The 104,627-nt window shown below is 41.4% G+C and overlaps 2 protein-coding genes across 6 annotated transcripts; one reads left to right on the top strand and one right to left on the bottom strand.

Moving 5' to 3' along the window:
• Positions 1-4,235: 4,235 nt before the first annotated feature.
• Rag2 (recombination activating 2) lies at positions 4,236-5,894 on the bottom strand. The gene has a single exon (XM_006983930.3). It carries the CDS (start codon positions 5,892-5,894, stop codon positions 4,311-4,313), a length of 1,584 nt encoding a protein of 527 aa, XP_006983992.2. The 3' UTR covers positions 4,236-4,310.
• A 297-nt stretch (positions 5,895-6,191) lies between these two features.
• Iftap (intraflagellar transport associated protein) lies at positions 6,192-81,092 on the top strand. 5 transcript variants are annotated; one of them, XM_076570135.1, is made up of 8 exons: positions 6,207-6,343; positions 7,143-7,219; positions 22,215-22,366; positions 49,716-49,873; positions 50,844-50,915; positions 52,482-52,545; positions 70,055-70,194; positions 80,852-81,092. In XM_076570135.1, exons 3-8 carry the CDS (start codon positions 22,234-22,236, stop codon positions 81,014-81,016), a joined length of 732 nt encoding a protein of 243 aa, XP_076426250.1. In that variant the 5' UTR covers positions 6,207-6,343; positions 7,143-7,219; positions 22,215-22,233; the 3' UTR covers positions 81,017-81,092. The 5 variants fall into 5 exon arrangements, with proteins under 5 accessions (XP_006983990.2, XP_076426251.1, XP_015857944.1 ...); XM_006983928.3 differs by lacking the exon at positions 7,143-7,219 and having other exon boundaries at positions 6,192-6,343; XM_076570136.1 differs by lacking the exons at positions 7,143-7,219; positions 80,852-81,092 and adding an exon at positions 75,540-80,089 and having other exon boundaries at positions 6,192-6,343.
• Positions 81,093-104,627: the final 23,535 nt, after the last annotated feature.

The raw sequence follows: 104,627 nt of genomic DNA, 5'->3' as shown, positions 1-104,627 counted from the left end.
CACCTTAAAACAAAACAAAATAAAAGTGGTTTTCCCTCCGTCAGCAGCCACTGACTTCCTGTAGGTCATCTGTGGGAAAGGGAACTTTGAAATTTTCTTTCATCCATGTTTACATGTTGATTGGTGTGGTCTTTGCAGGACTCAGAGGGTAGCCATGTTATTGAGAATCCATGGGAGTAACATCCCTGTCCTGTCCAGAAGAAACTATCACGTAGCAGTTGTTCCAGTTCACAGGCTTTTAGGACTCTTTCCATCTCCCTTTCTGAGATTTCCCCCTGAGATTTAGACTTCAGGGTTGTGTTAGGGATGTCCCATTTGGGAGGCTAGGTGCCCCAAGGTTACCCATTTTCTGCATTTTGACCAATTGTGGATATCTTTAATAGATTCTGTCTGCTGCAAAAAGAAGCTTTTTGATGAGGGGTGAGAGATGCAGTGGTCTATGTGTATAAGGGTGGACATTTAGAAGTTAATTGAAAACTATATTACTTTAGTAATATGCTAGTAGTAGACCCTCTTTTAGTCTCAATGGCATCTCTAAACATGAGCTCCTGGCCAGGTTTACAGTATTACACATGAGTTTCCACTAACTGAATGGGCTTTAGATCCAATTAGACAGCTGTTAGTTTACCCCAACTTCCATTATTACACAGTTGGGGTATCTTGCTGGTGCCATCATTGTTGTGGCTCTGAGACTTTGCAGCTATGTAAGCCTGTAGGTAACTTTTCTCCTTTAGCAGATTATCAGCCTCCATTTTAAGTATTTATGGGATGCTTTTTCTAAGCAGGCAATGTATGGCTGATACTGATCTATAGTGGCAAGTAGCATAGTTTGGGCTCACAAGGAGCTAGACATCAAATCAACAAAAAGACTAATGAGTGCTTGGTATCATACTCCAGTGCTGTGGAGGAGGAAAAGCACTAGATTAGCAATTACAATAGATAAGTATAGAGTACAATGTGACAGCAGAATTTAAATTGCAGCATCAGAAAAGAGCACCTGGGAAGAAAGGATAGTTAAGTGGAGACAGACGGAATGCAGTTATAGGGTAATATACAGATTGAGTGAGGGATGAGGTTAGGGCAGTTACCTAGAGCAGACAGCCAATGGGAAACTGAGGTAGGAAAGCATTCAGAGTGTTTGGGAATTTAAGAAAGACAAGTGGGCAGTAACAGACTGAGGAGGAGGGGTTGGACTACTGGAGAATCAGGCAGAAGCTTTATCATGCAGGACCCAGTGGACATACCCTGTGTGTAAAAGAAAACCATCAAAGAGTCTGAGGTGGTCACGTGATGCAGTCTAAACCATGCTGGAGCAAGGCACAAGGGGATGCTCTTGGAAAGTATTGAGCTCAGAAGGCTCTGTGCAGGTATGAGAAAGGTTATGTGTGTGTATTTAAAGGAACTGGAGGCAAGTTTAACATCCCCTTTTGCTTCAGTGGTACATTGCCTACAAATTAATATCTCACTCTCTCAGACAACTATGCCCAGCCTAGGTGGGACGAGATGAAGCAGGGTCATTAGTATCAAAAGTCTCCTCTTTTCATGATGCTGTTTCTTCCCCTGCTCTCTCCCCTTCTGTCCATGGAATTTTCCTCTCTCCTTTTATTGCTTTCTATCCTCTCCTGATGATGACAATGTATTTCTGACTTAAAAAAACCAATTCATTTCAGACTGGAGTGATAGCTTGATTGTTACAGTGCTTGGCTTGTAAGGGAGTGGGAAGTTTGATCCCCAGAACCCACATAAAAAGCCAGGGTGCTGGAATCTTCTCTAAATGTCAGTGAGGGGAGGTGGAGACAAGGCAGTGTCGGATGGTCAGCTAGTCTAACTTACCTGGCTGGTTCCAGGCCAGACAGAAACTCTGTCACAAAAAGGTGGAGGGCATCTGAAAAATGACACCTGTGGTTGTCTTGTGGCCTCCACGTACAAGCACACACTCACACATGCTCACACACAGGTGTACACCCTCACACATGTGGACACAAACACAGAGGAACATGTGTGTACACAGACAGATAGAAAGACAGACACATACACACACACACAAGCACACACATGCATGTACACACATATTTTAATTTACTTGAAAGCTAAGATCTGTGTATTTCTATACTGAGGTCAGGTCAAAGTCTGATGAATTGATCAGTTTCTATAATTATCTTTCCATCTCTGTCTTTAAGACAGAGTTGTCTTAAAGTTGTCACAAATGATTTGGTCATCCTTTACAACACAGATCCCCATTTCTTTTTGGAGTGCTCACTATACATTCTGTATATCACTTCAAATGGTTTAGTCTAGATTTAAAAAATCTTTGCCACAGTAATTCTTCAGCAAAGGTTGATATGAGATACAGTATTTGAGATATTTTGGCCCTATTTTGTATTTTATCAGCATATTCCAGATTAGAAAAGAGTTAATATTGCATGGACATCCTTTCCTACATAAACAGCTCAAGTACATACAGATGTGTTTCCTATACCTTGCCTGCCCTGTCCTTGGCCTCTTTCTATAGTGAGACAACAAGTTCTCTAGAGATGAGTTTTGTTGTTTTGTGCAGGTTCCATGTTTAATGTGAACCTTGGAATTAAAAAAAGTTGTGTATGTCCATATGTGTACATGGTTATGTGTGTGCAGAAGCATGTGCACATATATGCATATGTATGTGGAGGTCAGAGGTCAACTTCAAATGTCATTTTTCCTCAGGCGCCATTCACCTTATTTTTATTTTTTGAGAAAGGATGTTGAACAATTATGGAACTCAAATACACAGAGGATTCAGGGAAGGAAGGGAAGGAACTAAAGAATCATGTCAAGCCACGATGAGGGATTTGGTGATTTTGATACAAGAAATGAAGAGTTTTCATTCATGGAATATGAAAATTTTCTTTTCACTGATAGCATATTTCTTGATATCCTTCTTATACTATTTTGAAAACGATTTAGGACTTAGCATTAGAACCCTTCTGAGAGTGAAAGTCCAAAACCATTATATAAGCTCATGTTCATGTTTCACTTTTTACTTAAAATGATAATGTAATATTCAGGGCCTTGAATGACATTTAAATGTTTCCAGAGATAACTGTCTTTAATGAAGAAGAGAGACAACAGTTGAGCAATTTCAAAGGGATGAACCATTGATTTTGAAGGGATTTAAAATGAGTCCCAAAGTGATTCAGACAAAAGTTTATTGTTGGAATATGTTTTAACCCTTCTGAAATACATGTAGATAATTCAAGAAAATGTATCACAGTATTGAATTCAGGTCTTTGGGCATAGTAGGTGTCTCAGGGTTTCTATTGCTGTGAAGAGAGACCATGATCACTGTAATTCTTATAAAGAGAAACACTTAACTGAGGCAGGCTTGCAATTCAGAAGTTTAGTCTATTGTCATCATGGTAGGAAGCATGACAGCATGCAGGCAGACATGATGCTGGAGAAAGAGCCAAGAGTTCTACATCTGGATTGACAGGCAGCAGGAAAAGAGAATGATGCTGGACCTGGCTTGAGCATCTGAAACCTCAAAGCCCATCCCCAGTGACACACTTCCTACAACAAGGCCACACCTACTCCAATAAGGCCACACTTCCTAATAGTGCCACTCCCTATGAGCTTATGGGGACCATTTTCATTCAAACCACCATAGTAGGTGACAGTTCTACCAGTGCTCTGTTTTCTATCAAGGCCTGCCTTTGAGTTTTTCTGATACAATGTAGCCTAGGCCAGAATCAAACTCACAGTTCACCTGCCTCCACTTCCCAAGTGACAGGATTACAGGCATGTGTCATTATTCCTGGCTTGATGTAGATTAATTTTTCCTTTGTGTTACTGCCGGGAATATAGATGTATTTCAGTTCATAGGTATAATTTAAAGGGCTGCCTTAAAGTTTATAAAGAGCAGCAGTGTGGGATGTAGTTGATCTTGGTTTTAACTTTTTAAACCAACTATAAGCTACTTATTATACAAAAACAATTTAATTCATTTGTGCATTAGTTTATTTATTGGGATCTAATTACTATTCAACATGTAGATTGTTACAAAATAATGCAAGAGTTCTATGCATACTTTATAACTGTTATTCTGAATAAAATTAGATAACATTTCTCATTTAAGAAATTTTTGAATAAAATGTTAAAAACACACATGTTAAAATAACTATATTTAACACGAATTAAATCTAGCACTTAATTCATACAACCAAAACACAGCACAGAGATTTTTCAGTAAACAAAAAAATCAAAATATCATTTATGTCACTATTATGATTTAAAATGTACGTCAGTGCACCTGAATTTGAGGAGCTTTTGCTAAACTAATCAAACAACCTTCTAAGAAAGGATTTCTTAGCAGGAGTCAAGACTTTCCCAGAACCTTTTTTGTGGAGCGATTTCATTGGAGGTTTTTGTAAGGACAGACTTCTTTTGGGAGTTTGTAATGCTCTTGCTATCTGTACATGCTCATTGCAGTAATATTTGTTACTTCCTTCTGACAAGTGGATGAGTGTGCGTTCTGCCAGATCCATGCACTGGGCATGAACCCAGTGCCCATCTCCATGAGAACAGTAGATCATAGCAGGCTTATTGAGCTCAGTTGAATAGAATGGGACCCAAGTATTGATGTCCACATCACAAGTAGGGCAGCATGTTATCCAGTAGCCAGTTACAGACTCATCATCCTCGTCATCTTCATTGTAGGTGTCAAATTCATCATCACCATCAAAACTAGTTGCTTCTGCACTGAAACAAAACTCTTCTGAATCTTCAAAGGGAGTGGAGTCCCCAGGATCTTCTGTTGATGTCTGACTGCTTGTGAAGATTTTCTGCTCTTCACTCACATCATCTTCAGAGCATTTCAACATATAGAAATAGAATGCTTCTGACATGGCCTGCTTATTGTCTCCTGGTATGCCAAGGAAAACAGTCCCATTTCCCATGCTGCTTCCAAACCATATTTTGCTATGTTTAATATCTGGGGTCCAATCGGGGGTCTCCATTTCACTAATTTCTATTGTGTCGTTCCCTAGAGAGACAACGTTGCAGACCATCCTTTTTTGATTTTCCAGCTGATAACCACCAACAATAACAAATTCATCATTATTTGTTTGAGTGAGGATTGCACTGGAGACAGAGATTCCTCCTGGCAAGACCGTGCAGTTTACTGCTGGGCTTCCCAGGGGGAGATCTACCCTTATTCTATACAGGTTGGCAGGGCGGATGTTATTGGCAAGTGAATGTCCTCCTAAAATGTAAATGGTATCATTTCTGGCAATAGAAACATGAAAAGACAGCCCGTCCTGAAGTTCTGGAAGAATGTATGATGTAGCACACCCAAATTCAAAATCTACCAAGAAAACATGGGGCAGGCAGTCAGTTACACTATTCCATTTTTCTGTGGTTCTCTGGGTAGAAGGCATGTATGAACGTCCTCCGAAGAGAACACCCATACTTTTCCCTCGACTGTACACCACATCAATGGAATGACCATATCTGGCTTCGGGGACATCTCCTACTAAATCTTTCTCTGTACAACGGAAAGTAACTTTTTTGTTGTTCTTGCAAGCAACAGACATGATATAAATCTTATCAGAGAGCTCATTGTTTGGTGTTTTCCCTCCGTGGATGATATATTGATGCTTTTCAGACTCTAAGCTGTCTTTGTAAGAACAAGTAGCTGGGTAGCGAAGCGGTGGAAGGTAGCAGGAGTCTTTAGAGAAAACCGCAGGCTTCAGTTTGAGATGATTTTGCTTTATATCAAAATGGAAGACTCCAGTAGGACAGGATCTCTTGGGCCAGCCCTTTTGGCCAAAGAAGAAAACTTGACCATCAAAATTCATCAGTGAGAAGCCTGGTTGAATTAAGGCTATATTATGACCCACTGTTATCATCTGCAGGGACATTTTTGCTTGTGAGTTAGGTCTTTTATCTGAAAGAAGTATAAAACGCAATCTTAAAATACCTTTTGGTATACATCATTATGTTTATATTTTCTCACATGCAAAAGGCTTGTTTAAGAGAAAAACCATTTAGCATGCTTGTCCTAGAACTGTAAGACCTCAAATCAGGAAGCGAAGAGTCACAGACCTTTCCTACTTAATTCAATTCTAACCGCTGGGACATATTTTAGTGGCGGACTCGCTTCGCTTTGATTTCTGGGAACTGTAGTCCTTTTTTCCTAGAGAGCCCGTGCATAGGAGCCAGTAGAACTACATTTCCCAGGAATCCGTTTTCTATGGTCTGTCTCCTTGTTGCTTCAGGACTGGAGCCTTCTTAGGCTCACTGGATAAGGACTCCAAAAGTGCGAAGTGACTAGATGGGCGCCAAGGTGACGGACAGCTAGGGAACGGAGGTGAGAAAGCGCCCCCCTGCCGACAACGGGGCGCTGGAAGGCAAGAGTACCAGGAGGGGCTCCTGCAAACCTGTGCTCAGGAATAGCCGCAGCTCCTGGAACTCTTAGTGGGGTGTCCTGGCAGGAGGCACACTTACTTCTGGCCAAAGTGTGGTTGCCTGGAAACCGCAGTCTGAAGGGAAGCCATGGTTGAGTCGTCTTTACTGACTCCACTCTGGATGTATTGAAGCGAGACTCAGAATTGCACCCTGAGGACTCTTCGCTTGCTGGGACAGGGAGTTAGGAAAGTTGACTGTCTTTCAGAACCAAAAGATGTGTCTCAGAATACTTGGCACGCAGGGGAGAAGCTGTTTGAAAATGATTTTTTCCCCCACTCCTGCACTTACTAACGGAAGTGTGGTAATTAGGCGGTTGCAAGGGACACTTTAGAAGACCCCCGCCCCCCTTCCTGCTCAGCAGCTTTTCCTTTCTTCTTGTTTTGAGGATTCTTGAGCGAAGCAGAGACAGTTCCTGAAATACCCCCCTGCTCCAACACCTAGTTTCAGATCACTTCCAGCCCACGAACTGTGAGATGATTCTTGAGTAATTTTATATCGAGTACAAAAAGGGGTCCTTTTCGTATTGTACTGCCGTTAAGAAATACTTATCATATAGAGTAAGCTTGGGAAGTTTGTTCTGTTACCTACCTTAGAGAGAGATGAAGTACTCTTGCTGCTTGCAGATGTGAAACACTCTGTTTTGGCACTAAATGTTGAAACAAAATAAGATTGATTTTTTTTTTTTTTTTTTTTTTTTTTAGAGTAAGTTGTTTAAAAAACAGAATAAAACAATGGTCAAGACTAGGACCCGGTGCAATCAAATCCTGGCTGTCACTTAGTAACTACTTGACTTTGAGCAAGCTGTTTAACTCTATGGCTCAATTTCCTCATCTGTAAAATGAGGTAATTTTACCCACATAGGTTGATATTAGTTATGATTAGTAATTTAAGAATTGCAGAGGACTCAGAACAGGGCTGGAACACAGTAAATGGTAGATACCATTGTCCTTGAACTAATAGACAACAAGGCTGTTAGGGCTCAGTTATCTGCTGCTAATGACATCACACGTGAATGATGCTGGAGATGTTTGGAAGGGGTTATAGGATGTTGGGATTTGGTCAGTGGATGTAGAGAGATAAACCTTTTGTTGTTGTTGTTGTTGTTGTTTTGTTTTGTGACCCACTGAATTTAACCAGAGACATCTGTGTGACCGTGGGGTTGGAACTGTCTGTAGAAGCTTGGAGTGCTCCCGAATGGGTGCATATCTGAAGGCAGTGGCTCCTTCTCTCTCCAAATCTATCAGTAGTCAGTAGTGCTGCAGAGTGGAGCAGGGCCTCGTGAGCTCCCGTCGCATGCATTGGCTGTTGATGGGGCCAGTGTTGTGCAGGCCCAGTCTAGGAAACCACAGCCACCGTGAGTTCGTGATTGTAGTGCCTGTGCCATACCTTAAAGAGAGCTTTTCACAGCCCCTCTATCCTCTGGCTCTTAACATTCTTTTGGCTCCCTCCCTTCCTTCAAGTTGTTCTCCGAGCAGTAGAGGGGGTGGTGCCAATGATAGACTTTTGAACTAATAATAGTCGGATAAATTTATAAGCCACAGGTATTGGTGGTGACTCAGTTTAAATAACAAGGGGCATTTTGTTCTTGTCATTCCCTCTGTAAGCCATCGTGGTGTGTGCAAGATCCAAAGTTAGACTTGGTGAGTCTGAATCTGCAACTCTACCACCTAGTTCCTTTGTAATCAACCTTGACAACCGATTTTTCTCTCTTTTATCTGAAAATGGGGATAATATTAGAACCTATTCATTGAATTGCTTTGTGACGTAAGTTAGCACATGCCGATTATAAGGCGTAGTCCCTGGTGCACAGAAATTAGTCAGCAAATGTTACTGGACACTATATTTCTGTTCCTCCTGCAAATGTTCCTTGGGTCATGTAATATCATACACACACACACACACACACACACACACACACACACACACACACATATATCTATCCCTGAAGCATGTCTGTAGTTTACGTCATTAATTAATTAATACATGCAAATATTCGCTTGCAGCTATGACTTATAGTTTACTCGAGAGAGTACTCAAGACATGATATTTTAATATTCTTTCATAGACTTAAGTCAAGAGAGAAAATGGTGCCTGAGACAGATTATTTCTGGAGCTATGAAAGCAAGCCCCCCTTCCTCAGGCCATGGTGGTTTGTAGATCCAGCAACTTGCTCTGATTGTGAAATAACCTGGGAAAATGTTTAATTTATTCTTGGGCTGTTCAAGTATGCATAAGAGAGGATCTTCTCTCAACTGAGAACATTCTGCCCATAGGAACTAAAAGAAAAGGTTGACCCCCTAATTCAGGAAGTGAAAACCATAGACAATTACACTGTCCATGCAGAGTGATTATTTTCAGAGCTTTGCCTCATTTGGGCGGAGCAGCACTGAGTTCAAAGCTTACTTACTTTAAACACTCAGGAGAATGGATCCAGGATCATAGAACAAGTTGTACAGGGACAGTGGGTTCCAGATCCCAAGGGAAGAGGGGGGAGGGAGGGAGGGAGGAAGGGAGGGAAGGAGGGAGGAAGGGGAGGGATGGGGAGAGAGAGAGAGAGAGAGAGAGAGAGAGAGAGAGAGAGAGAGAGAGAGAGAGAGAGAGAATTCACTGTAGCCTTCTGTGCTATGTGAAGGTTGTCATAGAGATTTGGAATAATATGGATTAGATAGAAGCAATTTCTTGAGCAGTGCATAGGGAAGATTGTCCATTTTGTAGCAAACTTGGAGTCCTAGCTACATTGTCTCCTCTTGGAACATAGGCAAGGGTTTGCCATTTAAATCTTAGATGATCTGTTTTAGTCAGACGGTTCATATATCTAAATAATAGGAGCATTGGGGGTATTTTAGCATTTTTGACATACTGAGATGTTGAAATTTCAGTGCATCTATTTTTTACTGGAGTTGACAATTATCTTTTCCATGGCTTTAATATGTAACTATATTAGTTACATCTAGGGTTTTAAAAGTTGCTTAAAAATTATGCTAGATCTAAAATAACCCACTGAAGGTTTCTCTTTTAATAGACAAAAATATCAGGCAGATTGAAGAAGGAAAAAGACTGCTTTTCAACTCAGGGAAATTTCAAAGTCAACACATTAAAGATTCTTTTTAAAAGGAAGGAATACAGGGCCAATCCCCTTAGCACAGTTTCCTCAGCCCTGTGCTAGCATTCCCCAGCAGGGCAATGTTCACTCACTCACTTTGAAGCCAGGGCATAGTTGAGTATTATCAGAAGAGAACTAATGGTGTGAGGTCTGGGTTTGCAGTTTCCTGTGTCTGAACTGACTTTCTCTCCAGAGACAGATAGTCTACTCTGAAGCACTAAATCTTACAGATCAGCATTGCCTGTGTTTCCTGACTCCAAAATAGCAAGTACCCCATGCACTGCGACCACTTAGTGTGTGAGTTAACACTGTTTGCACAGTTAATCAGGTTAGAGGTATAGCTATTTGATTTCTGCTGGCCTTGAGACCAGGATTAGGCCTGTCTTCCTGTGCTGATGCCGGAGGATCATTTATGTCCCAAGATTAATAATAATACCCTGAAGGAATCGCAGTTAATCCTTGCGGTAGCTGGAGGCCAAGCCACCCCGTACTTCCAAGATCTATAGTACTTCTTTCCCTAGCCAGATGCCCTGTTCATCCGTAGCCAGCATACTGCTTTACTGTGGCATCAACAGTCCCTTAAAGTTTATAAACATAGGTTCCCATCTTTTCGCTTTGCTAGAAATGAAGGTATTGGACCTACCTGAAGGCCAGAGGGGCTGCTTATCCCTCTCTGAATCCTTGCGGCTAAGCCAGGAATTAAACTCGGTACTTGGGGAAGAGTCGCTGACTGTTTAGTGTGACTGTGGCAAGCTGACGGCCGAAGGGTAGAGTGTTTGTGTGCCTCCAGATGTTCCAGTGAACGCTGGTGTAACGGGAGTAACTGACTGTGACAACCCCCCCCTCCCCCACTTTGGTGGTTGAGGGAGAGAGATATCCACCAGGGTGTTACCCGCAAGTTTAACCATTTCATTACTGACAGATTGAAAATGTAAGTCCTGAGTCACTGGTCATTTGTAAAGACAAAGTCTAATGGAAACTTGATGTATTAAAGTTAAAAACATTTTAGAAAAACACAAAATGAGTATCACAAGCTTGGTTTAAACGAACACTATTGTGAATCAAGTGGGAAATTATCTGTTTTGAAGCGGAGATCAGAATGTCTCTTCTATGACCCAGTTTTCTTTAGTACAGACTAAGAAGCGAGAGTTCTAATTATTTGAGGGCCTCTGTCCACTTTAAGCCAGGCAGTTGTGGTGTAATGTCCGATGTGATGCTTGTGAAAATAGGGGTTGTTGTCTTCCAGAGTGGAGTCATCTTAACCCTCAAGTCTGCTTTAGGAATGTTTACCTCACGTGATTGTTGGAGAAAGATGAAAGGAGATAACTTATGAACGTCCTCGGTCAGAGATGGCATTACAACTTTATATGGCCTTGTTAGCAGAACCACTTGTACAGTTTTAATAGTCGCATAGGATTTCATTGAGTAGAAACGTTTCCCAGAGCACCTACTCTACTTGGTCCATTTAATCAGCTTGCACAAAGCTTCGATGCCCACAGATAGTGACAAGGGGTGGACAGGTCTGGTCAGGTTTTTGCTTCCATCACTCACGGTAGAGTGACCTTTATGAGCTTCAATTTTGTTGTCTCTAAAACAAGGAACCGAGTGTTGCTGGACAGAACATGTGTGGGAAAGAGGGTTTGCACAATACATCTTGATTTTGAGGGTGAGTGATGTTATGGGTTCATTTGTATGAACAGCTACTTAATTTTATTTAGAAAATGTTAAGATCTGTTTTCAGGGTTGACTTTTTTTTAAAAAATGCATGTGCAGCTCAATTCCTTGATTGATTCTTCTCATCTGAAAATGTTGGTCCGTCCTTCAAATATCATTGTCTAGGTATTTCCGTGATGATTTTTGTGTGTCTGAAAAAGGACGGTTGGCCGTTTTCCTATTAATACCATTGTGTGATGGTTGCGATGTCTGAAATCACAGTAGCAGTGACCACACTCCTAAAGCTGATGTGCTGGATGGGGCTACAGTTCTTCCAAAACAGACCTCATTTGCTCTTAAAGTAGCTTCTGGTGAAGGTTTTAGCCTTCAGATTTTAGTAGCATCATCAACCTGGCAATCTTTACTTAGTTTTTGAATAGGTTATCTATCTCTGGAGGTGACTAGAGACTAGGAGAGTAACACTCCCTTAGCCATGCCTTCACTTTCCTTGGGTCTCTCTGTTATGTGGAAGCAAATTGTGGTCTTCTGGCATCTAAAGGTATTAAATGGAAAATCCCAGGCATAAGCAAGTTATGAATTTGAAATTGTATAATGCCCTGATGAGCACAGTGATGTCCTTTGGCTTTCTTCTGTCTCCTGCCTGGGACATGGGGCATCCCTTTGTCCAGTATGTTCACACAGTATAAGCTACCTCCTGTAATATTTACTTAGTAGCCTCTTTTGTTAACTGATCAAACAAAATGGCATTATAGTGCTTGCGTTTAAGTAACCCTTGCTTTGTTTAACTGTGGTTCAAAAGCACAAGGGTCAGGTGAAACCGGAAATTTGGATATGACAGGATAAACTGTAAAGTGCTCTCTTTAGATATCATCTCATATCACCGCAAGAGGAAGGGTAAACATTGTATGAGAGACAGAATGATCTTACGTATGTATATTCTAAATAGTACAGAGCTAGTTCTGTTTTATTGTGTGTTTTTTAAAGCACTCTCACTTTGTCTAATTTATAAGTTAAATCTTATTATAACTATAGATAGGAAAACATAGTCAATGTAGGGTCTGATACACCTGCAGTTTCAGGCATCTACTGGAGGTTTTTGAACATATCCTTTGGATTAAGGGGCACTGGTGACTTAAATCCATGTTCAGTCATGTGGGGGATTAGGAAACAAAACAAAAAAACACCCCCGCCCCCTGCCAAATCCTTGCAAACCCAGGCTTGCACTTAAGCAGCATATATTATAGTAGAATGAAGTGGCATTGTTTTTACATTTGTGTGTGTGTGTGTGTGTGTGTGTGTGTGTGCGTGCGCGCGCGTGTGATGGCATCTGTGTGGAGGTCAGGGTAATCTGGGGAGTTGGTTCTCTCCTTCTTTCTACCATTCGGGTTTCAAGGATTGAACTCAGGTTGTCAGGCTTGTCAGCAGGTGCCCTTCCCTGCTAAGCTATCTTGCCGGTCCAAGGCAGCCATTTTTGATTGTCAACAAACACACCTTATATTTTTCTTACACTCAGCTTTTCTTTAGAGTTCTTAGATATTAATCAGGAAATCACAATCGTAGGTTACTTAACCCATTTCAAAGCCTTGAGGCAGAATCAGATTCCAACTCTTCCTGGAATATATTGATTTATCCCTTTTTAAATCAAAAAAGAGTGGAGAACTAAAGAATCCCAGTCAACTTAATTACAGAATAAAAATAGCTTTATTTCATGGGGGAGATAAAAGGCTCGGTAATAGGATAGACTGACATTGTAATTGGACAATAAAGGAAGCATAATGGGAAAGCAAAGAGATGAAAGACAGCTTCAAGTCCGGTGCCTTTGTTTTTATATTCAGACTTCTTAAGGACAGAAAGTTAACTAACTTTCCAAGGGTAGCAGCTGCAGACACCTATGTAGGGTAGGGGCTGTGTGCTGGGGAGGTGGGGGGAGGCAGAGGAGGAGCACCAGTTTGTAGGCTCTCACTTTGCTCCCTTTAAGCTGGTTCTCCTCTGTTCTCTAAGTGGAGGAGCAGCTTCATGGTGGCACAGGACCAAGGGGAGTGGCATCTTCTCATAGCACGGAGATGGCATGGATGTTAGGTCTCACGTGATGAGGCACTGATGCTCAGGGAAGCAGCAGACACAGGAGAGTTTGACTTGTCCTGTGAGTTGCAAATGGGAGCCATGGCTGAAACCGACAAAAGAGAAAAGAGGAAGGAAAGGGAAGTAGAAAAGGATGCGATCTACAGTTAGGATGATGGACTGTCAAGAGCAGGCCTTGTCAAATGTCACCTTTCATTTAGAACAGTTAAGTAAGGCTCCCCCCCACCCCTGAACGGGGGCTTGGTATTTCCCCCTCCAAGTTCCCTACTCCCTGATTCAATGTGAGATCATTGCTTTAAAATAAAGTGGCAAAAAATGTCAGAGTTCTGTAATGTGCTAGAAAAAAATCATAAAAAGTTCCTTTTTAGAGAAAGAGGTGTTTGTGATTTTTTTTTCTCTCGATAGAGACCATGTTGGCAAAGGCAGTTTGTATGTATGCATGCAGCAGGGTGCTCAGTTGTGGACATGGAGGCAAAGCTGCAAAGAGAAGCATTGCATTCCTTCTTAAAGCCCATTTGTTATTCTGGTCATAGGCGTCTGGAATTAAAAATAGCCGAGATGCACGTCTCAAAAATCTTATTTCTTTTAAGAGAATGCCAAGTGAAAAGGTCAATTTTATTTGCAAGATCTGGCATTTTAAAACACTTAGAAATGTATTCCTGCAGGCCGTGTTGACTTAGTTCCCTGGTCTACACCTGCTCTCGACCAGCTGTGTGAGTTTTGCTTAAAGCTGATGTTCTGGTATTGTAAAAGTGCTGTGCACTGTGCAGGTGGCTGGCAGGCTCAGGAAAGCCTAGAGAGGGGCCAGCTTTAACTAAGCAGAATTGTCTTACAGTACAGAGACCATAAGCGTCAACAAGACATTGCATACCAGTGAAATGGGATATATTTGAACTGATACATCTCTTACTATTGAAACATTGCATGGTTTTAGAGCTATAAAGCTGACTCAGATACCAGTACTTCCTCTGGTTTAGAAGCTTTACCAGGGGTGGTGAGAAAAAGGTTCACAGAGGCATACTATTATCTTCTGTTAAATCATGAATGCAGTTGATGACATTTCTGAGGCTAGGGCGTTGGCTCTGAACATGGCTGACTTTCCTTGGTAAATGAACTGTCTAGAGGTCACTAGTGTGCTTGTAGGACTTTAGCCAAAGGTAAGGGTGGGGTGTTTGTGATTCCACATAGCTGTCTATTAAATCCGAATTGAGAAGGTATGGTAGTGAGAAGCTGATGTTCCTGTTTGCAAGAACAATTCCCCTTGGTGTCTCCTGGAGGTGTACAGTTAATCAGCTTTTTAAAAATAGGGAGTAAGTGGGGAGAGGAAATTCAAACGCTTAGCTGTGTGCATTTCCTTTGTTTTCAGTAATTAATAACTGTAATTAAAAATACTTTATATTTAGTTGGACAGCCTCAGTTCTTTAACACTGAGGTTTCCGGATTGACTTCAGTTGCTGGGAGGAAGAGCATATTTTGGGAAGATAAAATTGATTTTATGCAATCTGCTGATGAGCAGAAAGGCTTAATGAATGGCCGCCTCCAGAAGCATTATGATAGCGGCTTGGGTGGATGAGCAGGAAAAGCAAGCAAACTTTTCAAGCAGAGTGTTTCTGCCTAAGCACGCACTTTTACACATTGGTATTGTTCCTGTCCCCCCGAGTGCTCCTGCACAAGAAAGCCATCAGCACAGCAGTCCCCAGGCCCTTGGGAGAAGTCTTGCAGCTGCTTTCCTGTCTCCACTTCTTGGCTTTGGTTGCCTTACCTGCCCTTCTCTGCTCTTCTGTCTGCACTTCTAAATTTTCAATTTTGAAATAATCATAGGTGGCTATAAAGACAGGTACAGGGGAGTCCCATGCATCCTTGGTCTAGCTTTCTGCAAAGTTAACATCTTGTATAACTAAAATGAAATTTGGGGAATTGATCTTGTGGTGGGAGCCACAAAATATATTTGGATTTCATCAGTTATGTGTGCATCCGTTTGTATTCGTGTGTCTCAATTATAGCCTATGTAATTTTGCATAATAACTGCCACACAGTGATATTCAGCTATATACCACAATATTTAATATTCATCTTTGTTCCCTCCACTCCCCTAACCCTAGCAACCAATAATGTGTTCTCCATTCTATAATTATATATTTTATAAATGTCATATAAATGGAACCATGGGATACAAATGTACCTTTTAACCTTGGCTTCACCCAGAATACTTCCTTTGAAATCGAAGTTGCATGAATCAACAATTTGTTTCCATCTTATTGCTTAGTAGTATTCCTTGGTGTGGCTGCTCCACAGTTTGGTTAAGCATCGCCAGTTAAAGGGTATTTGGATAGTTTCCAGTGTTTGGTTGTTATGAATGAAGCTGCATTGAACTTTAGTGTACAAGTTTGTGTATGAAAATACTTTTGTATGTTTCTGATAGCTGTGATTCCAGTCATCTTTTCATGGTTTTAATTTGCCATTTGTGGATTTTCTTTGGTGAAGTATCCATGCATGTCTCTTGTCCTTTGGAGTTGACGTAATGGTGGATTTCAAGAGGAATTTCCACATTGCAGATGCTGCTCTTTTGTTGAATATGTGGTTTGTTAATAGTTTCTCCCAGCTTTTCTTTGCATCTCAATAGGTTTTTGCAGAAGGACACTTTTTGCATTAATGAAGTTAATCAGATTTTTCTCTTGTGGATCATGCTTTTGGGTTCAAGTCTAAGAATTACTCTGTGCCTAGTCATATGACCTGACGATTTTCCATTTTTCCTGTTTTCTTTATAACATATACTATTTTGCCTTGATCTGTTACTGTTATTTCTATTTTTTCCCTTCATTTTTAGCATACTTTCACTCAATTTCATGTTATTGTAATTTTAAGGTCATCATTGAATATTTCTTCATAGTCATTCTTGTTAGGAAAGCGGGGTTTTGTAAGGAATAAGGAACTTTTAAATCTCTCTAGGAAGGAACCAGAAGCGTGTGTGTTGAAGCAGCCATTGTGCTATCTACAGTCATGTTAAGCACTAACTAAGCCCGCACTTTTGAAACTGTGTGCAGTCTTTAGTGTGGGTGTGCTCTGACTCTTTTCCGTAAGACGCTATGTTTGTCAGGGAAAGTGGGTCTGGGAAGACAGCACATCTCTTTTGAAACTGTGAGGTCAACAGTAATCCCAAAGCCTTTCCTACCTTCCCCCAAACGCGTCCTTTAATATTCACTGCCGAGGGTTATTCCTGGGGGATCTAGGCCCAGATGCTTCTCCTCTCAGCCTCTGGGTGTTAATGGAGCCTTCCCTGGCTCTCATGCATTGCAAAGGCATGTCACTAGAAGTTTGCAGCTTGAAGCGCGGTGTAGCCTTTGATGCTGGGGTTGTCTACTTTGATCTCACCTGATGAAAGAACAGTAGAGGACTGCAGGTCCTTTTCTGTGTCATAAGCTATGTTTTGTTTCATGGTCTTCTGTCCTCTGATATCTTCCTTTATTTTCCTGGGTGTATTTTATAGGTCTCTCTCTGTCTATCTATATCTATATCTATATCTATATCTATATCTATATCTATAGATTTATTTGTTCTAGAGTGTATGTACATACTCATCTCCTAGGTGTATTCAATTTAAATCAGTTGTGTTGGAGTTGGAGGCATGAGTCCACTCATCCAACATTAGTACTGTTTTTTTTTTGTTTTTTTTTTTAATTCCTCCTGGAAACAATCATATATCAGAGTCAAGAAGGATTCCAAGTGGAAGGAAGGTTTCAGCTGTACTCTACAGTTAGTAGGTGGCCACTTTCAGTGTGTTCTACGTTAGAAGGCCACCAGCCACTTTCACTCTTGTTTAGTGTTCTGACCTGAACACATTATTATGTTTTGTTTTCCCTCTCATATGGAAGTTGACAACCACCCTCTGTCTTTCTCTTTTAGATTATAGTTTAATTACAATAATTACAATATTTCACCCTTCCCTTTCCTCCCTTTAAACCCACTGACATGCCCCTGTCCTCTCCCCCTCAAATTCACAGTCTCTTTTTTCACTAGTTCTATTCTTTTTTAATGTCCCTGCTGGTTTCTTTGTGTTCCTGATCATAAGCATCTCTTCATGGTTTGTAACACGAGAACCGTACATGACAACTCTTCAGTGGCATCAGTTGACAAAGAGGGTTTTGGATTCTCTGGGATTGGAGTTAAAGGTGGTTGTGAGTTGCCTAATATCTGGGAAATGAACTCGGGTCCTCTGGAAGAGCAGTAAGTGCTGTTAACTGTTGAGCTACCTCTCCAGCCCAGAGAGCTGGAGTTTCGTCCTCTCTTCTTGATATGGTGTAAAAGATTGGAAACTTAGGGGCAAGTGCAGAGTGGTTGCAGTTTAGTCAAGGAGGCTACCTCTGCACACCTGCTCTTTCCTACCTTATGAGCCGGTCCCAATAACATGGTCACAGTACAGTTCGGTCTTTTGGAGACTAGACTGTTTATACTAATATAAAAGGACAGCCACCCTGTGACACACCAAGGTTGATGGCTTTGTTTCCTTAGATCAAGTCAATTACATTGCTGCTGTGTCCTCTCCTTCATCTGCTTCCCAGAACTGTAACACACAGAAGGTGGGCTCTGAGAAACCTAGTTCAGCTCCTTAGAAGTTGATTATTGTTTTCAAGTTGGGACGCAGCACATTTTTTACAACAGTTTTGCAGACATACAGCCCTCTGTATTGTTAAGAAGTCAGGCAATGCATCATGAGAGAAGACTTGTTCGTAGGGGTCTGTATCTTCAAGCTTCACACTCTCATCTCAGAGAGTTGCATTTCGTTGGGTGAGTTCATTACACCAGGATCAGAAGATAGACATCCAAGATGTGCTGTTGGTGGTGATGACATCACATACCACGTTTCATTGACGTATACTTGTTAGTGCACACAACACTCTGCATATATGATTGTTGGCTTCATTACTTGATAATACACAACAGGACCTCTGGGGGGTGATGGATTTTCCTCTCTTGTCTCTCAGTCAGGGCAAAGGAGAGAAGCCTTTTCCTAACCACCTGGTTTCCAAGTGACATTAGTAGTCAGAGCAGAGCAGTGAATATTCTGTTTCCTTTCTAAGGCTCTGATGGTGAAAGTGTTGCTTATGATTTACCAGCAGCTATTTATATGCCTTTACTTACCATTACATTCTACACCTTTCATGTGGTGCTCAAAGCATAAAACAAAACCAAGCCAAAAAAAAAAAAAAATGAATCTTGTTATCTAGGCAAGCCTCTCTTTCTCTTTTTTTCTTTTAGAAAAATATTTCATGATAAAAACACACTAGCATGTGGGTGGTAAATGAAAAGCATGCTTCCGTCTAGAAAACCACTGACATTTACATAAACCACCAGACTGTCTGGTAAAGGGTGATCTGCTTTGTCAGTCTCTGGGGACCTTTAACATTAGGTTCCTAATGCTTTTCTAGGTAATGAAAGGTCTAAATTGGATGATGGGTACTCGTTAAATTCTTCAGCTGTTGACAGTTTGTGAAAGTCTTAAAAAAGCCAATAAATGCCTAGATTGTTACAAACACAGAAATGAAATAAGAAGCCTTGAAGATTGTTTTATCTTTGTGCAGTATATAGCCTGTTCATCATCTGCCTTTGGTAGTACTGAGATACATTGAGGGTAAATATTCAAAATATATCAATTGGAGCTTTGGAAAGGAGCCCTAAAGGAATTTCGGTGACTTTTTTTTTTTTGTTGTTGTTGTTAACCATAACTGTGAGAAGACATTTGCAGCAGTAGAAACCACAGCTTGGCCATTTTTGATGCACTGAAGTAGACCAGCTGAATGCTTTGAGGAAGAGATTATTGGTATGCTGTGCTCCAATTCTGGAAAAGTAGATGGATGTTGAGATTGTTGTGTTTCATGTATGTCTTGCTGATAATGAAATAATAGTCGCTGATCTGATGAGGTTCTTTGTTGGTATTCATTATCTATCAGCTACAAGCATACCTTAATAAGTTGTACATTGTTGAAGCCTGGGCATTGGTACACATGGGTTTGTTGTAAGTGATGACTTTTCATGTATCCAACTTTTCAGGCACAAGTAGTTTGAAACAGTGCCTTTCATTTGAAGTCGATCCCCAAGCTATTGTTTTCATTTGGTCCACTAGCATTGTGTTTCCTGTGGGATTAGACTGTACAAGGTGTTATCTGTGGGTAGCACCAGTGCATTCAAAGCCATAGTAGTCACAGTCAAAGTGATTCTCTGCAGTCTTCTTCCTCATGAACATCAGGAAGGCTACGTTTCCTAAGGTGGACACACATTTCATCCTCAGAGCAGTCTTGTAAGCCTCATAGAGCTTCATGGTTCTGTAAAACCCATAGGTTCACATGTGTTTCAGAATGTGTTGGATCTTAGTAAGGTAGGCGGTACATGACATGCATTGTACAAATCTCTAGGTGGGCTGGGAAGGCACCTCATATGCAAGCCAATTAGTTTTTTGGGGATTGGGGGTTGAAATATGATTAGTCACACTGGGTAGAAGAAATAAGAACCACAAGTACTCTCACGTTAATGCGGGTCAGGTCTTACCAGTAAATGAGTTTGGACATCATCTTCAGAAAACACTTCCACCTCCTTAGTATTTAGAAGTGAGGTTTAAGAAACAAGGGCCCCCTCCTAGATGAGAGGAGATACGTCCAGAGATGGCAAGTAACTTTCCCAAATGTTATATACAAGGAGCTGGACTGTGACTAGGTAGCTGTTTGAAAGAACAGGCTAGATTTTGACTTCCTAATGTGGTGGGATGCCATGGATCTTATTATGTTCAAAAGCTAGTCCTTAGCATACACACACAAAAAATCTATTTGTAGAGAACAGCTTGTATTTCCCTGTTTTTGTAAAAGTGTCTATAATCATAAACATTGGAGGGAAAGATTTAGAAATATATTTACTGGACTTCCGACAGCGTTTCCAGGTGGGATTGGTGGGGTCAGGGGATAGTTACAAACATCTATGATAACATTTCATATCCCTGTGTTGTTTATATTGTAGAGGATGATGACATCTATAGTAGAAAACATCTAAAACGGAAAGTGGGTGAAAAAAAGTTAGGAGCAAGGAACGGATTTTTATTCCTTTATTTTTATCACTTTTCAAAGATTGACTTTTATTATTTTTAATTGTGTGTGTATGCATGTGTATTGTGTATTTGTGTGCATGTGTGTGTGTGTGCTGCAGAGGCCAGAGGTGTCAGCTCCTCCTGGAGCTGGAGTTACAGGCAGTTGTGTGCCTCCAGTTGTGGTGCTGGGAACTGAACTCTGCTCTCCTGTAAGAGCAGCACAAGGGAGCTCTCTCCCCAGCTCCAGATGTTTATTCTTGGTTCAGAAAAATATAAAGGCGTTTGGTGCTGTCTTTTCTTACCATGTAGTGTGGTGATCCCCTATCCTCCTTTTATTATTCTGCATGTATTGCTTTGGCAGTGTTTGTTCTTCTTCTTAATGTAGATGGTCAATTTCCCCAAAGCTTTATGAAATAATATTTTATACAGGATGAATGAAATTCAACCAGATATGATATCACGCGTGAAGATTAAGCTCACACTGCCAAGAATAAGGCAATTAGGAGCATGAAAAATGAGTTATGTGTGAAGGGGCCAGTGGTGGTGTGAATGTGATGTTAGTTGAATAGAATGGGTGCAGCTTTTAGAATGTGAGAATTAGTCCATACCCAGATCATGTTGGAGTCTCTGCTCCAGTTTTCCATACTGTAAACACATACAGGTGATGCGGTATCAAATCTTTCCCAGTCCACCGACTGAGGGCTTGATAGTGTTCTTGGAACTCCCTATCCAGGGACAGGTGAAGTCATTGGCCAAATTCAGTTGAATTTTGTCAAGTCTAGTTACATTTTGACCATTGTACCTGTTCAAATGAGCACCTTTAGCTCATATTAGGTGACCAGCTGTACACCACACCCTAAGGTCTTAAGTACTTGGGATACAAGTATGAGAAGATGCACTCACTCTTTCATGATTATGGGTGTAGAAGCAGATGAAGAAGTATGCATAACTCTTCCTAGAGAGTGTGCTAAGTGTACAGTACATGGTGGCATGAGAAGTCACAGCCAACTCCTCCCATTATGGTGAGAGGGATGCGTGTGGGCTGCTCAGAGAACCTCAACTCTGAACTCAGTTTTGGAAAAGAAATGTGTCCTAACAAATAGAATGAGAAGATTGAGATGGTTTAGTCTGACTTTGTTCAAGGATGTCAGGTATTAGAAGGATTAAAATGATTCAATACACCCTCACTGGCCCAAGGAACATTTGGGGTAGGCTAGGAAGACAGATGCAGGCTCATCTTTAGGCGTTTTTAGTAGGGCTGCCAATGGCTTTACTGGAATGTCAGAATTTTCAGACCTGCCACTTCTTGCTGGCCATACTACTGCTGTGGTCACAGTAGATGGAGGGAAGCATGATTTGCTGTTTTAAGGGCTTGAGTTCAGGGACTGGGCTCTGTGAACTTGCCTGGGGTTGTGGAAGCTAACACTGATGCTCTTAGAACAGCACCCCATTCACAGTAAGGGCTAAATAAGTTACTTTTCCATACCAGCTCCAATAGTTACTGCCACTGCATGGGGTGGTGGTGGTGATGGTGGCTGTGGTCAGTAGATGTCCCCGAGATTCTCCTCGCATCGAAAGACTTTTAGTTTCTAGTCAAATTATGTGGCACTGTTCCTGTGACCTTAGCATATGATGTGAAAGCTGAAATCCAAACCCAAATAGGTGCAGTGAGCAAGCAGTTCATCAGCACAAAGTGGGCCGCAGCTTCTAGCCCTTGTGCTGGAGTCGGCTGCTGCAGCAGTGATTCATCACCTGCCTGCGGGGGGGCCCTGAGTTCCTCCACCACCTGCCATCGGGTTGCTGAAGCTGCCTTCCTCACTTCTGCTTTTCTTTGTCTTGTAGAGTGGCCCCGTGATTAGGAATGCCTGCGCAAATACTGAGACCGGAGATGATGGATGAAGATCAGTTAATGAAAGAAGTCTTGGATAAGTTTGTTAATTGTCCTGAGCAAACATACGAAGAGTTTCTGAGCACTTTTACTCATCTTTCAAAAGGTAAAATAGTGAAGTAAACTTTTTTTCCATCATATTTTTATTGCTTATTTAGGAATTGCACATCATGAGCCCTGAGCAAACTCACAACCTAGTCCTCCCAGGTCTGCTAACTCCCTCACCCTTGTGATGTCCTGCCCTCCTCCCACTGCCCCCTCCCCCCCAAAAAAAAAAGAAGAAAAAGAAAAAAGAAAAAAAAAAGTCCAATTTGTGTTGCTCATGTGCTCACTCACAGTGGCCAGCCCCTTAAAGAAAGCTGTGTCCTTCCCCACCTGGAGAGCTACATGAAGTAAACTTTTTGCGGCAACGGATTTGGTTTCTTCTCAGAAGACTCATGAACATTCATTCAACTCCTTAGAGCACATGGTTCTTACTAGAGACTTTGTGACTGGGAGGTATAAACACCTGTCTTCATTTATTCAGGAGTTGTGTTGCAGAGTCAGAGATATTTGATAACTACAGGTGAGCTGAGAAATTATTAGCTGTTCACTTCATTTGGTTTTTTTAAGTTGTTAAAAGCACATTTAAAACTAAAACAGTCTCCACATCTGGATTTTGGTGTCATCCTTGACCAGCTATTTGGCTTTGGCAGGGGTAGTTACCAGAAAGTGGGACTAATCATGGTACCTCCCTCCAAGGAGGCTCAAGACTAAGGACACTATGCAGAACTGGTCATAGTGGTTAACACATTGGGTGTGGTTATCATTGCTGTGATGATGGTGATGCTGATGCTGAGGATGGTGCTGAGGTTTCTGTAGACAGGAAATATCCCTTTGACCCAGGGTGAGAGAGCCTGGATGGAGCCAGAAGTCTAAACTTAAAAGTGTGTGTTTCATTATATGCTTGCTCATTCTGCATAGTGTTGGTTTTTAATTGAGCCAACTCTTAAATGCTTAGTAATTTTATGAAAAAATTGATTCTAGTTTTTTAGGCCATATGAAAAGATCTGGTGTCTGTGATTTCCCTTATAACAGTGTTAGCTGGAGCTCTGCCTTGGAGTGCTTTAGTTCTGTCTCGAAATGTGTGCACAGCTTGTTCACTCTTGTGCCTGCCTTGGAGTGCCTTAGTTCCATCTGAAAGTGTGTGCATGCCTTGCTCACTCATGTACATTAGAGTTGTGTCCATTTTGGGGTTCTGCATTCAGTTATCTTGACTTGATTTCAACGTTGGCCATTTCTGGGCCATCAATACATATTTGAGAGCTATGTAAGTCATGGACTCTCCACCGAATTGCACATTGGACTCCTCTGAGGCTTCTGGACTCTGTTGTGACACAGTGCACTTGGCAGCTCAGCTGGGGCCAAGGGGCCAGCATTTTGTAAAAGCTCCTCTGGCGCCTTTAGTGTGTATCCATGGTGGAGAATAGGGAGTTTCCTGTCTGGAAGACCATGGCCTTCATGGTAAAGCTCATTTCCTGATGTGAAATCATGACTTGTGATCTAAATAAATGCAAAAGCAAGGGAATTCTAATGTTTCATAGTTCAAGGTACAGGTTGAGCACTTCTAATTTGAAAAATCTAAAACCTGAAATTCTTCAAAATTCATGATTCCACAAGTACAAAAGTCCACATTGAACCACATGTGCTAAGTTATAGTAAAAATACCCATGCAATAAAAATACTGTATGAAATTACTTTTAGACTAAAGTGTATAAATCATCAATATCAAGTTTCTTGGGTCCTTTTCCCCTCCCAATCTCATTTTATATACATTAAAATATCCTCAAATCTGAAAAAAGCCCAAAAATTGAAGCCTTTTCAGGTGAGGGTTTCTCACACACTGCTGTTTTCTTTTTTCTTTTAAAAAATACTTTCAATTCTGATGGTATTGGACTCTCAGTGTAGCATTGAGTCATATTTCTCTGATAGCCAAAGAATAATATCACTATCTATTTTGTTGACACTTAAACAAAACATGTAGGAAGGCTGTGAATTTTATTTATATTTGAGGGAAGTAGAGAATTTAGGATTGTTGATTAATTTGGGAACTGTGTGAATGAACTGTTTTGACATGATATGCAGAACATGTCAGAATGACCATTAGTCTGTGAACTTGGGCTTATAGCATCTTTTTGTTAATGAACTTGGGTTTAGGAAGTTGCTTGCTTTCTCTGAGCCTAGTTATTTAGTTCTTGCTTTCTGGACCCAAATATGGCAGTGTGACTGGCTGGCATGAGATGGTCCAAATAAAGATAAAAGTGGAAGAATTAATGAAGTTTGAATCCATATTACTTTAGATATTATTCGTACAGCTGATTTTCTTTTTGTACCGTGGAACTGTAAAACCTTAGCATTAGCAGGCCCTTTATCTAGTCTGTCTTCAGATTCCGATTTGGTCATTGCATGCCGAGAAAGAAACTGCTTCAAATGTGGTGAGTTCCTTTGGAGTTCAGCATGGGGCCCCAAATTGAGCTGAAATAAATGATGATTCGAGCCACATAAACTGTAGCTCCAAGCATACTAGCTGCTTTTCCCTTTCAAAATATCCCTAGGCGCCTGTTCACATTATAAACTAATGACCTGAAAAAATTCCTCTTAAAGCACAAAGAGTTGTATGTACAAAAATATGTCTTAAATCAGTAATTGTCCCGTTTCCCCCTTGAAACATTTAAATACCTCCCAAAAGACCAAACAGTACTTAGGTACATGGCTCAGAATTGAGAGATAGCCTGGATAGTTGATCCAGGCTGATATGCTGAGAAATTAGGTTGTTTTCTTAAAGTTCCTATCTCCCTGTCTTGTTTCTAGGCTCTTCATTTGTCTCAGTATGTTTGGTTCTTTTACATGAATCTTCCTGCTAACATGGTCATCAGGCAGACTTAGGCACGTTTCCTCAGTAGGTTCAAGTTCTCGAGTCCATTACTATGTCTGTTGATTGACTGTTCTATTTATGTTTATAATAGTTATATGCCACAATGCTTATGGAATTCATTTTCTTTAGAGGAGTGTTAAGAGGGTCAGTAATCCTATTAAACTTATTTTTCTGGAAAAATTAAACTATAGGCTTTTTGAGAGACATTCACATTATTGCTTCAGACCCCTGGAAAGCAGCTGAAGAGTGTTAATATCGCACATAATTCTCACTACATTACACTGAAGTTGATTATATTTTGGAGTTTTTTTTTTCTTTCCTTTCCTTTTTTTTTCAACCCTAGATTTTTAAACCATGGTACATATTTGATTATAAGCACAATGTTTTATCAAAATGTTTAGATATATTAAGTATTAGTTTTAAACAGACAGTTATAATTAAATTCTCAATAGCATCTTCAATTCAAGAGAATAAATTAAGTTGGAAGATAGGTGTTAGAAATCAGCATGTGGAGTTTTGCTTTTCCTATCGATAGAGACAGTCTATGTTGTTGACCTTGTGGATAAAGATAAGTACTAAGTTTCAGTCCTCTGTAGCTATTAATTTAAGAACTTTCTAGAATATCTAGGTGGAAGAGGCTTCCCCCCCTATTTGTCAATTTGTATCATTGTAAAGGTTTTGAAAATGTGAATTTTTAAAATAAATATTCATTTGGCATATTGAGTCAGTAGACCTTTAAGGGATAGGCTGGTGGGGATGCTGCCCTCAGAAGATTGTATGTGGAGTAATTGCTAATTAACTTGGGCGATTATAAGAAGAGCAACACTGGTCTCTCCCTGGTCCTTGGCTTTCTATCTTGACTTGAGTTTTCTCCCGCATTGTGTTCTTACATCATGTTGTACATGGCAACATCCACCATGAAGCCCTTACCAAGTCACTGGCATCCCTGTCTACAGATACTGGTCCTGTGAGCTTGAGTTTTCCAAACGATGAGTTACACAAACTGAATTTTCTAAGAATCCAGTCCCAAGCATTTTAATATAGCAACAGAAACTGGACTAACATAGAACATCACAGTAATCACTAATTTCAGTTTCTAGTATTTACATTTACCTGCGCATGCACTCATGTACAACCTACAGCCATTGTTCTAATTTTGTGCTTTAGGTAAAATTATTAATTTCCCTGAAAGTTTCCTATTTTGCCTACCATTCATCTCTAAGTAGTTTAAGTTTGGAAACGAAAATGGAGGTTTTTTCCGACAGTGTCTCATGTAGCCCAGGCTGGCCTCAAACTCGCTGTGTAGCCAGCTATGACTTTGAACTTATGATCTTCCCGCCTCCCTCTCCTGAGTGCTGGGATTCGTTGTGAGTGCTACGAGGAGACTGAAGAGAATCCACTGTGATTTTATAATTAACAACTCAAATTCATCTGTTCCTAATTTTCTTATTATTTCTTAAAATATCCAGGGTCAGCTCCCCAAGGGACTCTTTTTGCTCCACCTCCTTTAACCTGTTGTATCTTTATTAAGTAGAAATCAAAGATTTTATGTTCAGATCTTGATGGAAACTTTTATTTCCCACTTCTCTGTGTTTTTCTCATTTCACTTGCTATACTTTCTTCTTAGCATTTTATTTTTCTTGTAGTATATCTTCAGGAAAAGACATTCCACACTAGGTAGAACATTCTGTGTTTGAGTGTCCAGGACAAATGATGGTGTTCTGGCCTTACAGTTTCAAAACCTAAACCGGTTTCCACTTTGCTTAGAGTTTAATATCTTCTGCCGTCACAGAGGACTAAAGCTGTGCTTGTCACTCACATGTGGTCACTTGAGGAGCTGTGCTAGCCCCCTACCTGACCACGTATTTCAGGGATATGTGGCCATCATGTGGGTTGTGCTCACAGCTGCCTGCCCTGTCCAGCACAGTGGCTACTGGGCAGAGGTGACCGTTGAGACTTGAACTGTGGCTGGTGCCGTTGAGAATCTGGGTCTCAATATTTATTTACACTTAATTATTTTAAATATAAATACGATAATCATACTCGGTTAATTTATTAGGATAAAAGTTTAAATGTGTTTGAGACAAATTGGCTACGTGAGTCATTTTTTAAAGGCAAATTTTTGGAAATCAAAGTAAAATAAGTATTTCTAATGAAAATTTGGCTTCTGATTTGCAATATGCTACAACTGTAAAATAGATTTTGAATTCTGAACACTCAATATAAAGATAGAATATATTGTTGGGTGTGGTGGTCCATGACTTCAGTCTCAGCACTCTGGAGGCAGAGGCAGGTAGATCTCTGAATTTGAAGCCATCCTGGTCTGCAAAGTAAGTTTCAGGACAACTAGGGCTGTTACACAGAGAAACCCTGTCTCAAAAAAAAAAAAAAAATCAATGATTTTTTAATTGCCTATATTTGATTAGTAATATTAATTAATTAAATTTGGTTAGTAGTATTAAGATACTATATCGAAATGGATTTAAATAAAAACATGAATGGCAACTTCACTTTTTATTTCTTATCTTTTTTGAAACATGCCTATTTGAAAATTTAAAATCACATGCTCCATTGCATTTATGCTGAACAATAGTTTTTAGACTTGGCTAGCTCTCAGAACTAGCCTTTATGAAAGGGTTATGATAACCCTTTATGAAAACATAGACTTTGAAGTTTATTCTGGATTTATGAAGTGAGTCCCTATCATGAGGAGTTGAAGAATTTTTCTCTTTATGGGAGGGATTCTGTAGGTGATTGTGAGGCAGGCAGCCAGCGCTGAGGCTCCCTGACTGTGAGGACCACTGGTCTAGATTACATTACAGAGACTCTTATTGCAGTCACGGGGCTGTGCATACTCTTTAAGCTTCCAGAAAATTGCTCCAGTTTGTTTCTGTTTAAATTGTAGAGTTGGAAGAGACAGTCTGGTTCTCTCTGTTTTGGATTCAATTATTGATATGTTCACCCATCATTCATCTCAAGAATCTTATTGTCACAACAATATGAAGGTATAGCCTTTGCCATTCCTTTTTATGCCACAGGGACCAGAAAGTCACTGTACAGGTGTCAGGTCAAAGATTCAAATTCCAGGCAGCTGATCGTCATACTTCCCTCACAGAGACACCCAACAGTGTGAGTCTGTGAGAAAACCAGGCTCGCATACTGGCCGCATTTAGTGGTAACTAGCTCTTATACTCTGCATGTTACATGGATCATCTTAATTAGTCTTGTATAGCCTAGTGAAGTTTTTAAAAACTACTTTAGTTTTTAATATTACCAGTTTACGGATGAACAAGTTGTAAGGTCTAAGGTCTGGCCATTATGGACCGGACTATGTAACCCTAAATATTGTTATGTTGAAGCCCTAATCATAATATGGAGTAGATGTTGAGATGGGGGCCTTTAAAGAAGTAATTAGGTTTAACCAGTCCAGAAGAGTTCTTCAATCTGCTATGACTTTGGGGAATGGGGAAGAGAGAAGAGACATGTACACTGAAATGACACAATGAGGAGGTGGCCTTGTGATGGTTGAGGAGAAAGTCTTCACAAGAAACCCAACCTTGACCTAGGAATCTGGCCTCCTGGGCTGTGAGCGATTTCTGCTGCTTAAGTCATTAAGCCTGTGGTTATTTTGTTGTAGCTGCCCAGGCCAGCTTGCTACAGGTCATGTGACAAGTTAGTGGTACAGTTGTACTGTCTGCCTATTCAGAGTGACTTCAAAGCCCACACTCTGAAGGAGATGTTTCCTCTCTGTCTGACAGCACTGGGCAGTTTTTTCCTGAGGTCCGGGAGGCATTGATGTGGATATGAGCCATTGCAACAGATGCCAGAACATATGTGTTTTGCCTTTCTTGAGTACAAGCCCCATGGGAGCTGCTTCTGGTGGATTTCGCTCACTATGGCTTCTCACCCTAGCACCAGAAATGATATTTTGTAATACGGAATGAGTGTATGCTTAGTGAATATTTATTGAATGGATGGAATAAAGAGATAACCGACTAGCAGATAGGTAGGGTCAGACCTGACCCTGAGGAATAGCCACATTTGGGTCACAGTGCTCCAGGGTTAGACTGATATACACAGTAACTGGAAGCCACAGTACTGTTTACAAGGAAGCAAGCAGACATAGAGATGTATAAAAAGTACTTAGAGACACTGCCGGTGATTCTGAGAGGATTCCCCTCGAATCAGGGAGACTGGCCTGGAGGCTGAGCAGAGGTGCCGAGGTGGAGATGTGAGCTTGGGTGTGGAAGAAGAAATAGAGAGCAAAAGGGCGCTTGAGGCATGCAAGGCATGGCAGACAGCACCGAGGAGCAGGTGACTGACAGGGTCGGGGATGGAGGAGTTAAGGGCGAGTCAGGGCTACTTTGCCTAGGAGGTGCTAGGCCGCAGAGGCCAAGTTTCTTGTTCAAAGCCCCATGCGTCTCATCTGAGGAGCCTTTTATTGTTTGCTTCCATATTGAGCGTCTGTTCTGTCAGGAGCTTAGCATCCTGTGCTGGGATTTGGTTTACACTTCTGGACTCATAAATTTTGACTTGTCAGTTCAGCCAAAGGAATATCACTACTCATACTTGACAACTTCTAAAAAATGTAATTAAAAATGAAACTGGAGACAGCACATAAAACAACACGTTTCTAAAGCTGACATATTTCGATCCCCAAAGCTATTTTGAATTTGAATGTTAGAAATGAATCTTTAAACTTTCATGGGTGGGGTTGGGTATAAAGAGAGGCTTTTCCCAGTCTGAAGAATGAATTTTAAAATCTGCTGTAGAAAAATACCACAGAGAAAAAAATATAGCAAGCAGCTGGCCCTCTTACCCGTTTCTAAGCAGGAGAGGAATTTCAGTAGAGCAGAAAAACAGCTTTCCTTCATAAAAGAAAACACAACAAGAAAAATAATCCTTGCTGTGTAGCCTTTCACAGTTATTTTCTGTCGTGTATTAGACAGAAACCCGAGGGCTTAACATTGTTTTGATACTTGTGCAACTGGCAGATTGCCTGCTGGAGGAAGTTGGAAACGGACTGACCAGCTTCCAGCTTCCAGGTGGCTGCGGCACCACATACTCTGTGCTGTTGTTCTCAGTCCTTTAATTCCCCACTGAATATTGAGAGGTGTTTTTAGTTCATAGCCCATTTGGAGCGTCTTTCTGTTTCCTTTTTTTCTTTTTCTTTCTTTTTTTCTGTTAGCCACATTAAGAAGAAGAAGTTAAAAAAAAAAAGTCAGGCCACCCGGGAAGCTCTTTTGCAAGTATGGGTTTAACAGCAAAGAGCACAATCAAGAAATAACACAGCAAATAGAAGGAAACTGAACCCTATTGGAAAGTTGACAAGGCATCACACGAGGACTTCCCAATCAAACTAACCAGACAGTTAAGGAGAAAGCTTATTAATCTGGCATTCTCGGGGAGGGAATAAGGAAGCAGTGTTATTTTAAGGCTTTTCTTTAAAAATTATTTTTAGACTTATGTGCATGAATGTTTAGTTTGCATGTATGTCTGTGTGCCATGTAAGTGTCTGGCTGCCTTGAAGGTCAGAAGAGAGCATCATGTCCCCTGGAGCTGGAGTTGTGGCCGATTATGAGCAGCCATGTGGGTACTGGGAATTGAACCCAGGTCTTCTGCAAGAACAACACTTGTTCTTAACCACTGAGCTATCTCTCCAGCCCCGTAAGGCTTTCCTTGTGCTTTTTAGAATCCTTGAAGAAAAGGACAAAATAGGCTGTAAGTCTTCTAGTGATCCTAAGTGACTAGCCCTCTATGTGTGACCTCTTGGTCATAGCATCAAGTGTCACATAGAACACCAAGAACAGGGAGCTAACTTACATTAAGCCCCGTGGAAGACTCCTGAGGCATTCACAGCATTAGCCTGGGTTTCTCTTTGGGGGGAACATCTGCGAACTGTAATTAAGCAGTTTTCATTTGTTTCTCAGTCTCTTTCATCGTCACTAAATCACTACACTTAGGGAATAAATTGACAAATTATGAAACACAGAAAACTGCTGGTTCAGTTGCAGAAGGAAATTTCCCTCCTCAAATTATGACAGACTTCAAGCTGATGGAGCCATTTTGTTTTAGGTATATTAGCATAAATCTTCTGCAGAGGTCTTTACAATTCATATTCACTTCAAATGGGAATATTTGGTCCATAGATAATCGTTAGTTTTTTTTTTTTTGTGTGTGTGTCTTCTGCAATTTAGATGTAATTGGGTACAGAAAGAAAATATTTAAGTGTGTATAGCACTTTGAATTATGATCATTAAATTTATTTTCGGCAGTGTTCTTAATGCGCACTGTTTTGTTATAATGATATCTTTTCTTGGTGTGCTTCTTGGAGAAGAGGGATTTTTTTAAAAAAAGAACTTTGGTTTGATCATAATTATAAGAATAATTTCTTCAATTCTATGTCTTTTCCATTTATGCATTATATGTAGCACATTTCATGTGTGTGTATAAATTAAAGAACTGAACAAACAGATGGATTTCAAACTTTTACAAAATATAGGAAATTACTAATAGCAAGATAAATTAATTCAAGTGATATTTTCAACCTTTTGCTGATTTAAGCAATATTACCTAGGTGAACAGTTGTTTGGTATTTATTTTTCTTGAAGGTGAGGTGTTGTGTTTACTCATTGTAGGCAAATGTATTGTTCCCCGAAGGGAAAAGGTGAGTTACTCCACGTGAAGCTGAGGCAGTCGTAAGACGTATGTGTTGATTCAGTTGAATAAGCATGTATTCAGATCAGAATGGTTTGGCAGAGTGTTCTTTCAGCCATGAAACAATAATATTTTCGTTGAAATGCTTGGCTAAGCCCAAAGGGATACAAACAGGAAACTGTGCTCTAACCATCCTTGTGTCTTCCTTATATGAAAACCACAGCTCTCTAGTATGGGATCTTTTTTTCTTTTCTAATTTTGATTTGTTCCAGTGAGAGAGATTTAAGTGATGGCAGACAGCTTGCTCATCTTGCAGCCCAGTGCTCGCTGGGCGTAGGGGGAATAGGGACAATCATCATGTTTTTATGTGCTTTTCTGGACTTTGTCTGATTTTCGCATTAGATTTTGTGGCCTTACAAGCCACAGATTAGACAAAAAGGATGGCAAGTAGTCATCTAAACCTGGTCACTGGCTTTAGTCTCTAAATACGGTGTCAGTCCAGTCCTTGGTAATGTTGGGATCATTTCAGAATCATGGGCTGTTCTATTTGGTAGTATGGCATGTGAAAACATTCTTCTAGTAGCTCTGCTGTAAGGATTGAACTAAAATCTGGGAACGCAGAGATGGATAAAGAGTCTGTGTGTTAGAGTTGCTGTGTTGCTATTTATTGCTGTCTGCTTATGAAAGATGGTCTGAGTCTAAGTGGTTTAGATGTATGAAGACAGATAGCAATTCATGTTTGTTACCTAGAGACTGTACATTGAGGCCATATTAATACTATTTGCATAGTACTGACAAATCATATTCAAAACTTTGCTTTTGGTTCTGGCTCTCAGATTTTGATTGAGTGAATTTTTTATGAGTTAAGAAAAAAGCAAGCCGCGAACAGTAGCACACATCTTTAATCCCAGCACTCAGGAGGCAGAGGCAGGCTGATCTCTGTGAGTTCAAGGCCAGTCTGGTCTACATCGTGAGCTCCAGGACAGCCAGAGCTATATAGGGAGACACTGTCTCAAATTTCCCTTTCTGAAAAACAACAACAACAACAACAACAACAAAGCAGTAAGAATAATTAGAGCTGGGCAGTGGCAGGATATGCCCTTAACCCCAGCACTTGGGAAGCAGAGGCAGGCAGATCTCTGTGAGTTTGAGGCCAGCCTGGTCTACAAAGTGAGTTCCAGGACAGCAAGGGCTACACAGTGAAACCCTGTTTCAACCCCCCACCCCCAAAAAGAATAATTAGAATAGTGCAGACATTTCTTTCTTTACTTCAAGCTTTTCTTTCTTTCTTTTTTTTTTTAAATGAGGGACATTCTAACGTATCCTGTAAAAATGAAAGAATTTTCAACACTCACATAATTTAAAAGCTGGAGATCCCTAATGCCACATGCCGTGTTTGAGTGTTAGATTATTATAAATGTATGCAAAGACTTATTTGTGAGGAAGAGGAGAAAACTGATTGCTGCAATATCCTCTAACTTGAGTGAGCTGTGAAGTTGGTAGACAGGCATGATCTCAGGGTGTGAGGATGTTTTGTGAGTTGGTATACAGGCATGATCTCAGGGAGCCAGGTTTTGTGAAGTTGGTATACAGGCATGATCTCAGGGTGTGAGGATATTTTGTGAAGTTGGTATACAGGCATGATCTCAGGGAGCCAGGATGTTTTGTGAGTCGGTAGACAGGCATGATCTCAGGGTGCCAGGATGTTTTGTGAAGTTGGTAGACAGGCATGATCTCAGGGTGTGAGGATGTTTTGTGAAGTTGGTATACAGGCATGATCTCAGGGTACCAGGATGTTTTGTGAGTTGGTAGATAGGCATGATCTCAGGGTGCCAGGATGTTTTGTGAAGAACACACAGTGCTGCCCTTCTGGTTCTTTTTGATGTAGATCAAGCCAGTGTAATGGGAAGGGCACTATTCTATTTTCCCATCAGATGACCCGGGAACTAGTCTGGGACATTTCATTCCCCAAGACCACAACCATGGCATTTATTCTTTAAATGCACAAAACAAGAGTAATTCTGCTGTTTGGCTCCTGCACTTGAGGTGAGAATTGGATGAAATATTCATGAAGGTCCTTGGTAAGTCTTAAAGGCTGCGTGGTGAGGGGAACTGATTTTGATGTTAAAAGAGCAATATCAAAGTTAAATGTTAAAGCCTTAGATGTACCCTATCAGTCAGTTTCTATGCTATTTCTTGAGGTTGTTAGAACCAACTATGTGCAGTAGATATTGTATATGGTGTGTGGCATAGTGTACAGCTGCAAAAGTCAGTGACTAGTCCTGTGCTGGCCTCTGGTGGATGGACTAAATACATTGTGTTCACATAACCATAAAATTCTATCTCAGGAAACCTTGTCATGGGAATTCTACCTTATGTTTCAACAAAAATCACATGAGTGGCACTTACTAAAATGCATTTTTCACTTGCTAAATTGCATTTTTCTTTAAATTCCGATTGACTAGTTTCATTGTGCAACCTAGGAACCTTGACTTTCAGAATAGCTTTAAAAAAAGTATGCCTTAAATGAGATGGAGGTGCGTATGTATATGTGTGTGTGTTTGTGTATTTATGTGTGTGTGTGATGGCTAAAGGGAAATACATGAAATTTTCAAAAACTTGTGCTCATTTTGGTACAAATTGCATTTTTCTAAGAGTAAATTATATAACTTTCATGTAATTTGGACATACTACAAAAAGAGGAACTAATCTCTTTTTTTTCTATATGTCTTTTTGTTTAATGTTACCATTTTATAGTATATAAAGACATTCTGACAGGAAGAATGTAGTGAATTATGGGAATAATTTTCCTGTGATCTTGCTGATCGCTGATATACTGCTTGCAGAGTTTTAGAGTAGTCTCTGGTTATACACAATTCTGTCTCAAGTCTCAAGGCTATCAGTGCCAGTGTCCATGCCCAAATCACTCCACCATAGAAAAATGTCCTTGCTACACAATCTGGTATTGCCAGGAGAACTGAGTTCTTTTAGGGCATTTTGCTATTAGAAGATAATGAAAAACTCAGACTGTGGAGCATCTTGTTGCCTGAACTTCCAGGAAATGTCTCCCTAATAATCCTTCTGTTTCTGGTGGACTTTCTGCTGTTCTGCTGTGTGTTTCATACTTGGAGGTGTTTAGTACATTTTAAATAATCACCCAAGAGTAGTTTTATGACTAGATTAAGCTGTTATTTAAAAGAGGAACATCAAAGTTAAAAATGAATATTTGTTTTAAACTTTCTTCGTCATGGCAGGAAAATTAGAAAATAATATAAGGTACAAATTCTCCCCCACCCCCACTCATACACACGGGGTGGGGGGGCTAAGTTCTGTAGCAGAACTTAGCTACTTTATCATCATCTATGATAAAGATTAAATGTCTCCCTCTCCCCTACAGCTAAATGCTCCTGAGTTATAACTTTAAGACAGGTTCCTCCTTTTTTTTAAAAAATTAATTAATTTTTAAAAAATTTTACTTTCAACCAAAGTTTCCCTTCCTTCCCTTCCTCCCAGTTCTTCCCCCCACCTCCTCTACCTCTCTCCCTCATTCACTCCTTCACTGTCTCTTCAGATAGAGGTGGGCCTCCAGTGGATATCTGCAAGCCAAGGTATATATATTGTAGCTGGAGAGTTTCTCTCCAGCTCCCACCAAGCCCCAGAAGTCCCACAGCCCACTTATAAAATAAACACACAGACTCTTATATTATTTAAACTGTTTGGCCTAATGGCTCAGGCTTCAAGTTATCTAGTTCTTGCATCTTAAATTAACCCATTTCTATAAATCTATACCTTGCCACATGGCTTGTGGCTTACCAGTATCTTACATGTTGGTACGCATGGCGGCGGTTAGTAGCATCTCCTGACTCAGCCTTCCTGTTCCCAGAATTCTCTTCTCTGCTTGTCCCATCTATACTTCCTGCCTGGCTACTGGCCAATCAGCATTTTATTTATACAGAGCAATATCTACAGCAATATGTAGTTGCAGAGAGACTAGGCATCTCCTCTTCTATTAAGGCTAGATGAGGCAATCCAGTAGGAGGAATGGGTCCCAAAAGCAGGTAACAGAGTCAGAGAAATCCCCTGCTCTTGCTGTTAGGAGTCTCACAAGAAGACCACATTACATAATTGTAACATGTATGCAGAGGGCGTAGGTCAGTCCCATGCAGGCTCCCTGGTTGTCAGTTCAGTTTCTGTGAGCCCCTGTGAGTTCAGGTTAGTTGATTCTGTGGGTTTTCTTGTGGTGTCCTTGACCCCTCTGACTCCTACAATCCTTCCTCCCCCTCTCCCACAGGCTTCCTCAAGGTCTGCCTAATGTTTGGCTGTAGGTCTCTGTAGCATTTTCCATCAGTTACTGGATGAAGCCTCTCTGATGACAATTAGGCTAGGCACCAATCTATGAGAATAGCAGAATATCATTAGGAATCATTTCATTGACTTTTTTTTTTTGCCAGTCATGTTTGTTTCTATCCTAGGTCTCTGGGGTATCCTACCTCTGGGTTCTGGCCCTCAGGGGTGAGCTCCCTCTCAGGGTATGGGTCTCCAGCTAGGCCTGTCATTAGTTGGTCACTCCCACAGTTTCAGTGACATCTTTACTCCAGCACATCTTGTAGGCAGGAAAAATTGTAGGTCAAAGCAATTGTGGTTGTGTTGGTGTCCCAATCCTTCCACTGGAAGTCTTGCCTGTTTATAGGAGATGGCTGTTCAGGCTCCCTATCGTACATTGCTAGGGGTCATAGCTAGGGTCACCCACATAGATTCCCGAGTGTTCCCATTGAAGAGAGGTTCTTTTTATCCTTTCCTCCTAGTTGGGAATTGAGATTACTAGAATAATTCTCTTAGGCCTGGAATTGGGAGCCGTGTCCTCAGGATGCCACAGCAGTCTTCCAAACCCAATTCAAGGATCACATCATGGAGCAAAGCATACACATCACCCTGGACTGGGTGGATCCCTGTTAGGGCTGCTTAGTTTTTGTCTTCCTTGACTTATCTATCACCTTCAAAAATTTTACTTATTTATTTATTTTTATACCTTTTGAGACAGGTTCTTAATATGTAGTCCTGGCTGGCCTGGAACTCCCTATGTAGACCAGGTTGGCCTCAAGTTTGTAGAGATCCACTTGTCTCTGCCTCCACAGTGCTGGGATTAACGGCGTGCACCCTTGTGCTTTAGCCGGTCATGGGAAGTGTTAAGTATGTCTTCATCACCTCTTTCATCCTTCCCTTGTCTTTTGCACAGAGATGTGGTGGGGTGTCATGCTGGAGCATGTGGAGAGGGTGGTGCTCTAGCGGTAGCTGAGTAGGAAGAGGGAAGGAGGTCTTAGGAAGATGGGTTCTAGGATGACTCTGTGTAACAGCAGCATCCATATTAGCCCCTGATTGTATACATTTGTGTAGTATGGGAGCAGGAAATAATCTTCCATCTTGTTTAGGTAGTTGCTACCTTAGATGTCTGTTTCATACAGGCAAAACTATTTTAAACTATTCAATTAAAAACCATATATCTTAGAAACCATGACAGTATGTATCTTTTATGAATTTTCTATATTTATTAATATGTACTTATATATCCAATCATTATTTAATAACAGATGAGTGCAGATAATCAAGATGTTTGAATACAAGATTTGTTACCATTTAATTAGGTAGTCCTGGGAAAGTTGCTTATATCTCTGACCTTCACTTTTTCCCCTTTTTATTGAAATAGATTTTTTTTTTCACATTATATGTCCTGATTGCAGTTTCCCTCCTTCTATTCCTCTCATTCCCTCTCTACATCCACTCCTATCTGGATCTACTCCCTTTCTGTATCTCATTAGAAAACAAACAGGCTTGTGGACATTAGCTGTTAAGAAATGGATAATCATGCAACAACCCACAGACCCAGAGAGGCTAAATAACAAGGAGAGCTCATGGGGCGGTGGGGGGATGCATGAGTGTCCCTGGGATGGGAAATAGAGTAGGTTTTGTGGGTGAACTGTGGTGGGTGGGATTGGAAACCAGAGAGATCAGGCCGGGGGTGGGAGGAATGAAGGGAGAACATACTGGGAGAGACAACTGGAATTAGAGGGTGATGTAGAAACCTAGTGCAGTGGAAACTCCCTGGAATCTATGAGAGTCTAACAAAGTCTCCTAGTAATGGGGGACATGTAGCATGAATCTTAAAAGGTCTTGTTAATAAAAATAAGCCTGGAGCCAGGTATTGGGGTGAATGCTGGAAGATCAGAGAAGCAGAACAAGCCACAGCCACCTCACCTCGCCAATTCCTCAGCTGATCTGGATGCCTCTCAGCTGAACTGTTGCTGAAAAGCCTAAAAGCTTAACCCCTCTAGTTCCTGGTTTTCACGCCTTATATACCTTTCTACTTTCTTTCATCATTTCCTGGGATTAAAGGCTCACTTCCTGGGATTAAAGGCATGAGTCACCATGCCTGGCTGTTTCCAGTGTGGCTTTAAACTCACAGAGATCCGGATGGATCTCTGCTTCCCAAGTGATAGGATTAAAGGTGTGAGTGCCACCATTTTCTGGTCTCTATGTCTGTCTAGTGGCTGTTCTGTTCTCTGACCCCAGGTAAATTTATTATGGTGCACGATATATTGGGGAACACAATACCACCACAGGGACACGAGCCTAAACTGGCCATCTTCTATAACCAGGCAAGGCTCCCAGCAGTAAGACTGGGACATGAACCCAGCCACAAAACTTTCAACTTAAAATCTGTCCTGCCTACAAGATATGCTGGGGTCATGGTGGTACAGAACTTGTGGGAGTGACCAACCAATGACTGGTCTAACTCCTGACACTGCCTAGATAGCCAGGAACCAGAGGCTGGACAGTCCAGTGACCCAGGATAGAACCAAACATGACTGGGGGAAAAAAAGAAAAAAAAAGTCAATGAAATGATTCCTAATAATATTCTGCTACACTCATAGATTGGTGCCTAGCCCAGTTATCATCAGAAGGGCATCATCCAGCAAGTGATGGGAGCAGATGCAGATATCCATAGTCAAACCTTAGGTGAAGCCAGGGGAACCCCACAGAAGATGGGGAGGAAGGATTGTAAGAGCCAGAGGGGTGGAGGACACCATGAGGACATGGCCCACAGAATCAACTAAACAGGCTTTATAGGGGTTCACAGAGACTGAAGCAACAAACATGGACCTGTATGGGTTCTAAGCTAGGTCCTCTACATATACCATATGGTTGTGTAGCTTGATGTTCTTGTGGGACTCCCAACAATTAGGGTGGGGGCGTGTCTCTAACTCTTTTTCCTGCTCTTGGGACCCTTTTCTTCCTACTGGGTTGCTTTGTCAGCCTTGAAATGAGGGTTTGTGCCCAGTCTTATTGTATAGAACAAAAGTCAGAGGAGTGGAGGTTGAGGTCAGAGGGCGTGTAAGTAGGGGCAGGCCATCACAGATAGATGGCCTTGTAGGACCTCATCAAGATTTAGCCTCCCTTGCCCTCCTCTTCCCTTCCCTCCCTCCTCTTCTCTTCTCTGTTCTTCTCCCCTCTCCCATTCTCTCCTCTCCTCTCCTTCCCTCTGCTCCCTCTCCCCCCACCTTTATCTTTCTGTCTACCTCTTTGTACCCTTCTTATTTGTGGTCTCTGGATACATTTTATACATGGAAATGCTAGTTCAAAAATAGTCAAAATTTATGGCATCAATCAAGTGAAAATTTCAAGGAAATAGAAGAGATATTACTGGCTTTTTAATGAAATCTTTGCTCACATATTTAATCATTATTTTTGGAAAACCTTCTAGATGATATACTAGCTGAGAGATAGGTGTAATGTTGCAGCGCCTCCTAACTTTCCTAACCTTCCATCCACTCTCCAGCCCAGCAGCCAGTGCAGAACTCCCTGACTATCAGTCTACTTCCCAGTCTTGTTTCATATTCTTTAGAGAGAGGATTTTACCTTCCAGGAACCATGAGTGAGTTCCCGAAAGGGAGCTCCTTGCTTGCTCTGCTTACACGTACAGAAAAAATAAACAATAAACAAACTGTAAAGGGAATTTCTGAGAATTTTCTATAAACTCAAAGAAAGCAGGGCCTTATGATGGAGTCTGGATTCTACATCTGTGGTGATAGTATGGAGTGACTGGAGAGTCAGAGACTCAGGAAACATACACATCTCTTCTCTCCTCTGATGTGGAAGGCAGCTGAGACTGTAGTTATCTGTTGGTCTGATTTCATTATGTTTCACACTGTGTGGACCTGGATTAGCGATGCTGGTCCATGGAGCAAATGCAATATTGTAATCAAGGGAGTACAAGACGTGGAGACAATCCCAATGTCCAATGTTAACCGAAGGGAGAAGCAAGACCCAGTGGAAGATTATTTGACAATAAAAGGAGAGAAATAATAGTATATCCCAGACATGGCTGCATCTCATTGCTATACTAAATAAAAGAAATCGTGTGTACATAATTTCACTTTAATGGAATGTCTAGTAAACACAAACCAGTAGCAACAAAAATTATATGAACTGCTGCCTGTAGTGCTGGCATTGGTAACAGGGGTGGGGGAAGTCTGCAGATTGACACTAGGCACCTTTTTGGGGTGATAGAAACTAAAATTTAAATGGCATGTAAAAAGTCACTGCCATTTAACTACACATTAACTTAGTAGTTTCATATTGGTAAGGACAGTGCCTGAATGGAACTTAACACTTTGTATGCTAATCTGAAGAATTAATACAAGTGGATTGTGTGTACAATAAATGAACTTTGCAGATACCACGGAGTCTACCTTCTGTAAACACTGCCATCTGTAGATACTGTCACCAGCAGCTTTTACCCTAATGGAGACCAAAGCTTCTGGAAGCAACATTCAAATAATGCTTTAGGTGTTTGCATGGTGGCCTTTGCTATTCTGTGGTCCCGACTAAGTCAGCTGGGAAGAACAGCGCAGCTCAGCTTGTCAGGTGGGTTATGTGTGGCCTCTGAACCAAATTCTAGTTCACCTGACAGGTTACAAGCACGCTGTATTATCTACATCTTCCATCACAGAGACTCAGAGAAAGTTACCGAGGACGTGCCAATTTGAATGTAAGAGACTGGTGTGGCCGGCAATGGGAAGATAAGGAGCATATTCTGTGATATCTAGAGGGAGGAAACATAACCAGCGGGAGATAGTGTCTTCTTTCTGTTTTAGAAACACAAAGAGAACTCTCTTTGCAGGCTTTTTTTTTTTTTTCCTTTCTTAAGTCTCGGCCTCTTCTGTAGGCGCGGCATCTTTTCCTTCTCACCCGTGTTACACGGTAGACAATGCAGCGTGTGCCTCACCTGTCAGGTGACCCTCCTGCCTCCCCGACCTAACCTGTCTGCTCTACTCTGTGTCTCTCTGTAGAGCGCAGCTGGACTGTGACTGACTCCTTTGGTCAAGTGCATAGTTTGATTTGAGCTCTCCAGATACCCCCTGTTCACCTGTCTCCGAATGTGTATGCCAGTCTTCCTGGAAGATTCGCTGTGCTGCCTCCGGCCCTGGCCTTCTGGCCCTGGAAGCTTCACTTAGGAGCGTACCACCTCCCAACCCCTCACGGAATAAATACGCCCGCCGAGCTTGTCAGCTTCTTCCAAAGCCCACCTCACCTGACTGATTTCCAGTGAAGCTTTTCATGATTCTAAAAGCCAATTACCATTTTGCCACGTTCTGACTTGGAGCGTGTCCTGTGTGGCTTGTCACAGACGCCTTCTCTTTGGGGGCTTTTCATACATGACTTAACCTCCAGCTTGGCCCCTCTGTAAGGGCAGGGACCGTGCCTTCGTTGTCCTTCTCGTCTTTCACATAGTTGATGCCCAGAATGTCACTTTTGGACTTTCTAAGCTTCAGGACCCTACTAATCACAGATTGCCTTCTGGAACACAAATCGTACAATTTTAGCAACTTTATACTCTCTCCACATTTTCTTCTAAGTGTGCTTAACACTGGGCATTTCAAAAATTTCATCTTAGTGCTGTTGTGTCCCTCATCTAATGTGTTTGACATATATATATATATACACACACACACACCCATGCCAGGCTTGTGCATTTGTGCCTTGGCAGGTTGATAGCTATGACTGTGAATAATGAGTCAATTATCATCCAGCCTCGGGGAAAGCACAGTTATTCCTGACTGGCCAGGCTGTGGCAATCCTCCCCTCCTTGTGCCCTTTCAAACGGAGAACATAAAACAGTTGGAATTCAGAGCACTGCGAAGGGAATTTAGACAAAACACTGGTGTGCTGAATTTAGCTTCCTTGGATTTATTCTGATTTAATGATTGATTGGTTTTTAAATTGCTTATTTAATCCTAACGACTATGGCTCCAGGGGAGGCCAGATATGAAGAAAAGCATGTGAGCAAAAAGCAGTGGTGTGGAGTAGTTTGGCTGGACAGATCAAGAGACGATATTATTGTCCAGAGGAACATTGCCTTGGCCTCAAAGTGTAATGTGAAAATCACCCCAGACTTTCAGAGTACCCAACCTTGTTACAAGCTTGATTGCTTATCCCCTATTCTCTTTGCAGAAAGCTGTTTGTAGCTGCCTAGTGGTGCACAGAACATTCCCCACTTGGGTTTCTTCCCTTCCAGCAATGTCTTCAGTATCTTGTTGTGACTGAGAACATGCACTTGATTTATATTGCTGTTGGCCACACTGCAGAAGAATGGATATTTGGAGTGGCTGGCAGGATTTGATCTTCGATTCTGACACTAGTTGTGCTGGTCTGTGGAAATGCTGTTCCGTACACAGACACTGCTCTGGCTTTTGTATAGAAGGATTTGAATTTTTTTATAAGAGTTTCCCTCAAAAATGAGCTCTCTCCAAATAATCACTTTTACCTGGAAGGTGTAATCAACATACACTTTACCTCCTTGTAAAGTATAATTTACCTTGGCATCCAAACTTTCCACTTTTTTAAGGAGTGTGACATTTCTTTTTGGTTCGAAATTAGACATTGAAGGTGTAAATGGTCTTGTAGGCTTGACCTGTTGGAAACTTATTGTTTGATATCAAAAGGAAATTGAAATTCCATCACTTCAGAACAATGAAACCTGTGAAAACCTTTAGAAAAACAACTTTTTCTCATCTTTATTGAAGTTTGACTCAGAACTGCCCAAAGAAATGCTCTTTCAGGTCTCTGTAACCTGTGTGTTCGCCGAAACACTGCTCTTAGATTTCCTCATTGTATTATGCCTCACCCGCATTTCAAAGCAAGGAGCATTAGGGATAAGATGAAAGGGTAGGGAAGGACTCTGATGAAAAACAGAAGCAGAAGAGATGAACAGTTGGGTGGCCCGTGTGCATTGCCACCAGACACTCTGGGAAGCAGCATCTGGTCTAATCAGGCTGCTGGCCACTTCCAAGTCTGGGCCGTGCCAACATCTGCCATTTTGACATTATCATATTGAAAAGGAACTTTGTTCTCATCTCATTCTGCCAAGAGATTTATTATTTACTAGGTTTAAAAAACAATAAAAGGCCTGTATGCAAAAACACTTTTTGCGTCTTTGTGGGGGCATGGTACATAGGCTTGTGAAACTAATTTCAAGGTTTAGGATGGCACTTTTAAGTTTAATCACGGAGAGGGCAAGTACTTTTCTGAATCTTTGGTGTTTTAAAGATTAAAAACTTCACATTTATGAGAGGATGGACTTTAAAAGAGTAGAGTTTTTGTTGGATCTGGGACTATTATCAGCAATTAAGTAACAGTATCAGGAGCTTGAATTTTACTTTATTTCAAAGGAGTTTCATCTGGTGACCTATCAGGTACCCTAGGCGTTTTTTTTTTTTTTTTTTGTGGGGGGAAATTGAGAGAGGAATACACAGAGTGACCTGGCAACATATGTAACCTGTCATTGCAGAATGTTTGTTTTCAGAGACCACTGTGCTTTTCAAGTATTTAAGTCAATTGATTAGTACAGGAGTGCTGGGTTGTGTATGCAGGATTTTCTTGGTAACTACCACATTTAGGCTTGTTTGACTTTAAAAGATGCCTAAGAGGACTGAAACTGTTCCTTTTATTGCCAACAGTGTGCTGAGGAATGGTGGGAGCCACAGGAAGTCTTCCCTTCTGCCTCTGATGAAGCTTGAGGCATCTGTTCATCCCTCAGGAGCTTATCCTGTTTCTAAGCATCTCCATGTCACCCTGCCACTTCTGACTGTTACCTTGAGAACCACAAGAAACCTGACTCTAAAATGGAAGAGGTCTAGGAGACTAGACCGATTTCATCGTCACTTGCCTGACTCTTCATATTGTTTGGTATCCCAGAAGTGGTTTTAGCAACTCTCCTAGCACATTACCCTCTTCTTGAGCTCTTCTACCTCTGGCATCCAAGGCTTGTATTTCACAACAAAGATTTCACTCAGAATTTGTTGGTGCCAAAGGCAGAGGTCATCTTTCCAATAGTGGCTAGTTAGGAGTTGCTGGTATTGGTGCCATAGGCAGTATTGGAGAGCTGCTTTCAAAGTATATCAATACACTTTTTTTTTTCTTTTTTAAAAGAGAAAATTACTCATTAGATGTGAATTATTATCACAGGCTGTGTTACCTTAATTTTGTTCTATAACAGTATTAAAGTGTTTGGAAAAAAGGAGCCAGAGAGATGGTTAAGAACACTGGCTTCTCTTCCAGATGACCCGTGTTCCATTATCAGCGCCCACAGGGTGGCTCTAAACCATCAGTTACTCAAGTCTCAGGGCATCTGTTGCCTTTTCTGACCTTCTCAGGCACCAGGCATGCGAAGATGTACAGACATATACATAGTCAATGCACCTATACACATATACAAACAAACAACATTTTGTTGTTAATTCTTGACAAATTTTACTTTTAATAAGGCATCCAGAATCAAACAAGGGAGGAAAAGGAGCACAGTGAGGAAATATTGGACCAAGCAAGACTGAAAACCAGCAGGGCAAACTATAAATTCTGCATTTCCATGTCTAATATTAAAAGGTTTATTATATGCTCTTCCCTTCTAGCCTTGCTGACTGAAACATTCATATCTCTCTTGGACTGGTTCTACCTCCTGTTAGCAGTTGCCAAGGTATCCCATGACTTTGGCATCTTCAACATCTTGTGGTCTCCAAGGCAATCCAGCTTCACCTTTACAGCTTCATGCAGTCTCCTCTCTGGGCCTCCATGCAGGGACTGCCCTACCACATGCCTGGCTTCAGTAACTTTTCTTAACAATGGAGGGAGATTCCAGTTCCTATATCCTTCTTGACTCTATGTCTAGAACCACGTGGCAAAAGCTGCCAGGTTCTGTTGCTTGTTGGGGCTGGAAACTGGGTACCTCCTTGAACTACATTTGCATAAGATTTCTGTTGTTGTTGTTGAGGCCTAGGAAATCCCTCAGGCCTTTTCCTTTCACAGTTTGCAGGGTATCTGGGTGACATCTTGCCTTTATTCCATTCAGCATGAAGCTTTTCTTTAAACTTTTCATTTCCTTAAACAGACGACGTGGCTCCAATGTTCCATTTCCTAGTGCTATTTTTTCCCTCAGACTAAAGCTCTGTACTTCTCTTTGCCCTGTTTGTTCCTTTTCGTTGTAGATCTGCATAAGTGTGATCACTAATAGCCACTTGACATGGTCAATACTAGGCTGTCTTGAAATCTTCTCTGCAAAAGCCAGTAATCCTAAACTCTTCAATTTTAGCCTCAGGAAGATTTCTAGGACAAGGACAAAAACCAGCCATATTCTTTGCCAAAATATCACAAGAATGGTCTCTAGGCCAGTTGATAATATTCTTCACTTCTGAAAACTCTTAAGCTGGGTCCCCACAGTCCACAGTCACCCTCAGCACCACTGTCTTCCATGCTACTACTAGTAATTAATCCCCGCTTAAAGCATTCAGTTGCTTTTCTAGCCCAAAGTCCAAAAGTCTTCCACCTTCCTCCAACAGAATAGCATGCTCAGGCCTGTTACAGCAATATGCCACTCCCTGGTGCCAATTTCTGTCTTAGTTATTGTTCTATTGCTGTGAAGAGACATCACAACCACAGAAACTCTTATAAACCAAAAGAAAGGATTTAGTTGGGGGCTTGCTTACAGTTTCAGAGCATTAATCCATTATCATCATGGTAGAAAGCAGACAGGCATGGTGCTGGAGCAGTACCTGAGAGATTTACATCCTGATCTACAGGGAGCAGGCAGAAAGGGAGAAACTGGATCTCTATGGGCTTTTGGAACATCAGAGCCCACCCCTAATGATATAGGTCCTCCTACAAGGCCACACCTATTCTAACAAGGCCACATCTTCTAATCCTTCTCAAATAGTTCCATTCCCTGTTGATGAAGCATCAAATATAAGAAACTATGGAGGCCATTTTCATTGACACCATTACAACAGGGTTCCAACTGGCCCTTCACCAAACTGTGAGCATCACAACAATTGCAGATTTAATGCCATGCAAATAACATCTCAAAAGAAATAAGTATGATGGCTCTGCTCTGCTCACAGCTAAAATAATACCTCCATCTCTGGGACATTTTCATCATAGTCTAGTTAAGGGCATGGCATAGGATTCCCCAATTGGGGATAGCTTGATAGCTACCATATGACTGTATTTTAGTCCTTCATAAGTTTTTATATATACTTGTGATTGACACAAGTGAGTTACAGTTTTTTTTTTTTTTTAATATATCCTGTAGCCTTGACTCCTCTTTGAAGGTTGAAAGCTTTTTTCCTTTTAAATTTTCTCTCCCTTGTAGCTGGAAGTTTTTCTGTGTCCTGCCCAGCCCTGAGGTCCTGCAGCTGCTTATAAAATAATCATTCAGAGGCTTATATTAATTACCAACTGTGTGGCTTATAGCAGGCTTCTTGCTAGCTAGCTCTTTCATCTTAAATTAACCCATTTCTATTAATCTATGTATCGCCATGTGTTCCATGGCTTTACCTCCGTCCCATTACCTGTTGCTCCTTGGATGGCAGTTTGGCGTCTCCTCTTACTCTTCTTTCTCCTCTCACTATCTCTTTTGGATTTTTCCTCCTGGTTCCATCCTTCCCTGCCATGGGCCAATGCAGCTTTATTTATCAACCAATCAGAGCAACACATATTCACAGCGTACAGAAAGACATCCCACAACATTCTCTTCTCCTTATTGCACTTCTTTCTTATTTTGTTCAGTAAGGACCTCTCCCTTTGTTGTTTTGCTGTTTTACTCAGGGTAGCAAAACGGTGGTTAGGGTAGGTTTTAGAATCAGAAGGCTTGGGCTTATATCCAACTTTTACCTACCAGCTACATTACCTTGGACACTTTATTTAATCTCTAGTATCCTGAGTTACTGTCTTCTGTGAAGTGGGGATAGAAACAGGACTGCCTTCTAGAGATTTTGGAAGATTTAAAATGAAATGTCTCATGAAATGCTCAGAAAGAACATTCAACACTCAGTGACTTTAAGCCCTTACCAATGTCAATATTGCTAATTGTATTAGTTAATTGTCCCATTGTTGTGTGTGACAAAATTCCTTGACAAAGCAACTTAAGGGAAGAAGGAAGGGTTTATTTTGGCTCAGTCTGCCAGGAAAGGCCATCATGGCAGGGAAGGTGTGCTGGTCAGAGTTTGAAGTGGCTGGCAACATTGGATCCCAGCCAAGAAGCAGAGAGACATGAGTACTTGTATACTTAGTCCTTTTTGTTCTGTCCAAGACCCCAGCCCATGGACTGTTGCTTCCTGAGTTCAGGGTGAGTCTTCCCATTGCATTTACGCTAACCTTGATAATGTCTTACATGTGTACCTGGAAGCTTGTCTCTTAGTGATCCTAGAGTCTATGATGTTGACAGTCAATATTAGCCATTATGCTAATGTTCAAATTTTCTCTTTGGTTTAAGCTATTGCTTCAGTGTAGATGACGGTCAGGTAGTCACCTCTGATTGTGATATTCCTTCCACACTTCAGCCTACATTTGCAGCTGTGTTTGGGTCATTTCCTCCATAATACCTCAAATGAAACATCCAAGATCAAGATTTCTTATTTCTTATCTGACTTATTCTATTTTGTTCCCCCACATTTCTATTGATGGGTTACAATAGAATTTTCATAGTTTCTTAATTTTTCATTAATCTTAGTTTTTTTTCTTATCCTAAGGAAAAACTGTAACTGTGCATGGATTTAATACAGAGGTATTGCTTATAATTATATATATATTTATATATATAAATATATATATAATTATATATTATATAGTATATATATATTCTATATAAAACCAAATTTTACACACACACACACACACACACACACACACACACACACACACACAAAATTGTCCTTTTTGTTTTGTCCAAGATCCCATCCCAGACTCCAAAATTTTATATATAAAATTTGGTTTTTCAAGATAGGGTTTTTCTGTGTAGTCCTGGCTGTCCTGAAACTTGTTTTGTAGACCAGTCTGGCCTCTAATTCATATCTGGCTAACATTGCCTCCTGAGTGCTGGGATTAAAGGCATGCACCACCACCACCCAGCAAGAGGTATTACTTATAAATAGCTAAGAAGGGGCATTGAGACTGGTCCAGCTTGAGACCCACACCATGAGTGGGAGTCTGTTCCTGACACTGCCTGGAGGGCTAGAACCCAGATGCTGGATAGCCCAGAGACCTAGGATAGAGCCAAACATGACTAATGGGAAAAAAAAAAGTAAATGTAATGATTCCTAATGATATTCTGCTATACTTATAGACTGGTGCCTATAGTCACCAGAGAGGCTTCACCTATCAGCTGGTGGAAACAGATGCAAAGACCCAAAATCAAATATTAGAGGAGCTCGGGGAATCCTGTGGAAACAGGAGAGGAAGGACTGTAGGAGCTAGAGGGGTCAAGGACACCAAAAGAAAACCCATACAGAATCAACTAACCCAGGCTCACAGGGGCTCACAGAGACTGAACTGACAACCAGGGAGCCTGCAGGGGACTGGCCTAGGCCCTCTGCATGCATGTTACAGTTGTGTATCTCGGTCTTCATGCGGGACTCGTAAGAGTGGGAGCAGGCCTGTTTCTGTTACTTGCTTTTGGGACCCTTTCCTTCTACTGGGTTGCCTTGTCCAGCCTTAATAGGAGAGGAGGTGCCTAGTCTTGCTGCACCGTGATCAGCCATGTTTGGTTGATATCTAATGGAAGGCCTGCCCTGTTCTGAAGAGAATGGAGAGGTTGGAGAGAAAGAGGAGGGAGGAGTGGTCGGGTGGTGGTGAGGAGAGAAGGGAGACCGGGGAGAGGGACTGGGAGGAGAGCAGGGAAGGAGGGAGGGGAAACTGTGGTCAGGCTAGAAAAAATTAATAATGAAAGAATAATGGACTTAAGTAAACTTCCTTACATTTAGATAATAGAGTTCTCTATAACTTAAAGTTATATAGAGTAATATTCAATAACATAAAAATACTACTGGCAAACAAAATTATAGCATTTATGTATCCTATTTGGAGTTTTAGAAGTACTTTGATACATAAGAAATGAACAGATAAGCACTCAAAACATTTTATTGTGGTTATTCTGCTGTGTAGGATTAAAGGGATGATGTTTGTATTTTGCTCTTTTCCTCATATTTTTTTTTAAAAAGTAGACATACATTGCTTCCATATGAGGAAAAAAATTCCAAACCTAAGGGAAAATGAGATAAATAATGTCTCACAATTTTGAGGGAACTGTACTTTCTTGAACTTTTTAACAATGGTAAAAAATAGTGCTGGGTATGTAGTAGACAATATTCATCAGCTGTTGAAAGAGTGTTATCTATATTTAAGAGTAGTTAAGGCTTCAAGAAACTTCTACTTACATAGTTCTTTGAGAAGGATTCTTTTTTTGAGGGGGGGGAAGGAATGAAAATTTTTCAGTAAACACAAAAGAAACAATCTGACCACAGTAGGTGTTTTTTTAATAATTCATAACTTACCATTTCAGAGGATAATGTGGCCAAAGGGGGAGCACATGGAACTGATTCATCAGGAAATATATTTACTGCTGAAAAACTGACCCATAAAAATGAGTCAAATGGTCATCATTTTAGAAATACAGCCGTCTTTCCTCATACTTCATCCGAATGCTCAGAAGATGACCAGGTAACTCTTCTTATGTTTATAGAAACAGCTTGAAGAAGAAAGCATTCTTCCTAGGAAGAGTGGCCATTGGAACAGCGCTCTATTGAGAATTAAGTCTTTACATGCCAGAGTTTGATAGTTCTCAGTTTTTGGTGAAAACTTCTTAGCACTCTTCCATGTGTAAATGCTTCATAAAATTGTATATTTTGTTTTTAAGAAGAGAGTTCCCTTTTCTACTTCTTTGTATAAACTGGATTTTTTCCTGTCCTAAATTTATCACATTTAGACTTAAAGTAGAAAACATTATCTTGCTTTTTTCTAAGATTTGGTTTGTAGATATTAGATGGTGTTCTCTAATCATCAAGGCCTCATCAACAGTATTCATCTCCTCTTTGTCTATTGTCTTTAATTATCAAGGAATGATAATTCATAGTGTTCTCTTTTCAAGCCATTTGAGTTTTGATTAATTTTTTAAAAAATCATTTGAGTTTTTGTTTCTGTTTGCAATGTTTTCCTTGTGATATTATGGACAGAATTACACTATTTTGTTTTTATAAGGGTCAGAAGCCTCTGTGATAGAAATGTGTTTGTGTAGAACAGTGATTTATAATCCCTTTTCTTAGAGCTTGCTTCTAGTGTGAGATATGAGATATTTTCCATAAAGGATTCACACTCTACTGGTGATGATTGAGATTCTATTAAATGTAGAGAGGACTAGAATTGTTATATTGTAGCTGTGGTCTCTGATTTGTATATCAGAGGTTCATTGCGGGCCTGACTAGGAGGTGGAACAGCTGTCTGTTTTATACATAAGCATGCTGAGTTAAGTCATCTGCTATATGTTGGGTGAGTCTAGGGTACCAGAATTGCAGTTAGACTTGCTGAAACCTATCCATTCACCATTGCTATAGCTTAGAGAATCTGGTCTTGCATATATTGCTAGGAGCAGAAACTATTATTTCCTGACTGTGTGTCCTTACTGTGTCTTCAGATAGTGATTGATGAAGGCCAGCAAGTTGGCAGCTTCCTTCAAGGTGATATGACCCGGGCTGGAAAGGTGAAGGTAAGGCCAGAGTCAGTTATCTGCCTTGGGAAGAACACACATAAACAAGTGTATTAGCAGCTTTCCTGTTCCTATGATGAATCACCATGACCAAGGCAACTTGGAAAGAAAGAGTATATAGATAAAAGTCCGTCATGGTGGGGAGGCATAATAACAAGCAGCAGACAGCAGGAAGCCGAGAACTCGCAACCTCAACCACAAGCAGGAAGCAGAGAGAGTGAACTAGAAGCAGGCAAGGCTTTTTGCTCTCAAAGCCCACCTCCAGTGACAGGCTTCTTCTAGCAAGGCTTTGCCTCCTAAACCTCTCTAAGCAGCATCACTGACTGGCACCAAGTATTCAGTTACTAGAGCCTGTGGGAGACAGCCCTTACTTTAACTCTCATACAAACCAACAGGCAAACAGTAGACTCGTGCTTTTCTTTGTACAGAACTGGAGAGTCACCAGATTTATCCTTGTAAGGTTTTCTTTTTTAAAATTGGTGTTGGAACATCTTAAACTGTTTGTGCTTGACTGGGTTCTGGATCTTTGTTCCCTTAAGGTTTAACAAATGGGAAGGGAATTTTAGCATGATCATTAGGAAAGATGCTATAATGTAGCTGATTCTCAAATTTTAGTATTGAAACATCTGGAAGGTGAGTTTTGCTTTTGAGTTTGCATGCTAAGTCATAGTTGCTGTTACCAGGTTAGCAGCATGGAAGCCATCATTTTCCCTTTCTGTGGGGTCAGCATGGTCTGCCCACTACACGTTCCACGTTCAGCTCAGGACAGAAAGACACAGACTGTCTTGAATTGCAGTTAAGGAATCTCCATTTGTAACTTTAAGATATTTTGTTAATTCTACATTCAGGTTGTGAGCATAAAACGAGTGGCGACCTTGTGTCTTTACTTCGTGCCGTGTGCCAGCCTTTCCTTATTTACATTCTTTGCTGGTCCCCTGAGATGCCTCATTGTCAGTGTGCAGTGGGAAGCCGTATTCCATGTGGACTAGGTCTTCATTGAAATGCTGCTAGTGGGTCTGGGAGGTTATTTGCTGTGCCTTTTGCCTTTGAAGTAATTCTCAGTTTTATTGGCCTGAAAGAGAGAACACTTGATATTTTGTCCTGCTGACCCCTCCTGTGATTTACCTGGGCAGCATGCTTTTGTTTTGAATGACCTTTTCTTTCCTGCGGTCTTTAGCTTCCTCTCTCTGGCTCTCTATGCTGTGAGGAAGGGTCCTGGCTGTACCATCCATCACTGGTTGCTTGAGAAGCAGGCAAACCCAAACCCGGAACCTGCAATCTCCTCTGATAAAAATTCTGGGAAGAAAATTTGGAACAGAGTCTCTTACAAGAAACCCAGTCTGTTTTCCTTTTTGCTGTAGAGAGCAGGCTGTGGTGTTTTAAAACCCTGGGCTTGCAAATGTCATGCTTCTGCAGATGGGAAAGCATATGCATACAGCGGCTTTTAACTGGGCCTGGAGAGGTCACAGGAAAGCAGAACCAGCCCTCAGCTGTGTGTGTGGGTCCCTGACTACATTGCCTTTCTTCATGTCTAATATATGTAAGATAATCCCAATCTTCTTGTAGGTGGACAACTTCCTAGACTTAGAAGATTTGGACATGGAGGAGAGTGAGCCCCAGATGAACAAGGGTATGTGCTCTCTGTCTTTTTCATACTGTATGACCTCTTTCTAGAAACTACAAGTGATTTATGTTGCTTTGTTATTTTTGGCAATCTTTACCTTACCTCCCTTGATGTAAGAAAAACTGAAGTTGTGAAATTTCTTTTTGAAAAGCAAAAACTTTTACCCCATCTATCTTTTGAAACTTATAAAACCTTTGGTCTAGTTGATATAGAGCTGTCCTTTTCCTTCCCCCTAAATTCAGAATAAATTAAACTATTAAATAATCATGTCACATATAGCTCTTATAAAGTTATTGCCTTATTTCCCAGAAGAACGGTCTTGTAAATTGATATTATTTTAAAGGAAAATGTAAAACAGCAATTGACCATAAAAATCATAAAAAATATAAAAATTGATCACAAAATAAACAATAATAACATGCAGAATTTTGCCTTTAAAAATTTATGAAATATATAAGTGAACACATGTAGTGACTGCTTTTTCTGAGTCCTTTTTCCACAATCCACTGAAAGGGGCCTTATGCTAATCCACTGATGTTCATATGAAGGATTACTTTCTCCTTTCCTGGTTAGCATTTTTGTATAAGCACAAGTATATTTCTTCAAGGGACCTTTGGAGTTTGAGCTGGTGATATATATAGCTCAACTGAAGAGTGTTTGCCCAGAACGAGTGAAGTCCTGATGTCTACCCTCAGCTCACCATTAAAACTGGATGTGGTGGCACATGAGGTAATATCAGTACAAGAGTATCAGAAATTCAGGTCATCCTTGACTACATAGCCAGTTTGAGGCTAGGCTGGCTTTAGTTGGTTGTTTTTTCACTCTTTGGGCTCTTTGAGGGGCCTGCCACCCACTCCCAAATAAATCACACACGGAGACTTAATTCTCACTGATAAATAAATGCATAGCCTCAGTTTGGCATGTTTCTAGCCAGCTTTTCTTGACTTAAATTCTCCCATCTATCTTTTACCTCTGGGCTTTTACCTTTCTCTATTTCTGTATATCTTTTCTTTCCTTATTCTGTGTCTGGCTGGGTGGCTGAGTGGCTGGGTAACTGGGTAGCTTGCCCTTGGAGTTTTCCTTTCCTTGATCTTTTCCCCCCAGATTTCTCCTTCTATTTATTCTCTCTGCCTGCCAGCCATGCCTATCCTTTCTCCTGCCTTGCTATTGGCTGTTCAGCTCTTTATTAGACCAATTAAGTGTTTTAGGCAGGCAAAGTAACACAGCTTCACAGAGTCAAACAGATGCAACATAAAAGAATGCAACACATCTTTGCACCATCAAACAAATATTCCACAGCATAAACAAATGTAACACATCTTAAAATAATATTCTACAACACTAGGCTTCATGTGAACCTATCACGAAGAAAAGCAAGCAAACATTAACAATAGGGACAGCAGAAAACCCTGGCTCTTTATTGAATGTGAGAGGACATCTTGAAGTTAATCTTAAAGTTTAGGCACAGGGATGTTCCCATGTGGGTTTAGTTGACCTTTTCCTGCTGTCACACTGTTTAGTCATAATAACCACAAGTTATTGCTATTGTTGGGAGAAGAGTTTTTGTTATGACTAGGTAGGCATTAAAGTGACTGTGGATAGTTGATCTGGAGTAGCAACTGCTTGTCACTTGATATGTAGGCCCCTCCCCTAGCTTTTTGGGTTACTTGAATTGGTAAGGCTTTGAGAATTTGAAACAATAAAATTTTTTGTTCTGCTTCCACATGTCATACCCCAGTGACTCTGAATTTTGTAAGAACTGATTAAGGGAGAGCCAGGAAGGATAAAGCACCTGTTTTGGTTGATTTGGGGAGTAAAGCTTGCTTTTAAAAACAAGGCAGATTTCTATGTCCTGCACCCATAAGAAAACCTAATTCACTAGTTCTTTGGTGACATCCCATGAACTGCATTCTTAGCCATTCTGGTATTGTTTGAGGTTGATACCTTAAGACTACTGATTCTCGTCTCTATATAAAACATTTCCAAGATAAAAGTTTTATAGGCGGGCAGGAGAGAGCCTGTTTTGGGCGTCATTGTGGTGAAGTTTCTTACTTCCTGCTAGCAGTGAAAAGGTCTGTACTTGTCAGTCATACGGCTTGGTGTTCTTTTGCTCTCCCCAGTAGAAATTGTGGATAGCTGAGGAGAATCTCTGTGAGTGGTGGTATTTGGCAGTTTTTTTTTTTTTTTTTTTATCCTTTAGCATTTGAGAGCAGTGAGTGGTAGCCACAGACAGGAGGGAGCAGCAGCATGTAGCACCCTCTAGAGTGTAACTCCCCTCCTGGCTCTGATGAGTGGACCCCTTTGCTCCACTTGGTGGTTCAGCTATTGTATAGGCCTAGGGTAACATGGCCCTTAGTTTTTTAAGTGTAGGCTCAGGGAGTTGGCATACCCCAGCCCTTGGCAGGGCCAGTTTTGTATCTCCAGGGCCAAGGGTATTGAAGAGCCTTGGCCCTCCAGACTTGAAAGCTCTCTAGAGCTCTTCCAGTGAAAAGGACACTGTTTTGCTGGAGAGTGAATGTACTTCAGGAGCTCATTGTGTGGCCACTGTGGATTTTTCTCAGTGTGTCTGTAGAGGGTTGAGAACAGCCAGTATAAGCATCAGTGCTATCTGCCTGGCTGTCTACAAGTTAAATGTTGAGGGCTACCACTGTAACATGGGATAACAGCTGTTAATTAGGGAGTCACATTTTCCCATCCCTAACATCTTTGCCTATTTACAGGGAAATGATCAGTATTGCTTACAACAAGAACTTAGAGTGTATCACTAATGTTAATAGTGATTTGTGAGATTCTAGCACTGTTTAACAATGCTAAACACCAGGCAAGTATATGAGAGAGAGGTGGATACCTTTCATTGAAACACCGTAGGCCAATGTGGCTGGCAAATTTAAATTTTTTTTTACATCAGCTTTTCCTATTATTTGTGGCATTGCTTTTTAAAAACATTTGTCAAGTATACTCTTCAGTTACCAGGTCTCTTCCTTTTAAAAAGTTGAATGAAAAGATCTCACTAGTATCATGTTTTCAGAAACTAGGTAGCAGGAGGTCTTGCATTTGTGTATAAACAGTTACTGAGGCTGAAGCAAGTCTCACTGGACTTGAATGAAGTAGTTAAGACTGTCTCTTGTGTGAAATGATGTGTGAATTGATGGCTGACAGTCGGTTCAGTCTGCAGTGATCTTTTCTAATCACCAAAAGGCCACCAGGGTTTCCCAATTTTCATAATGTACAATCTGGGTCACTTGAAAGGAAGAAAGAAATTAAATACTTTGTGCCAAGGTGAATTTCAGTGTGTGGCCTAATTTGTATTGCACTTTAGGAATGTAAGCAGAAGGCAAATATTTATATCAGCTGGGAAATGTGACATTTTTAAATAGGCAAGTTACTCGTATAATTTTGGCAGCTGGGAAGTTTACTGATTAGATTCTGTTGTTACTGTTACAGATTTGCCTGGGGCAACAAGGAAGCACGTTTTGTACTGTTTTTTTTTTTTTTTTTCTTCTACCATTGATTTTATTTGTTCACTGTGCTCACCTTCATAAATATTCTCCAAGATTCAAGAGCGCAGTTCCTTCCCAGGGTTTGCCTCATTATTTTGACAGTCAAGGAGGAGAGTTTAGATTCAGGTGTTTGGCAGAAGCAACAATGCACCGATGTGAGAGCCTGAGTGTAACATTTACTACAAGGCTTGTTTGGTACCCTCTGTTCATTTGACATCAAGTTAGTGTTGTGGTGTTTAAGTCCTCTGGGAGAAATCAGAGACCTAGACTCAATTCAGATTTAAATTAAATGAATTTATTCTTTAAAAAAAAAACTATTTATTGATTCTTAGTGGATTTCACATGATGCATCCTGATCCCATTCATCTCCCTGTCCCTTTGTATCTGCCCTCTACCCTTGCAGCCTTTCCCTCAAGTAAATAAAATTTAAAAGAAAAAAAAAATCTCATTGCCAAAGCTGTAGTGTGTCACTGTGAGTCACACACTGTACCCTTTAGTCCATACATCTTTACTTGCAAGTGTTCATTGCAGTGCGTCATTGGTCTGGTTCGAGGCCTCTGGCTTCTGCTTCACTATCAATACTGGGCTTTCACTGGGTGACTCCTGGATATCCTGTTATTGCCCCGTGTCATTGAGATCTTGCAGCTTTGGATCTCCAGGATCAGTCCCTTCATGTGCTCCAGCAGTTCACAGATGGGGTGGATTTTTGGTGGGCCAACTCGTAGCCCTGGTTCTGGGCCTGGGTGGTAGCTGGGTTTGTCAGCCTGCCAGTTTTCCCTCATCCTTGCCACCAGGGTGAGCTCTCCTGCACTGCCCCCTCCCCCCACCCTGTCCCCCTCCCCCCATGTAGCATGTAGCAAGAGGCAGGGCCAGTTCTACTGCTTTCCTGCCCCCAGGGCAGCTCACCCACACCCACACCATCAGGGCCAGCTCTACTGTGTTTGCCCAGGTGAGGTGCAGGACCCGCTCTCCCTAGTGCTGCAGCTGGTGAGGGGCAGGGCCAGCTCTCCTGCCTAGCTGAAGGACTGCGGCCTTACACCAGGCTAGAAGTGGAGGTTAAGGGGTGTGGCTAAGGACTGACATCAGAAAGGTATGCATTCCAAATATCCATGGGTCTCACAGCTGGGCAAGAAAACTGTTTACTTCCCTCAGTTGTCTTTTTCTTCCCTCTATATAGTAATAAAAGACCATTTCATCCCCTTTCCCATAGCAATAGCAGGTTTTACAGAAGCAAAGGCGGCTGTTAATACCTCACAGCCCATTATCTTATTCTTCTCTCACCTGCAGGCCACTAGGATCTCCCAGGCATTCCAGAGCAAAAGGTCAATGGCCCTTAAGGGATGCCTGGTTCCATATTAAATTTCTTTAGTCATCACAGGGGACCTATGTAAATTATTACTCAGGTCTGAGCACTCTAATGACTGGAATAGAGCAGTTCATTTCTGGGCAGGAAAAACACAGTGCCATGAGGTTAGGGCTGACTGTCACGTCCTTACAGTTAGCACCTTTACCTCTTTTGAATTTAAGACAGGGTAGTTAACCTGGTGACTGCCCTGCCTCAGACAAGATGGCTCAAATTGCTATACAACAAAATTATAACTTGGGATAGCTGCAGTCATTACATTGAGGTCATTAGAGTAGGAATACTGTTTCTTTTTCTTTTGGTCTCTCAGTTTCCATGCAGCTGGCTTGAGAGACTGGCTTTTGGAGGTCCAGTTCTCATAATCACACTTGTGCAGAAAGGTCTCTTACAGTGGGTGTATTTAGACTGCCGTTCATTGTGTTGGATGAGACTGGGCACTGACTCCTGCTCAACAGTTATATCCCTGTTTGATTTAAAAAAAAAAAAAAGATTTTTTTTTTTGAGATTACAATATAATTACACTATTTCTCACCTATTGCTCAGAGTCTTAGCTAGGGCTATCCTTGTAGATTCCTGGGAATTTCCATTGCAGTAAGTTTCTACCTCACCCTGAAATGCTCCCCTACCCCTTTTCCAGTCATCTCTTCTAGTACTCTCCTACACTACCCCAACCTGATCTCTCCTCTTCCCATTCCCATCTACCCCTAGTCCACCCAAAAAATCTATTCTATTTACCTTTCCCAGGGAGATCCAAGCACCCCCTCCCCATTGACTCCTCCTTGTTACTTAGCATCTCTGGGTCTGTGGGCTGTTGAATGGTTCTTTATTTTACAGCTAATATCCACTTATAAATGAGTACATAACATGTTTGTCTTTCTGGGTCTGGGCTACCTCTCTCAGGATGATTTTTTTTCTCATTCCATCTATTTGCCTGCAAATTTCATGATGTTAATTGTTTTTTTTTTTTTAAATCAGTTTAATAATACTCCATTGTGTAAATGTACCACATTTTCTTTATCCATTCTTTGGTTGAGGGGCATCTGGATTGTTACCAGATTCTGGCTATTATGAATAAAGCCACTATGAACACAGTTGAGCAAGTGCCTTTGTGGTAGGATGAAACATCCTTTGGTTATATGTCCCAAAGTGATATACCTGGGTCTTGAGGTAGATCGATTTCTAATTTTCTGAGAAACAGCCATATTGATTTCTAAAATGGCTACACGAATTTGCACTTCTACCAGCAATGGAGGAGTGTTCCCCTTGCTTCACATCCTTGCCAGCATGAGCCGTTACTCGTGGTTTTGATCTTAGCCCTTACAACAGGTATAAGATGAAATCTCAGGGTCATTTTGATTTGCATTTCCCTCATAGATAAGGATGTTGAACATTTCTTAAAGTGCTTCTTGGCCATTTGAGATTGCTCTGTTGAGAATTCTGTTTAGGTCTGTGCCCCATTGTTAAATTGGATTATTTGGGTTTTTGATGTCTAGCTTCTTGAGTTCTTTATATATTTTGGAAATTAACCCTCTGTCAGATGTGGGGTTGATGAAGATCTTTTCCCATTCTATAGGCTTTGTGTCCTATTGATGGTGTCCTTTGTCCTATTGATGGTATCCTTTGCCTTACAGAAGCTTTTCAGTTTCATGAAGTCCCATTTATTAATTGTTGCTCTTAATGCCTGCACTGTTGGTGTTCTATTCAGGAAGTTGTCTCCTGTGCCAATGTGTTCAAGGCTATTCCCATTTTCTCTTTTCTGTTAAGTTCAATGTAACTGGACATATGTTGAGGTTTTTGATCCACTTGGACTTGAGCTTTGTGCAGGGTGATAAATGTGGATCTATTTGCATTCTTCTACATATCGACATCTAGTTAGACTACCACCATTTGTTGAAGATGCTTTCTTTTTGCCATTATATAATTTTGGCTTCTTTGTCAAGAATTAGGTGTACATAGCTGTGTGGATTTATGTCTGGGTTGTTGATTTGATTCCATTGAGTCACCTGTTTTTATACCAATACCATTTTTTTTTTTTTAAATTACTATAGCTCTATAGTAGAGCTTGAAGTCAGGGATGGCGATACCTCCAGAAGTTCTTTTATTGTACAGGATTGTTTTAGCTATCCTGGGTCTTTTTTTTTTTTTTTAACATATGAAGTTGAGTATTATTCTTTCAAGGTCTGTAAATAATTGTATTGGAATTTTGATGGGGATTACATTATTGCTTTTGATAAGATGACCATTTTTCCTACTGATCCATGAACATGGGAGATCTTTCTGTTTTCTGATATCTTCTCCAATTTCTTTCTTGAAAGGCTTTTGAAATTCTTGTCATACATGTCTTTCATTTGCTTGATTCGAGTTACATCAGGATATTTTACATTATTTGTGACTATTATGAAGGGTGTTGTTTCCCTGATTTCTTTCTCTACCTTTGTATATAGGAGGGCTACTGATTTTTTTTGAGTTAATCTTGTATCCAGCCACTTTGCTGAAGGTGTTTATCAGTTGTGGGAGTTCCTTAGAATTTTTGGGGTCACTTGTGTGTACTATATCATCTGCAAATTGTGATACTTTGACATCTTCCTTTCCAGCCTGTATCCCCGTCATCTTCTTTAGTGTCTGTCTAATTGCTCTAGCAAGAACTGCAGGTACTATATTGAATAGATATGGAGAGGGTAGACAGCCTTGTTTTTGTTCCTGATTTTAGTGAAATTGCTTTGAGTTTCTCTCCATTTAATTTGATGTTGGCTATCAGCTTGCTGTATTTTGCCTTTATTATGTTTAGATATGTCCCCTTTATCCCTGATCTCTTCAAGACTTTTATCATGAAGGGGTGTTGGATTTTGTCAAAGGCTTTTTCAGCATCTAATGAGTTGATCATGTGTTTTTTTTTTCCTCTCCTCCCTGCTTTTTATGGTGGATTACATTGACAGATTTTTGTATGTTGAAACATCCCTGCATCACTGGAATGAAGCCTACTTGATCATGGTTGATGATCTTTTTGATGTGTTCTTGGATTTGGTTTGCCAGTATTTTATTGAGTATTTTTGCATAATTGTTCATAAGGGATATTGTTCTGTAATTCTTTCTTTGTTGAGTACTTGTGTGGTTTTGATAGCAGGGTGACTGTAACCTCATAAAATAAATTTGGGAATGTCCCATCTGTTTCTATTTTGTGGAATAATTTGAGGAGTATTGATATTAGCTCTTCTTTGAAAGTCTGGTAGAGTTCTTTGCTAAAACCATCTGGCCTTGGACATTTTTTGGTTGGGAGATTTTTAATGAATGCTTCTATTTCCTTAGAGTTTGTAAGCCTATTTAATTTATTTATCTGATCTTGATTTAACTTTTGTAAGTGTATCTATCAAGAAATTTGTCTATTCTTTTAGATTTTCCAATTTTGTGGAGTACAGGTTTTTGAAGTATGACCTAGTATTTGTTTGGATTTTCTTGGTATCTGTTGTTATGTCCCCTTTTCATTTCTGATTTTGATAATTTGGATATTCTGTCTCTGCCTTTTAGTTAATTTGGATAAGGGTTTGTCTATCTTGTTGATTTTCTCAAATAACCAACTCTTTGTTTCATTGATTCTTTGTATTGTTCTCTTTGTTTCTATTTTATTGATTTCAGCCCTCAATTTGATTATTTCCTGCCATCTACTCTTCTTGGGTGTGTCTGCTTCTTTTTGTTCTAGAGCTTTCATGTGTGCTGTTCAGTTGCTAGTATGAGATCTCTCCAAATTCTCTATGTAGGCACTTAGTGCTATGAAATTTCCTTTTAGCACAACTTTCATTGTGTCCCATAAGTTTGGGTAGGTTGTGCATTCATTTTCATTGAATTCTAGGAAGTCTTTAATTTCCTTCATTATTTCTGCCTTGACTCTGTAGTCATTCAGTATAAAGTTGTTCAGTTTCCAAGAGTTTGTAGGATTTCTGTTGTTTCTGTCATTATTGAAATCCACCTTTAATCAGTGGTGGTCTGATAGGGGGTTATTTCAATTTTCTTGTTATCTGTTGAAAGTTACTTTGTGACCGAGCATGTGGTCAGTTTTGGAGAATGTTCCTTGAAGTTCTGAGAGGAAGGTATATTCTTTTGTGTTTGGGTTAAATGTTCTGTAGACATCTGTTAGATCCCTTTGGTTCATAAGGTCTATTAGCTCCATTATTTCTCTGTTTAGTTTATGTTTGGGTGATCTGTCCATTAGTGAGAGTGAGGTATTGAAGTCTCCCACTATTAATGTTTGATGGTCAATGTGTGAATTAAACTTTATTAATGTTTCTTTTACAAATGTGAGTACCCTTGCATTTTGGGCATAGATATTGAGAATTAAAAAGTCATCTTGGTGGAGTTTTCCTTTGATGAATACAAAGTGTCCTTCTTAGTCTCTTTTGATTAATTTTGGTTTGAAGTCTATTTTGTTAGATATTAGAAGAGCTACACCAGCTTGCTTCTTGGGACCATTTGCTTGGAAAATCTTTTTCCAATGTTTTACTCTGAGGTAATGTCTATCTTTGATGTTTGAGGTGTGTTTCCTGAATGCATCAGGAGAATGGATATTGTTTTAGCATCCATTCTGTTAATCCATTATGTTAGTATGTGTTTTTTTTTTTAAATTGGGGAATTGAGTCCATTGATATTAAGAGATATCAATGACTAATCATTATTAATTCTTGTAATTTTGTTGCACTTGTTGTTGGTTGTATGTGTGTGTGTGTTTTCTTTCTTTGGGTTGTCCTGGTGTAAGATTATTGCCTGTTTCTGTGGGTGTAGTCAGCCTCCTTAGGTTGGAGTTTTCCTTTTAGTACTTCTGTAGGGCTGAATTTGTGGATAGATATCATTTAAATTTGACTTTATCATGGAATATCTTGTTTTCTCTATCTATGGTGATTGAGAGTTTTGCTGGGAGTAGTAGTCTGGGCCAGCATATTTGGTTTCTTAGAGTCTGCAGGACATCTGTCCAGGCCCTTCTGGCTTTTACAGTCTATTGAGAAATCAGGTGTAATTCTAATAGGTCTGCCTTTATATGTTACTTTTTTCTCTTGCAGCTTTTAATAGTCTTTCTTTGTTTTGTATGTTTAGTGTTTTGATTATTTATGTGGCAAGGGAACTTTCTTTTTTAGTCTAATCTATTTCATGTTCTGTAAACTTCTTGTACCTTTATAGGCATGTTCTTTAGGTTAGGAAAATTTTCTTCTATGATTTTGTTAAAAAGTATTTTCTGGGCCTTTGAGCTTGGAATCTTCTATTCCTATCATTCTTAGGTTTGGTCTTTTCATAGTGTCCCAGATTTCCTGGATGTTTTGTGTCAAGAGTGTTTTACACTTAGCATTTTCTTTGACCAAATTTCTTCTATCATGTCTTCAATGCCTGAGATTCTTTCTTCCCTCTCTTGTATTCTGTTGATGTTGCTGTGTCTGTAGTTCCTGTTTGCTTACCTAGATTTTCCATTTCCAGAAGTCTCTCATTTTGTGTTTTCTTTATTGCATCTATTTCCATTTTCAGATCTTGAACAGTTTTTTCTTCTTCTTGAATTTCTTGACATTCTATAAGGGATTTATTGATTTCCTCCATTTTTTGATTGTCTTTTCCTTGATTTCTTTAAGGAATTTATTCATTTCCTCTTGAAGGACCTCTATCATCTTCATAAAGTTGGTTTTAAAGTTGTTTTCTTGCACTTCAGCTGTATTGGAATATTCAGAGTTTCCTGTAATTGGATGGCTGGGCTCTGGAGGTGACATATTGTCCTGGATGTTGTTGATTGTGTTCTTATACTGATGTTTAGGCATCTGAATTTGGAGTAATTATAGGTCTAGCTCCTGATTTCTGGGTTTGTCTTTGTTGGGTGGGTGTTTTCTTTTTTAGTTTCTGTTTCTTCTCTGGTCTTCTGGCTGGAGTGGCCAGTGGCTGAGTAAGAGGTTCTCCAATCAAGTTGGCAGCTGAACTTCTGATGGCCTGGATGGCCTCTGGTCCAGTAGAAGGTTGCTACCCAATTTGGGAGTTGGAGTTCTGGCTATGTGTGTGGCCTCTGATCTGGCAAGGGGTCCTCTGGGGTTCAGAGAGCTGGCCTGGCTTCTGGTGGAGTAGGAGGCTTCTATTAGAAGTGTGACCAGTGATTCTTACTCAGCAAATATTTAACAACCGTGGCTTGTGCCTGGAATGTAATTGAAGACTAACACATCAGACTTTTGTTCTCATGTGATGTGATTAACAGTTTATTGGAGGAATTAGGTGTTAACCATAGGATCACATATATATCATTATAAATTGTCTAGATCTCATGAGTACACAGGGCAGGACAACTGAAATCTGTTGTGGAATCAGAGAAAGCTCTCTAAGAGCATGTGACCTACAGGGTGAAAACCGTGAACTAACTGAGGAGCCTGAGGTGAGGAGGAGGGGAGACAGGAGAGCATAGGAATGGCGGAAAGTGGGGCTTTTAAAAAACCTTTTCCTCCCATGATTTGTATTTCACACCAGGAAATTATGTGTAGCCCTAGGTATATGCACATAAAAAAGTTATGAAAGTCATAAAGAAGTTTATCTTAAAACATTTTTGGTATACATATAACTTTACTATGTATTAAAGATAAAAACAAATTTTTATAATAATGAGATGGATATGCTTGGATGGATTAAAAACTTAGATCTTGGGTGAATATTTGATGCTGCAGTATGCAGAACATCTTCATCAGTTTTTAGAGTCGATAGATATTTTGATTTTATAGTTGCCAGCGCTGCAAGTTCCTCTTGCCATAGCTATGTAGTACAAAGTGGCAGAATTATATTTAGGGCTACTTCAGAATTTGTTGGAAATTCTCTTCCAATCCCAAGCCAAATTTTTATTAGATTTTAAAAAATGAAATGCAAGCCTGCAACTCAAACAGCTTTAAAGTCAGCCATTCTAGCTCAATGCACTCAATGCAAAGATAAACTAGTTTGATGCTTACATGTTGAGGAATAATGCTAGGACATTATTAAGTCTTTGTTTTCTGTAGTTAAACCATTATGGTTCCATAAGAACTGAAAACTTTGTATGTGTAGGGAAAACAGTGCAGTTCATAATATCTAGTGGACTGTAGTCTGAGGTAGGTGTTTTGGGAAATGTTCACGGGGACTGTGTGGTTAACAGCATTCCTGGTATTTAGTGTACACACTGGGTGTTCAGACCAGTGCTGCAGTGAAGTTGCATGCTACGACCATAGGTGAGTTCCAGGAATACCTTGGGATTTGGCTGAATTTCTGGTCATTGTGTCTTAAGAAACCTTCCTCTTGCCAAACTTCTCACAACTACTACATTTGGTTACATGACTCCATATAGGATTGCAACCCACAGTTTAAGATGCTGTGGCATAAGGAAATGTGTATAGGAGAGTCCCAGGCTTGGAGAAAATGGCATGTTCCAACCAACTTAAAGTATCATTATTTTTTTTTTTCAAGACAGGGTTTCTCTGTGTAGCTTTGCGCCTTTCCTGGAACTCACTCTGTAGCCCAGGCTGGCCTCGAACTCACAGGGATCCACCTGGCTCTGCCTCCCGAGTGCTGGGATTAAAGGCATGTGCCACCACTGCCTGGCTAAAGTATCATTCTTTGATGGCTTCACTGCTTACTAAAAACATAGAAAGGAGACAATTTTTTTTTTAACCTTACAGTGGTCCTCTATTCCCGCTACTCTAGTTTTTATATTTGCCAACTTATCCATCTATGAAGGTGTATTTGGGAAGCCATGTTAACCAGAAGAAAACCCTACTCTCCCATACTTATTATTGCATAAAGAAATTTTTATCTTCTTCCTGAAAAGGGAATAGAAAAAGGAAGATAATTCTGTTTTTTTTTTTCTTCATAATCCAAGGAAAGGAAGAGTTTTCCTAATCAGATAAACTGGGGAAAGAAACTAGGTGTATGTGGATCTACCCTTCTGTTTTTGTTGTGGGGTTCATGCTGTTGGAAATTGTGTGTCTTGTTTTCTCTGTGCATGCAACTGTCTTATACATACTTTGTATGAGCCCTGAGCTTCCCTATTTAGCATTCTTCACTGTGCTGTGGGATGTTCTGTATGTCCTGTGGGAGCCCATTCTCAGGTTCTTTGTGGCGTTACCCAGCAGGTCCGTATAGAGGATGATTAGGACCATGGGCCTGAGTGCAGGTGTTTGAGATGGTCTGCACTTGGCTGTGCTGGGGGATGGTCTGTATGTCAAGTTGCTCTGATTGGTTAATAAATAAAACCTGATCGGCCGTGGCTAGGCAGGAAAGATAGGTGGGACTAACAGAGAGGAGATATAAAAGGACAGAAAGGCAGAAGGAGAGGCTGCAGCCGCCGCAATGACCAGAGAGGCTGCAGCCGCCGCAATGACCAGAGACACTGCAGCCGCCGCCATGACCAGCAGCATGTGAAGACGCCAGTAAGCCACCAGCCACATGGCAAGGTATAGATGTATGGAAATGGATCAATTTAAGATAAAAGCACAGTTAGCAAGATAAGGACAGTTGGCAAGAGGCCTGCCACGGCCATGCGGTTTGAAAGCAATATAAGTGTCTGTGTTTATTTGGTTGGGTCTGAGCGGCTGTGGGACTGGCGGGTGACAGAGGTTTGTCCTGACTGTGGGCAAGGCGAAAAAATCAAGCTACATCACTGTAAGGACACATCAGAGCACTGAGGACCTTCAGCTTTACCTTCGTAGCCCTGTTGCAGCCCTGTTATGCTTTTTACTTAAAAAATTTTTTGTACATATTTTTTTTTTTTTTTTTTGGTTTTTTCGAGACAGGGTTTCTCTGTGTAGCTTTGCGCCTTTCCTGGAGCTCACTTGGTAGCCCAGGCTGGCCTCGAACTCACAGAGATCCGCCTGGCTCTGCCTCCCGAGTGCTGGGATTAAAGGCGTGCGCCACCACTGCCCGGCTTACTTTAAAAATTTTTAAAGATGTATTTTTAAAAATTTTATGTATATGGGTGTTTAGCCTGTGGGTATATTGTGTACCACATGTGTACATTGCCCACAAGGCTGGCAGAGAGCTTTGGATCCTCTGGAAATGGAGTTACAGCTGATTGTGAGTCTCCATGTGGGTACTGGGAAATGAATTCCAGCCCCCTGGAAGAGCAACCAGTGCTCTTAACCACTCTCCCATCTCTCCAGTGCTGATGTTATGTTTTTAAAGCCTTTTAGCTTCTTGCCTTCATAACCCCTGCTTGCAAACCAGTAAAAATGCCTTGAGTTGAAAAAGCCACTTTGACCCTTAGACTTATTTTTCAACTCTTTTCTTTTTGGGGAGATCTTAACTTCTTAAGATACAAGCCACTCTAGTAGCCCTCCAATGCTTTCAAATAGTTGATTTTTTAAATTTATCTGGCCTTCCTAGTTTTTCTCAGAGAGAAAGAGTTGGATTGATACCAGCTAGAACAGTGGATCCTTAAGGATACAGTCTGAGAATCCTTGGGAAACCCTGATGATCCCACATCATCTTTATTGATATTATCACTGAAGTTATAAAAGCAATGATTGGAAAGGTACCTTAGTGTGAACCAAGCGTGTGACACCAAACTATACTATAGCTATAATCTTCACTGCCATACATTGTTAAAACAAACTTCAATTTTAATTGAAAAATGTCCTTAATATAGAATTGAAAACCATTGCTTTTACTAAGGCTTTAAAAATACTTATTTTTATGTGTATGGTATTTTACGTGTATGTATGTTTGGATGTCACATGCATGCTATGTCCATGGCGGCCAGAAGGGGACATCAAATCCCCCAGGACTGGAGCCAGAAATGGTTGCAAGTGGCCATGTGTGTGCTAGGAATCAAACCCAGGTCCTCTGGAAGAGCAGTGTTTTTAGCTGCTCAGCCATCTCTGCAGTCCCAGGCTTACATCATTCACTTTTAAGTGTTGTTATTAGCTTTCATGGTTGTAGCCTTTGAGTTATCCATCAGTGACTAAATACTGATAGATAAATGGCATGGATTGTTTCTAAGTATTAGAAATCCCTAACATGTTCTTGAGAAAGGACAATTAAACAGCCTCAACCGGCTTAGTCAGTCAGCCACAAAATTTACTTTGGGAAGCTGTCCTGACTCTACAGTGCATACCAGCTACCAAGGGCATTCAAAAACGGAAGAAGTCTTTGGGTTGCTTTAGAGACAATAAATAAAATCTGATTCTTATCTTGAAACACTCTAGATTTAGACTGTAAATTCAGATAATCCATTCCTCATCATTAGTGAATATTCTGCCCGCGCCCAGTGTCTGGGAAATATGAGTATATGTAGAAATAACTGAGATGGCTGAAAGACAGGAGTAATTCTCTTTCCTGATAGATACCCAGCCAGGCTCTTTCTGTCAGGATTGTTTTACCTTTATAGCTCTGTAATGCTTAGAGTCAGAACAATTCAATTTTGGTTTTGGTTTTTTCTCATTTTGATTTTGTATGTGGAGAATGTATCCCTATAACAACCTTCAGTTTTTGAGGGGATGGACTGTGCCTGCTTTACATCACATACAGTGTCTAACTGCTGTACAGGCTCCTGATGGTTGCTGGTCAGTTTAAATTCGTAATGCAGGAAATGAAGTCTCTGCTTCTAAATGCTGGTTGAGAATTCACCATTTACCATGCGCAAGGCACCGTGTTAGCCCCTGACAGTATGCCTTCTTGAATTTTATATTTTCCCCAGAGAAAAGGCGACAGCAATTTATTTAAGATGCTGAGGATGGGGCGTCTTCTTGCCTTGAAATAATTGTTCCCATGGCAGTAGAATTGCTATAGAAGAAATCATTTTTGTTGTAGTTGGAAGTCTTGCCTTCGATGAGAACAGATCAGGGCTGTAAAATTTCAGTAAAAGACCTGGACACTTGTCTTGCTTGCCATACCTTTTGTCAGACAGAACCGTGGTCTTCAGCATAAGCCTGGAGAGCAGAATTGATTCTGATTTCACACTGGAACTAGTGTTTACACCAGCAACCAACTGACCTGATAGATGTTGGTCCTCACATTAAGAGGCCTACGCCTTTTCTTCAGTGCTTGTTGGCAGGCCCTCAGCAGCCTTGGACATACCCTAGGCTCTTACACAAGGGAGCCCAGTGCAGGAGTTTGGCTTTGAACTCATAAATGGGTACATCAGGAGGCCAGTTTCTCTCCCAGTGTTAATGAGTTTAAATGTGTTACTTTCTAGACATCAAATGTTTGCAAAATGTACTTAGCACTGCTCTGCTCAGGAGCTACAGGTGATACTTCTTGGACCGTGCTCGGATGTTCCATATAATGCCGCAAAATTAAACATGTAGTAGAAATGCTTGCTTAAAAAATATATAATGTGACATTGGCTGAGGCCCTGGCTCTGAGGGCAGATGCCCAACTCTGCTTTCTAGCTGTGGGATCCTGAGTGAGGTTGTTCTCAGTGTGGAGAGCTCATTGCTTACAACCAGAACCCTAAGAGCTGCTAGGAGGATGAGCTGTTCTGGTCCTTGTAAAATACTGGACACATCAGTGTCAGTGGTTATTACTGATTTTATTTACTCCAGTGATGAGATCCTGTTCTAAAATTCCAGTCACCGAGCTCGATGGAACTACCTTCTTCACTGTCTCCCCAGTTTCCAGTTCTCAGTTTCCAGATGACCTGACTGTGTCTGCCTCCTAACACTTAAAACCAACACTGATTTGTTCCTGTGAGTGTGATGTCTATGGGGGTGAAGGATGCATTTCAGAATACTCTCAGGTTTGGGATATCAGACCTGCACAGTTATCTTCCTGTGTGTGCTGTCATTGCCACGAGCCCAGATATGCCTGTTGCTAATTAATCACTTCCACTGAGAAATTAATGAGTGGCTTAATTAGGATCATCTTTGAGTAGCAGGCAGTAGCATCTTGTACCAGTTCCAAGTTATTGGCTAGCTCTCACTAGTTCCTCTGGTATTCTGGAAGTTTAGACCGAGGAGGGATGGGCCTTATGCTTTTGTGTGTCTGTTTGCTCACCTAAAGAAGCTTGCAGAGGTTCAGTGGCATCTGTATACATTCATGAAGTGTCACACATGTGAAAACAAGCCAACATAACCACTTAAAATAAATCCACGGGGAAACTAAGATTAGTTATTGAATTCTTGTGATTGTGCTAAACAAGCAGGAAACATGTTGTTTGCAAGTGTTGAAAATGAGCCCGCACATTCTTCATATGACAGAGTATTTCATTTTTTCTGCTGAAAGCTAAAGTATTTTCCTTCTGGCTTCCTCATTTTGTAATATATATATATTTGAAATATTGCTGCATTGTTACAGAATGAAATCTGCACTCCATTTTCTTTCTTTTCACCCCCTTAGGAAAATATGGGAAAATGAGGCAAAAGGAGCATGTTCCTGCCTTATTTTCCTATGGTAGCAGAAAGGGAGTTAGGCATGGGAGGACCATCATGTCACCCCCTAAGCCTTCCTCCAGCCTTCCAGATGGACTGTAACCTTGCAACATGATAGAAAATCAGTAGACAGGTAGCTTCTATTTTATAGAAAGGGGAATCCTTTGAATCAAGTTCACAGATGAGGACAAGAACTGTGCAAGGGGCCGGCTTTCCCTGAGCATAGCTGCCAGTCTTGATTGCCACCGGCTTTTAGACTTGGGGAGATGATGAGCGTCACTAGAGGATCAGCTGAAATATTTTATATCCAACAGATTGGCTGCTCCTCCCAGGTGAAGTGGAACAGGCTATAAGTACCAGTGTTCCTGCTTATGTTCCTTCTGTGGACCTGCCTCTCACCTCTGAGGTGAAGCGGAAGCCCGCCATGGGAAGAACTCCGAAGCACACAGAAGAGGTACTCCCTGGGGAAGTCCGTCGTGACAGTACATGGGTTTTGTCCTTTCAGGGAACCCCTGTATCTGCATGCTTTTGTATTTTTCCTCGGTTTGGGATAATTTGGGGTTCAAATTGTTTAGTTGACCTTGCTCACTTCCATCTGTCTCTGATGTACACAGAGCAGTGATGTTTGGATGTAGAAACACGTTTTACCTCTGTAGTTCTGGGTAGGGTCTGCTCAGTAGATGAAAGGACGTTTTTTTCTCTTCTAGTCTAACCTGGTCATTCTGAGGGCCTGTAAACCTTTGGGTAAGGTAAAGACAGGATGTAAACAGGATCCCAGTCTGAAATCCATTCCTGAAAGGAGGTAGAAGTTCATTTCTTGCACTTAAAGATTTGTAGAGAGTTCCTACAGTGAACGGGTCGGTTCCTTAGAGTAATCGGAGATTAGAGGCTCTGACTTGAATCCATTGACAACTGCTGAGTATTGTTCATATCTAGGCATATGGAAGGCTGGAGAAGGTCACCTCAGCATAGTTTTCAAAAGTGGGGAGAACAGGATCCCTGCTGTAGTTTATCCTCCGTGAAGTGTTCCTTGAGAGCCACTGTGCTCTCATTTTACAGCTCTCTGCCAACAACCACACTGCGTACCCTGTCTAACACGGGGCGGGAGACCCAGGAGTTGCTGGGGCTCTCTATTCGTGTTTTCTGCTACAATCCCCAGGGCCCCTCTTCAATTTCCTTAGTCATTCAGGTGCTCTTGTACTGTATATTCTGTTATGGAATCAGCTGTTCAATCAGAGATGACATACACATTTCAATCTTAAATGGTCCTTTTCCTTATAGCACTTTTGTCTGCTATTCTGAAAAGTACACCCAGGATGCTTGCGGCTTGTAGTGAACTCCCAAATTGGTTGCTAGACAAATAAGTCAGAACAGCTGACTTACTTTTGAATTATAGATTATACTCTCTAAGCTGTAAGAAGCTAAAATCACAGGGCTTCTCCAAGTAGGAATCCATTTCATTTTAAGGCTTGTTTATATTCTTGGCTAGTTGTGACCATACAGGATACCAGACATGGCACCCAGCACCTAAGAAATGCAATTACTTTTATGTCGGTTATAGAGCCTCTGTATTTTGGGACAGCGATTGAAATTATTATAAATTAGTTTCAGTTAGTGGTTAAAGAAGCTTATTCTTGGGCCTCTCTCATAGTCGATGAAACTCAATTACAACTACGAGTGTTATACCTAGGGCCTTGCACACAGTAGACAAGCCTTTATTTCCCCCATTTTAAAAATTAACTTTTTGAGACTCTCATGAAATCTATTTTATTATATTCACCCCCAATTCCTGACTTCTCCTAGATACACCCTACCTCCCTAACCTCTCCTCCAGTTCCACATCATTTTTTTTTCCACATCCTTTTTTTGTCTTTTACTGAACTGTATCTTTCCCGTGTAACTTGTGCTGCCCGTGAACCTGTTCTGTAGCCCAGGCTGGCAGTTCTCTTGCCTCAACCTCCCAAGTATGACGATAATAGGTGAGTATCACTAAGGCCAACTTATGGCTGGCATTTTTTAAAGGACTGTAACTGTCCTAATAGAAAACATGAACATTTTAAAATGCTGGAATCAAATTAATATGGACAACTTTTGTGTTGTCAAACTCAGGAGCTATCTGGGACTAATTCTGGCTGCCTTTGGGCTATCCAGGCTGATATTTTGTATGTAAGCTTCATTACTTTTCGTTTGCAATCAGGTCTCACTAGGCAGCACAGGTCGGCCTTGAACTTGCTCATTTTCCTGCTTTCTAGAGCTAAGATTACAGGTGTGTGCCACCACACCCAGTTGGGATTTTCAGGTGTAATCATTATTTGTTGGAGGATCGTTTTAGAACCGTCTGAAATCACAACACTGAACCAAGTCTGACTGGGTTTAATGGCACAAATCTTATTTTTAACCACCTAAATCATAAAAGAATGTAATCATCAGTTTCTGGCAAGTGTCCTGTGAGGAACCATCAAGGAGCCTTTGGGGCTAGAGCTGGTGGTGGCTGCATTCAGTGACTGCAGTCTGAAAGCTAAAATGTGTTCTGTGAGTTCTGCTTCCTCATAATTGTCTTTTCAGAACCCAGCTTTCTGCTATGGATTGGGTCTGTTTGATTCCCCCTCTCCCCCAATGTTATTACTAGTTTATGTATGTACATTTTCCCCTTAGAGAGAGGGACATTTTTTTACACCTCCAGCTTGTTATTTGTCAATAAATCCTTGCTTTGATTCCTCTGTTTTGACAAATTTTGGAGGTTTTGAACTGCTTTCTAGAGCAAGATGAGTTCATAATAGTGAGAGGGAAATTGTGTTTCCCTGAAGACACAACCATGGAAGAGGTCAGTAGAGAAACTCAGGTCCCTTGTCTTCCATTTTACAATGGGATTCTAAACATTTCCCCACCAAGTTACTTTATTTACCACATCACTCTGTGTTCTAGCCTGTAGCTAAATGCTACTGTTATTGATTTGAGCATTAGTTTTGGGTTCCTTAATTTGCCCATGTGGTATTATGAATGAAAATGCATCCTCCTTTAACAGTGTCTCTGTAAGAATCAGTCACATGAGCCATTTTAAGGAAACTCAAAGTTTCCTAATAGTACACAAATTCTATTCCCATAGTGGTCACAAAAAAAAATTTCAATTAGGCTTGAAATTAGATACCTGAAATCCACACATTTCTCTCAGCTCCTTAGGCAAAAATAACAAGTTAATAACTTAATTCACACTTGTTTTTTGTTTAGCAGCAGGGGATTTGGTGTTGTATAGCAACAATTCTTCTCTAAAATAAACCAGAATTTCAATTTGTAGTTGAAACCTTGGAGCCGTAGAACTTAAGATGCTGAAATAAGCCCACCTTGAAAGAAGAAAGCTTCCAGACTGCCACAGCAGTCAACCGCTGGATGCTGGAGCAGCATGCAGCCTCACTGTGTTTGAAGGGGCACGGTGATGCTCTCTGAATGGCGTGGCACACCTCATTTCACTCGGAATTTCATGTCTGCACCTTGTCACTCCTGCATGCCTCTATAAGCTTATGTTATTGCAACATAAAATGTCAGAATGAGCTCAGAACCAAACATAGATGTAGAGCAGATATTTACTCAATAAACAAATAAACACATTCTTCCTGCTAACTGGGAATGACTTTGTGATACAGTGCCATGGTTGAGGTCTGTATCACAGACCTTATGCCTTTGTATACTCGCTCCCCAGGTTCTGGTGCTGTTTTGGGGGAATTGAGGAACGTTTGGAGGTTGGACTGTAGCTGGAGGAAGTGCGTTCCTGGAGGCTGCACAGCCCAACCACTCTGCCTGTCCCCTGTCTACTTCCTGCTCTGTGTAGATGGGTACACGATGCTGTAACATGTCCCCACATGATGCCAAGACCTGGGCCTGACCTTCCCATGCTGTGTTTCTTTTTTTCCCCTTTGGTATGGACGAATTTACTCTTACACTGCTGGAAGTGTGTAATATCTTGATTTTACAGGGCCTGATGGTTTAGAGATACTGAATATCAGAAGAGACTCTGCATTTGCACGTTTGAATGATTGCCAAAAAACTATAGGACTTTTGAAGCTGGACTGGATTCATTTTGCATTATGAAACAATCATGAGCCTATGGGGTCAGGGAGAGAATGTCCTGGTGTGACTGTGACATGCACCACATAGATGAATGTCTGAACATTTTGGTCTCCAGCTAGTGACACTGGTTTGGGAGGTGTGGAGTCTTTAGAAGGTGAGAGGGGTGTGGTCACTGGAGATGGGTGTCAAGGTGTTATAGACTGGCTCACATCCTGCCCTTGCTAGGCTTCCTGGTCCACATGGATGGGAGGAAGTGGCTATCACATGCTCCCGCCACCATGGAGCTATCTGCTGCCAGTGCCTTCTCCACCATGACAGGCTGTACCCCTCAAAGTTCGAGCCAAATAAAAGTCTTCCTCCGTTTGTTGTTTTTGTGAGGTATTTCCTTACAATGACCCAAAATGTAAATAATGTAGTGTCTTTGTCTCTTTCCTCCTCTCTTGGTTCCTTTCCCACAAGGTCACAGTGATCAAATCTCCCCTCCCATCCTTGACAAAAAGGAAACAAAAGAAGGAAAACACCCTTGGCTTCCCTTGGCCCTTTCTTTGGCTATGGTCTGTTCCTCTCCCTGTTTTTCCACTCAAATTCATGATGCCTCTAGTTGAGTTCCTCTTCCCTCTAGTTTCTGCCCAACTCCGTTAGTGCCCTGCTTCCTCTCTTCTCCTTCCTCTTTCAGTGAACTGTGAAATGCCTTGGCCTTGGCTGTCTACCTGAAAGTGTCCAGAATGAGGGTACCAGGTAGAGTCCAGTGGACCGGTCTGCCGCTTCCTTTTCTGTATTTACGGAGCATGGAGAGCCACGCCTCTTCTGCTATGGCAGTCTCCCTATACTCTTGCTTTACTGGCTCTCTCAATTCTGCTCTATTCTTTGTGTGTTTCTGAAATTGCTCCTCCCATCCTCCTTTGGAGGTCTTTGTCTGCCCATGCCTAACAAGTCAGTGCTCCCCAAGGCTCCATCCATACGCCTTGTGACTTTTCCCTCCCTGAATGCTGGAAGCAATTTTCATTCTAAATTCTTCCTGTTATGCTTATGTCTGTAAATGGGGTCTAGCTTCAGATCTTTTCCCCCTTGAGCTTCGGGTTTGTGTATTTAAGTGCTTTTTGATTTCTGTATCTTCCAGGGATCCTCAAATGCAGTGTGTCCACAGCTGAGTTTCCCTTCCTCTACTTTTTCCTCTGCCATTTCTATATCACCAGTCACCAAATGCTGCTTACTGTCTTCCTAAGTGGTTTTTGTATCTTTTCTTCCAGCGCTTCATCGTCCTATTTCTTTTTGGTGCTGCTGATACTTGCTCCATCATAGGTGTTCATTAAAAAGTTTGATTAAATGAAGAGAATGAATATAAGACCAAGTGTCTGCCCTGATTGCAAAAGATTCTTCAGGGCCTTTTCGTCATCTATAAGATGATGTTGCTGCCTTGCCATTTCTCGCACTGTCCTTACAGTTTATGCTCAGACAAGGCTGAACTGCTTTCAGACATGAAACCCTGCACCTTATCTTCATAGTGCGCTCATGGAAACTGTCTGCAAAGCTGATCTTCCCTCAGCCTGTTAACTGGTTCTACCTAGGTATCTAACCATCTCGGATTCCTTCCCAACCCACTCCAGTCTTGTCTGCTAGATGGTCTTATCACCCCCCCCCCCCAAGTCTGCCATCCCACGATTCACTATCAGGGTATGTTGGTGCTGATATAATTTGTCAGTGACTTTACCCAGGTCTTTCTTTGTGTTCTAGGGCCTTATACAATGCCTAGGAATGTAGGAACTCGAACATTTTGGGAGGAATGAAAAATCCCCGAATGACTGCAGAGGACTATTCTCACACCTTGACTCAACTGAGCCATACTGAAGCATATCCCCCAAATGGCTTAATTGTTCGGAAGATCACATTTTGGCTTTGCAAATATGAAATTATGACTATTCTTAGTTTCCTCTTTTGTTCTGTTTCAGCATTTAAGTCATATTCTAAGAAAATTTTCTATCACTGAGCGGTGGTGGTGCACGCCTTTAATCCTAGCACTTGGGAGGCAGAGCCAGGCAGATCTCTGTGAGTTTGAGGTCAGCCTGGTCTACAGAGTGAGATCCAGGACAGGTAGCAAAACTACACAGAGAAACCCTGTCTCGAAAAACAAACAAACAAAAAAGAAAAGAAAAGAAAAGAAAAAAGAAAATTATCTAGCAAGAGCTGCTATTAATAACATAGTTCTAAGTGACAAACTTTATATTTTTATTTTTAAAAGTTCATTATAGGTGGCTAATCCTTATATTGGCAAGTTTATTAGCTTTCAGAAAACTCTATTTTTTTCATTTTTCTTTATTAAATTTTCTACTCACTCCACATACCACCCCCAGATCCTCCCTCCTCCCACTCCCCAGCCCCTCCCTCCTCTCACCCCCCAGCCCTTTCCCAAGCCACCCCACATCCCCACATCCCCCAAATTAAGGTTTCCCATGGGGAGTCAGCAGAGCCCGGCACACTGAGCCTAGGCAGGTCCAAGCCCCCTCCCACTACATTAAGGCTGCGCAAGGCGTCACACCACAGGCACCAGATTCCTAGAAGCCTGCCCATGCAACAGGGAGAGATCCTGTTCCCCTGCCTGGGTGCCCCCCAAGCAGTCCAAGCCAAACAACTATTTTTCATATCCAGAGGGACTAGTTCAGTCCCATGGGGTCTCCACAGCCACCACTCCACAGTTCATGGGCTTCCACTTGTATGGTCTGTCATCTCTGCATGCCCTCCCATCATGATCTCGACGTCCCCCACCTGCAGAATCCCTCCTCTCTCTCATCAATTGGATTCCCGGAGCTCAGCCTGGTGCCTGGCTGTGGATCTCTGCATCTGCCTCCATCAGTCACAGGACAAAGGCGCTATGATTACAGCTAGGTTATTTGCTAGGCTGGTTACCAGAGTAGACCAGTCCAGGCACCCTCTGCCAGCAGACCAAGGTGGGGTCATCCTTGTGGATTCCTGAGAGCCTCTCCAGCTCCCTGCCTCTTCCTATTTCCATAATGTCTTCATCTATCATGGTATCTACCTCTCTGTCCTCCCACTCTGTCCCTGTTCCAGGTTGACCCTCCCATTTTCCTATGTTCTCATCCCACACTCCTTGCCCTCTGCTACCCCTCCTCCCCCATACCCAGTCCACTCATGTAGATCTCATCCACTTCTTCGAAGGGTCATCTATGTGTCCCTCCTAGGGTCTTTCCCTGTTATCTAGTCTCTCTGGAGCTGTGGGTTGGAGTCTGGTCATCCCTTCCCTCACATCTAGTATCCAATTATGAGTGAGTACATACTATGTCCTTCTGAGTCTGGGTTACCTCACTCAAGATAATATTTTCTAGTTCCATCCATTTGCCTGCACATTTCATGATATCATTGTTTTTTCTCTGCTGAGTAGCACTCCATTGTGTATATGTGCCACATTTTCTTTATCCATTCTTCAGTTGAGGGCCATCTAGGTTGTTTCCAGGTTCTTGCTAATACAAATAATGCTGATATGAACATAGTTGAGCATGTACCCTTGTGGTAAGATTGAGCACTCCTTGGTTATGTGCCCAAGAGTGGTATGGTTGGGTCTTGAGGAGGACTTATTCCCAATTTTCTAAGAAGCCACCATACTGATTCCAGAGTGGCTGTACAAGTTTGCATTCCCACCAACAGTGGAGGAGTGTTCCCCTTGCTCCCCTTCCTCTCCAACATAAGCTGTCTTCAGTGTTTTTGATCTTAGCCATTCTGACAGGTATAAGATGGCTGAGAAAACTCTATTCTTTGCTAATGTTTTTATTAATTCAAAATTTCTATAGAAAATTATGCAACACAATGAGAATTCAACTATATGGGGGAAAACCTTAAGCAAAAACACTTTTTTTTTCCATTTAAGAGAATTTCTTCACCTATAGTATCATAATGCTACATATTCCAGCCACAATGTGGATTAGAAACTCAGGGAAATGGAGGTATAAGAAGGCATTAGGTGGGGCCATCTTTGAAGAACTAACTTGGCCATAGGAGTTAGTACTGATCAGAAGCCCTGAGAAGTCCAAACTATGAGCCTTACTTTACCTGGACCAGGGCTGGTGGTATGTTCTGCAAAGTGACGATCCTTGATTGGGGGAAAATGAAACTTCTGAGCTTCATGCTCTATCTTTTGCAGTTATTCTAGTGACAAGCATGCCACATGTTGGTGATACCACTTGTTTACTGTCTTTTCCTGGGTCAGGAAATCCTGTAGACCCAGGTTTTGCTGTACTGGCATTCTGTTCCCAGTACCTAATGCTTAACCAATGCTTATCCAATGAATATGTATAGGGTGGGGGAGATGGAAACACGTTATGTACCAGGGAGTAGGAAGGGCATGGTATGGTATCAAAGGGATTTTCATAGCCGAGAGACTTGTTTAATTTCAAGTAATAGCCTAGTCTCCCTGGGAGGTGGACGAAGGCCAAGTGTTTGCCTGTGCTGAGAATGGATGAGTTCTGAGTTGCCTGTGCTGAGAAAGGATCAGGGTGGGATTCTGAATCCTAGGGTGGGACATAAGTGAGATACCTGCAGTTCAGTAGATGTGTGGGCTTTTGCTTTTAGACGAAGGCATGAAGAGCTTCAAAAGTCCTCGACGACCAAAAACATTCATAGAGAGAGTTTCCTCCACCATCTTGGCCAGGATCAGTAAGAATCAGGCGTCTGCATAGTTAGGCAGGACGGACTGTGGCAGGTTTCAGTACTTCTCCCGAGAGTTGGAGGTGGCTTGGACACTTGCATTCTGGACATGAGCATCAAGTGTCATTGTGTGTGTGTTTCTTCATTAGAACTAGTCTTATCAACAGTGCTTCCTGTACTTTGTGGTGAGGAGAAATTTAATTACGGAGAGTGATCATGGCACATCAGTCACTTTCCTCTGCAGGCTAATTTGCTCCATGTCCGCAGCTGCTCTTTGGAAAACAGTCATGACCTTGCACATGGCCTTTCGGCATTTTCAGTGGTAGCTGTGGGAACTGTGCCGCTTATCCAGAAAAGGGCTCTTTCCCCAAAGAACTCGTGCTTTTGAACAAACGTGGCTCTATTTGAAGCATATTGTCCTGGGTTCAAATGTGGCTTCTCTCCGTTACTAGCCTTGGGCAAGTTCTGAAGCCTTTCAAAGCTTCGTGACTGGGAGGCAGTAGTAGCTGAAGGGACTGTAGCCGTCCCGAGCATGGAAAGCATGGCTCCAGCAGGACTTGCCCTTCTCCCCCTTTCTCTCTGCCTTGCTAAAAACCATTAGATTATAGTCTTAAAGCTAGCCACCAAGGTCTGTTCCCTTATTTGTCCACTTCTTCCTCCTGAGGCTGATAACCAAGGTCTAGCTATCAAAGTATTTAAGTCCTGCAAACAAAAGCCCCCATTTGGCCGCCCTAATTAACATAGTCAATTAAAATTAAACACCTCATCCTTACATGAGTTTCTCCTTTTACCATTATAAACCACCATTTGCCTATGTGCCGTCTCTGTGTCTTCTCTATCCAGAGGCAATCCGTTGTCCTCCTTCAGGACAAATATCCCTTCTCCCTCTCCCTGTTCCCTTCTCCTTCTCCCTCATCCTCTATCTCCCCTCACTGTCTCTTATTCCCTGCCCTCTGTCCCTCTGGGGCAAATAATCTCCTTTGTGCTGAGAACTTGGTCTTAGGGTATTGTGAGCTGTATCCTTTCAGTAGGTACCGGCAGGGCTGACGGCAGGCTGCTGTTGATGCCCACGTGGTTCCTGATACCAGGGCAGGCTCAGGATGGGAAATCATTCAGTGGTACCTCTTGATTTTCCTCCCCAGGAAAACACAGAGGAGAGGCTCAGGCCTCTGGAAATTGTTGGATCAGAGTAGCTGGTTCTCTTGTCACAGGGCAATGAGTGGCTGGAGTCTGCTATTAGCACTGAACACCCTCCTCCCTAATAGGACTCTGAACAGCTAGGCAGGGAAAGCAGAGCTTTCTTGATAGTCTTTTCACTGTAGGAGCAGCGCGGAGCCTCGGAGCAGCATGTTCCTTTTTCACACATGCTGCAGAAGCTACTCGGGAAGAACTTCTTCCATGCAAGAACGTTTAAAGCTGACACTAGCTAGCTTCAGGGCATTTTTCATTTTTGCATAAGCCACAGTTTTCAATTATTTCTGCACCACTATACATATAGAGTTGATGAGGCGCTGTGTGATTTCATTGTATCTCATACCATTGGCTTTGGGTGGCATTTTTCAGGGGGTGAATTATTGAGATTTAAGGCATTCTTTTCTGTTTACTGGAACATGTACTCTATATTAAAACACAAGCAAATGAACAAACCAAGAAACCTTTTCCCATGCTGGGGACCAAACATAGGATCTTGCACATACCAGGCAAGTACTCTATCAGCTGAGTTTCACCGTCAGCCTTGGGAAATGTGCTTTGACTGGCTCATCCTTTAGAAGGTCTTTAAAACTCATTCATTTGTATAAACATGGACAAAATACTACCTTTCTTTGCAGGTCAAAGTGTAATATGTAAAAAGGAAGAAAAGGGATGCTGGACTTTTAAATTTGATCATAGGTGTTTTAATTTCTCCTGTTATTAGAATGGGGTATGACTATTATCTTGAGTCATACAAGGTGTTTTTACTTTCATTTGGAAAGACCGCTTCATTAACAGATATTTTTTAGCCAATGGTGTAAAGGTTGGTCAAGACCTTAAGGTGTATTTCTTGTTGTTTAATGGAGTGTCCAGCTTTCCCACATGCCTCTGTCTCTGACACTGTAGTATGGCAAGGAATGAAATGAATTTGTGCAAAGCAGATCTGATTCTTGCCTTGGGGGCAGAATTAGTTAATGATACTCATTCAGATACAGTGTGATCAAATGGGGCATATTAAGAGGCTTAAATTAGGTCAAATTGAATAATTGAATTTATTTCATTACTTAAAAACAGCTTAATCAGCTGAGAGTGCCGACCGTCTAAAAAAAGTTTCATTAAATATTAATAAGCTGTTTATGTTTTCAACTTCATCTTCACTTCAGTGACTGTGTTTCTTTCCTCCTTCGGTACCTTTATAGATATTTGGAGATGAAGTGCAACCCTTCTTTCTCGATGAAGAATTTGATTATGACAACGTGACTCTCACTCCCAAGTTCACTGCTGGAGAGTTAGCAACCATCCAAGAGCGGGCCAAGCAGAAGAGAATGGATACCAATACAGACTTTTGTGAGCCCCATGACTGAGTCAATAGATGTCTTTGTATTTAGTTTTATTTTGTTCATACTCAACCAACATTAGAATAAAGCATACACCAACTGATTCCCTTTGTGGAAATGTACACATCTCCATTCATTTATCCCTGTTGTTTGTCAGCAGGACACAGAGTATCCAAGACTGAAGATATCACTTCCACTTCTGAATTCTCTTCCTTCCCATTGCTGTGTCTTGTGATTGATTGGGAAGATGGGAGAGGGAAATGGGGGCTGCTGAATCTGCGTTTGAGGAGGGCACTGTACCAGGGCATGTATGTGTTGTACTGGAGCCTGGGAATATGAACCCATCTTATTAGAGGTGAAAGACAATCACACATTTCAAACATTATTATAATGAATAGAATCACTTATATATGTAGGTCTTTGGTCCCAATTGTCCAGATGGTATTGGAGATGATGGTATTTATCCGTGCGGTTGTTGAGAGATTAAGCATCATTGAAAAGGAAGGCACTGAAGAACTGATTTTTAATGCTATGCATGGAGTTCTGGGATTAAAAACTGTACCGTTAATCCATGTATGATGGCTGCAAAGGACAGTGAGTGATCTATGTCTCCAGAAGTTGAGGATTGGAAGAGCAGAGCAGCTCGAGAATGTGAAATGACATCATGGCAGCTGGTGAGCGGGCTCCACACAGGTGCTTGCTGGGCAAGCTGATGACCTTAGTTCTGTCCCTGGAGGCATGTAAAGCGGAAGGACAGAAATGACTCCATAATGCTGTCCCCTGACTTCCATGTGGGTACCAGAGAATGCACACCCATACACACTCTTCCCCCACTAGTAATAAATGAAAATAAAGATGTGTTATGGAGTAGTAGTTATAACTTCAGACAGTTGCCAAGGGAATGAGTAGGGATGGATGAAGAGGAGAGGATGAGGTGGGTATGTATGGAATGTTTACTATTGAAGAAATCAGTAACAAATGGACTTGATATCTTTTCTCTTTTAAGTAGACTTTATGTTTTAGCATAGTCTTAGGAAGTGTAGAGTTGCCGTACATTCCCTTTCTCCGCTCCCCCATGGTTAACGCCACACACCACGGAGGATATTTGTTGCTGCTTTGGTTTGGCTCTTTGCTATTGTTCTTTTTCTTCTCCTGTGATATGAACACTTCACATCAGAGCCAGCATCTTAAATGCTTGGGCACACAACACAGTTGAATGTTACAAACCATACACAATATGGTAGCAGATCTCTAGGACTTACCCACACGCTGTTGAAGTCACACTCACTTCTCTCCACAGCTTCTGACGGTAGCTGCTGTCTGCTTCTGAGTGTGACTGTTAGAGACACCCCATGGAAGTGGAGAGGCAATGTCTGCCCTTTAGTGACTCGCTTATTTCACTTACTACAATGTTCTCTGGGTTCATTCACATGGTCCTATATGGCAGGATTTGTTCCTTTTAAAGGCTGCATAGTATCGCATTATATACATATACCACTCTATTCATCCATCTGAACATTTAAGTTGTTTCTATATCTTAAATGTTCTTGTGAACATTTAGGTTGTTTCTATATCCTGGTTCATGCTGCAGTTGTGCTTGTATATGTATGAGGAGTTGTGTGTGTATATATTCATAAAAATGCTGTTTATAGTCTGTTCAAAAGAATTCTCTCAATTTCATCTTGCAGAAGATTCAAATGATTTGCATGTTTATTTTTATTGACTCAACAAACGTTCACCATTTATGACTCAAGCCTTATTTACACGAGGCAGTGAGGAAGATCGGAGCAACTCAGAGCCTTTAGTGAGGAAGAGCGATAAATGCACGAACCATTTTGGCAATGCTGCAGTGCCCAGTGTAACAGTCACTAGCTGCATCCTCGTGTGTGCAAAGAGATGCGGCCGCTGTGACCACGGAACCAAGTTTTATTACCTGATTTTTATTTCAGTATAAAACCAAGAACATATTTAGCTCAGTTATCAGAAAGCTTTCAAGTAAATTTAAAACAACTTTGGAATGTGAATCTACTTTTTCAACTGTACATTTTATAAATCAATATCTTGGATTAGTGATTATGTAGCTACATGAATATACTAGTAATTATTTTTGATGACAGTATAGTGTCTTAATTTAAAATATATTCTTCATGAAAGATACACATTGAAGTTTGAGGAGTTAGTGGGAAAATATTACATCCTTTTTGCATTATGCATTTGAGTGACTTGGATTACTTGGCTAAATGAAATATATTATTAAAATTTATCATATTCTTTTGCTTTTTAATTGAGGCTACTCAAAAGCATAAAATTCTATACATCACAGGCATGTTTTCATTCAGTGGTACCACGATTTTTGCTGTGATCACTACCTACTAGAAATTTAAGGCTCCTTTTGGTTCACAGTTCAGAGAAGTGCATCCTGTTATGGTGTGGAAGGCATGACAGCGGGGGGGTGGCCTACTCCACGATGCCAAGCAGGAAGCAGAGAAGGGGATGTCAGTGCTCAGCTGGTTTTCCCTTTTGTTCAGTCTAGGACACCAGCCAATGGGATGGTGCAGCTCACACTCAGGATTTATGCTCCATGTTTCTTAATCCAATCAAGCTGGCAGTTGAAATTAGCCACCATAGGAGGCTAGGGGATTGTCACCGAGGAGACAACATTTGGGTTTGGTCATGAATCAGTAGGAGGTTTAGAGTCAGTCAAGCAGGAGGACATTAGAGTTGGATTAGCATGCTTTCTCTTTATGGTTCAGAGAATGACCTATGATAGCCATATCTGCGGTTTTGAATGAGTGAGTTTATTAAGACTGTAGCAATCCAAAGTAGAAGAACAAATAACTAATAGTATAGAGATAAGAAAACACATCAAACCAGGTACTCAAAACTGCAGCAGAAATTGACGGTGGGGACTCCTTAAAGGCAGTCACCTGGTGTTCCCAACAGAGCCGGTCCTGGGCAGAGCGGAGTGTCACCTCAGGTGAGGTTCCAAGACAACAAAAGGTAACATCGACAAATTGGGCACTCACAGCCTCCAGCAGAGACTGGATGGAAGAAGGCAAAACTGCCCCAAAGTGAAAGCATTGTGTCCTTGAAAACAGCTGAAAGGTAAATCCTTTCCAACAGAGGTTATTATTGCTCACCCTGTACTATAAAATGCCTGCAGTGGGAAAAAACAGACTGGGGATTCAGCCATGAGATGCTGAGCCATGGAGAAAAAGCTTAGTGGGAAACTCCAACTGCCTCACCTTCCCCAGTCTCTGCTGGAGGCTGTCAGTGCCCAATTTGTCGATGTTACCTTTTGTTGTCTTGGAACCTCACCTGAGGTGACACTCCGCTCTGCCCAGGACCGGCTCTGATGGGAACACCAGGTGACTGCCTTTAAGGATCCCCACCGTCAATTTCTGCTGCAGTTTTGAGTGCCTGGTTTGATGTGTTTTCTTATCTCTATACTATTAGTTATTTGTTCTTTTACTTTGGATTGCTATAGTCTTAATAAACTCACTCATTCAAAACCGCAGATATGGCTATCACAGGTCCTTCTTTGAACCATAAAGAGAAAGCATGCTAATCCAACTCTAATGTCCTCCTGCTTGACTGACTCTAAACCTCCCACTGATTCATGACCAAACCCAAATGTTGTCTCCTCGGTGACAATCCCCTAGCCTCCCATGGTGGCTAATTTCAACTGCCAGCTGACTGGATTAAGAAACATGGAGCATAAATCCTGAGTGTGAGCTGCACCATCCCATTGGCTGGAGTCCCAGACTGAACAAAAAGGGAAAACCAGCTGAGCATTGACATCCCCTTCTCTGCTTCCTGCTTGGCATCGTGAAATAGGCCACCCCCGCTGTCATGTGGAGTTTTGTCACAGAGTTGGGGGACAGCCCATCAGTAGATAAGGGACCTTGGACAAATATGCTTGGGTCTGAAATGGGAAGGGAGAGCAAAGCCCCACCCACATCCAGGGCCAGCTTCTCTGTGAGTTCAAACAGCACATGGCAGTTCCCGAACATGATTTACATTGCACATGGCAAAGACAGTGATGTGTGGCAAACTCACTTGTCAAAAGAACACCTAGTTTTCGGGTGTTTAATTTTTGCTGTTCTTTATATATTCTAGATATTGACCCCTTGTCTGAAGTATAGCTGGGGAAGATTTTCTCCCCTTTGTGGGCTCTCTGTTAACCCTGCTGATGGTTTCTTTTGAGACTCGGAAGTCTTCTAACTTTATATAATCCCATTTGTCAAATTTTGGGGCTTCGTGTGTTATTGGGGTTCTATCCAGAAAGTTCTCGCTTCTGTGTTTATCCTGAGGTGTTTACTTAGGTGTTTTCCTTGAGCACATTCAGTGCTTCAGGTTTTAAATTAAGGTCCTTGATCCATTTAGCTTTGCTGTCTGTGCAGGAGCAGAGAATGGATTTGCTTTTGTTCTTCTACAGTGGGCATCCTAGTTTTGCTGACATCACTTATTGAATAGGCTGTATCTTTTTCTAGAGTTTTTGACACATCGTCACAAATTAGGTGTGTATGCTGTGTGGGTTTATTCCAGGGTTTTCCATGGTATCCCATTAGTCTATGTCTTTTTGTGCCCGTATCATGCTGTCTGCCACTATGGCTCTGACTGTAGTTTGAGCTCAGCTATTGTGTTTCATCTGGGCATGTTCTTCTTCCTTAGGATTTCTGGGCTCTCTCTAGTCTCATACAGATTTTAGGTTTGGGGTTTCTCTTGTTATTCTATGAAGAATGTTGCTGGAGTTTTGGCACCAAACCCAAAACTTTTAGTCTATAAAATGGGCTAATGAACTAAACAGTTTTTTTAAAGCAGAAATATGAATGACCATTACATCCTTTTAGTATTTTTCCATATTCTTAGGCATCACAGGAATGCAAATTAAAACTACCTCGAGATTCTATCATTCCAGGCAAAATGGCTGCCATTGAGAAACTGAATACAACAAAGACTGGCGTGTATGTGAGGAAAGAAATCTTTATTCACTGTTGATGGGTCTAAGCTAGTGTAATCGTCATGGAAATCGGAGTGGAGGCTTCTCAAAAACTAAAAACTGCCTATGATCTAGCTACACTGATCTTGGGTAAAATGTCCAAAGGATATCCTACCATGGTGATACATGTACGGCCATGTTTATTGGTCATGAGTCAGTAGAAGGTTTTAAGTCAGTGATGTGGGAGGATGTGAAGTTTGAGAGTGTGAAAAAGACATGATGATGAATGACCGACACTTGCTGAAGTCAGAGAAAGAGGAAAGCTGGTGCTCAGCTGACTTTCTCCTTCTGCCCTTTTTATTCAGTCTGGGCTCTAGCCTATGAGGTGTTTATTATAGAAAAGATATGGCATCAGCCTAGCTGTCCATCAACAGATGATGAAAATGTGGCACAGAAACACCATGGAATTTTATTCAGCAATAAAGGAAAATGAAATTAAAGAATTTGCAGGAACCCATAACTCCAGAGAGGCTAGCTAACAGGGAAAGACCCTAGGAGGGACACATGGATGACCCTGTAAAGGGACACATGGATGACCCTGTGAAGGAGAAGTGGATGAGATCTACATGAGTGAACTGTGTGTGTGTGTGTGTGTGGGTGGAGGGTGGTGGCAGAGGGTGAGGAGTGTGGGATGAGAACATAGGGAAATGGGAGGGTCAACCTGGAATAGGGACATAATGGGAGGGCAGAGAGGTAGATACCATGATAAATGAGGACATTATGGGAATAGGAAGAGGAAGGATCCTGGGGAGGCTCTCAGGAATCCACAAGGATGACCCCACCTTGGTCTGCTGGCAGTGGTCCAGAGGGGTCCTGGACTGGTCTACTCTGGTGACTGGCCTAGCAAATAACCTAGCTGTGATCATAGAGCTTTTGTCCTGTGACTGATGGAGGCAGATGCAGAGATCCACAGCCAGGCACCAGGCTGAGCTCCGGGGAATCCAATTGATGAGAGAGAGGAGGGATTCTGCAGGTGGGGGACGTTGAGATCATGATGGGAGGACATGCAGAGATGACAGGCCACACTAGTGGAAGCCCATGAACTGTGGACTAGTGGCTGTAGAGCCCCCATGGGACTGAACTAGTCCCTCTGGATATGGAGGATGGTTGTTTGGCTCAAACTGTTTGGGGTGGGAGGCACCCAGGCAGGGGGCTCAGCATCTGTCCCTGGTACATGGGCAGGCTTCTGGGAATCGGGAATCCGGTGCCTGTTGTGTGACACCTTGTGCAGCCTTGGTGCAGTGGGAAGGAGCTTGGACCTGCCTAGGCTCAGTGTGCTGAGCTCTGCTGACTCCCCATGGGAGACCTCGATTTGGGGGATGTGGGGATGCAGAGTGGCTTGGGAAAGAGGGCTGGGGGGTGGGAGCAGACAGGAGGGAGGGGTCTGTGGATGGTATGTGGAGTGAGTAAAAAATTTCTTAATAAAGAAAAATGAAAAAAAAAAAAAGAATTTGCAGGAAAATGGACTCAACTGGAAAATACTGTGTTGAGTGTGGTAAGTCAGATTCAAAGATCATGCGTCCTTTCATGTGTGGATCCTAGCTTTTAATGTTTACATATTTACATGTTTTTACATAATTTTTCATATAATCACATGGGAGTGAGTATGAGCTGAGACCAGGAAACTAGAAAAGGACCCACCCATTATAGTAGAAAAAATAGGTTCTAAGGGAGGAGTGTGTGGAGGGTAATAGACATGTGACATGAAAGTGGAAGGGGGACACTTGGGATCGAGGGGTACAAATGGGGATGGGCAATAGGTTCATGGGAGAGAAGAGTATGGGGAATAAGATCAACCACGACTATGTGTGAAGACTTCAAAAGGAAACCTGAGAATGAATGGGATGACTTACTGGAAGAAGTTAGAAATGTAGGTCGCGTCTATACTGAAGGCCCCCGTGTTGTAGGTTCTGTTCTCTAGTTGATGGGGAGCTGGCTAAGATATTTAACCAGTGGGGTGATTTAAAGTATATTTCAGAAAGACCCAGATATGTGGAATGTAAAGTGAGTGGTGTGACTTTAAATCTGGGAGACAAGTTGGGCAGCTGTGAGCAGCTGGTGTGGGTGGGGTAGGGCTTGGAGTGAGGTGGTGCGGAGGGAGTGGAGGGCATAGATTAGATTAGAGATGTTGGAGAAGAACTGTGAGGGCATGGTCTACGCATCCTGGGGACAAGGGAAATTCCTGGAGGACCTGGGAGGTATGCAGTTGATGTACATGCTGACAAGACAACTTCATAATGTAATTATTTACAGGGTTAGAGACTCTGGACTCCATGTACTGTCTTGGTGTTTAAAATAAAGAGAAAACGGCACCATCTTAAAGACAGTCCCCCTTTATGGACTCAGTTTTGTAATAGAAGAAACACAGTTTTTAAACACAGTCTTTAAAATACATTTCAGTAGCTTATTTCATTGCTTACCCAGGCAGGGAAGGTGGCAGGTGAATGTGTCTGAGATTCAACGAGCAGGCAGGCTAGTCTATGTCATGTTTTGGCAGTTTTGATCCCTAAACTATTTTGGGACAGAATGGTGATTGTCTGATGGTCAGTGCAAATCACGAACCACCTGGCTGGATACAATTGTTCATGTCCAGCATGCCCCTTATCTCTTGGAGAACTTTACTTACATCTCAATTTCTCCTTTGAGTCCTTCTTATGCCTTCCTTCCTGTATTAAAATTCCCGCTTTGAAGCTGGGGAGATGGCTCAAGGGTTAAGAGCACTGGCTGCTCTTGCAGAGGACCTGCTTTTGATTCCTAGCACCTACATGGCTGTTTACTCCAGTAACTCCAGTTCCAGGGGATCCAGTGTATTCTTCTGGCTTCTGTGAGCACTGTGTACAGACAAGCAGGCACATGCATATAACACAAATAAAAGTAAAAACAATCCCACTTAGGGACAATTCATAAGATACAAAATAGATACCACTAGTCTTCTGCACCCCGAGAGTGCAAACTGCTGCCTGAAGGAACTAGAAGTGGGAAGAAAGGTAGAGATAGGAAGAAGACAATTCCATGTTAGCTGTCTAAAGCAGGAGGCTTTGTGCATTCGTTCACAAATAGTAATGCTCATGAGAGCTGTCACACTTGAGAGGCAGGCTGAAAGGCTAATTTAGTATTAATTATTATTACTATTATAATAAAAGTATGTGCATGGTGTGTGTGTGTGTGTGTGTGTGTGTGTGTGTGTGTGTGTGTGCACTTGCATGTAAAGATCAGAGGACAGTGTGTGGGAATTGGTTATCTTCTTCGACCGTGTGGGTTTCAAGAATAGAGCATTAATTTATGTATTCAGGCTTCTGAGGCAAATGCCTTTACTCACTGAGACATCTTGGTACTTTATTTTCCGCATATTTTGAGTGCAGTGTAAACCAAGAGAGGACTTTATTTAAAAAAAAATATATATTTTTGAGATTGTAATATCACATCATTTAACCCTTCCCGTTCCTCTCTGCAAACCCTCTCATGTACCCCAGTTTGCTCTCTATCAAATTCATGGCCTTGTTTGCTTTAATTATTATGTGGATATATGTGTATATCTAATGAGAGAGGCTGTGGCTTCTAGTTGAGAGGCAGTACGACATTAGGGTGAGGTGAGATGGAGAGGTATAGAGTGCTGGATGGTGGAAGCCTTTTTGTTTTTTCTCACTGGAAGTCTCCAGGATTCTGAAAACATGAGCTGTTTCCTCATTGGCCTCTTTCCATGCTCCGTATTGGGCACTCAGTAGATTTTTGGCCTGGGAACATGTATCTTTCAGTTGGGGGATTCTCTTCTTCACATTCCAGGCACCCGCTTTGGACGCCAACTTCTTAGACTGGTGCTCTATGCCGTGTACTTTCTCTTCTACTCCTTGTATTTCTGTTTGCTTTGTTTTTTTGGGAAACAGTCTCAACTTTCTATTCTACTTTGTTTCTTAATGTTTGGTTCTTGAAGACAGGGTCTCTCTGTGTAGCCCTGGCTGTCCTAGAACTCACTCTGTAGACCAGACTGGCCTCAAACTCAGAGATGCTCCTGCCTCTGCCTCCCGAGTGCTGAGATTGAAGGCATGCACCACCACCACCCTGCCTTCTAGTCTGCATTTTTAATTGCAATTTGTCTGCTATTTTAGGATTTTGAATTTTACATCATTTTTCAATTCACTTTCTTTTTTTAAAGAAAAAGTAAAGTACAAAGAAAGCACCCCTTTATGCCAGTGATGCCCCTGGACTGGACTATTAGAGTGTGAAGGTCAGCTCAGGGCCTGCCCTTCACAACGCTGATCTCATGTCTCCTGAAGGTTGGGGCTTGTGTTTAACTGTGTTAAAAACATGTGGTAGGAAATGGAGTGAGATTAGGAGAGAGCCTCGGACAGTCCTGCACCATTGGAGGAAGCTTCCAGGGTGACATGACAATTGATAGGTGAGCTTTACAGGATGTGACAGCGAGAGGAGAAAGAGGTTCTAGGCTGGTGACTGTCTAGACAGGGCTGATTTAGCTACTGCCAGTCTCGTCCCGTGTGTTTACTGTCCTAGCCTAACAATTTCCTCCTTCTTTTTCTGACATTTCTCCTGTTTACGTACCACATTGGCTTGCCACATCTGTTCATTTTGCGTCTGTATAATGGTGTGTGTGTGTGTGTGTGTGTGTGTGTGTGTGTGTGTGTGTGTGTGTGTGCTGTACAGTCATACAAGCCCATGAGTGTATGAGTGCAGGCCAGGCATCTTTCCTTATAGCTCTCTACATTACCACGTTGAGGACAGGGTCTCTCATTGAACCAGAAGCCAGCTGTTTACTAGGCAGACTGGGGTTACCAGGATCCACTTGCCTCCTTCCCCTCCAATTCTCAGCTTCTGGGAGTATTCAACCATGCCTAGCATTTTTTCATGTGGGTGCTGGGGATTCAAACTTCGGTCTCACACTTACAGAGCACTACTCTGACCTGCTGAACCATCTTCCCAGCCCCTCCATTATTTTTTTTTTTTTTTTTGTTTCTAACCTCTCCTCTGCATTTCCTCTGCTATAACTCACCTCTTCATCTTCACTTATTTCCCATTGCATGCTTATTTTCTAATTCTTTGCTTCTGTTTTCACAATTCAAACTTGTTGTATGCATTAATTTCCTATTAATCTTCATGTTACAATCTTGATTCAAAATTGCCATCTGCTGCTCATTGACTATTGACTCACTAAGGTTGTCTCGATGTACTGAGGATACTAGCAAACTGACTACACTTGACTCCTGTCCATTTCATTCTGCCTGCATGTATTTGTTCTTATCGTTGTTTCTGTCTGGATGGCCACCACTCATTTCTGCCCAGTGAATTTCTTTTCATCCTTTAAGATGCATTCCAGGGGTCACATCGCTCATGCAGTCTTTCTGAGTCTCTCAGCAGGTATAACTTTATCATCCATGGACTGCTGATATGGTTTTGTAACACTTGCTATTTGTGTTTTATCTTATATTATAGTTATTGTTATATGCACTTTGTCCCACACCCCAAAGTAGAGGTCAACCAAATGTCACTCATTTTCTATCTTGAGTGAAGATTGTCTCTTGAGCATTATGTTTCTGATCATTGACTTCATTAGTCTACGGCAGCCAGGTGAAATGTCACAAAAAGGAGCACATGAACTATTCATTCAACTAATATGTACCTAGTGTCTGGTTCCTTTGTTATATTTTATGTTAGAAACAAATAATGTCATGATTTATTAATCCACTGAATTTATGACAAAGAAACTAATGAAAAATGTGTTCACAAGCTTCACCAACATGTTGATTTATCGAGATAACAATCAGAAAAAGTTATTCTCTCCAGCATAAAAGAGGGAAGAATAAAAGGCCCAGCACTATAATTCTAATGTAAGTAAATTTTGCATGAAGGAATATAGGACGGCATTTTAGTACCAAAATAATGGCAACCCAGTAATAAAAGTTATGGTACATGATATATAATTATAGTACTTTTTATGCCTACAAAAGTGTGTAGTCATTGTAAAGAGTTTCTGGTTGGTTCCACTTTGGATGTGGCAGATTATCTCCATTGTGTACTGTTATAATATTGACATCCCTGTTAAGATTTAAAAAGTAAATCCAATGGCTCTCCAAATTGTGTTAATATTGGCTATATTCTGGGAAAGAAATTAGCATCAATTTTCGTTTAGATTGAAAAGTGTTTTCAAAGGATGGCTTATGTGAAAGTGGTGGTAATGGTGCTTGAAGTAATTAGGGTGTTTAACTACCAGACAGGAAAAAAAATCCACTAATTATTCTCATTTTCCCCATCTTCTCTCCAAGGATGGGAAGCCCTGCAAAGGATTTGAATCACACACAGATTAAGGCTTTATAAAAATCATAGTATCAAATGTCTTTGCAAACATGTTTTCCTAAGTCTTTTAAGAGAGTGTTTGGGAAATGTCAGCAACTGGTTCCTGAAGAGGCCTTAGTTCTTTAAGAATGCTCTGTGATTTTCTTTAAATGCTTTGATTTTATTTTCGTCTGTTTTGATGTGCTGGTTAATGGTTTCTGACCACTCAGCATTTCCATACATGCATATATACAAACTATACATATCTGCAGTGGGTAGATATTTAGATTTTTGTAGCGAATCCAACTTGTTTATCAAATGTCAGTAAGCTGCATTGCCCTTTTGGTTTTCTGAAGTCGGATCTGTTGACTTTCTGAGGGAAAAACACTTGCAGCATTTGTTTTCATTCAGCTTGATGTCCTTGCTCTTGTTCTGGCTGGGGACTCTGCCTGCAGACTCAGCTTCTACTTCCCTCAGTCTACCGAGTGTGTCCCACATAGAGATGTGTGCTGGTTGTTGTTTTGCATGTAAACAGCTGAGCACCTGGTGGCTCCTATGCAGGTGCACAGAACTCTGGGAGAAGGGCTTTAATTGAGAGCAAGACAAAGAGCACGTGCAAGCTGAGGATGGGGGCTTGACTGTTGGACTTCAGATGCTCTGGGTTCATAAACAAGGAGGGCCTGTGGGGTCCCTTATATGTCAGGGACAGCATGGAGTACTGGTCATAACCTTTGCTTTTCAAAAGTGTTTTCACTGACATCATGGCTTCTGTGTTTGTAAGTCTAAATGAGTCTACTCCATCTTATTTAGTTGTCCTCCATTTGCAAGAATCACAAGGAGTTTCACACAGATGGCACCCAAAGTGATCACTTTGCATTCTTCTGTAATTAAGCTCTAATATGCTGTATATCAAACAAACTGTTCAGTGGCGTCACAAGGGAAGAAGAGATGCAGTAAGGTTTTCAGAAATTCTGCTCACATGCTCATCTTCTCCAAATAGGTAGCAAAGTCACTACATTTAAAAGCAATAATTGATGGAAATAGAACGTATTAGGAAAATAGTATGACTGAGTATTTACCGCATCTCCAAAATCACCTTAAAATGACATTCAGGAGGAAAAATAAATGAACAAATGATTACATCACAGATAGTCACATTTTGGCTCAGCTCCAAGTGGTCAGTGCAATACCTTGGGGACCTAGTGGTGACTTGGAACTGTATTATTTTGGTTCATTGGCTCAAAATATGTACTTTTTATAGCTGAGAAAACAGGTAAATAAATAGGCATTCTTTGTATTTTCTAGAACTTGAACTCAATATTCTTTTGGAGCAAGCTGAATGGTTTTGAGTACATGCCTCACTGATGATGCCTTGTCCTGCTCTTCTGTCAGGTGCCTTTCTGCTCCACAGATGGCACATGTTCATCGTGTCATGGTGAAGTGCTGTCCCGAAAAGCAAAGCCACCCTAGAAACCCATCTTTGCAGCCCACCAAAGCGGCACCTCTCTACCACAGAGATGAAAGCCATAGATAACAGGGGCATTCCCACCACTGTACTCCTTGTGGGCAGCTGACGGTTAACACAGGTGGGCGGAAGGCACTACCCACCCTTTGAAGGCTGTCTGTTGAAGGGGGATGCCACCTCTCTGGGATTAGTCCTGTGCCCTAGGCCACAGAGCTGCTTCTGAGAAGTAACCAGGTGGTGAATACCTGCCTGGCTTTTCAGAAATTCGCAGGTGGCTGTCGCATTCCCACTACTGTTCAAAGGCTGCCGGGCAAGGTGGCTGGCCTTTATGACACATGACCATTTGAGGGGCCACCTTGATTCCCGATTTTTCTCAGAGGCCAAATTAGGTTGCTGAGCAGCTGGCTTGTCTACTTCCTCCCAGGATCGGGGAGGGAGGGTGGAGAGCGCACAGCTAAAGTGCCTAAGAGAGAAGCAAGTGTTAAATGAGTTTGCCATTCACCAAGCAAACATCATTTTGTTTAAATTACACTGTGCTATTTTATCTTGACCTGCAACCAAATGGAACTCATTGTAATACATTATCACATACGAGATAGTTGGCTCATTAATAAAACCCCAGGAAGGAGACTGGGGTAAACAATAAAAACTCACACATTAACACCATTATGCCCTATAATATTTTTCCTTCTTTTTATCAAAATTCTTCACATAATTAAATCTCAAGTAAGTCAGCAAAGAACTCCTCAGCATTTTTTATTTGGACTCTTTTCTTTTGAGAAAATTAGTTATTTTTTCTTATCATTAAGAAGCAACCAAATACAGACTCCTGGATTGCTGAAAGTTTTCCTTCCAGAGAGTAAATGTTTGTCAAATGCTAATGGCATGGCAGGCTTTGGCTCTCAGGCAGTGAGCCAAGTGAGGACAGAAATCTCAGTGAAGTGAAATAAAGCTTTTGGGTGGAAAGGGAAAGCCCCATTAAGGATGTTACAGTTACCCTGAGACTCACAATGCTCCTGGCTAAGCCAATAGTTATTAGATACCCTAAAATGGGAACAGGCTAGATGGCCAAAAGGAACACGAGGAAGACCTGTATGACTATAGGAAGGATAAATAGTTTGAAATGACATTGGCCATGGCAAGGTGTTGTATTCTCAGCAGTGTGGGTAGCCATTTGATGAATTTTCTGTATTAAGAGACTAACTGTGCTTCATAGGGTTGAGATGGAGTCTGGGAGACAGAGGCAGGCATTGCAGCAATCCCGGGTGAGGTCATACAGGAGTGACACAGGGTTTATAGTGGAGATGGAGAGAAATGGATGGTTCAGGACTTTTTCTGGGGAAACAGCTGATGAAGAAATAGAGCTTGGATATGAGGAGGGAAAGTATATGTGGGAAGCAGAGGCTGAGTCAGGGTTAGGTTTTATGTATAGTAGGATTTTCTTCTCATCTCCAAGGTTAAATTTGAGGTAAAGAAAACCATTTAAGCCACTTTCGAATAGTATCAGCACCTCAATACCTGGTGTAGACATAGAGGTTGCCTAGCAAGTGTCTGGAATTGGATGGACTATTGATTTGCACAATAGTCCTCATTGGAGTTTATAGTCCTCTGTGGTTGGTTCTGTGATCTGTTGATATGGAATGATTCATTACTGAAAATCACAAGAAAAGTTAAAAAATGGTGGGTAAGCATTTGGAAATCTCTGTAACAATTTGAAATTGCTGTGACATGCAAATCGTATTTTATTTTCCTGATCATTTTCTTTTTATTCAGTGTCAATCTGAGATGCTTTGCATGCTGGCTAGTTTTTATGTCAACTTGATAGAAGCTAGGAAAAGAAGAAGAAAATCTGGAAAGAAGAAATCTTCATTGAGAAAATGCTTCCATAGGATTTACCTGTAGGCAAGTCTGTGGGGGAGTTCTCTTGTTTGATAACAGATGTGGGATGGCCCAGATCACTGTGGGTGGTGCTACCATGGACAGGTTGTCCCAGATAGTGTAACAAAGCAGTCAGAGCAAGTTCTGACTAGCAAGCCAGTAAGCAGCACTCCTCTCTGGCCTCTGCCTCAGTTCCTGCCTCAGGTTCCTGCCCTGACTACTCTCAAGGACGGCATGTCCCCCGAGAGTTGTAAACTGATATAAACCCTTGCCTCCCCGAGTTGCTTTTGATCACAGTGTTTTATAACAGTCATAGAAACCCTAACTTGTGAGTTAAAAACAAGATAGATAAACACTTAATGTTTGCTCTAGGTAGTTTGAGGAGCACAGTTGAGGAAAACATATCTTGCCACTGCCTTTCTGTGTGGAAAGGCTACCTGTGGTGGCATCCTATGACAGAGTGAGGGCATTTGGAGAAGAGGCATTTGTTTCCTGCTCTTTTCTTCTTTGGCTTGTTCCAACACAATGGGATACAGGGAATCTAGGCTCTGATGTGTTTAACAACTGTGGGATTCAGGAATGTGGAAAGAAGAGCCTGAGGAGATGGCTTAGCCAGTCAAATGCCTGCTGTGCAACAGGAGGACTGAGTGTGACCTGCAGCTCCCACATTGAAGTGTGTGGTGGCTGAGTATGGTGGCAAGCCTATAATCTCAGCTCTGGGGAGGCAGAGACAGGCAGATTCCTGGTGCTCACTGGCCAACCAGGCCTAATCGGTATGCTCTAGGCTCAGTGAGAGACCCTGTGTCAAAAAGCAAGGCAGAGAACTGAGGATGGTCCCCAAGGTTCATTTCTGGCCTCTACACACAGCAGCATGCACAAGTTAAATGCATACCTGTTCACAACACTCGTGTATACACACACACACACACACACACACACATGAGAAAGAGAGAGAGGAAGAGGGGGGGGGATTTCAAGTCTACATTGTGAGAAAGGATATTACTGATCTTTAATAGACAATGGAAACCTTGCATGTAAACATGTTTCTTTCCAAGGAACATTTTATGAACTGCTTCTAATGTATGATTTGAGATTGCATTATTACTTCAAAGGGCTATGTGATTTGGTGTTTGAACCTATTTAGGTCCATGATTTCATTTTACAAAGTAACTGATATCCTAAAGGAATATTTAGAGACACAAAGCCCTGTGGTCCAGATGCCCAGGCTGACCTACTCGCTGATGATTTTTTTCACTGCAAACTAGCTGGGCAATGGGTGGTCTTCTCCCAATGCTCATTTGCCAGTGCAGTAATGTGATAACTGTCTTCACAAACCCACATCTCTTTGAAACTGGAGCTGGTGAGCCCTTTTTAGCACTGTGATTTGACATAAGCCAAAATCTTATTTAGTGGAAAATTTGGGCTGGAAACACAATTGCATGCTGCAGCATCTTGCCTCAGTTTGAACATCTGCCATGTTGGTGTGCAATATTTGCCAAGAAAGCTTCATGTGGTGCCTTTTATGAGGAAACCAAGAAACAGGCATTGCCAGTCTCCAGTTCTTCCTTGATCCATGTTCAATAAGACTTCATGGGAATTTGTTTAGTTGAAGGTTACTGAGGCTGTATGAAAGGATGTGTTTGTAGGTCAAGGAAGGTTAGGTGGATTTTGCTGTGTATTAATGATACATGATTGGATATGTAATATAATCTCGACAAACTTCATTACTCACAGCAGAGTAGAAGATTACTTCACAGTGTTGTGAAAGTTACAGGATGAGAGATGTAAACACTTATCATGATGCATGATATAAAACAAATAATAGTAGACTACTGTAGGCAGATGATCTCTATAAATGGTGGATATCAGGTAACAAATGCATGGGTCCAATGAGAAGGGAGACTACCTGTCTAAGTCTATTATAAGAATTACCTCTTATTCTGGTAAATAGAGGCATGAAAAAAAGAGTTAGACAGGCACTGAATAGAGGGCACTCTCCCCTCTGGTGAGAGCTGCTGGCTCACCAATGCCCTAAGCTTGATGGGTTGTCTTAGTTGGCATTTCTATTGCTGTGAAGAGACATCATGACTATGGCAACTTATAAAGGAAAACATTTAACTGGGGCTGGTTTACAGTTCAAAGATTCAGTTTATTGTCATTGTGTTAGGAAGCACAGTGGCATGCAGGCAGACATGGTACTGGAGAAGGAGCCAAGAGTTTTACATCTGGATCAGCAGGCAGCATCAAGAGAGATGGACATTGGGCCTGGCTTGAGCTGAAATCTCAAAGCCTGCTTCAGTGACACATTTTCTCCAGCAAGACCACACCTATGCCAAGACCATCCCTCCTAATAGTGCCACTCCTTATGAGCCTACAGGAGCCATTTTCATTCACCACACATATGGGCTTAATTCTGCATAAGGAATTGGAAGTGGTGACATATCCACCCAGGCAATGATTGTGAAGCCTAAGCCACAAGGAAAGGGGGTCTCTTTGGCTTTAATAGGCTGTGGAGAGATGAACTATGGGAGGGAAGAAGGTCGTTGACTCAACATGACTCAATAGCTGGTGTTGGTTTAAACTTTGGGAGTCTGACACTGGTTTGTTTTAGGCACATTTAAACACAAAACAATTTGGTGAAAACTATTCAGGTGATAACTAACTCAATCCTGCATACACAGCAAAACATACATAAATCTTATAGAACAAAGTAAGCTAAATATAGATCAGACATGACTATATTGGAACTGTAAAGTCCATAAAAATAGGTTCTATAGATTGACTGAGAAAAACAATCCAGTGGTATAGATCTGGGGGATGGTCCATTGCTAGAAAAATCTCTGGCCACACAAATAGAGCAAAAATCACTAGGCTAGAAAACACATCTGTCCCAGCATTCTGGGAGGATAGCAGACATTGCATTCTTTTTCTTGAAGGAACAACTCTGTGTACTTAACATTTCAGGTTCCCCTAATGCTTATCTGTGGCTCCTATAACAAGGCAGTAGGTCTCTGTCCTGAGAGTTCATTCATGGAAAAGGAGATTTATGTCATCATGAAAGTGAGCTGCAGCAAAGAACATGGAAAACAGAAGACAGAGGCGTAAGTTAGCAATTGAGATGGACAGAGGCCAGGTCACTTATTGCAAAGAAGTCCTGTTGTTGGAAGAGGACTGGAAAAGAGGAGACATAGATGGTCAGGATTTGGATCTGATCTCTGGTTCTCAGTTTCTTATCTGCAAGCCTCAGAAGGCTCCATTCAAAGACTTAGGTCATGGCTTGCAGCCAGATTCTCCCTTGCTGCATCAGTTTTCTAAGATGTGAATTGGGCTGACTCCTACCTTGCTGGACTGTTATGGGCAATAAATGTCCTGATATGTGCTAAATGATAAAAATGTTACTTGCTATTTTGTTTATTAATGCCTCTTCTGGGTTCCTAAAGGACACAGAGTCAGTTGAGGATAGGTAGCTCTGGGAGATGCCATGGGGCAGTGTCCCCACAGCTCCAGTAAATAAAATTGTGAGGTAGAGTTGCATTGCCAAATGGAAATTCCTTAGAGCAGTGGGTTCTCAACCTTCCCTAATGGCTGCGACCCTTTAATACAATTCCTCATGCTGTAGTGACCCCCAAGTATAAGATTATTTTTATTGCTACTTCATAACTGTAATTTTGCTATTTTATGAATTGTAATATAAATATCTGATATGCAGGATATCTGATATGCGACCCCTACGAGGTCAAATGAGAACCACTGCCAACTTAGATTGTTAAGGCCCTGAGATAGACCACAAGCTTATGTAGTCAATATTGAAAATCCTCTTTTTGGAATTTCAAAATACACATTGAAGTATTATAGTTTCTGAGAAGTCCTGTGGTGAAATTTTTATGATTAAACCAGCTTAAAACACTTTCCAAATTCTCCTCCGTTTCCATTCCCTTCTCTCTTCTCCTTTCTCCTTTCTTTCTCCAAGCCTCTGTCCCCCACATCTTCTCCTATTTCCACTCTTTCTTCTTTCAACAGTGGGGTGTTAATATAATACAGATTCTGACCCAGCAGTTCTCAGGTAGGCCATGAGATTGTGGCTTTTCAATGATGTAGGTTACAAAATCCAACTCTTTTTTCTTTTTCTTTTATTTTACAATACCATTCAGTTCTACATAACAGCCACAGATTCCCTTGTTCTCCCTCCTCCTGTTCCCCTTCCCCCGAGCCCACCCCCCATTCCCACCGCCTCCAGGGCAAAGCCTCCCCCTGGACTGAGATCAACCTGGTAGACTCAGTCCAGGCAGGTCCAGTCCCCTCCTCCCAGATTGAGCCAAGCATCCCTGCATAAGCCCCAGGTTTCAAACAGCCAACTCATGCAATGAGCCCAGGACCTGGTCCCACTAACTAGATGCCTCCCAAACAGATCATGCCAATCGACTGTCTCACCTATTCAGAGGGCCTGATCAAGTTGGGGGCCCCTCAGCCTTTGGTTCATAGTTCATGTGTTTCCATTCGTTTGGCTATTTGTCCCTGTGCTTTATCCAACCTTGGTTTCAACAATTCTTGCTCATATAAACCCCCTCTTTTTGCTAATTAGACTCCCGGTGCTCCACCCGGGGCCTAACCGTGGATCTCTGCATCCAGATTCCTCAGTCCTTGGATGGGGTTTCTGGCACAGCTATTAGGGTGTTTGGCCAACTCTTAGATCTTACCCTTGGCCAGCAGAATCACAATATACACTTTGGCAAGCCTTCCCAGGTGAGTCCTATGCACAAAGATGTGAGGAGTGCTCATTTGTTTACCAAGGTTTCTCAACATCAGCTGTAAGGATGTTTGGAACCCGGTGACTGAGGGGGCTTTCCTGTGCAATGTGGGACATTGATAATCCTCTTTGATTTCTACCACCAGGTGCTTGTAGCACCCCTTTCCTACTGTGACAACCAGAATTCTCCAGAAATTGATGTGCATTTTTGGGGGACAAAACTGACTTGAATTGAGACTCATTGGTCTCAACTCCTCTTTCTGTTCCTGGGGTCATCTGAATATGTTTTAACTAAAATGGTCAAATGAATTCTGACTACTGTGGTTTCCTAAGTTACTGAGCAAATAACCTACTGCTGAATTTACAGTCCCAGTCTAAACCTGGATTTTTATTTTCTTGTGTTTGGAAATAAAGGTAATAGTAAGTCTTACTCATATAGGGCCCTGTTTTAGGGGAAATCACACATTGAATCTTCATAACACCATATAAGGTTAGTATTATCTCCATGGTGAAGATCAAATAATATCTTCTGAAGATTATAGAGTCCGTATTAGAACCTGGTACGGAAGAGGGTGTGTCTGTCCTCAGAGTCAGCCTGGGAGCTGATAAGTTACAGTACCTGGGAGCCAATAAGAAGCCTGAATAGCCCAATTCTGGCATTTTCTCCAGAGTTATGAATGTATTTTGTGAATAGTAAAGGTGAAGGAACTGTCATTTTCAAACTGTTATCCTTATGGTTAGATTATGAATTTTTTTGGTAACTTTTCTCATCACTGTGACTAAAACACCTGACAGAAACAAGTGAGGAAAGTTCAGTTTTAGAGCACAGTTTCAGAGATTTCAGTCCACCACAGGTGGGGGTAGGCATGGTCACTGGCATGGGTACGAGATCATGAGATGGCAGCTTCTCTCACACTGGAGTAGAAACCAAAGAGCTAGAAGAATTGGAGGTGGATAGAAATTTCTCTTTTCCTCCAGGTAGGTCCATGTCCTAAAGTTTCCACTCTTCCCAAACAGTACCACCAGCTGGGAAGTGCATCTTCAAACTCTCCGAAACCCAATGGAACCAACCGACTTCTGCCATTCATTACCCCCTTCTCCAAAGTGCTTGGCTTCTACCAAATCAAATCTCCTGAGTTTCCAAATAAAACGAAGTACACAGAAACAATATATGCCTACTTGTGAGACCTGATGAATGAAAAAGCCACTTAAAGACTGAGGGTTTAAATAACCAGCATCATTGCTACTGACCTATTTAGTCCAACATGAATAATGATCATTTACTTTGAACTTACCTTGTACAGAAAGACAGTACTTACAACAGTGGTGAGGAATGAATTGCAGGAAACACAAAAAAAATAAGATAAACAAGAAAATGTCTCTTTGCAACAGATGGAGATCCCTACAAAAACCTACATCCAATCAAAATGCAGAGAACCCAGTACCAATTGATACATCTCCAAAACATTTCTCATCCTAAGGCTCATGCAACATTGCTGAAGAAGGGGGCGTGAAAAGATTGTAAAAGCCAGAGGACCAGGCTGGTTGCTATGAGATTGTATCTCCTAGCAAGGTCAGGAACTAGACCCATAAAGTCTCACCAACATGATAGCCTAAACATAAACTGAACAATGATGACACCAGTGGACATGCTAAAGTGGATGAAGAAAAGCCCACAATGCCTCAGTCCTATACAAAGATTTATAGGCAGCTGACAAAAGCTGGGAGGGGAGAGGTAGTTATCCCCAGGGAAGAGCACACCAATTGGTTATCCAGGGCCTAATAATCAGTCCTGAAAACATACACACAAGTAACATTATATGGACTGAGCAGGTTATATTTAGGAATATATACATATATACATATACATATATGCATGCAAGAACAATTAGTGAAAAAAAGAAGTCATGAATTTGAAGGAGAGTGAGGGGAATATATGGGAAGGTTTGGAGGGCAGGGAAGAAATGTAATTAAATTATAATCCTGAAATAAAAAGTGCTTTAAGAATAAAGTGAAATAAAAGGCATGAAAGCAAAGTCCTTCCGTGAGACCCAAACATGCAGGGACACGATTTCTTTGGAATATTTCCTGGAATTATTTCCAGAATTATAGCTTTTGAAAAATCAGAGCTAGTAGAAGTTAACATTTACTATGGTTGCTATAAATTCTTCCAGTAGATCTACTCATTTAGTTCATCCAACTCCACAGGGAAAGCTCTATCATCGCTCCTTTTTGATAGAGAAGGAAGAATGTATAACTTATTTGGATTCACGAAACTGGAAAGTGCCAGAGCTGGGGTGCCAATCCAAGTACCCTGGTCCCCAAATCTCTTTTTACTGATGTTCAGTTGGGATTGTTTAAATTCAGTGTAGTAATGTTAGTGGTCTTATGCTGACCATGGTTTAATTAAACATTTTACACTGATTTTTTTTATAGAGAAAAGAGTATTAATAAGCATCAGTTGTTTGTTGAGAGTCTGATACTGCGATTTCTTTTATTGTTTTTATTAAAAAATGAAACGAGAATAAATATTGGGAATAAACCTGAGAGATCCACAGAGCGAGGCAGAGACAATCACCCTCCTCTCTCCACTTCCTTGATCGAAAGGGCTGCAATACTCCTCGGCTCCTCCTCTTCCTCTTCCGTGTTCTCTTATCTCTCTCTCTGGGTTGGCCAGGGAACTCTATGGTCCACCCTGGCCAGCTGAATATGGACTTCGCCCACTGAACTGAGGTCAGACTCAATTAGTGGTCTTGGAGCAATCAACACAAGCAAATTTCTCCCAACAGTTGTTTGGTAAGATATTTTATAGTATGGAAACCGCAGTGGCCCTAGAGACTTTTCAGCCATGTAATTATTGGGTAAAGGTGCGTGGCCACTGCTCATGGAACCCAAAGTTGCTTTCACTGTTTCCATGTAAGAACGGGAGTTCCTGCGGTGATTTGGGGCCACGCAAATCTTTCCAGTATTTCTATTTACAGCACAGTTTGTTGTCTACATGAGACTCTCTGCCTCTCAGCAGAGGGCACCAATCCTCTTTAAGAAGGTGACTACTGCAAGCATTTTCTTTTCTGTAAGGCAGAACTGGAGGTGAACAAACACGGACAGCTGCCTTTCTTCCCACTACTCTCCCATGTTCAGAACAGTGAATAATCTTGTCTTCCCCTGAACTGTTAAAATACATAGCTCTAAGCCTTATAGAAAGAAAGACTGTGTCACCATCCCCCCTCCTCTCCCCTGTCCCAATATAATTTCAAATCTTCAGGAGCTCTGTCCAAGGGTTTTGGGAAATCTGAATACAGCTGCTGGCATCCTCACAGCTAATTCCCTACCTAAGCATCCCAGAGCCCCAGAGCCTGGGAGCTCTTACAGTGGAAAGCATGATCTCCTTTAAGGACATATTCTGAAATGCTGCTGAGTTGAGATATTTTGGAAAACTCAGTCTTTTAGAATCCTCATTTAAACCTGAGAAAAAAGATAGGAAAATCAATTAACTTCACTCATGAAAAAATTCTTCATATGGTTAATCTTCCTTTACATAATTTCTTGATTATGTTTGTAAGTAAATTGCCTTGATTATACCTTGGATGGAAAGGAATGTCTTTTAATTAATTTGAAACATGCCGTAGTGATGTTGATTTGAACCATGGAATGATAAATTGAGCTGAAAGCAATAAGTTTCCTTGATATGAATGAGCTGTAGTTGGGATTTTTATTTTAGTTTAGCCTGAGTTGTGGACTCAGAGCTTGGCATTTTAAAAGAGACAAATGGATGAATCTATGTCTTATCAGGCTAAGCTTTGTTGGCTTTTGGTGGCCTGATAATTTGTGAAATTATTTCTCTTCGATTTCCTTCCCTCTCTTCATTTCTTCCAACTGAAAAACTGGCATAACAGCACACTAAGATGTCTGCTGTACTGGAGGCAGAAAACTAGGTAGAGCCATCCTTCAAGAACACCAAGTAGCTACGTTTTATTGAAGAATTAGCTTGTTTATTTTTAGCTCAGTTTTCAGCTTTTTAGAAAAGTTTCCTTCAAGAAACTTCAGGTAAACGGAGTATCCAGACCAACTTCACATTTTCACTTAATGGTTGAACCAGGTTTGGAAGGCAGATCTGTTTGATTCAAAGATCAATGTTCCTAGTTGTTTGTGCCTGGTGCTTTCTCCTTCCACAGCGGGGAGGAATTTGGAGGGTTCTGTGCTGTTAGTGGCAACCTCAGTAGTAAGGTTTAGCCCAGAAGTACCCTACCTTGGGAGTATA

Source organism: Peromyscus maniculatus, chromosome 4 (assembly GCF_049852395.1).
Source record: "Peromyscus maniculatus bairdii isolate BWxNUB_F1_BW_parent chromosome 4, HU_Pman_BW_mat_3.1, whole genome shotgun sequence".
Classification (NCBI taxonomy): domain Eukaryota; kingdom Metazoa; phylum Chordata; class Mammalia; order Rodentia; family Cricetidae; genus Peromyscus; species Peromyscus maniculatus.
The sequence above is the reverse complement of the archived record's forward strand: the minus strand, read 5'-3'. Positions and strand labels throughout refer to the sequence as shown.

Coding starts and splice junctions, on each gene's coding strand:
- Rag2 (XM_006983930.3), bottom strand. CDS start 5,894: ATGTCCCTGCAGATGATAACAGTGGGTCATAATATAGCCTTAATTCAA.
- Iftap (XM_006983928.3), top strand. CDS start 22,234: ATGCCTGCGCAAATACTGAGACCGGAGATGATGGATGAAGATCAGTTA. Junction 22,367..49,715: donor TTTTACTCATCTTTCAAAAG/GTAAAATAGTGA, acceptor TTACCATTTCAG/AGGATAATGTGGCCAAAGGG. Junction 70,195..80,851: donor CTCCGAAGCACACAGAAGAG/GTACTCCCTGGG, acceptor GTACCTTTATAG/ATATTTGGAGATGAAGTGCA.